Source organism: Liolophura sinensis, chromosome 11, assembly GCF_032854445.1.
Source record: "Liolophura sinensis isolate JHLJ2023 chromosome 11, CUHK_Ljap_v2, whole genome shotgun sequence".
NCBI lineage: Eukaryota > Metazoa > Mollusca > Polyplacophora > Chitonida > Chitonidae > Liolophura > Liolophura sinensis.
The window spans coordinates 17,055,443-17,167,083 of record NC_088305.1 but is presented as its reverse complement, the minus strand read 5'-3'; the positions used below and the strand labels follow the sequence as shown (position 1 = coordinate 17,167,083).

At 39.8% G+C, this 111,641-nt stretch overlaps 6 protein-coding genes across 6 annotated transcripts; 3 read left to right on the top strand and 3 right to left on the bottom strand.

Moving 5' to 3' along the window:
- Window positions 1-10,937: 10,937 nt before the first annotated feature.
- On the top strand, window positions 10,938-21,051 carry LOC135477631 (uncharacterized). Its single transcript, XM_064757798.1, has 5 exons — window positions 10,938-11,068; window positions 13,058-13,475; window positions 15,818-16,580; window positions 19,128-19,786; window positions 20,120-21,051. The coding sequence occupies exons 1-5, from the start codon at window positions 11,034-11,036 to the stop codon at window positions 20,576-20,578; spliced, it is 2,334 nt and encodes a 777-aa protein (XP_064613868.1). The 5' UTR covers window positions 10,938-11,033; the 3' UTR covers window positions 20,579-21,051.
- A 3,335-nt stretch (window positions 21,052-24,386) lies between these two features.
- Window positions 24,387-51,080, bottom strand: LOC135477632 (sodium-dependent multivitamin transporter-like). The gene is made up of 15 exons (XM_064757799.1): window positions 50,344-51,080; window positions 39,747-39,812; window positions 37,120-37,171; window positions 36,477-36,544; window positions 35,567-35,721; window positions 34,576-34,716; window positions 33,590-33,719; window positions 32,673-32,761; window positions 31,974-32,089; window positions 30,839-30,906; window positions 30,351-30,437; window positions 28,794-28,993; window positions 28,057-28,157; window positions 26,555-26,673; window positions 24,387-26,250 (listed from the first exon to the last, which is right to left on the bottom strand). Exons 1-15 carry the CDS (start codon window positions 50,686-50,688, stop codon window positions 26,020-26,022), a joined length of 1,968 nt encoding a protein of 655 aa, XP_064613869.1. The 5' UTR covers window positions 50,689-51,080; the 3' UTR covers window positions 24,387-26,019.
- A 5,376-nt stretch (window positions 51,081-56,456) lies between these two features.
- On the bottom strand, window positions 56,457-64,096 carry LOC135478129 (tRNA N6-adenosine threonylcarbamoyltransferase, mitochondrial-like). The gene is made up of 10 exons (XM_064758401.1): window positions 63,731-64,096; window positions 62,865-62,964; window positions 62,510-62,604; window positions 61,684-61,746; window positions 60,543-60,672; window positions 60,011-60,218; window positions 59,310-59,455; window positions 58,020-58,150; window positions 56,788-56,859; window positions 56,457-56,532 (listed from the first exon to the last, which is right to left on the bottom strand). Exons 1-10 carry the CDS (start codon window positions 63,961-63,963, stop codon window positions 56,457-56,459), a joined length of 1,254 nt encoding a protein of 417 aa, XP_064614471.1. The 5' UTR covers window positions 63,964-64,096.
- Window positions 64,097-64,374: 278 nt separating this feature from the next.
- LOC135477550 (glycine--tRNA ligase-like) lies at window positions 64,375-81,899 on the top strand. Its single transcript, XM_064757695.1, is given in 19 exon segments — window positions 64,375-64,600; window positions 65,203-65,304; window positions 66,068-66,170; window positions 67,748-67,889; window positions 68,460-68,548; window positions 69,187-69,263; window positions 70,640-70,785; window positions 71,603-71,752; window positions 72,368-72,530; window positions 73,095-73,185; window positions 73,188-73,219; window positions 73,221-73,259; window positions 74,029-74,168; window positions 74,542-74,685; window positions 75,668-75,753; window positions 77,473-77,582; window positions 78,311-78,404; window positions 79,049-79,236; window positions 80,154-81,899. Coding segments are annotated over 19 exon segments (2,079 nt in total). The 5' UTR covers window positions 64,375-64,540; the 3' UTR covers window positions 80,277-81,899.
- A 3,254-nt stretch (window positions 81,900-85,153) lies between these two features.
- On the top strand, window positions 85,154-93,952 carry LOC135477471 (aquaporin-11-like). The gene is made up of 3 exons (XM_064757587.1): window positions 85,154-85,210; window positions 86,646-87,368; window positions 89,451-93,952. Exons 2-3 carry the CDS (start codon window positions 86,726-86,728, stop codon window positions 89,822-89,824), a joined length of 1,017 nt encoding a protein of 338 aa, XP_064613657.1. The 5' UTR covers window positions 85,154-85,210; window positions 86,646-86,725; the 3' UTR covers window positions 89,825-93,952.
- Window positions 93,953-96,542: 2,590 nt separating this feature from the next.
- Window positions 96,543-103,399, bottom strand: LOC135477904 (calmodulin-like). Its single transcript, XM_064758119.1, has 4 exons — window positions 103,262-103,399; window positions 100,818-100,998; window positions 98,700-98,794; window positions 96,543-96,940 (listed from the first exon to the last, which is right to left on the bottom strand). The coding sequence occupies exons 2-4, from the start codon at window positions 100,968-100,970 to the stop codon at window positions 96,739-96,741; spliced, it is 450 nt and encodes a 149-aa protein (XP_064614189.1). The 5' UTR covers window positions 100,971-100,998; window positions 103,262-103,399; the 3' UTR covers window positions 96,543-96,738.
- Window positions 103,400-111,641: the final 8,242 nt, after the last annotated feature.

Here is a 111,641-nt window from a genome sequence, read left to right as displayed (position 1 = left end):
TTTGCGGTTTTGTCTATAACGATGTCAACAAAACTTGTAAGGGATTCGAGCTTTGATGGGATAAAACTACCAACTGTGATTTGTTTATTGGAAGATAATACGGATGTATCAATTGAAGTTTTGGATGTATGCCTACTACTGCTGCATTCAACTGTTTACCAAGCTCGCCGGTTTCCGCCACTCTTAAAACATACCGCCGTGGTATCTATAACTCATTGGTGTTTTACATCGTACTCAAGAAAATATATCATTCAGACAACGACGGCCAGCATTTGGCGGACGCAGGCTGGCGGCATGTTGGCGGCAGACCCTCTTGGCTTTTTAAACGTGCACAGTTTTTGAGTATGACAATAAACAAAATGAAATAAATAAACAAATAAGCACATTCATTCATTGAACTCACCAGATATGGATGATAAAGCTGTTTGGTGGGACACTCCCTCAAGTCTGACGTCTCGGGAAGGATCGCCTCCTGTTCATCTCCACGCAAATCTAGTAGCACCGAAAATGGAGGGGGCAAGACAGGGTTGTCTTCATGATCGGGCGCAAAGAAAAAGCCATTCCTGAACATGTCCAGCACTCCGGTATAGTTAGTCATTATTATCGGCATATGGACATTGACTGATTTCCAGCCCCGGTGGTTTGCACTTGTGACTCTTGCTTCCAAGAGGAGGGTTTGAAGTTATATAACATCTCTCGTCTTGCAGAACTAAGTTGACCAGATCTGTCGAATATGTAATGTTCGTGAGATCCATGACAAAAGAACAGCGAACCTCTGCTTACCACAATTCCACAGCGCTCTCTTCCCCGTGGCATCGTACGCAATCAGCATTCACGTAACTTCTGTCTGTGATAAAACTGTAAACTGGAAAACTGTGCGGGAAATTCGAAATATCCAGAGAATCGTTACGTGTTCCACACCTTTGTTTGATGACTGCATTCTGATATGTCCATGGACATTTGTCTATCACAGAATACCATTCAACCAAAGCAAGCTTCTTTCTAGAGATTTTAGGACTACCCGTTCTGCAAGACATGTAGCCGTGTTTACTATCTGCTAAATTTGCGACTTCTACCATTTTGTCTACACAACAGTCCCTGTGGCGATCACAGTCCTTGTACGAACATTCGATGCACGTGAACGGTGGGCATGTATGTGAGTGATTCAAGGCGCGTTCATCACCACAATACCCCTCTACAGGACACAAAAGCGAATCCCAAAAGAGTAACATTTGGGAAAATGTCAAGTTGTCTGGATTTGATACATTGACTGATGATGGAATTCTGGGATTTCAGTGAACGACCATTTCCCTATACGCTGTCTCTCGTTGTACTTTCTGTTCGTGTTTCTCAAAGATGATTCCAAATCAGTTGCTTGGGTGACTTGCGAAGGGTAGCGTTTATAGAGGTCATGCGGCCCTAGAATGATGACAGTAAGTAGGGTCAAACATAAATACACAAGCATCTTGTTCAGTGTGCGAGTAGACATCGTTGTTTTGTTCCAGTTTGGCTATAACCTACGTTTGCTTCTCTGTTAAGGACGAAAATTACGTTGCTGAGTATATGATGTTGCCGCTATTTTTCTGTCGGGTTTCGATATCTCCCAGAACGTTGTCTCTAAGACCACCATTTCAAAAACAACATTTTCTTTCGACGTGTTAAATAACCTAAATTATATTGTTCACGCCCACTCAAGATGGAAAACAGTCGCTCTGCGGTACAAAAAAAATGTCTTTGAGACTGTAGCTGACGTAGCCGATACAAACTGTGATGTTTTGACTTCTGTGAGTACCTCCCCGAATGTAATGTTTACGTCGAACTCTCAGCATGGTATGACACAATTCCACCATTCCAGAAGTAGCGTCCAGTGCTGTGATCGACCTTCAGAATGAAGGTGAGAGTATCGTTGTTGAATTTTGTGTTTTGTCACGTTTCAATGGCATAGTCAACGATAATGGCATTAACAAATCCATGATTCATGAGAATACCATTCACCTATTCACCTTCATGATTATTTCTGTGTAGTTTTGAGGTGAACAGCGAGACGGATTAGATGCAGAGATAAAGATAAACGATGTCCCGAATACCATAATTTGATGGAACGTTTAATGGAAGGCGTAAATTAACAGTAAAAAAAATGGAATTTGTAGTCCTCAAACATCCGAACGTTACGTTAGTTAGTCCCATCATGGATTTAACAGGCTATAACACTACCCGATGGACTGAATGTTATATTAGTGTATGCAAATTTCATAATTAAAGCACAAAATAACAAATTCGAGTCTGCTAAAGTCTGCCCAACATTTGGATTTAGCCCATATCATCAACCGTTTTATCATCTTTTGACCCAAAGACGGCAGTTATTAACAAGTTTGTACGCGCGAAGAATTGTTTAGACAGGTACAAAAAAACTTACTTGTAGCATCAGGCAGATTACCATGAAAAAAATAATACTGCAACCCCTGCTATCAAAGCACAAGGAATGAAAAGTACAGAATAAAATTGTCAATGAGTAAGTTATTGAAATAAACCTCACAAGGTCGATGCGAAATAAATGTATTAACTTCATTCAAATTAATTCGTCTTGCGGAAGACCTGAAATAATTACTTTATTCTAGAATGTTTTGGGGGCAATTTATATGTAGGCCTACATCTACTTGTATACCAGCTAGTCTACAAAGGAAAGAATCTCTGTAAATGTTGGCCTATGTAGACATGTATGCACATCTTGGACTATGTCTGTCCTTCACCCCCTTTCACTCGATCAAATTTACGCTTTCCGGGTGTATTACTGTTGACCTAAAATAGGGAAGAGTTGAATATTTGATAAAAAAAAAAGTGTTTTGCAGTACCGCGTACTTGGAAAGTCGGACGTAACGTGCTCCCTCTCTTTCAAAGTCAGGAGTACTGTACTCCCTCTGACAAAAAATGATCTGTAGCACTGATTATAGATACGCTAATTCTCATCCTACCTCGTTCTGCTCTGCATGGTCTTGATATAATTCATTTCTAAATAATACTTTCCTCCCTTACATATATTAGTGGTCACATGTCGTTTCTGCAGTACTCAAGAATATTTCACTTATACAACGGTGGTCAGCATTATGGTGGAGGGAAACCGGGTCCGGGAAATACACGGCCATCCGCAGGTTGCTGTCAGATGTTCAGAGGTACAACCAGAGAGTAAACCAATGAGCTGGACTTGAACTCAGAGTGATGGCGCAAGTGCTGTCAGTGCTCCTGTGTCATTATTCTGTGCTTGCACGCTATAACCACCAAGTGACCTAGGCCCTGAATAAATAATGATCGTAAATAGTCAGGTTGGTTACATTTGTCGTTCACCTTATAGAACAGAGGTAAGGTTGATACAGTCTCAAATGAAATAAATATGGAATGGGCGAGTCTCTTTTGTAATGATAACCTGGACATGTAATTTAAGACAAGGCCACTGCCGCAATATAGTGTCATTGAGCATAGAGCAGGGGAGAAGGGACTCGGTCAGAATGAATTAAAGCTTTTATGGCTTAATCCCGAGGCTGATCGATGAAAGCGATGAAACAAGTAATTGCTGCTCACCTTACTATCTAACATCGTCACCTTGGCAATTTGTGAACAATTATGCTATGTCAAGTAGCACACAAAATCAAAAGCAAGCTGCGAACCGTTGAGAAATATCGCTTGGGTTTCACGCGTAATTCGCATAGTTATAACACCTACTGATAAATAAACTTAGGACAATATCCTCTTTGTTAGAAAAACATGTAGCTCGTCAGAGGAGTATTGTTAGAATGGTATTCAAAGATGTACCTCTGTATACCGTCAACAAGGTCAGGTTGTCGCTTATAAATTTATTTATTTATATAATTATTGTATTATACCATACTCAGTTATGCTTTTAATCTAAATGTTCTTTAAAGTGCTTAAAATGTAACAACTTGCACATCCTCTAGCACCATGGGATAAGCCGAATAAGATGAAAAATGCAGCGATGATAAATGGCATTAGATCATGAAGTTCCTCGATGATGAATGGATAAGGCGTTAATGGTCTTCAGTTACTCATAGTCTACGTCTTCATCACATCCAATAAACGTTTACGCGAAGACGATGCACAGGAAACAAAGGGAGTGCTAAATAGCAGGATTGAGAACACAATGTTCGCCACAAGAAAATTAGCCATACATTCGAACATGGGCTTTTATCCGGCTATTAAAAATCCTATAATCATTTTTGGAAATAAACGTGTATTACTACGTGTACACGAGAAATGTATGCACATAGTCTTGGCTAACTTGCTGTCTCCTTTTGGCCAATGGTACTGCTCGAAAGTCGAGTCTTCCGGATGACGGTTTTAGGTCAGCTCTTTCCTGTTTTATGTAGAAGCTGACGTGGATCTATGCGTCGAAACAGACATTCGTATACCGGGTATTTTCTAGATGAATAAGAGAAATTATTATTCAAATCGTGTACCATGCTAGTATGGAAGCCATTTATTCAAGTAAATTTATGCATTATACGCCTTTAACTAATGCATATACACTTTGCTTCTCACAACGGTCATGTCAGGAGAGGGTCGCACACGACTTACACGTATAGTGACGTCAGTGGAAGGGAACGGCTCCCCCGCAGACCCAATCCATTACATACATGTAGTTCCGGCCCATTGAAGATATTCAAATCACAGGGTGGCTACACTCAAAAAAGTGACCTCTTAGTTTTAACGGAAAGTATGTTGTCTGAGTGATGCTATAATGCATTCCGCTATTATAACAATATTCTGTCATATTCAACATAATACCCTGTAAGTCTGATAGTCTTTATTTATTTAATTATTTGTTTAATGTTTTACGCCGTACTCAAGAATATTTCACTTATGCGACAACAGCCAGCATTATGGTGGGAGGAAACCAGGGAAAACCCACGACCATCTGCAGATTGCTGACAGACCTCCCCACGTACGCCCGGAGACGAATCCAGCATGAGCTGGGCTCACAGCGAATGCATTGATGGGAAATAGAATCTTTATATTGAATTGTAGAACGTGTGTGTTATATTTAACAGAACAATCTGTTGTAATAGCATACATTCTAGCATCAGACAACAGACATTCTGTTAAAGTTAACACATTAACTTTTGCGTGTAATGTTATGACTATCCAAGACTTGAAATGCAATCGTCTGACTTTTTACAGGCGTTTGCCTGAGATTGTTAACATAATCTGTCTCTAATCTTCTACATTTTTCGTAGAAACAAGCATACATGTATTTGTTTCCTTTAACAATCGCGTGTTCGAATCCAGCTCTCGTTGTTTCGAATGTGGCTCATAGTCACAGTCGAAAGGCAGTGGGTTGCTCCGCAAAAGTTATTGAGTACAGCGTTAAACAACAGTCATTATAAATAAGTTAAATTTTCAAAAGTGGTATTTTCTATCCCACTTAAACCTTGCTTTGCCTTCATGCCACTGCCCGTTCCCTGATTAACACGTACTGACAAGTGTTTTGACACCAAGCGTCTCAGTGTACTAGGGAGGTTTTGCAATATTACAGGCAGCGTTTTATTCTTATGAACACCCAGGTGAATAAAAGTGTAAACATTTTGGGGGCATTTATTCCTATACAGACTGACGACCCAAATGGTGTTTGTATGAATCAGAATTCTTGGCCAGTATAAAAACAAAAAAGTCAGAGAACTTGGCACAGTGTATCCATCTTGTCTTTGTTCACTGTTTTAACTAAATTCTATGAAGGATACTTGGCCGAAGTTGCAAGAAATATATTCATTCGAAAATAAATATATTTAATTAATACCTGATTTAAAAGTTTCAATGGCTTCTTTGTGTGCTATTCCTCTCTGCAGATTCAATCCATGTTTTATATCAAGATTTCATTGGCATTGTGAAACCAATACTGGCTAAAAACGCAATTACAGTTGTTGTTGTTCAATATTATACTTAGGGTTAATTCCCCTATGACTCTAGGAAATGCATATTTCTGAAATGTCAAAGGAAATATGAACAAGTGTCAGCGTCTGCGTCCACGTAAGAGATTGTCTAAATCTTAAATTTCACTGGAGCACATTTAGCTCAGATCGTTAAAACGCTGTCTCGCTGTGACTAGCAGGCCTTTGAGCACCGAGGCCACGTGCCCAAATTCATCTCTGGCTACTGCAGCATAAGCTACGGCTGGATCGTTGAGCCAGCAGTTATGCACGTGCTTTAGTCTGGGCACTGCGCCGTCCTCCAACCGTAAATCTGAGAACCTATATACATGTAAAGAATTCCTGAGCACCAATCATATTAGCAAGAACATATATCAGTATGTATGTTTATGTGATGTACATATAATCTTTAGTACTATGTTTATAGTCGATAGATAGCCTGTGTCGTATATACGATAGTTTCGGGGTTCAGTCTTGCTACTTCCTCGCTTGCCACTCAGAATAAGATGATTAGACCAAGTGCTGCACGATTGGCCCGGTCTCAGTATAATGTGCCTCGGAGGGGCAACGTGCCATTATTGTGCCTGCGGCATGACCTTCCAGTGAGGCAGCAGTATAATATGTCGGCCTTGGGTCCAACCCGCTATACTGTTGTGAAATGACGAAAATAATCCTAAAAAAACAGTCAAGCAGGAGCCAAGGTCATGTCGGTTAACCTGACCTGGTTTCAAGTTTCCTACAAATGTCATAACACTAACATGTCCAATGAAAAATATTCTGGCTTCTGTCAGAGGTCAATAAGCCAATTTTTCAATAGAGAACGTATCCGGTCAATGATTCCGAAATCACTCCCCAAAATGTTACGTTATATATGATAAAAAAATCAACCGTAAATAATATATAAATATAAAACAGAGATATCCCGAGAAAGTTCATGACATAGAAGAGTGGTAGTTCAAGAACATCAAAAGCCACATGAACCTTGAAATGGATCATAGTTTTCCTCCAGTTTCTGGTGTCGTGTAATGTAATCCACAGAGAAGATGATCAATTACGTGAATGTATATGTATCAGGATATTTCCATTGTCAACATTCAAGTCTGTGAACAAGGTAACTACTGAAAATATCATGTCTCCACTTTCAACCTCCGCAGTCTCACCTTTTGCTACATACGGTGACATCAGAATTTTTGTACTATTAACCATACAACGCCTGCTGTCATGGAAGGTGCCATGGTACTACCAAATTGTAAGAACCTCAACCGATAACGCGTGCTACATGGGCCTCTCCTGTGATAGCACTGGTGACGTAATCGAAACCTGTAACGAGACGGCCATGTGGAGGGAGTCCGACAACTACGTTGTTCATGACCAGCGTTGTTCATGACCTACGGTTACAAAAGCCCCGTTGAACTCCTTTCTGTGTGGCTTGCAACGGGTTTGATATTCTCACGATGCACAGAACTCTATATACGCAAAAAAACCGAATAAATGTAAGGCGACTTTATGACATTGCCTTTCTGTTTTTTTTTCACTGGTTTTCAACTTGCGCGAAAAAAGTACTGGATCAGCGAATCCTGGCCACAGAGCGAAGAGGATAAAGTACCATACATCACTCATGCAAGGAGCAACAGCATTTCTTGTCTGTAGGCTTTAAAACAAAACACATGTTCCCTACTGTAGCCGTTCCAAAGCGATGTGCTCTTTCCTGATATATAAACAGTGTATTTACTGGTGGTTGGGTTGTGGTTATCTGACGTTCTCAGTGAGATCTCTACACTGCTGTGGTCCATTGCTCAAATCCAAGCTCCGGTGGTTCAGCGGCTGGTAGGTTGCGTATGCGGCTTTGTTTCCTGTTTCAAGTTGATTCCCCCCTCCACTCATAAGCCAGCTTACCCACGCGTCAGATTAGGTTAAATTTTGTTTAAGTGTAGAGTAAAACAACCATCAGATAAATATTATACATGGAATTTAAGCTGTAATCTGTGATCTCGGTGTATGGATGCCTCATAGATCTCAAAGCTTGCATACCAATATACTGCTTTACAGATAGAAATGGAGAACTTGATTAAAGGAATATCCAGAGAGCGGCATCTGATAGCTCTGTAGGGCTGTGATTATGTACCTCATACTATGTCAGCCCGGTCTTGTTCCATAAGCTTACCGTGAACACCTCAGTACTTCCCTTCCCGGCTTTAATATACTACTGGTGGGCATCAACTAATTTATTCTGTCCGTAGTCATTGTCGTCTCCACTATCAATTCCAGGTAGGTGTTCCCATGAGTCCTTACTAATAAATCCACACAAGCATGAAACTAGCGGAAAAATGGATAAATTATAACTGTAGCCACCATGTTTGAATGCACACTCTTCACAACCAATACAAGGGAGATAACTACTTTAATTACTAGCAATTGGCATATTTTGTACATCTTGTTCAATTTATTTTTTAATTCTTTATTCATCAGTGTTGATTACGGGTTCAATCTATGTCATTACTGGTGAGACGGATCCTAAACAATCAGCCAGTATGCGTGTCTAACTCGTCTAATAGTGGCAGTGATAACTGTATGCGATTCGTTTCACTGCCAGGAGCATGCATTCAAACATGGCGGCTGGAGTTAAAATTTATCCAGTTTCCTCTTTAGCTTCACATGGGAACACCTACCTGGAACTGATAGCGGAGACGACAATGACAACGGACAGACAAATTAGCTGATGCCCAGCTGTAGCATATTAAAGCCAGCCAGGAAAGTACAGAGGTGTTTAAAAGTAAGCTTATGGAACGAAACAGGGATGTGATAGGCCTACGTACGTAATCACAGCCCTACAGAGCTATTGGCATCTGAATGTGTGCAAACGGCATTTGGAGGTCATTCCATCTGCATGTACCGTTGAATCGTTCCCATATGACAGAATTTATTTATTTATTTGATTGGTGTTTTACGCCATACTCAAGAATATTTCACGTATACGGTAGCCAGCATTATGGTGGGAGGAAACCGAGCACAGCCTGGAGGAAACACACGACCATCCACAGGTCTTGCTTGATGATGAATATTAATGAAGACACACTCCCACTTCAACCTATGAAAATTTGTAGTCTTCCGCGAAGGCTTTTTTCTCGTACGGAGCGTTCATTGGCTAACACTGATTACATCACTGACCACTTGTGTACGAATGTGATAGGTATTCCAACAGACCGAAAACCGGTAGGTTATGACGGTCTGGTATACAGAGACTACAAAATAAAGTGCATGTTTCATGATTACCAGTAGGTACTCTGTGGTCACGCTCATCGATCTCCAGGGACTTTTCTCCCACATTCCCTTTCACCATAACATGGCGATCATAAAACAATGAAGGTGCACCTTTTGTGAAATAAACCTCTATGTACTAAATTCATTGTGATTAAAACTGAGAAAAATATGAACGTTTTTTTTTGGTAGGAGCTCAAACTAACTGCTCAGTGAAGCGTGAGCATGTATGTTCATTACATTCAGGGACATCCCCTGACCACCGCCGATGCTCCACAGCAATAAGGAATAAGAACCACAATCAACGCAATGAATCCTGAGATACACTTCCCGAGTCCCGGGGCAAAACTTTAGGTCATTCACCGTAATTTCTGGACTGACCACTGAGCCATTAGAAAGATTGTACTTTGTAGCCAGCTTTATGTCCAAAGAAGAAAGACACCCTTTTTCGTACTTTTTATATCTTAAGGCACATCCTAAACTGCATGTTGAGAAATAAAAACTAGGCCCTAACCGTTTCATGGCAATATTGGTACGACCAACATGGATATCATGCCCATAGGCCGGCCCTTACCTGGCAGATTGAAACGAAATAAAGAAACTCAGACATGCAGGCCAAATTTCAGTAGCTATAGGGAAACATACTGCGGGCAACGGAAGTCAAAATTACAGAGTAATGTAAGAGTGTACCGGAAGCACGTGCGACAATAATGAACACTAGTTAGGGGTAGCTAGATTAAGTTGGGCGCACAACAGGAAGAAACGCAAGATTTCTTCTTTTGTAGCCCCGGATTAATCAAATCGAAATTTATACAAATTAACTGAAAAAACTGACATATAATGTTGAGGACATTTATCATACTCTGGTAGGCCTACAAATAAAATAATAACTGAGCCAAAAAAAAGTGTGTTTTATGAGAACTTTTATCTTTACTATTTATGATGTCTATGTTTACCTGGTTGTGATAAACATTCTCTCCACCGTGAATTATGATACCGGTACTGGCATTAGGATCAGCCATGGATGGCACGGTACTGAAATGGATGGCCCCTAACCAAAGGTCAGAGCGCGAGCCATTTAAAAAAGCTGATGCAGTTGCTGTGTTAGTGTGTTGCGGCATTTGAGACAAACATTATGAATCAAATACGTCCCTACGGTTTTAAGTTTGCAGATTCTTACGTTCCTTATCTTTTCGCCTGTCAGTTTAATGTAAACACAACGTCAATCTGACATTTCCTAAATCGCCTGGGTCCCAGATTCCTTGGTGATGCTCACCGCTTACTGACAAGGGCAGGTAACTGCCTGAGATTTGTAAATGGTGTGTACCCTGAGGCTGGTTTGGGTCCATCCTCGGCTGAACAAAATTTTACCAAACCTAACGCCAGAGCAATCTCCGGACTAGATGCATGTTGCTGCAGCGAAGAAGACTATATTTATTATTTACCCCTGGTTAACACGTAGCCCAGACGCTTGATTGGTGTTAAAACAAGGGTCTAGTACTTGACCACCTACTGGATCCACTTGTTAAGGCGTCGACTTCGCGATCGGCTGATCCTTGGCATTCATAAAAAAATATATAAATATATAATGGGCGTTAAAACACCAAAAGCCGCATAGCACACTTTGTAATATAAACACTTATTACATATAATAAATTGTAATAAAATGCGATTTGAGAGCATTTTGGTTTGATGTTAGCGACAACCAGTCCAAGCGTGGAACAGTCCCAGCGTGGCGGTGCACTGATGGACACTACTCTTCGTGAGGAAAGAGAAAAAACAACAACTGGATAGTAATCCGGGGAACTTTCTTATTGTTTCGGATCTTTTGTTCCCGAAATGTCGGAAGAAGTAAACATCAACATGTTCAACGCGTAAGTAGAAATAAATATCTGGAATTTAAAGGTTGATTTATGCAGATACTGGTCATGAATGACACCGAGATGTCAGTTGTCAGTAGTGTGAAACAACAACAACGTCAAGGCAACAGTCCTTGGTCCCTTGATTTACAATTATAAAACAGAAAAACACATTTTTGTGTACAGTTCTGGTACGTTCACACTGACTGATATGGCTATCAACCTGAAAACAGTATAAAATGAGTAAAAGCCAAGAACTAGAGAGCCCGAAATACGTCTGTACATTGTACGGTACATGCGGAAAAGTTTGTGAGCATATTGTCGAAGATATATGATTTACTTTTGCCACTAGCGTCCACTACAAAGAAAACCGACTGCTATCATAACCATTAGAAAGCTTTACCAAGTGTATAAGCCGAGTTGGCATTTAAGGAATTTCTCGAGTTCACAAAAGTTCAGACAAGACAGGGTGGGGCCCTCGCGAAGTAACGCGGCTAAAAGGCATGAAAATGGCAGATGCTTACAGTGCCATTGGGGTGACAGACCCGGTAATGCGAGATGTGTATGCAGTCAAGTTTTTCTGCGTTAGTTTGCGACAGCCCTAACTCTGTCTTGTCCATATCTGCGTAACCTTGCAGGACTCAGCTTATTTCAAAATGAAATAGCTTTCGAAGTGGAAAGAATGTGTGTTTCCAAAGCGTATGATCATTTCAAAACATCAGTAGAGACCATATAGCTTTCACAGCATGTGGAATGACACACTGAAATTTAGCTCCAAAATCACATTTTGTTGGCAAATGAAGGTTATGAAATATTACTCTAGTTTTTGAATGTTACATTCTTCTAGTATGATATAATATGACGTACCCTTGAAATAGTCTCTGAAATTTTGTTTAGCCAAGAATCATCATCAGAGTGTTCTCCATTTAAAAACCTGATGCATTTATCTCCCCTTGTCAAATGTCGAGGCTGTCAGAACAACTGTTTGCGTTGAGCATCACCAAGGAATTTCTGACCCATGCAGCCTAGAAAAAACAGATTGATGTGCTTACAAGAAGTTGACAGACGAAAAGAAAAGGAACATAAGTGTCTGCAAACTTAAGGCCAAGGAGACGTATTTGAAAGATAATTTTTGTCTCAAACACACACTTCTATGGCAGCTGCATCAGGTTTTTAAGTGGAACGTGCTATGATATTGGGTTGAGGCCATAGTTGGCTGAACAAAATTTTGCCAAATATAAAATCAGAGCAATCTTGGACTACCTTGAAACAGACCTCTGTACACTTTTTATGATCAACAGAGCTCTCAGAATTTGGCAAAGCGAGTACCTTATTGAAGAAATTTTATGTCGAATACAGTAATGCTGAGTATGGCAGAACCCTGTTGTCATGTCACCTGGTTAGTGACAATTTGTGTATCACTGTAGTTGTAAGTAATGAACACAAGTCCAAGAGTAACATTAGCTACTATATTATGTAATTGTACTCTGGTGGTTACGTTGTACACAGAGGTCTAGTAGCGGCAGGCCTGGCTGTAGTGAATAACCAGTGAAAGCACCTGGAAGGTTTGTAGCATGTGGTACATGTAAATGTAACCTAGTATGTAAATTGGTAACACGTCTAATGCTAGCCTGAGTACATGAGTTCACAAACTCCTGTGATAAAAACTGGTATGTTCTAATGGAATCTGGACTGAAAATCATGTCTTTTGTTTCAAACTATATTACTTTATAGCATAGCAAAAGTATATTTATAAAAATTCACATAAAATGGGGCTTGGAAAAGTAAGATGTGTATTACTGTTTTTTTGTTTTTTTTCGAGGGTAGATTGAACAGAATTGCAGAGTGGATATATGGTTGTTCTAAGTTCCTGTTACATGGTAAATATGCCATGGTTTTCAGTTCTTAATGTATTATGTAAGTTGTTACCCTGTCAGTCATGGTACATGTATAAACCTCACATGCAAGTTAGTAAGTAAATAAAAAATTTTCTTTTTCACACAGGGAGGTGGGCCCTTTACTGGACTCAGTGGCATATACTCCTGTCACCATGACATCTGAACAGGTGCGATGGCAGGACTGTACACAGACATGCCTGTCAGACTCAGAGGAGGCAACTGTGAGCTTACAATCTGTAAACCAACCAGTGCAGCTTCAGATTGTCAACATGACCAGTGGGGAAACCCTGACATCAGACAACCAGACGTATCCTGTGCTGCCATCCAGTGAGGCTGTGATTACAACCCCTGGGGCAGGGTACACGCCTCACCCTGACCTGCTCAGACTGTCCCAAGGTGGCTCAACCCAGTCTCATGACCCCTCACAGCCAGACTGTCCAGCTGACCTCCCATCTGTTTCGTCTTCAGAAGACACTGTCGCCTTTCTTACAGATGTTATTTCCATGCCTTCCCCTCCTTTCAAGGTATATGTACATTGTAGTTAAAAGATAAATCTTATCCATTGTCTTAAATTTGTTAATTTATTGTGCATGTATTCAGTCTGTATTGTGGAATATTGTATTTACATGTATTAGTCTTACTTAAAAACTGGACAGTTTTGTCTATAGATTACGAAATTACGGAAGTCTGAAATGTTGGCATACCTGGATGTGTAAATAATATCAGTGAAATATCAGTGCTCATCTCTCCAGCTGTGCACAGATTATGTTTTCAAGTGCAATGTTAAAATGAAAAGTGAAATGACAGTGTACTCAGGTTTGCCAATAATGTACATACATGTGCAGTATAAGTAAAATGTCAGACCTGACATTTGGTGTAAATAAATGCCAAAGCTACACAGATGTTGCATCCCTGGATTTATTGGCTGGGAAATGTCGGATCAAACCCGGGATGGGCCATACCAACGACATTATAAACGGTACTTGTTTCTGCCTTGCTTGGTGTTCAGCACTGAGGTGTTAGAGCAAGGAACAAGGACTGTTTGGCCCGGTGTGAGTATAATGTGACAAGGTAAGGTGTCATGTCTGGTGTCCTCGGCATGATACTTCAGTGACAGCAGCACTTTGGTGACATGGACTCATTTTTCCACAAGAAGACACAGTATATGTACACACACATGTATATGACTCCTCATCATCATCAAACTAAAAAATGGTTAAGTATTATGTAAAATCCCAAAGCAAAGCATTCATACATAGATACATATTACATGAAAGTGATTCCTTTTTTAACTGGAAAAAACTTGTTAAGAAAATATTAGTGTTTGCTTCGAAATACTTAAATAGTTAAGTGTATATCTATAACCATAGTGTTGTTGATCTGTGGAATTGATCTTCCTTGTTTTTTATTTTTATACATGTTTGTGTACATGTACATGCACATGTGGATGCTGAGTAGCTCTGGGACAGATACATGTATATGTACATATATAGCTCACCTGTACATGTACATGTAGATTCTGGGACCGATCTGGGACAGTATTTCTGGCCCAGATACATGTATATAACATGTGGTATGCTCCATGCCAGCTAGAAGTTTGTAAGATGTGGCCATAGTTTATAGCTCACCTGTGCATGCACTTGTAGATTCTGGGACCAATCTGGGACAGTAGTTCTGGCCCAGATACATGTACATACATATGGTATGCTCCATGCCAGCTAGAAGTTTGTAAGATGTGGCCATAGTTTATAGCTCACCTGTACATGTACTTGTAGATTCTGGGACCAATCTGGGACAGTAGTTCTGGCCCAGATATATGTATATGCATATGGTATGCTCCATGCCAGCTAGAAGTTTGTAAGATGTGGCCATAGTTTATAGCCCACCTCTACATGTACATGTAGATTCTGGGACAGATCTGGGACAGTAGTTCTGGGACAGATACATGTATATATATGTAGTATGCTCCATACCAGCTAGAAGTTCATTAGATTTGGCCATAGTTTATAGCTCACCTGTACATGTACATAGCTTAAGAGGCACCACAAGACTTGGCATCCAGTATCAGTTATTTAAAGCAGTGTTAAGGTAAATGTTATGTGTAGTATCTTAAATATTACCGCACGTATTGAGCTAATGTTCTGCCTACATGTATAAAAGCACAATATTAATGCAAACAAGTTGGGTACATGTATGTATTCTTAAATTACATATTCATGACATAGCTTCTTGTGTATTGGAATCAGTGTTAAGGTAAATATTATGGCGGGATCTCAAAATGTACCGCTAAGGGTGGTGTTTCAAACAGTACTGCATGTATTGAGCTCCGATTTTGCTTACATGTAGAGCACAACAACAAGATGAAGATGTTCCATGCATACTTACATGTACCTGTATATTATGACCATAACTTGTTAAAGTCACCACCTCCATATCTTCAGGTCGGGTCATACCAAAGACTTTAAACATTGTACTTGCTGCTGTCTTGCTTGGTGCTCAGCACTCAGAAGTTACAGCAGGGAAATATTTACTGGTTGGCCTGGTGTCAGTATAATGTAACTGAGTGGGGTGTCATGTCTGGTGTCTTCAGCATGATACTTCAGTGACAGTAGCACTTTGACACGTTGTGCCACAAGAAGGCACAATATATATTCACATACCTACATATTCACATAGTCTCCTTGTCGTCCTATGATGTTGAACCCCAAGCATACATGCTTACATATATACCTCCACATATTGACGTTTAAGTGAATGCTGAAGTTATGCATAGTTTATGCCTCTCCTACAGTCAAGCTCATTGGCAGTTTTTTTTCTCTCTATGAACTACAGTGTAAAACTTGTCGTCTTCATGCCCTCTGTTCAGGTGTTCCGGAATGTGACAGCAGTGTTGTCTGAAAACTTGTTAGCGGCCATTCCTGGGTGTCAGTCAGTGGTACTGGGGAGTCTGCAGTCAGATTTTGGTGTGCAGCTGTTGTCTGGTCAAACTGATACAGGCATACAGGAGATCCACATCACAGGGGATCTCAAGGCCCTGGGTAAGGTACAGCGCCACCTGGAAGACATGTGTGGCATCACTAATAGCAAGGCAGACTGTGATATTCCTGAGCTAGAAGTTTCAGAACCTGAAACTACCTCTGTTAAAGGACCTGATGTGAAAAGTTTACCAAGAACTGAAGACAAAAGTGTATTCTGTGATATCCTCGTGCCCTTGATCTCCCAGCGTGGCAGAGTTATCAAACCTCATTCAAAGTACTCGAACTATCTGCAGACAATGTCCTTGTTACATGAGGGTGACCTTGAAGAAGAGCCCGTGGATCGACGAAAGCGGAAGGCAGCCGGCTCAAGGACTGCGTCATCACTGGAAGGGTCCACTGTGAAAAAACCAAGAGATTCAACAATTTCCTCCAGAAACTTGAGAAGTTTGAAAGAATCAAAATCTGGTGATTTGAACTCTGGTGACAATGTTGCCACCCCTCCCCTCTGCGATCTGGATGCCGGGGGTGAGGACGCCAGAGATGACGATTATTTGAGTGGTCTTTGTGAGGGTACAGAAGCCAACCCCATGCCTGACCCCCTCAGGACAGAAGCCGCCACAGAGACCGCTAGCCCTGGTCAGTCAACAGAAGGTAAGTCAGGGCCATATCTTGCCATCTTACATGTACAGGTATTTCGAGGTCTTGAACTAGTTTGAAAGGATCAAAATCTGTTGATCTCAACTTTGGTGACAATGTTACCACCCCTCCCCTCTGCGATCTGGATGCCAGGGGTGAGGAAGCCAGAGATGATGATAACTTGAGTGGTCTTATGGAGGGTACAGAAGCCAACCCCATGCCTGACCCTTCCAGTTTTCACACCAACTACTGTCACTCACAAACGACATCATCTTGAGTTACTTTTTATAAGATTTCTTTATCGATGGTCACAATGTCGCTTTTGAAGTTTAGGATCAGAACCTGCAAATTTTTGATAGATATGGTATTGTAATTATTTTCATTGTTTACTTCATCCAGTGGAGATCATACTTCCCTAACGCTAATTTGTCTGTTTGACTGACTCTCAGCAACTTTACTGAAAGAATTTTATGAAGGGTTAAGGATAAAGTCATTTTGGAGATAATCTGGTGCCAGGAATGTTTTAAGCAATTCTTTACTGTTTTCAGAAAGGACAGAAATGCCTACTATTGTCCCTTTGACTGTAATGATTGAGAGAAATTGTACAAATTGCTGAAATATTTTCGCAGTGCCGTCTAGTCGTTTGCACCCATGTTGGATGAAGTTACTTTCAAGTTGAATGGCACATGATGGAAGAGCAAAGTTAACTTGTGTTTAGGCATGTTCTTGTAGGCAGAGTGTAAAGTTTCCTGTTACATAGTGGAAGAACAAAGTTAACATGTTTAGGCATGTTCTTGTAGGCAGAGTGTAAAGTTTCCTCAGTTACATGGTGGAAGGGCAGAGTTAACCTGTGTTTAGGCATGTTCATGTAGGCAGAGTGTAAAGTTTGCTGTTACATGGTGGAAGAGCAAAGTTAACATGTGTTTAGGCATGTTCATGTAGGCAGAGTGTAAAGTTTGCTGTTACATGGTGGAAGGACAAAGTTAACTTGTGTTTAGGCATGTTCATGTAGGCAGAGTGTAAAGTTTCCTCAGTTACATGGTGGAAGTGCAAAGTTAACTTGTGTTTAGGCATGTTCATGTAGGCAGAGTGTAAAGTTTCCTTTTACATGGTGGAAGGACAAAGTTAACTTGTGTTCAGGCATGTTCATGTAGGCAGAGTGTAAAGTTTGCTGTTACATGGTGGAAGGGCAAAGTTAACTTGTATTTAGCCATGTTTCTTGTTGGCAGAGTGCAGTTTCCTGTTACATGGTGGAAGGACAAAGTTAACTTGTGTTTAGGCATGTTCATGTAGGCAGAGTGTAAAGTTTGCTGTTACATGGTGGAAGGGCAAAGTTAACTTGTATTTAGCCATGTTTCTTGTTGGCAGAGTGCAAAGTTTGGTGTTACATGGTGGAAGGACAGAGTTAACTTGTGTTTAGGCATGTTCATGTAGGCAGAGTGTAAAGTTTGCTGTTACATGGTGGAAGGGCAAAGTTAACTTGTATTTAGCCATGTTTCTTGTTGGCAGAGTGCAGTTTCCTGTTACATGGTGGAAGGACAAAGTTAACTTGTGTTTAGGCATGTTCATGTAGGCAGAATGTAAAGTTTGCTGTTACATGGTGGAAGGGCAAAGTTAACTTGTATTTAGCCATGTTTCTTGTTGGCAGAGTGCAAAGTTTGCTGTTACATGGTGGAAGGACAGAGTTAACTTGTGTTTAGGCATGTTCATGTAGGCAGAGTGTAAAGTTTGCTGTTACATGGTGGAAGGGCAGAGTTAACCTGTGTTTAGGCATGTTCATGTAGGCAGAGTGTAAAGTTTCCTGTTACATGGTGGAAGGGCAGAGTTAACTTGTGTTTAGGTATTTTCATGTAGACGGAGTGTAACTTTTCCTCAGTTACATGGTGGAAGGGCAGAGTTAACCTGTGTTTAGGCATGTTCATGTAGGCAGAGTGTAAAGTTTGCTGTTACATGATGGAAGAGCAAAGTTAACATGTGTTTAGGCATGTTCATGTAGGCAGAGTCTAAAGTTGCATCGGTTACATGTGGTTGGTCAGAAGTGTATTCAGGGTCAAGTGACATGAGTTACGAGTGAAAATATCTTTAACCATTAAATGTTGATATTCCTTTGAACATCAGTGTCTCCTGGGGCGGGTCTCATGACGCTCACATAGCTATTAAAGTATGCCCATAACTACCATGGCAGCGTATGATGTAGAGATATAAAGTGGACTTAGCTAAGAGCAACTTAACATCAAGTAAGCTTCATGAAATTGGCCCCTGGTTTAAAACTTGTTCTTGCCACGATATGGCTGAAATATGTATTGCTGACATGGTGCTATAATGCCGTCATTCATTCCTTTGAAAGTTTAGCCCCATTGTATCACAGGTTGCTTGCTGTATGCCCTGCGTAAATTATTATTGATAGACACTATACAAGTATCGGTACACTGTTCTCCAGTCTGCTTGAAATATTTTGTGCCACTCTGACATGTACACTGTAAATGATCTTTAGGTGATGTTTGCTTGAAAGAACACGTCTTCTTCAGTAAATAATGTCCTTATTTGTGTTTGGTTTTCCAGAGAGGAGAGTTAAACTTAAGAAAGACTATGAAAAACTGGCCCCATTCAAATTCTTCTGTAAAAAGTGTTCTTTTAAAACTAAACGTCAGAGCCACTTCTTGAATCACAAAAGATTGCATGACAAGCATGTGGAGCTGCTTCGCTGCGGGAAATGTAGCTTCACCAGTCTCAGACTGAGCCATTTGCGAAGACATGAGGCCAGCCATAGTGCCCAGACGTTCAGTTGTGGCAAGTGTAGGTATCATACAGACCAGGTCAAGCTGTTACAGCGGCACTACAAGAAGAAACACGAACTGACAGAAGACAAACCCAAAAGTCCAGAAGTCCTATCCTGTCACAGCTGCAAGTACACCACCACCAGGCGTTTCCACTACGAGCGCCACCTGCGAACCCACCCCGACGAGACTGACCTGGAATCATTGGCTGCTCCCAAGACATTCGAGTGTGAGCTGTGTTCATATGTGACCCACAGGAAGGAGTGTCTGTATCGTCACAGGAGCAACGTGCACTCGGAGAAGAGACCCTACCTCTGTGACCTGTGCGGCAAGTCATTCAAGAGACCTGATGCCCTGGCACAACACAAGGTCACCCACATTGACAAGGGCATGAGAGTTTACCCGTACAAATGTCAGCATTGCCCCAAGTCCTTCAGGTCACGGGTAGGTACTTGTACTATGAATACTTATAGAATACTTATATAGATATAGGGTCTAGCGCTCTCTTATTCTAAATCTTTAGGTATACATTAGGGTTTACATGTTGATTAATATTTTAGCAGAAAACTTTAAGTATTGGCCTTAGAATAATTATTTTAAAGATTTTATGTGTTTGTGAGTCATTAGGTGAAATCCAGTACTCTATTTTCATTGACAAATTGACATGACAAATTACACCATGTGAATGAGGATTTAGGAATTTCCTTGTCATTGGAGGACTTCTGAGTCACTGACCAACAGCCTACTTTACATTTGATAGTTTTCGTTTTGTTTCAGGGACACCTTAATGACCACCTGGACTCGCACTCAAACCAGCGTGCACACCTGTGTCACATCTGCGGTACCTCCTTCAAGACACGCTCGGTACAGAGGAAGCACATACAGTCCATCCACAAAAATCCCAAGTCCTTCCAGTGCAACAGCTGCGAGAGGAAATTCAACACAAAATTCTCACTCAACCGTCACTGTCGTACTTGCATGCAGGAGGTGACAGACTTAACCGCTGACACAATGTCACCCATCTGTGACACTCAAGATGTGCTTGTGTCAGAAGTGACTGCTGCAGCCAAGCAAATCCAAGTCCAGCAAGTACATGATGTGATAGTGCCCTCTGTTGGCGAGATGTACAACCAAACAGGGGAGACAAGTCAACACATATTAAATATACACACAACAGATGGACGCCCAACATTACTCTATTTGAGTGGCTTTCAAGCCTTTCAAGACCCTGCCTGATCTTTTCTTGGTGTTGCATATAATTCCATTATAAATAAATTTTAAAGTTATTGTGCTGGAATTTTCTATTTTACATCTATTTATTTCATAATATAAACTTGTTTGTCATTCTTCCAGTATTTCGGATTGAGTGTTTTTTTTTTAATCAAAAAATACACCAAGTGGGTTTGTGTCTTTCATTTAATGCAGGAAGATGTTGCGGAAAAGTGTTCTTTTTCCATTGCCTGGACAGACATCTGTAGATTTCACCGTTTGTACTGCTAGTGGAGCCTTTGAAGACAATAAACTGTCATTGACACTCGTATGACCCTTTCTGCATCCTAATGCACATTGGGGACCACTTCTCTCCTACCAGTACAACGTGTATATGTATATCTCATGTGGGAAAGTTTGTCAGTGACTTGCCAGAAGTTGGATGGTTTATTGTAGGCACTCCAATTTCCCCCACCTGTAAAACTCACCGCCATCATATGAAGTGCTGAAGTATGGTGTTAAACATCAACTGCACTGTTGAACTGCATGCAGTTATTTGGCTTCCAAGCGTCCTTCACACACAGGTTTTTAGCACCTGTTTCAGAGCAAATCTGTTTGATACTTTCTCTACAACAGACCATTCAAAGCTATTGGTTTGATGCTCTTCAGAAAGGACCCAGGTTTGTCTGATACATGACATACCTTAATACTTCAACCTTTTAAACCTCCACTGCGACCAATAATTTGCAACATTCTGAGAGAACTAAGGTATGTAGAAAAATAATCTACAGTGATATGACGACGAAGGAATCCTTAGAGTACACGTAAAGTGCCTCCTTGTTGCAGGACGGATTTCCACCGCTCTTTTATCTAGTGCTGCTTCACTGAGATAACTTACCGAAAGCAAGTAAGCCATTATCAGACATGATTTTTTTCCGCTTTTTCTTTGTTCAGTTTCGATTAATTTACCTGTTTTCCGTTTTTTTTTTTCTGTGTAGTAACATTTTGTAAAGTTCCGATTTATTTCCTCAAAATAAAGTCGAAGATTCTGTCAATTTGCCGATGCATGGCTACCGAAATCTGGCATTGCCGGAGGTTATAATGTTATCTGAATGGAGTCTATTGTCCAGTCAGATCGTGTGTTTCATTAAGCCGAACTGTTTCAACCAATCGGGAACAAGATACCATTATTCGAAGGCAGAAGCAGAGCCAGCCCGGTCAAAAATGGCGGCAACGTCTCGGAGTATCGTGGATCGATCAGATAAAGATTTTGATGCGCGTACAGTGGACAAGGGGTTGAAAAACATCTGGAGGTGGGATTGGCTTGAACGAAAGGTCGAAGGGGAATACGTGGGAAAAATTCATGAGGAAGATAACATCCGCCGGTTTGGCTTTCTGCGAGTTTTGCCACAAAGAGGTGCATTATGGGGGTCGCGGATGGAAGGCGCTAGCACAGCACATCGGCCAGAAAATTCACAGAGATAACCTGAAATTACGGTCGTCTAACTACAGTCTATCATTGATGCCAAATCTGGGAGACTCAACATTGAAACCTACCAAGCCATACAAAACATAAAATATGGTTTGAAAGCTTCTGGTAAATCTGCTGTGGAGTATTTCAAGAAGAGGGACCATCTCCATGATAAGGTTTATCAACACTCTTGTGAGGAATGTCAAGCGATCATTCAGCCAGTATAAGGCCATTCTTGAAGAGAAGAAATCAGTTGCCACAGAAAAACAGAACAGCTGGACATTAGGGGCACAGAGCACTTTGACGAAAAGGAAAGCCAAGGAGTTGTGTCAAAAGGCAGCCAAGAAAGCCAGAGTGGAACACCATGGTGCCATTGAATGAAAAACTGGACAGTTGTATTCTGTGCCATAACATGCCAATCTAAACATTTGACTGAAAATGCTGAAAATGACCTGTACACTACTAACAATGTCTGAACCAGAAAAAATCTGTTACATGTATTAAATTTTGGCTTTGGTACAAAATGCATTCTTCTCTCTGTCCAGAAGATTAGAGTTCTGTGGGGACAAAGCAGATGGGAAAATCTGTAAGTCAGAAAACAGTGTTGGTTTTCTTTCATATTTTACAGGATTCTAGTTTGATTTTAATAGCCAAAAACGTCCCAGAGTCCATTTTCAGCCACGCAGATTTTTCTAGCTTCCGGGGCCTAGGCGGCCCCTGGACCCCGGCCTTTTTGGGCTATGATAGTAAATTTCAGCTATTTTCTTGGTTCACCACAATCATGTCTGCATTATACTGATACGGGTCAAACAGTCATTGCACTATCCCCTTCATGCTGAATGCCAAGCAAGGAAGTTACACCTTCCTCTTTTAAGGCCGTGGGTGTGACTCGACCCAGGATTGACCCTGGATCTACCGCTCCACAGTGGTATCAAGTTTGTATTTTAAGTGACCACAAACAAGTTATTTCTGGTGTCATTTTCCTAATAATTATATGCATAAATTCCACTAATAAAAGTTCTTTAAAGGTTTTAAAGGTCGAAAATTTACTGTAATCCATGTTTGACAATGAACAATGCCCCTACGAGGAAATGTCATGTGCCTCGGTAAAGGTGTACAAATTTTCATTGGTCGAAGTGCAGGTGTGTCATCACTACTATTCGCATCACCATAAATTGTCCATGTTCTTAAAACCGATCTATGCCAATAAATTTTGATTAAATTTGGCCTGTATTCGCTTCGGTTATTTGTAAGTTTCTGTCCCAGCTTACTTTTTCATCATTGCCAGTTTTGTTGTACATCTGAGCTATAAACACCTCCAACTCGAACAGTTTTTTATGTAACTCAAATCACCCTCATCATTGCCAGATTTGCCCTAAGACCGTCTCTGTTGCAATTACATACAGTCTCATGTGTTGAACTGTAAGATGAACTCCGCATAAAGTGATATGCCACGTACTTGTACCTAGCCTGACTCCACAGAGTTATCGTGGGCTAAGGTGATCCCAGTTATTTTGTCAAAACAAGTCTTTGTGTTATGTTTGTGGCAATCTGCTTTCTAGACAGCGGTAGCATTTTGGAACATAATAATGGCGGCCGGAATGTCTGTTCTCTTTGAAAAAGAAACCTCAAAGAAATGTCACTGTAGCCGCCATCACCTTAAACATGACGTTTTTAACCCGAGGTAATGGTGATGCGCGCGGTTACCAACAGCTTGAAAAGGAGGCTTCAATCGCGGGCTTGGACAGGACATTTGTAAATTGCTCCGCTCTTTTTGTTAGGTGACAAGGGGGGGTGGGGGGGGGGGGGGGGGGGGGGGGAAATGATCGGAAGACAATAAAAATGGCATTGTGGAATATTGCCTAAAGAAGAACAGTTGAGATAATAACATTACTTGATCCGATTCACGTATTGTGTATATGGCGTTCGATTTTATTTATTTCATTAGAGTTTCCTTCAATTTTAATCATGGCAAAGATATTTTTTGGTTTTCTTGGGAATTATGACTCATATGTAGCAGGCCAGGCATAGTGGAAACCTATTTGCAGTGCTGCCTCAGTGGAACACCAGTTTGGAAACACCCACTCAGTGATATTATTCATTTATTAATTTGATACTCACCCTCAGTGATTTTTTCCAACACCGGGGCGGGCCGGTACATGGCCAATTTCCCTACTGCTGTTAGCTGAGGGCTCACGAGTTCTTACCAAAATATCGATGTTGAAGTTTTAGATATAACTCTTCTCGGGATTGAACCCCGGATGTACCGCCTACGAGGCAGACACTCTATCACGGGAAATACGATGCTCCTGTGTCAGTTGTCAAAAGAAATTGGGGAGAAAAATACGAAATCAAAATACTGAATTTTTGTCAAGTTTCTTTATTTTCTTAAAACTCTTAGAATTACACAATTTAATTCCAGTAAAGACGATGAGTATATGAGACTTGTCTTTGGATGAACAAAGACTGCGTATTTCCTGATACAGATGGAGTACTGTTTACTTCAGTCTAGGCAATGTACACTCGGCATCATACCGTGTTGAGATGAGTTCTACTGCCGTGAGCAGAGCGTTAAACATAAATGAGATTGACTAAAAAAGTATTCTCTTCTTTTTTCATTATTCTTGAGTACGGCGTCAAACACCAATCAAAAAAAAAAAAAAAATCTTTTTTCATTATGTACGTTTTATGACTGTAAACGATGTTTGCTTACCAATAGAGCTCGTCATCCCTGTACAGCTAAATAGCGTATAACCTTGTACTTGCACGTTATGGAACGGTATTACTCCCTCTATACTCCTACTTTAATAACAATACCAGTGATTTCAGTAACGATACAAGTGATCGTGAATGACTGTAGCAGGTTTTGTTATACACATATGCCTATCTAGTCTTCCATGGATTAAAATATTCGCTTCCCTTTGTAAAGAGGTGGGAAGCTCATTGTCTTAATTTTATTTATTTATTTGATAGGTGTTTTACGCCGAACTCAAGAGTACTTCACTTATAGATGGCGGTCGGCATTAACGTGGGAAGAAACCGGGACAGAGCCGAGGGAAACCCACGACCGTCCGCAGGTTTCTGCAGGACCTTTCCACGTACGGCTGGAGATGAAGCCAGCATGAGCTTGGCTTGAACTCACAGCGACCGCATGGGTGAGAGGCTTTTGAGTTGTCCAGATTTAAAGTGATATTCATCACATCAAGATAACAGTTATGGACAGATGAGCCGTATTCATTTCTTAACAGATAAGTGATAAATTTCGCTAAGTAAGTTGTTACATACAACTGGTCATTTCCGATCAGGCACGCCCCCCCTCCTCCCTCCCCCATGATACGAAGTAATTACATGCACTCAAACGGAAACCACAGTTGTGCTCTACAAAGAAAAGCATGATAAAGTCAAATTATTCATATATAATTTCGTATAGTTTTTTCCGCTTTGTAAAGCGTGTTCAGATCTTGCGCTTTTGCGTATATTTTAGTTTATTAGGCTATCGATTCATACCTACATGTACACGGTCTGTATCATACACGCCACAGCGCATGCGCCTCTCTCTACATTCGCTTTACATCACTGCAATCATGAGTAAAACTTGAACAGAAATCTTTAACAATGGAGAGGTCACTGGGGTCAAAGTGATGAGGTAGAAAGTGGAGTCAGAGAAACTGTTAATCCCTGATACATGTACACATGTATTCTTTGTATGTAAAGAATGGATAACATGATTTTAACGGAGTCCTGGAACACTGATGAGTGATGATCCGCGAGAGGACATCAGTGGTGAGGCTAAGCTTACATGTAAAAAAAAAAACATTGTGTGCTAGTAATAACATAAGCGAGCGTAGAGTGCGGCACTTGGGCTGTAAGAAGGATGTCTCTCTATTACAATCTCCATGGACCAAAATATAGATGATGTTCCTCTTTGGATGTTTACCGGGTGGTGAAATCAGCACTAGTGAGAAAGGCGGAGTTTGAGTGTGTTTTCTCCATTTTTTCATTCTCGAGATATGAGACTGGCGTCAGATCTTACTGACTGATGACCCATCGTGGCGGCACTCTCCGACGGCCGGACGAGAGCGATGGGCGGGCCCAAGTCAGCTTCGGCAGAATCCGCTATGACGTCATTGTAGTCCGGCGGCACAGGACTTTCGTCGTCGTTATTTTTGCTGTCGTTAAACGTCGCCATTTTTTCTGCAGCCTCATCGCTGTTTTCTTCAGCGAATTTCTGCCAATGTAGAAAAAAATTGGGAACACGTCATTTGATTTGTTTAGGGTATGGGCGCATTGCATGAAGTCTGTCGTCAGAAAAAAAGAAAAAGATGTCAAATATAAATGAAAGTATTTTTCGGTCAGTTATAGGTGTGTTTTGTCCGTCACATGAAGTTTTTCTCCTTAGAATAATTCTTGAAAACAGTTTCCATTAATTTGTTTATATAGACTATGATATACCTATCAAAACAGTGTACAAGTGCACCAATCCCCTGTTCATTTTAATCACATGAATCAGAAGTTTGTTTTCCTGCTCTTACATCTGTGTGGTCTATTCCCCACCGGAGTCTCCTTCTCCAGTTGTCAGGAAGAAACGGACAGCAGACGTCAAAAATGGGCACAATAGTTCTAGGATCAACCTCCTCTGGTTTTGTGGCACCTTTCAAGAGAGAGAAAATTGGGTGTGAGTGCACATGGTCATCAAATTTTCAAAAATCGACTTGCGAATCGAGTCATAGTAAATAAATGTGTTCAAATCTGAACGGATTTTTTTTAATTGGTGTTTTGCACCATACTGAAGAATATTTCACTTATACAACGCCGACCAGCATTATGGTGGGAGGAAATGGGAAAACGTCCGAGGGAAATCTACGTTTACAACCATCGACAAGTTGCGGACGGACCTTCCCACTTACGACCGGAGAGGAAGCCAGCATAAAACGCATAGGCTTCAACTCACAGCGACTGCAATGTTGACAGGGCCGTGGGTCATTGCTCTACGGTATAGACTGCTAACCACCAGGCCGTGGATACCCCCGATTTGAATGGAATAATGCAAGCTGAGGTTCAAAGGTCAAAACTTAATCCGCCCTATGATTCGCACCTATGGTGTATATATGCGTTATGAAAGACTTAATGGAAGTGTAAGGATATCCCGACATATATGTCTGTTCTATTGGGATATAGGTAAGACATATATCCCGTGACTAAGTAGCTTATGGTGCGAATTCAGGTTTCGATCAACAGTGACATTATCCACGAATTTTTAGGCACATGGACGGATACAATGGTTTCCTGTGGGTTTCCTGTTGGCTGCGAAAACCTAAATCTACCAATTATATATCTTTCTTTGACTATTGCTTAACGCCACACACACAATTTTTTCACTTGTAAGCTGGCGTTGTTTTGCCGGTGGAGGAAAGCGGAGTGTCCGACGTAAACCGCCAACAATTGGCAAGTTACTGATGAACTTTTCCACATGTGACGTATATGGATAGATGTGTACAAACTACATTGTTGGAAGACAAGCGGTTTTCAACGAACGTTCATACAAACTTCGCACGTCGTCGAACGTTTCTTGTCACCAAAGCCTGGGAAACTGTAAGAGCGGTGGAATCAGACAATTCTTGTCTAAGGTTGGGTTTAAACCGTACCTCGTGTGTAGGTTTTGAAAGACGAGCGGGGGCCCCCGTGGTCGAAGTGGTTAGCACGCCAGCGTGGTGCAATGACCCAGGAGCCTCTCACCAATGCGATCGCTGGCAGTTGAAGTCCAGCTCATGCTGGCGTTCTCCCCAGCCGCACGTGGGAAGGTTACCCACCAACCTTTGAATGGTTGTGGGTTTCCGCGAGTTTTGCCCGGTTTCCTCCCACCATAATGCTGGCCGCCGTCGTATAAGTGAAATATTTTTGAGTACGGTGTAAAAACACCAATTGCCTCCAAGACCAGCGCCTCCAAGAACTGACTATACCACGTTGTTATATGTTTTCAAATCCATGAAAACAACAGTAAGTCTGTATGATCAGGATTGGCGTTTACACCCACCTGTGGCAAAGCTGACAATGAGGCCAACAACGAGCACCGTGAAGAAGGAAATACCGCTGTACCAAATGTAGGACACGGTGTACAGCTTGTCCACACCCGTTCTGGGGAGAAAACAAGACACACAAGAGTTAATCTGGATCTCAAGCAGAGAAGAGAACGCTAAGGATACATCCATACACAATATGTAAAGCCTACGTGTGTTTTCAGTACAAGAAATGCATATTCCTAAGGCATTTTCCATGGTGTGATTGACTTTATGCATTGCTGTTTGCTCACGAACATGAGAAAGTGACAAGCATTTCTTTTTGCTATACATTGTGCAACGTCCAGTTCAACTAATGCGATGGTTTCATGTACAACAAAGTAACCCACATATGTAAAGAATAATAGGGTCGCTATGAATTGACTGACACCGGTAACAGAATTCGGGGCAGCACGGAATAAATTTCTCCAAGAAGCGCGATGGGGAGACCATATGGACGAATGATATGAGTTCGTCTTTGACAGAAGTAGAATGCATCCCAAAAACAAGCAACCTTAATAAGCTTCTAAAACAAAGTAACTAGAAGGAAGTTCACTTTCAGTTCGTGATATATACATATAGCTGTGTGGCTCCCAGAAAATCAAAAACATGTAGCCTTGGTTAGCTGTCTTTAATTCTTCTGGAAAGAACGTCTTCGGGGTTACTTAGCTTATTTATTATGTTAAACTGCTTAGTCGATCAGTTAGATTCTTACATTTCAGTGAGTTGGACATTGTGTACGGGCATCGACACAGTGGTTGTTGTGACGTTCGTAAGCGTCGTATAGTTACTCGTGTAATTTGTGCAGCCGTGAATAAACACAGGCGGCGTATAAAATGGCGGCTTCACGATGTTTGCTCCAATCCCTATCCAGAATATTAGCGCGAGGCTGGAAAACAGGCCGGCGAAGGCACCCTGGAAGAGAAAACATCGTGTGGCACTGTTAACAAAACTGAATGGCATGTTCCAGACATAACGTACGAAAGTCTTCGCATACACACTAATGGTTCTAAAGCGAGATGAGTAAATCATACTGTTGTTTGAAGAAAAGAAAACCGGATAGAATTTCTGTATTATGCTCGTGAATGGCAATATTAAAACTATCCTATATGATAACACATCTAACATTTTCACAAAATGCAGACAATTGATTTACACTTAATGTCAAGGCATACACTCAAAGCAATATAGGGGGCCTCCGTGGTTGGTTAGCGCGCTAGCACAGCGTAATGACCCTGGAGTCTCTCACCAATGCGGTCGCTGTGAGTTCAAGTCCAGACAATGCTGGCTTCCTCTCCGGCCGTATGTGGGAAGGTCTGCCAGCAACCTGCGGATGGTCGTGGGTTTCCCCCGGGCTCAGCCCGGTTTCCTCCCACCATAATGCTGACCGCCGTCGTATAAGTGAAATATTCTTGAGTACGGCATAAAACACCAATCAAATAAATAAATAAATAAACAAAGAATTATACCCGTAATTTTAACAGAAAGACTGTGTGTGTGAAAGAAGCTATAAAATATATTCTGCTATTATTTTATACTAGTGTGTCAAATTTAGCACAATATCCCATTAGTACAATACAATCTAAATGTTGAACTAATAGAGTATGTGACCACATATGAAACGTATGTGCTAAGGGGAGTGTAATGTGCTACTCTTTATGTTGGAATAAAACCGTAACTGAGGTAAATTGACAAGAGACCGTATTGCACCATACACGTGTGTAATAATTACACTGTTGCCACTGTTCTGATTTTACTCTCTATGCTATAAGTGTTTTATTATATTTTTATCAGAACAGTCTACTGCAAAAACGGAATACATTCTGGCAGCACTCCAGCCAGCAGACGTAATGTTAAATTTATCACATTCTTTTTATCACATTTTTTTTTTTGAGAGTAGAAAGCATGTGGGTTTATAATATTTATCATTCAGTCATATAGATAACTGTGGCGTAATTTGCTTCCGACGCAATGCCTAGTGCTGTTTTTGTATGTACCCGAGGTCGCGTGGTTGGTCAGTAAGAGATGCAAAACGTTCAGTTAAATTCTGCTTTCCCTGAGTTCATTTATTGACAACTTATGTGCACTCAACAAACTCGTTAACTCAATAAACTCGTGGTCGAAACAATAACTAATTAAAAAAGGGTTGTTTTTCGCCAGAAACTGAAAAGTCAGCTTCATAAAAAGTGGCGAAACTGAAAATGAAAAATTTTAAATACACGAAAATCAAATGGCAAAATCGAAAAAAATGGCATACACAAATCTTCCTTACCTTTGAGTTTGCCCATGGAAAAAGCATTCCCAGGGTGAACAGCCCAAGCATTGGACCACTTAACATGCCGTACAGTGCGAGTGCAGCCTGATGACAAGACAAAAATAATCCAAATATATGAGTTTTAAATTAGGCAAAATATTTGTGTACTCTGGTAAAATAAAGGAACAGGTCTGCATGTCAAGTGATATAGAGATGATGGCGTATATACTGTGGGTGTCATATCGCAGTAACATTGCGTCACGCTTTCATCTACATTTTGATCTATATACTCTGAAGTGTCGCCTGTAGTACACTGCAATTGTTGAAGTTATACATGCCGGGTCAGAAAAATCCAAATAAATAAAAGTGTTAGGAATACCTCTAAAAAGGTTATCTGGACGTTAACAGGAACAGCTGGAACTCAGGCTTATTGCTAGGTCGTGATTATCATTGCTTGTTACAGTTTTATTCATCCCGTATCCATGTCAAGGAAAGAGTGCAAATACCTGAAGAATGCCTCCTAGCTGAGCAGCGACGAACGTCAGGGCAATGCAGATACATCCGAAAATGAGGGCTGGAATGGAAGCAGCAGAGTTGCCAGTACTGAGCATCGTTCATACATTATACACGTCTCATTCATGAGAATTCTACGCATAGCTTGGCAAAAGAGTCAATCGAGGGCGGTTTCGCACAGCAGCTTTTGCAATTAAGACCAACAATAAAGTTGGTTAACACGATTGCTCGTAATATTGTTGTGTTTTGTCTGGTGTCGTTCATGAACCCAGACACGTGTACGTAAGAGAGTTCAGGGTAATCCCCTAGTTGAGTCAAAATTTGAGTTACACACTGGAAGTGATTATGGCCTGTTTTACTTTACTTATATCTCGCTGCGAAGTAGTTTTTCCTCAAATACTGTCACCAGAGCATGTAATTTTGTCTAATTTAACTGACTGGTTTATTTAAGATCGCCAATTCAAGGCAACCAGACAGAGCCAGATGGAGCTGCAGTCGGGCACGTGACCTCATTGGACAAGATGTCTGTGGTATCCTGCCATACTCCTTACAGAGCATGCGCCGCCGTCTACGTTTGCTTTACATCACTGTAACCATTAGCAAATTTGGCACCGAAGTCGTCAAGAGCGCCAAGGTCATTGGGGTCACGGTGATGAGGCAGGAAGTGATGTCAGAAAACACACTCTGTCTCAACCTTTGTTACTAATAATACTTTATACAATTCGTTCTCTTTATCTAAAGTATTCAACACATGATTCTAAGCAACACCTAAATCAATTCTATTGATGAATGCTGATTAAATAGTTCTACACGAGAACGCCCGTCGAGGGCCTAAGACTAAACCCATGTACGTGCGCGCGATGTACAGGATGCATAGGTCAAGCTTGTATATTTGTGGCAATGATGGAAAGCGAAGGTGGAGAGTGACATAAGTTATCCAGCCAGTACAACGCCCTCTATGACTGACACAGATACATCCGTACACAAGAGGTTAAGATATAAAGACAATAAAAGAATGAAGAAATTCTTTCCACATTATTGTACTGGGAGTAAAGTTTTGATGTAATTTATATGTTGTGCACTTCGGAGATCTGAGAGTATGACTTTTTAGTGAGACGCTTTACCCACCCAACACTTTGGACCATAACGTAGCCCTGTCCTCTGTCATCCCCTTACAGCAGAACTTTCTCATGAAGTCTTGAAGTGTGACGGCCACCAGTGAGTTCAGCCCAGAAGATATGGTACTGTGCAAGAAAAGTGAAGGAAGTGGAAAATGTATTTGGTTGGCATTCTACACTGTACTCAACAATTTTACATTTATGTCCACAGCCATGGTCAATTTTATGTTCACAACTACGGTCTTTTATGTTCACTTGTACGGTCCTTTATGTTCACCAGTACGGTCCTTTATGTTCACTATTACGGTCCTTTATCTTCACTACTACGGTCCTTTACCTTCACTTTTACGGTCCTTTATGTTCAGTATTACGGTCTTCTGGTGCTCACAGCTACGGTTCTTTATGTTCACTACAAATCCTTTATGTTCACTACTACGGTCCTCTATGTTCACTACTACGGTCCTTTATGTTCACTACAACGGTCATTTGTGTTCAATACTACGGCCCTTTACGTTCACCTATTACAGTCCTTTATGTTCACTACTACGGTCCTTTATGTTCTCTGCTATGGTCCCTTGGTGTTCACAGCTACAGTCCTCGTTTTTCACTACTGCAGTCCATTATGTTCACTACTGCGGTCCATTATGTTCACTACTGCGGTCCTTTAATTATATTCACAACTACGGTCATTTATGTTTACAACACGTACCTCAGAGCTCCACTGAATAACCCGGCCACAAAGAGTCCTGGGATGCCGGGCATCCAATGTAAGATGTCCATCACGAACAAAGGTAGAATCTGCATCAAAGCAAAAACAGTGGTTTGGCTGTTGACGTGTTTGATGCATTAACCACTGACGTCATGTGCAGTAGTTTACTTAATTCAAATGCTTCATAGGTACACTGAGAATGTTCTAGAACCTTCTCTAACTGGACCATGTCCAGTAAAACTAAAGAGTGCAGAACATAAAACAGAGCTTTTCCTTATGACGTAACATGTGAAATCCTTTGATTATCAGATCTTCTTCGTGACGCGTTTTTCAACAAAGGAGGAAGGAACGATTCGTCAGATGTATTCGTTAAAGGTTAAGTGTTATTCATTCCCTATGATCCGCCCTATATACTTGTTCAGTGCAATTAGTTGAATGAATATACTTTGAACATCTGGCTTATTTTAGTCTTTGCATATGCTGATGCTTTGGGAATATTCTTTGGTAGACTGGTGACAACGCGTATTATTTCTCACACAAGGTATCATTATGGATCTACCATTTATTATTTTTCATCGCTGTGTGACGCCATACTCAGGAGTTTTTCACTTATACGATAGTGATCAGTGCTATGGTTGAAGGAAACCGGAGTTCCCAAAGTAAACCAGTGATCTTTGGCACGTTACTAACAAACGGCTGTGACGAACAGATGTGGAAAACATTCTGGTAGATGATAATTAGCCTTCAGCGAATGTTAAATCGTGCAAATGGTCACACTTCGACTGTCATCATGGAGTTCCACTGATCCTGTTGGCTGGACTCGCCAGCCGCTTTAGAGCCCACGTCAAAATTGACAAATATTTGGAAAGCCTACAAAGCGCGCAAAACAATGTTTAGGCCATTATAATAATTCTTACCTGATCATCCGAAAAGATGTCGCCATTGAGTTTGGGGTCACATGCTACATAGCGAGCGAAGACGACAATTCCTAAGAGACAACATGTACTGACTAGAAGGATCAGGGCGGGCAGGTTCAACCAGAACGCCCTGGAAAACAAAAGGGGAGGTAATGCACTGCAGCCGTGACAGTCTGATTACACGCATACCTGTTACATCATTAGACAAGACACAGCAAAATGACATCACAGCTTTACCGCACGGTATGATTGCTTGTATACTTAAACGAGGCAGAAATGGCGTTTAGATAAAACAACCAGTATAAATCATTAATTATTGCAATCGCTGACAACCAAACCCAGCCGTGAACATGATTCAGAAGAGCAAACTAATCCTGTTCAGCTAGTTTTGTATATTCTGTATACATGTAACGTATAAATGTATAATGTATAAAATCATGGGGCGTCACTCTTTTGTCGCAACACCGTATGTGGATCTCAAAACGCGATAAGTGGTAAAACATGTAGTGTAAGTGCCTGTCTGGTACAGTACTGAACGTGCCCCTTAACATCTTGGCTTCAGCTGAACGAATCAAAATTTAAAAACAAGAACTGGTAGTATTACAAAATGCAATACTTGGAAAAACCCCTTTGTAAAGACACTAAATACTGATATAACTACTGAAAGGATGAATAGATTATAGGAATTTTTAGGCAATGTATTTAAGGAGTAGAAACACACAGTTTTAACAAAAATAGCGTTATTCAGGATTTTTGGTAGTCATGGTAGTCCAACGTCTTATTTTTCTCGTTTTCTTCACTCACATCTTGCATCTATGTAATACAGTTTTAAACAAATTATTTAACAAGAAAAATAAGTTACAAAAAACATTGCAAACGTTTAAAATGTCGTCATTATTCAACTACCATTGTAAAATGCACATTTTTCTTTACATCCTATGTAAAACATATTTTATATGATTTGACAGTAACGTAAGTATATTTACAGCTGTGCTTTCTTCAGTGTCGGACAGGTAAGAGCTCTTTGAACCTGAGCTTGATTAACTCCGTACACAGCCACCCAGGTGAAGGTACCACCAAAGGTCAGGCTCCAGAAAGTATGGCGGACGGCGGGATTAGGGTCAAAGCTGAAATACAATATTGAGAACAAAATGCATAATTAATGTTTCGATCAGTGTACTAAAATGATTCTAATGGACACTTTGTTACAATGCCACTGGTCTACCGCAATCATCATCAAGGAAAAATTCTATGTAGATTTAATTTACAAATACTATGCGACGTCACTTCCGGTTAAGTGAATGATGTCACTTCCGGTTAAGTGAATGACGCCCTAGTCGTCAATACACTGTATGCACATTGCATAATGTGTACATGTAAACTGACAAGCTCCCGAGCCGTTCTGTTGCGCTAGGACGCTAATCACTCCATCACAGAGCCCCTGCAGGGCGTTATATATTTTACTGAATCTGTTGTACATTAATTATTTATTGGTCGGTCAGAGGCTGGCTTCACAAAACACGCGCACGTGGACATAGTGCGAACTGGAAAGGACAGTATTGTAGCCATAAGAGTGTTGGCAAACACGTGACCATGGTATACAGTTACGCCTACGTAACGCAAAACACAGGTTGTGTGAAACGGGTTCGGTTGATCGGGAAGTCAGTTTAAATACGCCCTTACTTTCTATCGCGTTATACAAGTCTTCACCGTTATTTAATTCCACGCCATCTGTTCTGCATAGGACTATAAATTCGTACCTAAGATACCGATGAGTCTGAGAACGTATACACAGACCTTATCCATTTGCTGATAATGGGCGCCAGAAGATGAGACGTGCTATTGCTGGGTTAATGACAGTCCACACGAATGCGATAATGGGATTTGTCTTTATGGTAACGCTATGGCTTTGAAGAGGTACTCTATGCCGTCTTTCTCCCTTCTGTTATCTGCACTGTACATGTATTATCGACTCACTTCCAAATCTCTATCCTTTCGTTCTGGGTGGCTATTTCCCAGGCACGACTGATTCCTCCCACCTCGATGAAACCTTGGATTAGCACGGCCAGTATACTCATGAACATCATGATAACCTGGAAGGAATCCGTCCACAGCACAGCCTTCATGCCGCCCTGAACGGAAAAGCAATAGTTAAACTCCCGTGACAAGACACACTTAAGTAAGATCTTCCAAGTATGGAAAGTTCCATATCGGTTTACTAATCAGATAACATAAGCTTCAGTACCTCAAGATACGTCCATGTCATGATGGAGTGAAAAGCAGACAACGCTATCAGGTTTGTCTGCCGTGTTTGGATATTGTCATATGGGTTTGCCTTTGTTAGTTACATAACAAGAGCTTCGGTACTTCAAGACAACAGGAAGTGCCATCAGGCTTGCATAGGATCGTCATGTTTCAAGCACATCTTCATACTAAGGAACATTAACTACTAATAAGCCATCATCACAAAAATGGGCATAGCGTTTTTCAATTTGGGCCTCTCGTCTGGTGGTTGAGACAAAAAGTTACCAAAAATTCTATAACAAATAGCGGTAACCTAAGGCCATATGGCGGACAGACAGACGGACAACACCATGCCTTTATTCGACTCGTAGAGAGGGCATATAAAACCATCGATAACAAAGTACTATTGTCACTGTAGTATAATGGTAATACAATAATGCAGAACTGTTGTTCAAATAAACCCCTTAAAATTGTTATCTTATATGCCGTCAGATTGTTTTGCATGAGTTTGCCTCAGGATTAAAAGGAAATGTAAATATTCATAGAAAAAAACCCAGGAGACATTCACAAAATATTCTCTCCGTAATAACAAAAAAAGTTCTCTCAATTTCTTTCAGGTCAAAAGATGGTGTGAGACACTCACCAGTGTGGTATAGAAAGTACAGACGATCCCGACGGAGAAGACGGACCCCCACACGGAAAACCCCGTGACTGAGGAGAGAGAAGAAAGGTGCTTTTAGCAACACTGTATGATTATGTTTCATAAACACACCGTTCCAGTATTCGATATATGTATAAGATTGTCAAGAAATATCGGATTAATTAGCGGATGCAAAGATCGATGATGATGAAACAATATATATATATATATATATATATATATATATATATATATATATATATATATATATATATATATATATATATATATTGAAAAGTTTTGAATCAAGCGCTCCCGGCTCCCAAATGCATCTTATACATTACCGCAAAACGTACCGCCTATCTCTTGAATGTAATCTACCAGTTTCATAGACTTAACTGACAGTTCCTTACTCATGAGCTTCAACCACAAGACAACAGCTGCACTTACATCGACAGGCCTTGCTCTCACTGAAAGCCCATTTAAAAGCTTATACAAATCCCACGTTATCACGAACTGTAACGTTGTCAAGTGTAATCTATATATACATATTTAATGTAATAATAGTTTAAGATACATGATCGTTCCTTATACAAGAATATCAATTACATGAAAATAGCTAAACAAATGTCTATTGCGAACTTACCAGCTTCCAAGGCAAGGGATGGAGCGTAAAGAACTATAGACATATATATTAACTGTGGAGAAAAAAAAAACAGTGAAGAATATTTAACGTGAACTTATGGAAAATGTTAGAATCACAAACGCAAATAAATCTCATCATTCAATCAGTCAGTTGATATATAGGTCATGTTGTTACTCTCAAAAAAAAATAATCTCTTACTTTTAACAAAGTCTGCTGTCTGTGTGATGCTAGAATGTATTCTGTTGTTATAAATTAATACTGTGTTACATTAAACATATAATCGTGTTAGTGTAATAAATCTCTGTGTTGAGTAAATGGAATGTATGCGCTATATTTAACGGAATAACCTACCACAATAACGGAATATATTCTATCACCACTTAAACAAAATACTTTGTCTGTTTATAAATTTAACAGATTACTTTTTTTTAGAATATCAGAATTGCATTTGCACATGTGCATCTTTTACTGCTTGTGCCCTTGGGCCAAGGCCCCAAAAATTTCAGATATTGGTACCACCCAGAGGGGCCAAACCTGCTCGCTATTTTTAAGTTGGTACATGTCTTTAGTTCATGTTTTCATATGATAGCCCTCGCAGATGAGTAACTTTATATGGATTAAGTCCCCTTTAATAAACTTTCTTATTGTTTAATGTGCTAACGCATATATTACCATCAGTCATACAATAATCAACTCAGGAACAGAGTGTTTACCTTATGGAATATTTCCTTAACTAATTCAAGCTATTCTTCTCAAACATAATGGAAGATTTGTTGATGAAATGACATTTTAGGGAGAAGGGTAAGCTACTGGGGCGAGAAGGACAGCATCAGCAAATTTTCTTTTCATAACGTAAAGGTTATGTTTTGTAACATTTAAGGGCATTCTATCGTGGTTGTTAACAATTAACTGTTGTCTAAATATCCAAACTGTAAATTCCAAATGGCACACAACAGGGGCCATGACCCCAAACCCCAAATGAAACTGTAAGAATTTTGATTCTTTCAGAGGAACTTCCACACGGTCATTTATCTGTCAGCGGGTGCCATGGATGTTTATCTAACACCTTGCTCCTTATCTTGATGTTTTCACTGCATGCCGCTATTAACTATGGAACCCTGGGAGATGGTAGTCATCGGTTTGTTTTAATGTCAATCTATTTGGATAGAGGAGAAGGTTTCTCTTCTCGTACAAAAAACAAAGTAAAGTGATTTATCCAAGTCACTCTGAAACATGATTGTTTGTGGACGTTTTTACCATGACGTTAAATCTGTCAAGCGCAGCACTTTTTGATTTAGAAGGCAAATATTCCTTTTAAGACGGGCTCTTCACTGAACGTTTTCATTAACTCCTATACAGTCTTTTTCTGTTCCTCCCCTGCACTACTTCTGGAGGAATGAATGAATGGTTATGGTTAACGCCGTTATTTCTGGAGGATGACTCCTATTTGTGTACAATCTAGACGCTTCTAATGCACGATTGAAGCATATAGGTCCATCTTGTGTGGGGCAAAGATTCTTTGGTCCAGTTTTTGCATTGCTGTTTTAAGTATGCTGCCATCTGCACCAAGCTGTGTGATCAAAGGTTTGCTCTGACAATGTAGTTTTCTGACATGTAGATAACATGTAAGGATAGGACACGAACGTTTATTTACCTGTGCAAATCTACCTTAATTCTCCGTAATAATAGGCGTAAATAAAAGAAGTACACAGCTGGGCATATAAACTGTTGATAAACTGTTATCAACCCAGGTGAAAACCTTGCAAAGCTTACATGTAAATGTACAGGTCATTTGAATATTCAGCGAATAAGGTACATGAAATATTGACAAAATGTGGAATTTTAAATTTTCTTTCCTTCATAAACAGTCCAACTAACCGTTTAAATTGGTCTGATTATATTATAAACTGATACATTGAGTGCACGATATATTGACATTTCTCTTGCTTCTTGTGACTTGCGAAAACCCTTGTAAGGTGATTTTTTCATTTTATCAAAACGTTTGATAAAGCTCCCACTACAGAAAGTCTATCATGCCTTAATCTACTTCTAATCCTTTTTCTGATCAGCATGTTAGTACCACTTATATTTGGCCACCTCAGGAGGTACTAATATCAGGTCTGTCCCATGGACTATTAAGGGAGACTAATATGATGATATAAGACTATAACGTGAATGTTTACAAACAAGCTCATGTCTACGACGTGGTGGTCTTCTGCGCAGGAGTCGTCAACTGGGGTTTTGTGAAGTCATAGTAGCGTCAAATGGAGTAATATGACGTCACACCAGGAATTTCTGCGGAAGTGACCGAACCTTTTGTTTTTTGCACTGAATTGTACTATATGGCCTTTGAATTGCCCAAGAAGTTTAACATATCTTATGTCAAAATATTTCATATATGATAACTGTTCATACATACTATGTATTCATGTCACATACTCGCAATTTTAGCCTGAAATGTGTGTGTGCACCGGAATGGCTCTTTTATTTAATCATAAAGTTATAATCATCGTTTCAATGTATAACTATGATTCTAAATGACGCAACGGTTGTGGTCTGGTGAACAACGTTACAAGGTGTTTTCTATAAAGATCTATATACACGTAATATGACTAAGAAATACCCACCATTTGTATCATGAACACTATTACACCAGCAACTCGTAAGCCCTTGTTGAAGCGGATCTCCAGGTACTGAAAAAACACAGTCAACAAAATTAAAGCAAGAAAGAAAAAATGGTGGAGGTACAATCACACGATGTTGTAAAAAATGCATCCCGCGATTAACGGCAAGAACTCCAAACATGATGAAGGTATAAAAGACTACGGTACGGAGAGTCAGAACCAAAAAAAAGAAGATGATGAAAATTGACAGTTGGCACACGTAACTGGTGGAATCCGGACTTTACAGCACTTGAAATTTTATTTTAACAGTTGGCGTAAATGCTGAAACAGTAGCAACTCCTACACCCCTTTGCACATTGGCTTAAACAGATTAGGTATGACAAAATGCAGCTATGTTAATTACAGTCCGTTCTCTCCTAGAGCTGCTCATCACAGGTAGTATGTGTACTCCAGGAGATCCAAACCTCTGTAGAGAAAATGAAGCAGTCCAGCGCTATTCTCTACTGAGTCTCCGAACCTCTGTACATAAAGTGGGACAAGCTCGTCTTCATTCTATGGAGTCTCCGAACCTCTGGACACAAAAGGAACAAGCTCGTCTTCATTCTCTACTGAGTCTCCGAACCTCTGTACATAAAGGGAACAAGCTCGTCTTCATTCTCTACAGAGGCCCCGAACCTCTGTACATATAAGGAACAAGCTCGTCTACATTCTTTACACAGGCCCCGAACCCCTGTTCATAAAAGAAACTAGCTCGTCTTAATTCTAGACAGTCCCCGAGCCCCACTGCCCATAAGAATAGCCCAGGATACCCTAAAGCAACATTACATACTACTGGGTGCCTTGGTAAGATTGAGGTATATGTTATCCTTGATAGTACTAATATTTCCTAATTCTAGAAAAAAGACGTCCGAATAATTTACACATTCTGACGAGCGGTCTGGACACCGGAACCAATAAATGACAGAGCTTTTGTTTTAACCAATAAAGTGTTGGGCCAGGTAACTTCACCTCTCCGGCTTACAAAAATAAACAGCTGTGAGGCCGTGTAAGCTGCCAGCTGTGGACACATATAGTTGGCTTTGGTCTCGTCTATAACATGCATAAAAACGTGCAGAGTGAAAAGCAGTCGTTTTCACATGTAACTATAAACGAAAGAATCTTTATCTGTGTGTCTGTCAAACCGTTCACCCACTTACTGAATATCTTGCATGTTGAGTATCTGGGGAAGTGTAGTGTCAAGTACCCAAATTATGGGTCACTGCTGACAGGAAATAGACTACATTTTAAGACCCCCTACTGCATTGTCCAGTACTAGTCCACTGGTAATGTCCAGCACTAGTCCACTGGTAATGTCCAGTACTAGTCCATTGGTAATGTCCAGTACTAGTCCATTGGTAATGTCCAGTACTAGTCCACTGGTAATGTCCAGTACTAGTCCACTGGTAATGTCCAGTACTAGTCCACTGGTAACGTCCAGTACTAGTCCATAGATAAACATTCTGTCAAAGAGTCGCCAGTGTCACGTACTGTGACCGAAACCATAATAAGAACCCAATTTAAGGCCAAAAAATAGGATAAACGCATTCTGGTAGTTTTTATGTTCATCAAACAATAACTTAAACAATCCACACATATTTAACTTTCTGATAATTTTTTTTATTGTTCTTTCTACTGATGTTTACCTTATTTTATGTTTTCCCCCTTTCAACCGTGTTTACAGCGCCAGGTAAACTCGAATCTCTTGTAAAAATCCGTCATTTCAAAAGCAGAGCGACGTAGATCATTAAATATTGCCGGTAACACTACTGAATTACACTACACACAGCTGTTTGTTCGCCATCACTTCATTCCTTACCACACATATATACGCTACATGATAGACGTCTTGAAGTAGTGAAAGTGAGCCAGCCAGATTCTCTCTCACATGCTGTAAGATGCTTCTAAAAGTAGAAGATTTCTGGGGCATTTTTTTTTTCTGTTTGTGTTTAATTAGATTGAGGAAAAGCTGAAGTTTTGCCGCCAATCAATTTATACATTTAATATATAAACGTTGATCAGGGTTGAGTAGTTGAGTTTTTGATTAGTGTTTTACGCTGAACTCAAGAACATTTCACTTGTATGACGGCGGCCAGCATTAAATGCAAGCATGTTGATGTGTATGTATGCGTGTATGTAGGCATGCGTGTATGTATGTATGTACGCTTTTTGTTGTACGTCGTCCTTAACAGTTTTTCGGTCAAATAACGACAAGGAGACATTAGCTGCAGATGTGTAAAATAGTGTGTTTTCATGTAGCAGGACGAGTCTATGCTGAAGACACCAGACCTGACACTCCACCAAGTCACATATACTGACGCCCAGCCAAGCAGTTCTATTTTCCTAGCTCAAACCTATCAGTGCCTAACGTCAAGCGAGGCAGGAATAAATATCATTTTACGGTCGTTGGGTTTGCTTCCAGGTCTGCTGGCTTCGAGGCGGACACTCTAAATACTAGGCCAACGAAACGGGTAGCAACAATATGAAATACTTATCAAGCTCGCTCTTCTCGTGAAAAGACCTTTGATGCAAATAGATGTAACCATAAAATATAACAGCCTACTATGTATGTAAGAATAGATGCAACCATAAAATATAACTGTCTGTTATGTGTGTAAGAAGAGATGTAACGGTAAAATATAACTGTCTACTATGTGTGTAAGAAGAGATGTAACCATAAAACATAACTGTCCACTATGTTTGTAAAAATAGATGCAGCCATAAAATATAACAGCCTACTATGCGTATAAGAAAAGGTATCACCATAACCTATAATTACCTACCATGTATGCAAGAATAGAAGTAAACGCACAATATAACTGTCTGATCTAACGCTAAAACACAATTGCCCAGTATGTATGTTTGAGTACACGTAACGGTAAAGTATGACTACCTACTATGTATGTAACAGTGTATGTAACAGTAAAATTTAAGGAAGATCCTCAATAGGAATTAGACCTTGGTCATGCCTTACGGGCAAGCTTGAACGGGTGAACGAATCGACAGAAAGACAGGTAAGTTATTCATTTCAGTAATCTTTTTTTGGGGGGGGGGAGGGGGAGGAGGGATTTTGACTGGAATGAGAATCACTTTTGTAGATTGGTTGTATTGTGGGTGTCCTTTTCATTCTAATTAAGTAAATAATGCTAATTCTTGAGTATGGCGTTAAGACACAATCGGCCACTAAACCAATCAATTTATAAATCAAACCAGGCCACGAAATACATTACTTTGAGATTCGCATCAAAATACTCGTCACCGCAAGCATCGGTTGATGGCTTGAAAAGCTTCTGTTATCTCTATGTGTCTTTTCGACTCAGCTTTGTATTTACATAACGTTTCCAGTGTGGGTATATGAAAAGGCTTACATGTGCTTTAGAGTTCAATGTGTAACGATAACTCAGGCAAAGTAAAGCCATGCCCCATCCGCTGACGTAATTAACACAACCTCTTGGCCCTGTTAACAGACAACTTCTGGAAATAGGTAATAACAAACAGAAATGGGTTTTGCGTTCAGAAAAAATTGCTAGGCCTCATACTGAGGACTGGGACACTGACAGTTATGCGATTACGCCATTGCTAAGAGTACATCCAAGCGGGTTGCTATCAGTGACATGGTATTTAACGCCATCTCCACAGCTCCTGCAAAAAGCTTTCTCGGGATGCAGTTAAATTCTGCGGCTTGTTTTATACGCCTACTGCTGTGGCCAGGGCTGCTTTTATGAAGCAACTTAAGTCACACATCCAAAGTGCTAAAAAAACCGAACACAGAACAGGAAAGAACTCAGATTATGGTTGGTACACTGTTCTGCAGTAAAGAATCAGCGTACAAATTCTTGGCTTCCTGGAGCAAAATATTTGTCTTTGAATTTTTTACTTCAGTCTGAAACGTTTTGATAAATACTTGACCTGGATCGGAGACAAGTTTTGGAGTGGTGACGCAATCGTGCTCTTTAAACATTTCAGGAACATAACTCCCTAGTGCAAGAAGAGAATGAGTTGGAGTTTCTCAATTAGTCAAAATTCTCGGAGTTTTTGTATTTTCCACGGACAGAAATTTGGATAAAACTTTTACAGGCAACAACATGAACGTCAGCGTATAACGTGTAATATGTGAAGCATGGCAATATTAGGTTCATGGGGCCACTTTATACCAAGAGCACTAAAAGTTGAGTTTTAAATCTTAATACCAGTCCTGGCCTAATACAAAACTGGTTTGACTTTAGTTACCAGACATTCGAACAACATGTCGGTGAACAGTAATGTATAAGTATACTTAAATTAAATGGCACTTCAGGAGTAACATTTGTTCATAAGTGAAAGAACATGAAGAGTATGAAGTTTAATTGATCGAAACCAAAATGTGTACAAAGTTGCAGACATGGACGGAGAACACCAGATCCTGCCAGACTCTGTCTGTGATATGGTCATGGAATAAAATACGACTCTATACCTGGCTATTGCCAGGGACCACCAGACTCTACCGTGCAGAATCCTTGTGTGACAATGCCAAGAGGCATGACATTGTCATGAGACACAAAACTCCACCAGGCTCCATCTGTGACATTGTCAGGGAAGACCATACTCTATACTAAACTAAATTTTTGACATTGCCAGGGAACACAAGACTCTGCCAGATTTCGTAAGTGACATTACCAGGGAAAACCTATCAGTGACATTGCCAGAGAACGCAAAAACTCTACCAGGCTCCTTCAGTGACATTGTCAGAGACAACCAGACTACAAGACTCCATCAGTGAAATTTTCAGGGACGACCACACTCTACCAGACTCCATCTGTGACACTGCCAAAGAACACCAGATTCAACCAGGCTTCATCGGGGACATTGTCATTAAACACAAAACTCTGCCAGATTCCATATATGACATTGTCAGGGAACACAAAATTCCATCCATATGACACCAGACTCTACCTCATTGCACTTGTGACATTGTCATGGAACACAAAACTCTACTAGATTCCATCAGTGACACTGTCAGGGAACACCAGATTACCAGACTCCCTCAGTGACACTGTCAGGGAGCAGTAGGCTACCAGACTTCCTCAGTGACACTGTCAGGGAACACCAGATTACCAGACTCCCTCAGTGACACTGTCAGGGAGCAGTAGGCTACCAGACTCCCTCAGTGACACTGTCAGGAACACCAGATTACCAGACTCCATCGGTGACATTGCCAGGGAACGTGATACGAAAACACGTTTCCTATAACAAACATCCCTAGAGAAGTTGATAAACAAGAATTCGGTGCCAAGTGGGTTTCAGGCGTGAAGCGACGTCCAACAAAAAGTTGATACCGTCTTACATCCAGGTCCTTTTGTTAATAGATACTTAAACCGTTTGATTTCTTTATTTATTTCATTAGTGTTTTACGCCGTACTCATTTCACTTATACGGCTACGGTCAGCATTATCGTGGAAGGAAACCGGGCAGATGCCGGGAGAAACCCACGATCGTCCCCAGTTTGCTGGAAAACCTTTCCACGTAAGGCCAGAGAGGAAGCCAGCATCAGTTGGACTTGCAACCGCACTGGGGGAAGCCTCAGGGTCATTGCGCTGTGCTGACGTGCTAACATCCTTGGCCACGCAGCCCCAGTAAACCCTTTGATTTTAATTCATTAATATGCAGTTTAAGATATGTCCGAACATATAACGGCACAAAACGATTCACAGTTTTCTTCTTGGTAGACTTTTTCTTAAATCTACAGCTTTCTTTATGCCTCGGTAATCAGTTCGAAAGTTAAGCAGCCTGCAGTCGCGACGTCAGCGATGATAACCTTCAAGACAACTCAGGGACATAAGTCAGCAGGGTCGAAGTGGATGGGGGTGGTGGTGGGGGTTGGGTTGGGCAAATTCGTAGCGTTGGCAATTTAGAGGGCTTATTAAAAGATATTAAACATGCTTAAAAATATGTTTCTGCATCTTTCTTTATTTTCCCTTAAAACTACAATCTTTGTTTTAATGATCGTGTTCATGCATCCGTTAAGTCAGAATATCCAGTCACTGATTGGCTGATTTAAACAAGCTGTTATGGTGGCATAACCAAGGAAAATACATGTAAAATACATAAAAATTTACCTCCTGAGCTTAGAAGCTCCTTTCAAGAAAGTGTGAACAATCTTTAAGATTGTAATCAAAACAACACAAGTCTATAGCCCTAACACGAATTGTTTTAGGAATTTAGGCACAGTGGTCACAATTAATAAAAACTTCGCAAGTTAGAACACGGTAATATGTAATTTCGCCTATAAAGTGCATTTCCATAGGCAAATCAATGTCATAAAATATTATTTTTGGTGCCAAAAAATTACTGTTTTCAGTAACATTTGATACTGCCTTCCAAACAAAACTCAAAACGCCTTTAAATCAAACAGAACCGCAATAGGTGTACACACACAAGCAATATCTGCAGTTGGTCGAGTGCTACACTCCGTAGAGCGGTATTCCCTTAATGCAAGATGCCCACTGTTAAATTCCAATCTTTCAACTACGCTATCTCAAAACATTTATGGTGCATGTCAACACTAATTCACACGACACGAAAAAGCCCGGTATTTTGATAAGATGCTTTAAACTGGAAAGCGGGAAGAACTAATACCTGAAAAGTCAAATCTACAACGTTTTTAGAGTTAGATTAACTGTTGCTTATATTACTTTAATTTACAATATTAAAAAAATAGAAGTTGATAGCCGGCAGTATCTTCAGTGATTAATTTGTGTTTACCACATATGGTTTCGATTTCATGTAATGACTAACTTATCTCAAAGTAAATATTTATCCATGAAACACCCATGAATCTTTTTCCTGTCATATAACTGAATATACCGAAATCGAATCAGATTACAACCAGATAAATAAATAATGTTATTTTTCTTAATCACAACAGGTTCGTCAAATGATCCATTTAAAATAATACTGTTCTTCATTCTTGTCTATTTTTGTGGCTAAGTTAATTAAACCTTTTTGGACAAAAACATGTTTTATCTGCAAAAAAACATAAGCAAAAAATATTTATATAATTTAATCTTGCGTTCAACAATATAATTTGTCACTTTATATTCACTTATGTCTGGTTTCAACCTTTGGGATGGTCGTAAGTTTCCCCCGGGCTCTGCCCGGTCTCCTCCTACTATAATACTGGCGCCTATCGTATAAGAGAAAATTTCTCAGCACGGCGTAAGACACCGATCAAATAAATAAATAAATAAATAAATAAAACAAATATATTCATCTACATAGGTTGTGTTCCAGGTGAAGCTTACATAAAGATATGTTACTTATTATGTACGTGTAATGATCACAGTTTATGGCACATTTAGTTTTGAGCAAAAAGGTCATGATGAACAAACAGCCGATTAGCAATGGTCTAACCATAACCGTAGAGTTGTTTAATTCTTATGGGGCACGGCAAAACACGAGCTAAAAGTGTGCGCAATCCCTCCCCACCCTCCGTATGTCCAGTAAACATGTCAGGTCGGGTTAGGAGCCTCAGCCCCAGGAATAAACCGATGCCCAGGAGGAACACTTGTGCCCATTAATAACTTCTTCATCTTGACCTCGTTATGAACCCAGGAAACAGCCTTGGCAGATATACTGAACTTCCCGATGAGAGTATAAACTTGCTACGGAATGTCAAAACGAACGTGGGGGGGGGGGGGAGGGGGGGGGGGGCCCGGGTCGGCACCTTATCATTACTATAAATTAGCAATACAACTCCACTATTTGAAAATGTTTATGACTTTATGACGTCACCCGACCCAATGAGTTCTCCATGAAGAGAACAAGCTTATGGAGTTTAATATTAGGAATTAGAAAACGTTTCTAACTGCATTCTCCTTGCAATAATGTGGTGCCTAGCATGTTCATGTGTAGAGCTTATGTTGTTCATGCGTGTTACTGACGATAGGCAATATTCGTATGAGTTTGAGTGATTTTATAGATGGCAGAATACAGGCGACAGGCACACATTATTACTGTTCATGTAAAATCTTAAATAGTAACAAATTACACGTGCCTTGCACCATGGATTTACCAAGATATATATTTTATTTTGAAATCAACACACTGATTGATCCGTAATGGAAAGTCATGAATGGATCAAACTTAAGATCAATATGGTATGTACATGTAGTTCATGAAAAGAACCGAAAAGGATGATTGACTTTGTGTCAGTTTCAAAGTCCGGACTTAGATTAGGAATTTGATTAGGATTAAGAATCCTGTAGATTAGGAAAGATACACTAAGAATGAGAAATAACGCAAAAAAGAACAACTTTCAAGTAAGCTTAGTTGTGTCCACAGCATGTAATTCATGCAAGTAGACGCATAGTATGCTAATATGTATTACAAAAACGTGCATGAATAAATGCAAATGGAGAAGCAGCAAAAATCTCGCAGTTCGTGATGGTCACTTTTGCATACACACGTGTCTAGTTCCGATGAGGTGCAACTCTTGTTAACGGAATTTGCTTACAGCATTTAATAATCAATATCTTTACCAGCGTGGTGAGTTTAACACAGATATATTTGTTAAACACCCTATACTGTGTGCGAGAACTCGTGATACTAAAAGATGTAGGTGATACAAGTTAGAGCATTATTAAGTAGACGTAAAAGGTGGTAACAATGCTGTCTAAAGATCATTTAAAACTACACAGAACTCGAATATGACATATGTAAACACTGGCCGAGATTAAAAGTTTCACTAAAAAGACCAGTTCAGAGACACTTTCATTTTAATTGCATGCTTCACTTTAAACTGTGGCAGGAAATATATGGCTACTTAAATGTTTATTGCGTTGTTTTACATGAGGAAATGTAGGTCTAAGTGAACGAGGCTCGCAGGTGGTATTTGTCCGATCGCCAACAAACTTGTCACGAGCTTGGATGATGTGAAAATACGACAACAGTACCGACCAACACGTGTGGACAGTGTTCTTAGCACATGTGTCCTGATTTAACTATATACCGGTCGTAAAAGATTTATATGTCTTGGCTACAGAAATATAAGACATATATAAGTGCAAATTTAAACATGCACAAGCTGAGCTAAATATCTCAAGGAGTAAAAAATCAACTAAACCAGAAGAAAACACAACGCAAAGTTAATTAAACACATTGTTTACTGCAAAATGAACCTGGATGATAACCCGCAAGAAGGTAACTTACAAGATGCTACATGTCATTTAATTTCCCCTCTGGAGAAGGTTGGCACTGTAGCCTAAGGCCTGTTCAAAAACAATACACTGCGCGTTTGAACATGATTCAGGTACAAACGTCCTACACATGACATACACATAGTGCATGTGTCATCACCCAAAGATATAGTCTTGCCTAGAGCGTAACACAAGGCAACATTCTTCACGTGTTTCATCCGCTCCTCTGGTTACATTATATTGTATCCTTACTCAATTGGCTCCCTTTCGGTATCTTAAAAAAGGATCAAATCCTATCGCTATTTAGGTAATTAAGTTGCAGAATTTTTCGCACACCTCCTTGTTTGATTTACAAATCAGGCAACTAAATCCATTCTGATACATCCGCATATGTACCTATTTTCACATGCTCTGTCGGATCTTTCGCACCCCACTATTTGTAAAAAATAGTTCGGATAGTTAAGAAGTATATAATGCGCAAAACAATTTCAACTTCATCAAATTTTAGGCGTGATAGATACAGACTTCTATAAAAGGTATGGAGTATACAAAAGACTTGCGTGTGTGCATTTTCGCATTTGCGGTATATTTAATTTAGCAGGAGGTAGAATCACGTGTAGGAACTATACCCATGCAGTGCTACGTGCATATGACCACGGTAATCATGCATACATACACCATGAGGAAACATTATGACCTGGGCTGGTGAAACATTGGTACGTGAACAAAATAATACCATCAGTTAAATGTGCAAGAACATGACACCGACTTACGAGTGTAAGAACATGACGACGGTTTACGCGTAAGGACGCGATACCGGCGTATACGTGTAAGAACGTGACACTGAGCCACGTGTACGAAGATGATACCTGGTCACATGTACAAACGTGAGATCAGGTTACGGGTTCGAACATGATACCCAGTTACATGTACGTGGACGAACATAACAGCTTACTGAGTTATATGCGCAAAAACGATATCCGGTCACGACAGGAACATGAGTTACGTGTGCGAAAATGATACTCACTTACGTGTAAGAACATGATTTCGGGTAATGTGCAAGAGCATAAGACATATGTTACGTGTATGAACATGATACAGGGTTACATGCATAAGAACATGATATTCGTTTATGTGTGCCAGCATAACATCGGATTATGTGTACGAACATGGTTACCTGTACAAGAACATCACATTGATCTAAGTTTGACAACAAGATACATTATGTGCAAGAACATGCACGATACCAGCTTACGTGTACGAACATGATAGCGGCTTGCGCACGTACTAACATGATATCGGGTTTCGTGTAAGAGCTTGATACCAGCTTTCGCATACATGTAGATATTTAGATTTGAAGTATATTGTACTGGGCATTTCTCCGGACTTACCTCATAAGCACTGGTCACCTTTAGGTTATAAAATATGGGGATGTAGATGTAGGCTGCTGCTGGCATCGTTATCACATACGACAAGGCTATCCACCAGTACTGAGTACCGTACTTGTAGATCTCCGATGGCGTCCCCAGGATGGTGATGGCGGACATAAAGCTAGCGAACAGCGACAGGGAAACCGGAACGTAATGCATAGCTCTGTTAGCCATCAAGAACTCCTTGGTAGTTTTCTGCTTGCCTCCCGTACAACCATAGTAAACCCCAATCGCCGCAGAAATCAACAGCATCAACGCGAATATCACATAATCCACGGGATGAAAGTTGTGTATTTCCCGAGCCATGTTGCAGGTGTCTGAGAGCTGCTGGTGTCTTGTAGTTTATACGACTCCACCGACGACAGTGACTTCTTAACGGAACTTTGTAAACACCAGTCGCGGGCAGGGTTAAACGCTCACTATAAGGCTTGGGGTCGCGCGTTGCTTAACTCGTGTGGTTAAAAGCAACACTGGCAGTGTTGTTACAAGGACTAAATAACATGCATACCGACTCCTCCTTCTATAGTACTCTCACGACAAAAACACGTAGCCAGCCTATTTCTTCGGCATCCCAAGCTGCTCTGTCTATTGTTGACGCACTGGATCCGCGGAAGGAACTTTGGCCTAAAGTACACAGCAGACACGCGCCTCGCTGAATTTGAAACTCAAGGCGTTTGAACTATGCTGTGGCTTTTCCCCCTACCAAGACATAGTTTAACGAGTTGATATCTGACACGGTCCCTTTTCTTTTTTGTTTTTTTATTTCGGCGGCCAACTTTGAAACACAAGAAGCGCGGACGTCTCCGAAGGCATTAGGAGCTGAGCTTCGTCTGTACATCTGCTGGGGATTCCAGCAAGGGCTGTGCTTGTCCCAGTTTATCTGCCGCTGCGTTCAAGGTTCATGGCCTCTGTATAACGTATCTGGAATCTTAGTACTCAGTGTAATCCCTGGACAAATATTATAACAGTATTTAACGTGTACTCTGATTTGTGATGATTATCGGATGGATTTATTGTTGGTCATTTGAACCAATTTAGTTTTACATGTAGTTTGGACGGGTGTCCAGTGTGGATTGGTAGTTTAGAGATGCTTACATGCACGGTATCACATGTTAACATTTTCAAACTTGCCGTTCTTTAGTTCTTAGGGGCCTCCGTTGCCGAGGTGGTCAGCGTGTCTGCGCGGCGCAATGACCCAGGAGCCTCTCGCCTATGCAGTCGCTGAGAGTTCAAGTCCAGCTCATGCTGGCTACCTCCCAGCCGTACGTGCGAAGATCTGTCAGTTACATTCGGGTGGCCATGGGTTTCCCTCGGGCTTCGCCCAATGTCCTCCCACCACTGATGCTGACCGCCACTGACCCAGGAACCTCTCACCAATGCGGTCGATGTGAGTTCAAGTTCAGCTCATGCTGGCTTCCTCTCCGGCCGTACTTGCCAAGGTCTGTCAATAACCTGCGGGTGGCCGTGGGCTTCCCTCGGGCTCTGCCCAGTGTCCTTCCATCACTAATGTTGACAGGCATGGTATTAGTGAAATATGATTGAGTACGGCGTAAAATACCAATCAAATACATAAATCCTGAATTGATATATTTGTGTGCAGATATGAATTACACAATTCAGTTTAATTCATCAGAGCAGTAAACAGTCACAAACACATCTCGTCATTAGTGTCGTTATTTTCCTATGCAGTTTAGCAGAACACGAATATTTTTGACAAGTTTAACTCATTTATGGGTGCTTATGTTCGCCTCGTGGATTCGCCCCTGCCCTATACGATAGAGCAGGTCTGAATTCAGACTGCTTTAAAGGATACATGAAAAGGAACTCTAAAGCAAAGACTATGTTTCTGTACCATAAGAAGGAAATTATGCCCTAGAATTTTTGTTAAAATGATCATTTTGGGGTTACTTTTATACCCGTTAAGTACTTCCTCTATATTATGTATATTTTTCGTCAACGGTCGGATTTTTTTTCTTCAGAAATTGCGTCATCGTTGATGTTTCTCGGGATTCGGTGAACACTCTCGAAATGACCCGAGCCCGATAAGCCGTGTCGCTACAAGTGTGGGCAAGGTGACATTTACACAGATAGTACATGGCTTCTTCTGGGCAACTTAGTGGGCCCCTCCGCGCCCCTACAACCGCCCCAAGAACATGATGTAAATGGCGAAGGCCCGTGGTTTGCTGCGGGCACTATTCTGTTGTCCACACTATTGAGTTCTACCTCCATGGCTTCACTGTGACGACTCGACCGCCTCTGTACTCTACGGGAAAAATCCTTCAACACACCATTTACATAACCAGACAAATACATAATTAGTGCTGTGTTGATATGGCATATACTGAGAGGCATAAAGATATGTAAATTATACACCAAAGTAAAGAATCCTGCGTCACAGTCTTACTATTAGGCCGATATGTATCTCGTCACCAGTGATTAAGAAAATGCTCCGTTTTTCTTTTCCTTATACTTCAGCTAAATATTATCATTTTTGGAATTTTATTACATTCGTGTTAGCTCGTCATTATTACAAGACAGATAAGAAACCTAGCAGTCTGACGCACTACTGCGGTGAAAGACTCAATTGTAACCCCTTCATGCACTCTTAAAACTTAAGTGCTGCATTAACAACTTAATGGTTAGAAGAGTGACCGCGCTTTGAAAATGTACATGCTTGGCAACACTTAAGTGTTATGCACAGCAACAATTACAAGTGTGCCGTGCCGGCAACACTTCTAAAGTGTGATCACTCCTTCATCTATGAACAGGCACACTAAAACGAAGATTATGGTTTAAAGGGAAATGAAAAAAGTTATACCATGAGAAAAAGGTAATTTTTGAGGCACATTATATATTTCTTAATAACCCCTCTGTTTTTCTAGGAACTGACGTCATCCATAAATATACTGTGAAGCTTAGCGGCCCCCAGTTCGGGCTCTACTACCAATAAAGTTCTTTTGACAACTATCACCATTGACGTCACCACTACAGGCTACTTAAATAGCACTTTACAAAATGAAGCAAAATCGCTTCACATAGCCTTAAAGCGAATAGACAACACATATTATAACCTCAGTTATTTCGTAGAAGATGTGGAGACAGACTTAAACGGCCATAAACAGTCATTTCATTTCGACACGTTTAATTTAAACCTAAAATTCTTACTAGACCACTTGATGTTAGAGACACCGGGAACACAATGTCGCGTCTCCCGTACATGCTCATATGGCTAAAAGACAGAACTGTATCCATGTCACCGCAGCGGAATGAGGTGCGGTCCCGTATTACAGAAATAAGTGCTGTCTGGTTTATTGCTGAAACTGATAACATATTGGCGCTTTCGATGGGGTTACCTAACATTCACGATTTGTCTCACAGTGAGCAGCGATATCTCGGTTATGCAAGATCATAAAAAATAAAATAAAAAAGTTATGCGTTTTAAAGTTTATGTAGGATACTCTACCGTGGTATTTTATCAATGCATTTACAGGTTTGGTCCAGTGTCTTTTCTTCTATGGTCCTAATTCAGGACTGTTAATTTTCAGAAAGTTCTACATCTGACGCTATGCAATTTGAGGACGTGTCGCTTAGACTGATACACGACAACGAACTGATTTCAAATACATTCGAATAATATTACTTAAGTTCACAAATGCTTGGATAATGTCGTCTTTGTATTATCAAGTGTGCGATGTCCGACATTATCTAGATAACGAAGTGTTTGTATATATATATATATATATATATATATATATATATAACTCATTGTATATGTACAAATATTATGTCACAGATTATCCGGTCGACGATAATAAAGACGCATCGTCATTAGTCGCCCTGCGGATAAACACTGTCAGGTTCTGATTAATCTATTGCTCGCTACTTTATACATGTACGACCTTCTTCCCAGCAACAATTTATCCATGTATTATGCCATGTAACTAAACCACTGCCTGTTTTGACATGTACGTAACATGTTCCTTAGTTACTGGTAACACATATCCTGTATAAAGACCTGTGTGGACATTCATTTTCATATTCCTTGAAGATAACATGAAGTTTGAAACTGCAGTTGGAATATAACAGAACGTAGAAAGTTAAGTATATATATATATATATATATATATATATATATATATATATATATATATATATATATATATATATATATATAGTGAGGAAGCAAAAAGTATCATTTTTAAAATTTTTGGTAGGACCAAATCTAGGTTTAACCCAAGTCTCACGACTTCAAGACCTAACCACTAGGCTATCGAAGTAGTCATTCCTAATTCGTGTGGCGCCAGATATAAACATTATCCCTGTTTTTCTACATGTTTTCTACACGTGAGAGTACTGTCCCCCAGAAATAATGGAAGGATAGAATCTTCACAATTCATAGATTTGAGCATCTGGGTTCCACGCATAAACCTGGGGGCGATAAATAACATGGAACTAAATAAACAAAAATGAAGATTTTTGGCGATTTCTGAAGAAAAATTTCTTACCCAAAACCTACATATTTCATTATTCATGCTAAGATCTTACTCAACGCCTTTCTCACCGGCGTAAATTCGCTTTGCCTTCACCTCCTGTACTCTAGTCACTTGACTAAGTGTATGTTGATGATAGGCTCAGAGCAGTTATGACATCACGTCAAAACTATGAATACCTGTCAGAGAACGGCGTTGAACCCGCGTCAGAAAGCGGCAAAGTTGATTTTATATTTTTGATTGGGGTTTTACGCTGTACTCAACATTTCACTTATACGACGGCTGTCAGCATTATGGTAGGAGTAAACCAGGCTCAGTTTGGTGGTGGTGGCATGGGGGTGGGGGGCACGTCCATCCGGTTGTTGCAAACCTGTCCACACACAGCTGGAGAAGAAGCTGCCTTGAGCTGGACTTAAATTCATATCGATCGCATTAGTGAGAGCCTCCTGCGGCCCTGAAAGTAGCCACTAAGGCAAAGGTGGCAAAAGTCGTTATAAACTGCAGTCTGATCTCCGCTCGTAATATCAGCGCTAATATCTGACTGTCTGAGGCTTGGGTTAATCAGGTTAAAGTTAACCCTTCATCGATCAACAGGGGTAGATCCAGATATACATGTATTGTCTCAATCTTAACTTCAGGATAAAATCTATCCAAAACGGATATTCGCGATCAAATTCATGTTGAGATTGTGTGAAAAGTTGTAACGCAGTTTGGCAATATATCATTAGATACTTACACGTGATTTCTTTGACTAGTATTTTGAAAACACGTTTGCCATCATTCTGACTGGACATGTGAGCCATTATTCATAAAAGTCAGCTATGATTTGATTTCGATCTCCGGCCCTGATTAGGTGACTTATCTTCGGAAGCATTCATCACATTATTTCTTTATTTATTTGATTGGTATTTTACGCCATACTAAAAAATTTGCCTTATAGCAGGCAGCCAGTATTAAGGTGGGCGGAAAGCTGGCAGAGGCTAGGAGAAACCCGCATGTTGCTGGCACACCTCCCTAGGTACCATCAGGGAGAAAGACATGCATATTTAAGTAAGTCAAAACTGCAACATTAACAGACTAAATTCAAGTCTAAAATGACCGGCCCGGGTAGCACAGTTGGTAGAGAGTCCGTTTTGGGAGCCGTAGATCTAGGGTCAGTCCTAGGTCGAGTCACACCTAAGACATTAAAAGAGGAAGTTGCAACTTCCTCGCTTGGTGTTCTGCATGAAGGGGATAGAGCAACGGTTGACCCGTATCAGTATATTGGCTCGGGCGCGGCTGCTTACTTACCTTCGGTAAGGCGTCTCAGCGAAGCAGCACTAAATAAAAGAGCGGTGGAAATCCGTCCTGCAACAAGGCACATTACATGCACTCTAAGGATTCCTTCGTCACCATATGACTGAAAAATTGTTAAGTATGACGTTAAATCCCAAGCACTCAGTCACTCAAGTATAAAATGGTATGCATGTCCTCTGCAACAACACTGAAGAGCAATTATTAAAGTGCATGTTCACCAGGTTATATTAAATAGTTTGAAAATGAGTATTTTTTATAATTAAGACGAATAAGAAGTGATATAAGTTTTCATAATAGTTTAATTCGTCGGAGTTTGATGGTTGCTTTATGAACTTCCTCTCGTAAATCCACTCCAAGTGGGCACCTGTCAAAGAAAGACAGAAAAATATGACATGAAATTATTTTACCTCAAGACTACAAGTAGTATAAAACAGTGTAAATGAACTGTTGGCTCCTGGTAGTAGGGTTGTAGACCAGTGGTAAACTACAGGCGGACTGCTGTTCCTTCTCAACAGAACAGTTATTTCTAAAGAAAATCTACTCAAACAAGGTATATCATAAGGTAAGCTGTTAAGAAAAGTATGAAAAATGAAATAAATCCTTGTGTGATTTGACATACTTCGCCTGTATATCCAGGGAGTCAACGTCATGCCTCAAATCAATGCCTCGCTGTAACTTTTCCATTCCATTCCTGAAACAAAAAAATAACAACAAACTGAATATGAAAACAGTAGCTGACAGTCCTGAATCGAAATTGATTTCATGTCTTTTCCATATCACTTTCCATTTCTCCACAACATTTAATTATCACAACAATTTAATTTTTAATAATTCATTAGTCTAATTATATTTGTGTTTTAGCAGCACTCTTTCATCAGTGATACCTGTTACTAACCAGTTACTAACCATTCATCTTTGACTCAGGAAGTACGTTAATCACTGTCACCAATCAATATTAAAAATACTGTACAAATGTCATATTGAAATAATTTATTTTGCAATGCTTAACTTAATTTGAACAACGATTGTAATCTTACAAAGTTTACACGTTATGGTGTCTAAGCATGATGATGTAGTTTTACCCATTCACTAAGTACCAGTGTATACCTTACAGATTTCAAATGTTCAGACTTTTTCCCGATTTTTAAGGCAATGTACAAAACCTGGCATTAATATGGCCTGGAATCTGCCCAATGCCGTCTTGCATTTTCAAAAATCTTTTTACCAACGGTAAAATCATGGTTAGTTATTTATGGGAATGCTATTAATGGTCACACTAAATAATTTTTTGCTTATACAGAAAACGGATAATTTTATGGTTGGAGGGGATTAGAGTGGCCAGGGGGAATCCAGGACAAGTTACTGACAAATTGTCCCACGTTTGATGTATAGACTTACATGTCATTCATTTATTTGTGACAGACAGGTGGTATTCAAACAAACGATGAAAAACAGTTCTCAAAAAAATCATCATCCTGCAGGCCTCCAATTACAATGTGAACTGGGCAGTATAGGAAATTCCTGTCTGTGTCTTGGATTTAACTCAATCCATATCTGCTAGGGGCTTTACTATATTCCTCGTTAGCCACGTATTGCTACCCAAAAAATTTCACTTATGCAGGGGTTTATTAGAAGGCAAATACCAATCACCCACAACCTGCTCATTCAGAAGAAAACTGAGGAAGCAGCCATCTACTTTGATCACAGCTCCTGTCTTACTTCATTTAATTGTCTGTCAGGGAGCTGTATGCTTTTCCAGGGTAGCCTTCTGCTCCAAATGATAATGAACGTCCGGTGAACTTACAGCTGTATGTTTGAAAAGTAGAAATACTAACTGCTAGCTCTACTTACCAGGCTATCATGACACCATTGTCTGTACAGAGGTGAGCCGGTGGACAGACGAGGCTACAGTCATGGGCAGCACACACCTTCTCCAGGCCTGAACGTATAAACTGGTTACTGGCCACCCCTCCTGATACAACCTGAAACATAGTAATAAGGCTAGTACATATAATAAGTTCTGCATAAATTGCGCCTCGCTGCAGAAGCAGATGGTGCTCAGTTGTATCTAGCCAGGTTTTAAGCTTGGAGCAAGTAAAAACAGAACAGAAGTGTATCACATAATCCTCACGTCTGCTTAGGCAAAACATTTATTTATTTATTTGATTTTTTAATGCCGTACTCAAGAACATTTCACTTTATTTACGATAGTCATCAGTTTCATGGGTAGAGAAAAAGGTGTGCCTCACTTAAACCACAGACATCTGGCAAGCTAATGACGAACTTTCCCACTGATATATACACCATACTGGTGAAAGACAAGTGTTCTTCAAAGTAGGTTACAATGTGTAAATGGTTATAATTGCCAAGGTCCCACAGTAAGAACCAGCCCCCATGGATCAGTTGGTAAAGTGTCTGCCTCCAGAAACAATCCTGGGTCGGGTCACATCTAGAACCTTAAAAAGTGGAAATTGTAGCTCCCTCGATTGGCGTCCGACATTAAGGGGAAGTGCAACAAGTGGTTGACCCATATCAGTATAATGGCTTGGGTGGGGCGGCTTCCTTACATATACCATTGGTAAGTCATCTCAGTGAAGCAGCACTCGATAAAAGAGCTGTGGATATCCGTCCTGCAACAAGGAGGCACATTACATGCAGTCTAAGGTCTCCTCTGTCATCATATGACTGAAAAAACAACTTCATATCCTATGCTTCTAGAGCAGCACAAAACATCTTCCCTATATAACTGAACAGGTCTATACTCATTAGAGAGGGGACCAGCTCTGATTGCTCTGTTGGCAGAGCGTCCTCTTCGGGGGCGGAAGATTCAGGGATAATCTTGGGCCGGGTCACACCTAAGACCTTAAAAAAAGGAAATTGTAGCTCCATAGCATGGCACTGAGCATCACAGAGATAGTGTAACGACTGGTTGACCCATATCAGTATAATGACTTGGGTGGGGCAGCTTACTTGTCTTTTGGTAAGTCATCTCAGTGAAGCAGCACTAGATTAAAAAGCTGAGGAAATCCATCTTGAAACACGGAGGCATATTACATGTACGTGTTAAGCATGACGTTAAAACCTAAGCACTCACTCCCTCACTCATAAGAGAGGGCTATAACAAAAGCTCATACATCATACCAGAGTTCTGGGACTGTCCAAGAGGCCTTTGAGATCACAGAAGAGGAATCCCCGTTGGAGCCTCTGAGCCAGATGTCGGAGGACTGAGAACTGAAATGAGGCGCAGACATCTGGGGCACTGGGGATAATATGGTCTGGGGCAGTGTCTGGGAGTTAAGAAGAGAGCACAAATGCATATAAATACACATGCAGAGTCACTCTTATTTATCAGTAAACTAATTTAGTTTTCATCTGCTTATATAAATATGCCGCAAATCTTCAACCTTTTCAAACAGTAACGCACTTTTTTTTGGTGAAATTTATGCAAACCATTATTCTAGAAATGACACTAAAAATGATTTGTTTGTGTCACTAAAGATGCAAATTTCAAAAAACTGTTCAAATTACTTCTCTACACCCCAAAATTCTCTCAGAATGTTTCAAAATATTGGTCGCAGATATGGTTGAAAAGATTTAGAGTATTCAAAACAATTACTGTGTATAGAGTAGTCTCCCTTTTCATGTTGGGTAGGATTTATCGTACCATTTTACACGACCGTTTTAATTTTTTATATCAAGGTTTAATGACAAATTCTAGGACTGTTGAAAATGTGTGAAATTCCAATATTTCAAAGGCCTGGACAATTTTTGACAAAACTTAATTTTGGAGCACTTACATCTTGAAACATACAATCTTAAAACGACAGAGAACACACACCCACCATACTTAGCCTCTTCTTTCTCTATGAGTTTGTGGGCATGGTACTTCAGGCCAGCAAAGGAGAAGTCACAGTGTCTGTGATGTGACATGACCGCTGCGGGGAACTCAAACGCTCGTGGGTCTCCGCCCTGGGCCGTCCTCTCCACTGCTTCACCTCCGCTCATGCTGGCAAACTGAGCGATGTTCTTCAGCTTAAGGCGACGAGCTGTCTGAAGCAATAACATGTTAGGTGTGAATTTTGATTTATTGGGTTGGTCAGAAAAAAGATTTAATCCTTTTATAAATGCAATTACATGTGTTCAAAATGTTTCAAATTAAGGACTTTAATACTTCACAAATATCGTTTCATGAATATTAGACACTTTACATCAAAATTTCAGCACCACCTAGGGAAAATAGTGTTTTGTCGGTGTTTTACCCAACCCATCAATGTTACTGCCATCATATAAGCAGAAAATCTGTGAGTGTGGCATTTAACAGCAATCAAAAGTTAATAAAATAAAACCTGTGAAAACCTGTTACTCCTTACTTACCTTGTCAAAGGCATCCCCTGGGGAGTCATCTATGCCCCTCCCCAGCAGCAGAAAGTCATCTACATCCTGCGCCACGGCCAGCAGACAGTGTCCTCCGCTAAGCAGCAGGACCAGAAATGGGAATCGCACCCTGAAACAACACCGACATAATAAAAGCTGAACCTTCCTCATAAAGAGTGAAATACATGCAGATGGTTGCAGTTTTGTCGCATGTTCTGATTTCTGTGTGGTGCAGCGATTGTGGTGGTTTTAGCAGATTGACATCTTGATGCCTTACTTGGCACGGAAAGCCTCGGTTTTCTGAATTTCTATACATCTAACCTCGCTACTACATATAATTGTATCTCCGGTCGGTGAAAGATGGCTTTTATACCTAAAGGCCACAAAATGCAAAATGAAATGTACATTCATCAAATCTCTTTCTTCATGACACAGTTTCTCAGTTAAGAAAATCTCTTTCTTTAGAACAATTAAATCATAGCTGATAATATACCTGTATTCAAAAAAGCACAAAGAATAGATTTTTTTTTTTTTTTTTTTTTTTTTTTTTGATTGGTGTTTTACGCCGTACTCAAGAATATTTCACTTATACGACGGCGGCCAGCATTATGGTGGGTGGAAACCGGGCAGAGCCCGGGGGGAAACCCACGACCATCCGCAGGTTGCTGGCAGACCTTCCCACGTACGGCCGGAGAGGAAGGCAGCATGAGCTAGTCTTGAACTCACAGCGACCGCATTGGTGAGAGGCTTCTGGGTCATTACGCTGCGCTAGCGCTCTAACCGACTGAGCCACGGAGGCCCCGCACAAAGAATAGAAGAAAAAACAGCCTAACACTGTATTTGACATAAAAATTCACCATAAAAACAGAAATACAGGTCAGATAATATTACTTTTCCCAGCTGAATCTTGCGTTTTTACCAGTAGGATATGATCCTAAGTGTACCTTACAAACAAACCTCAACACACCTTTCTAACTGGAACACTCAGCATGGTGCCGAATCAGTACATGTAATTTAGTCATAGACAAAAACTGAAGGTCATTTACAGTACATATAGTAATTCATATACAGCCACATGAAATGTAATCTGACAGTGATCAGTGTGCTCTCAAGGCCTTTCAAGACAGAGACGCTAACTCACCCATGAGTCATGCGGGCAGTCAAGGCGTGAGCCTCCATGTGGTGGATAGGAATTAAAGGTTTGCTGAAAATAAATTACAGATATCATAAGATACCATAAAAAAAAAAACAAACATAATACTTTGACAAAAAAATTATGTGCACTGAACATACGACAACACAGAAAAGGTAAACTAACTCCTTTATTCCTTTTTTATTTATTTAATCGGTGTTTAATTTATTTGTTGTACAACGGAGGTCAGTTTTATTGGTTTTAGAAACCCGACAAATCTCTTGACATAAAGCTACAGGTGAAAAAGCGAGAACTGGATTCCAGCACGTCCTTGTCGGCCAACGGGCCTGATTGTCTCCCACTGATGTGGAAAGAGGGAGTGTGCTATTTAACAGAAGAGCCAGTTCAGTCTGATTCTGCCCTGACTGTTACTGCTTTGATCTTAGAAATGTGTGCTACTGTAACTTCTGAAGACTTTCCATTGTGACATTTAACTCATAAAACTATGAAGTTTTGCAAAGAGAATCACCAAAACTCCAGTTTGGTTTTGTCTTGATTTATCTATTGTTTTACATGACCGTTGTGTAAAGCCATACTGAAAAAACCCAGGCTGAGCTGGCTGGAAACCCATGACAATCTGTAGATTGCCAGCAGAACTTCCCACGTACATCCGGAGAGAAAACCAGCATGAGATGGATTTGAACTGACAGCGACTGCATTGTTGAGAGTTCTCTTGAGTCATTGTGCTGCACTAGCAGGCTAAACACTCGGCCCCTGAATCCCTGCCTCTCTTGGACAAAAAGCCTCAATATAAAGACATGTATATATGGAGTACCTTGATCTAAGTGCCAGTTGTTTGGCATAGGTGAGTCCAACCAGCAAGGACAGCGGCAAACCCGGCTTCACTGTTACGGCTATGGCTGTCATATCCTGAAACAGAAGCAGTCATGCATGAGGGCAACATAAGATCATTGGTGAGAGATATTTTCGCTCTCACCAATACGTCACTGCGAGTTCAAGTCCATCTCATGCTGGCTTCCTCTGCAGCTGTATGTGTAGCAACCTGCAGATGGCCGTGGGTTTGCCTCGGGCTCTGCCACGTTTGCTCCCACCAGAATGCTGGCCACTGTCGTATATATGAAATATGCCATAAAACACCAACCAAATAAACACTTTCATCTTGCATGTACCTCCAATTTGACATGAGCATTTGTCAAGCTTTTTTCCACCACATTTTCTATGTTTTCCTGGTGCAGATCTCTGGCAAACGGAGGGATGATTCCGCCAAGCCTGTCAAAAGATAAAAAAGGAGCACAAATTAATCATTAAATGTTTGATATCTCTTATTATCACCATGGTTTAACACTGACTGAGTTATCGAGTGGGTTAGTAAGCCAGCATGGCGCAATGACCCAGGAAGCTACCACTAATGCAGTCATTGTGAGTTCAAGACCAGCTCATGCTGACTTCCTTTCCATCCATTCACCAGAAGGTCTGGCAGTAACCTGAGGATGGTCGTAGGCTTCCTCTGGGTTCTGCACAGTTTCTGCCCACCATAATGCTGGCCTTCGTAATAAAAGTGAAATATTCTTGAGTATGTTGTGAAACACCAATCAAATAAATAAATATCCCTCAGTATCATGGGGGAAATTCACAACCGTCTGCAGACTTCTTACATAGGACTGGAGATGAAGTCAGCATGAGCTGGACTTGAACTCATACCAACAGCATTGGTAGGCTCCTGGATGACTGAGTGGTGCTGGCACACTAACCACGGAAGCTATAGGGACTCCTGTGGGATTTTACCCGAGGGATACTAGGCCATTATCACTTGATTAAAATAATTATCAAGAGCCCTACATGTACATGTACTGACCAGTGTACTGGGACTACTTTAATATAATATTTTTATAAAATATCACAGGGGATGATTTTATCTGATGCAGGCCTACTGTATATATATGTGCCGCACTATAGGCCTACATACCGGTACATTATCAAATTGATAGAGGTCATCAGTGCTGACACAAGTGACAGTGAGATAGCGTTTGCTTACTGAACATGGAACCTTGTCTGCGAATTCAATGCATCTCCAACAATGTTCCCATGATCGTCCACAACAGCAGCGCCTGTATCATCGCAGCTTGTTTCGATACCTAATACAAGCTTACGGTTGCTCTCACTGAGTAAACGCACGTGAGTAATCTCCCTTCGTCCAAAAACTTTGACAAGTCTGCAACAGTTTGCACATAAAATCTTCAGCACTTTTTGTTGGACTAGCCCACGCATTGTTATGAGAAAGAAATTCACTTAGGCAGGTGTGTACGAATAAGATTAAGGGTGGTGATCGCCAGGGACTTTATACACAGGGCTTATCCCGCATTTCGATAGCATGTCAACAGCGTGTGTAAGGGCGCAGACATATTGTTTCCGTCCCAGAGTTCTCCGCGCTGAGATATAGGTGGATTGTTCGGAAACTAAACTAATATTAACAGAAAAAGAGTCTTTTGAATAAATGATAATATTTTTCATTTGGCTGACATAAAAAATAAACGACTAAGTGATAAAGACGCCATAATCTTGCAAGTCGTTCTGATTTACACACAGAAAATCCCAACGTTCGGATTCAAGATTCTGATGCGTCCTTTCGGTTCACAGTTGTTGTCGCCGGCAGCGTGGCAGTTGACTGAAGCTGATGAAACCGTTGTTGGCGCTCGCTAGGCGTGTGGTGCTTGTCTGTCGTCTTGCTCAATCATTACAGGTCCGATCAATCGCCGCATCGTCTGGCTGCTTTTTAAAGAAAAGACCAGATCACTGGGGGACCAAAAAACACGGGAATAAGAAGTTTCAGTACAATATCATCGAAATGTCTGATCCAAAGATCGAGGAAGTTTTGGCCCCACTGCGACTGGCTGTAAAAGAACAGGTGGAGAGTCTTTCTGATTTAATCCATGTATTTAAGAAGGATTATTTTTTTGTTTTTCTATTCAGATAGACAGAGGTTAAATAGATTATCATGTGGGTAGAACAAATGAACGGTAGGCTTCGCTTACATGTACTGTGCTATTATGAATAATTAACATGTGATGCAGGCGAATTGCTACCAATACTAAGCTTAGTTCAATTAAATTAAACGTTGAGGTCAATTTTCAACAATTTCTGATATTTACTTCTCTCAGTGTTTAATCGTTGTATTCCAAAATGTGGTAGGTACATTCTGCAAGGGACTTTGTGGAAGAAAGTTGGCCATTAAATTCACTCCAAAACTGCAGAGCATGCAGATGTCTGGTTTGGACTGAGAAGAAATGGGTCCTTTCAATCACTCGTAAAAGCTAAAAATTCTTTAGTCAAATATATATATATGTATATATATATATATATATATATATATATATATATATATATATATCTTCTCATATGTAATGGTGTTCTATTAATTTTTATGTAATAAATTATTTTGAGCATTTTTGTTTTTCTGTTGTAAGTTGTTTATGCCTACAAGCATATATATGTCTGTTTGTAATACAGGGAGACCTGGTGAGGAAGTTAAAAGAAGACAAAGCTTCCGAGATTGATGTGAAAAGAGCTGTGGCAGAACTGAAGGTCCGCAAGAAAAACCTGGATGACAAGGTCTGTCTGGCTAAACTTTTATCCCACAACAACGCTTTGACAGCCTAATGGTTAGAGTGTCCACCTCCAAGTTCTGTGACCTGGAATCAGTCCCAGGTTGGATCAAAAAGCTACCAAAATCGTTAAAACTGGTATTTGTTACTGCCTCACTTGGCACTCAGCACCGAGTAGTTGGAGCAAGGAAACAGCCTGCTTGGTCCGGTGTCAGTATAAGGTGACTGGCTTGGGTGTCATGTGTAGTATCTTTGCCATGACACTAGACTGGTAGCAACGTTTTTGAGCAACAATGACACCCTCTCCCCCAAGAAGACATTGAATATGCACTCAAATCTAATGACTCCTTACTGTTGTATACCTGAAAAATTTTTTTAGTGCAACATAAAACACAAGCATACATATAAACACGTAAGGGATTTATTCAATATTTGTCAGTAAATTATTACATGACAGTAGTATTTATATTTTATGATTCCCAACATATATTATGCAGTAGTTTAGCTTAATCATCACGTATACAGACGTATACATTTCATCTCTGGTTAATTTTATACCATCAATCTATCAGTCTATTATCCATCTTCTTTTTTGGTGAACAGTGAATTGATTTGCATTAACATTTTACAGTTTACATTCACAGTTTATATTTACATTTTACAGTTTACATTTACATTTAACATTTAACATTTACAGTTTATATTTACATTTACAGTTTACGTTTACATTTTACATTCATAAAATGTATGATCATTGCTGTCTTCTTCAGGAAATTGAACTCTCCCCAAAGGGAGAACAAATTGACAGGTCCAAATTGGAGGATTTACTGAAACAGAGGTTCTTCTATGATCAAGCTTTTGCTATCCACGGAGGTAATCATAGTCTTCAGTCTATGAAATCTAACTCCTTATCATAATGTAATGTCTGTATTTGTGTTGGTGTATTTGTGTAGGTGTGAATGGCCTGTATGACTTTGACCCAATGGGCTGTGCCGTCAAGTATGACCCCGACAGTAATGTAATGTCTGTATTTGTGTAGGTGTGAATGAGGGCCTGTATGACTTTGACCCAATGGGCTGTGCCGTCAAGTCTGACCCTGACAGTAATGTAATGTCTGTATTTGTGTAGATGTGAATGAGGGCTTGTATGACTTTGACCCAATGGGCTGTGCCGTCAAGTATGACCCCGACAGTAATATAATGTCTGTATTTGTATAGGTGTATTTGTCTAGGTGTGAATGGGGGCCTGTATGACTTTGGTCCCATGGGCTGTGCCGTCAAGTCTGACCCCGACAGTAATCTAATGTCTGTATTTGTGTAGGTGTGAATGGCCTGTATGACTTTGGTCCGATGGGCTGTGCCATCAAGTCTAACCCTCTTCAGTAATGTAATGTCTGTATTTGTGTAGGTGTAAATGGCCTGTATGACTTTGGTCCCATTGGGCTGTGCCATCAAGTCTAACCTCTACAGTAATGTAATGTCTGTATTTGTGTAGGTGTAAATGGCCTGTATGACTTTGGTCCCATGGGCTGTGCCGTCAAGTCTAACCCTCTACAGTAATGTAATGTCTGTATTTGTGTAGGTGTAAATGGCCTGTATGACTTTGGTCCCATTGGGCTGTGCCGTCAAGTCTAACCCTCTACAGTAATGTAATGTCTGTATTTGTGTAGGTGTAAATGGCCTGTATGACTTTGGTCCCATTGGGCTGTGCCATCAAGTCTAACCTCTACAGTAATGTAATGTCTGTATTTGTGTAGGTGTAAATGGCCTGTATGACTTTGGTCCCATGGGCTGTGCCGTCAAGTCTAACCCTCTACAGTAATGTAATGTCTGTATTTGTGTAGGTGTAAATGGCCTGTATGACTTTGGTCAAATTGGCTGTGCCATCAAGTCTAACCCTCTACAGTAATGTAATGTCTGTATTTGTGTAGGTGTAAATGGCCTGTATGACTTTGGTCCCATTGGGCTGTGCCATCAAGTCTAACCCTCTACAGTAATGTAATGTCTGTATTTGTGTAGGTGTAAATGGCCTGTATGACTTTGGTCCCATTGGGCTGTGCCATCAAGTCTAACCTCTACAGTAATGTAATGTCTGTATTTGTGTAGGTGTAAATGGCCTGTATGACTTTGGTCAAATTGGCTGTGCCGTCAAGTCTAACCCTCCACAGTAATGTAATGTCTGTATTTGTGTAGGTGTAAATGGCCTGTATGACTTTGGTCCATGGGCTGTGCCATCAAGTCTAACCCTCTACAGTAATGTAATGTCTGTATTTGTGTAGGTGTAAATGGCCTGTATGACTTTGGTCCATGGACTGTGCCATCAAGTCTAACCCTCTACAGTAATGTAATGTCTGTACTTGTGTAGGTGTAAATGGCCTGTATGACTTTGGTCCATGCTCTGTGCCATCAAGTCTAACCCTCTACAGTAATGTAATGTCTGTATTTGTGTAGGTGTAAATGGCCTGTATGACTTTGGTCCCATGGGCTGTGCCATTAAGTCAAACCTACTACAGGCCTGGAGAAGTTTCTTTATTCTCGAGGAGCAGATGTTGGAGGTAGATACAGCCATGCTCACACCAGAGATAGTGCTCAAGTAAGTAGACCTCTGCGTCATTCTATCCTGAGTGTAGGATTCACCATATTATCCTCATGGGGACAGTGTCATTGCTGACCCCATGTAATTATTGTAAGCTAAAGAAAAAAGAAAAAACTACCTGTAAAGTGTATGATATGTCATATGGTATTTTTCAAGCACGATAAATGAAGGGTAAAAAAGTATCAGGCCTTTGGGACTTAATGGGTAAATACATGTGCATGGAGTTCGGTTCCATGCCCACACTCAGAAAATATATCCATAGCTCAATATGCGCATACTGTAGGTGTTTGTTACCACACCGCTTGGAATAGATCAGCAGTGTGATTAGCACCCCTAAATTCATTCGTCACCAAGATTTTTTCGTCAGCAGTGTGATAGCAGGGCTGAGAATCGAAGATTTGTGTATTTGTGTTTTGAACGCCTATAGTATGTGTTAAATGGCCATAACCTGATGTGATGTCATTAATGAGTAATCAATACGTGGTCAGAAAAGACCGTTGTAGGCTTAAATGTTTCAAATGTGTTTGGTTGAAAACGTTATGGAGAATGTCAATATTTTTTCTACAGGACATCTGGCCACGTCGATCGATTTTCTGACTTCATGGTGAAAGACCTGAAGAATGGCGAGTGTTTCCGTGCCGACCATCTTATTGAGGGTGAGTTTGAATACTGTTTTAATAGACACAAATATTCATGTAGGCTCAGTTTGATGTTACAGAGCTGGCAAGTATCAGAGAATGATTATAAAAATCTCTCATAAGTCTGAAAATTTCAGATTTTGGGGGTTTTGTTTTCGAATTGTTTGATTTCAGCGAATTCTGTGAGATAAAAAGCTGAAAATATCATCGACCTGAAGCTTACAAATGATACACAAACTGAGCATCTTAGTTAAGCGTTAAACCCTATGCACTCACTCACTCATAGTTAAGCCTGTGTAAATGTAGCCAGCAAAGAGGTATCAGAGGAGGGGCTGTCAGTCTGGGGTGAAAATGTTTGAAAACCTAATAGTTATAGAGGTACTGAGAACCAACATGCATGTAGTCATTGAGATTTCTGTCAGTTTCTGCTGATCCGATCTTCTCTGTATGGTAGTTTGATTAAAGGGAGATAATAAGTGCTATAAATGTTGTTAAAATTGTTATTGTTATACGTAAGACTTTTTGTTTTAAACAAATTGAGGAAGCAAAGAGCCAGTAAAAATATAATACAAGTAGTAATAAATTGTACAATACATTTACTTATGTCTGGCGTAAATTCCTTTGGGTCACTTGTCTGCACGAATTTTCTGTTCCAGCTCACCTTGAAAAATTACTGAATGATAAGAAAACAAGCGCTGATGTGAAGGACGAGATTCAGAGATTACTTCCTCTGGTGGGTAACCAAGTATATGGCTTTAGTAAAAGATCATGGCATTATAAAGTATCTGTCACAGTGGCTTCAGTAGAATATCACGGCACTATAAAGTGTCTGTCTTAATGGCTTCAGTAGAATATCATGGCATTATAAAGTGTCTATCATAATGGCTTCAGTAAAATATCATGGCATTATAAAGTGTCTATCATAATGGCTTCAGTAAAATATCATGGCATTATGAAGTGTCTATCATAATGGCTTCAGTAAAATATCATGGCATTATGAAGTGTCTATCATAATGGCTTCAGTAAAATATCATGGCATTATAAAGTGTCTATCATAATGGCTTCAGTAAAATATCATGGCATTATGAAGTGTCTATCATAATGGCTTCAGTAAAATATCATGGCATTATGAAGTGTCTATCATAATGGCTTCAGTAAAATATCATGGCATTATAAAGTGTCTATCATAATGGCTTCAGTAAAATATCATGGCATTATGAAGTGTCTATCATAATGGCTTCAGTAAAATATCATGGCATTATGAAGTGTCTATCATAATGGCTTCAGTAAAATATCATGGCATTATAAAGTGTCTATCATAATGGCTTCAGTAAAATATCATGGCATTATAAAGTGTCTATCATAATGTCTTCAGTAAAGTATCATGGCATTATAAATTGTCTATCATAATGGCTTCAGTAGAATATCATGGCATTATAAAGTGTCTGTCACAGTGGCTTCAGCAGAATATCACAGCATTTTAAGTGTCTCTCATAATGGCTTCAGTAAAATATCAAGGAATTATAAAGTGTCTGTCACAATGGCTTCATTAGAATATCACGGCACTATAGAGTGTCTGTCTTAATGGCTTCAGTAGAATATCATGGCGTTATAAAGTGTCTATCATAATGTCTTCAGTAAAATATCACAGCATTATAAAATGTCTGTCGCAGTGGCTTCAGTAGAATATCACAGCATTTTAAGTGTCTGTCATAATGGCTTCAGTAAAATATCATGGCATTATAAAGTGTTGTATCACAATGGCTTCAGTAAAATATCACAGCATTATAAATTGTCTATCATAATGGCTTCATTAGAATATCACAGCATTATAAAGTGTCTGTCATAATGGCTTCATTAGAATATCACAGCATTATAAAGTGTCTGTCATAAAGTGTATATCATAAAGTTCTATCAGAAAAACACATTGTAGCATCACTGGGCCAAAGGTCTGACTCATGATTCAGAATGTCTGTATACCATAGTGCTTTTAAAGTCATGTTTAGTGTCAAGATTTGTAATTTATTGGAAACATTGGTCAGTTTGCTACCATTTTTTTTTAAACTGCAGTTTTTGCTTGTCTCACAAAAACATTCTAAATTTTCACAGATTGATGGAATGGACAAGAAAGCTATGACAGAGACATTACGGAAGTACGACATGAAATCTCCTGTAACCAATAACAACCTGTCGGACCCTATGGAGTTTAACCTCATGTTTAGTACATCTATCGGCCCCACTGGCCAACTTAAAGGGTAAGTGAGTATGGCTAGGGAGAATCATAATTAAAGGCATAAGGATTGTTTTCTAAAGTTCAAAATAAAAATGATGACTTCAGATTGCGCCATTACATCACAAGGATTACTTTGTATCATACAAATATTCATAATTTCAAATGTATATAAATGATTGTTTTACAATGATATAATTGAGATTTAGTTTGCGTTACACCTTTAAATTATATTGAATGACCTCAGTTTTTGTTTAGGTCATCATTTTAACGACCTTGAAATATTAAACATTTTGCCTCCTAAATAATGTAGAAAGACTTGTTCGTGGTTGTACCCCGGGCTCTGCCCCGTTTCCTCCCTCCATAATGCTGGCTGCCATCGTATAAGTGAAATATTCTTGAGTACAGCGTAAAACACCAATCAAATAAATAAATAGTCTTTTCTATTGTCAAAGGAACCGAGTGTCAGCAGATAAGGCCCAAACTAGGATTTATGCCATTTTAAGTGTTAGTGTTTTTTTTTTTGTTCTCTCTGGCTGTACGTGGGAAGGTCCGCTACCAAAAAGCCGATGGTCGTGAGTTCCCCACTGGTTCTACCCGGTCTTCTTCCACCACAATACTGGCTGCCACCGTATAAGTGAAATATTTTTGAATGCCGCGTAAAACACCAAGCAAATAAATAAAACAAATGTAATTTTTTTGTGGAGGTTGGATGGTTTGGTACAGTCTGTTCTAGTACACATATGTGATATGGAACTACTGTGAAAGTGTAGCTTTGATCTATTATGTACTTCATGCATTTTTGCCAAAGACCAATATTGATCTTTCATCATGAATTGCAGGTTCCTGAGGCCTGAGACTGCGCAGGGTATTTTTGTGAACTTCAAGAGGTTGTTGGAGTTTAACCAGGGCAAGCTGCCATTCGCTGGTGCACAGATTGGTAATGCCTTCAGGAACGAGATCTCTCCACGCTCAGGGCTTATCCGTGTCAGGTAAGACGTGACTCTTCACAACAACCACCAGATGGGTTCCCTCAGGTCCTTGAAATCTGTACATGTAACTGTTAATGTAGGAACCCGTGAAATCTTGGTATATGTAACTCTTAATGTAGGAACCCGTGAAATCTTAGTACATGTAACTGTTATTGTAGGAGCTTGAGAAATCTTGGTACATGTAACTGTTAATGTGGGAATGTGGGAAATCTTGGTACATGTAACTGTTGATGTAGGAACCCGAGAAATCTTGGTACATGTAACAGTTAATGTATGAACCCGAGAAATCTGTACATGTAGCTGTTAATGTAGGAACCCGAGAAATCTGTACAGTACAGTGTTTCTATTCTTACACTCACAACTCGAAGAGCCTTGCTGGCAAGAATTGTTAAATGAGTTAAGGCTCTGGCTCACTGTGACTATCAGGCTCTCTACACTCCAGTTTCTCCCACCCATAAACCTGACCTCTGCCATATGGGTGAAAAATGCTGAAGGACATCTTTACACACAAATCAGATAAATATCCACATCATCTTTTCTTCAACTTGGGCATTTGGTATAAGTTTAGAGCTGCTCTGAGATTCGTACCACGTTACATGTCTTTCTGTTTCTTAGGGAGTTCACCATGGCGGAGATAGAACATTTCTGCGACCCTAACAACAAAGACCACCCTAAGTTTGCAACGGTACATGACGTGGAGTTACTGCTGTACTCAGCATGTAACCAGATGGATGGGAAGTCTGCAGAGATGTGGAAGCTGGGAGACGCTGTGAAAAATGTATGTGGATAGTTTTGGTCTGGCAAGACAACTTTACTCTGGGTTAAACAAGTTGATGATACAAGTTCAAGTATGTCAGAAAATAGTGAATAATGTTGTGAGCCAGATCATTGAAGTCAGCTATAGTTCAAACTGTCATGACAGTGACAGCTATCTTCTTGGCAACACAATGTGAAAAAAAAAAAAGAGATATCAGCCTTTGAGAGTCGCAGAATTATTAAATGGAGCTTACATAGAATATACACATTTGACCAAAACTTCTCCAAAGATGTTTGTTTAATTTCATTAAAGCCTGGATTTTTAGATTGAAAACATGTATAATGTTTATCCTCGACATGCCAAATCAGTTTAGAAAATTGATGTTAAACTTGAAACTTGCTGTAAGCCATTTTCTGAGGTCCTACCTAACCACAGCTTATTCCTAAAATGGACTTTGAATCAAGGGAGGTAATTTGGTGCAGCCTTGTTGTCTGGTACATGGAGCTGTGTCTTATCAGTTTAGCTGTACCCTGTATTGGCTGTTTAAATGTGGTAAATCTCACTGCACATTTTTCATTGTTTCAGGGTCTCATAGCCAATGAAACGCTAGGATATTTCATTGGCAGGATATATTTATTCTTGATCAAAGTTGGCATTGATCCAAATAAACTGCGATTCGACAACACATGTCCAACGAGATGGCTCATTATTGCGTGTGATTGTTGGGATGCAGAATGCAAGACCACTTACGTAAGTGTCCTGTTACCATGGTTTCAGGAATTCCAACATATGGAAAAGTGCCTCATGATGGGAATTCTTTAGATACATTCTGAAAGCCTGTAAAAACCCAGAGTGGAACATTTTTTGTCAAAAAATGTAATATTTGTGAGATTTGTCTGTTTATTAAATGGTGATAGATGTTTGAAGCAGGAATTGAGGGGTAATGAGTAAGCTCTGGTTCCTTTGTTGGTCACTGTCATATGTGGGGAAAGTGAAAACAAAAACTGGCAATCATTTAGAAAGCCATGAACAAGGATATAAGAATTGATGAGTCCCGACATGCCTGGCACCCACTGGAAAAAATAAAAAACCTTGTAAAACTTCAAAAGTCCACAATACAAGTAATGTTCTGTATATATAAAGTGGCATCCATGTAAGTAGTTTAATTTCATGTGAATCAGACCGGACTTATATTTCTTAAAAAGGCTTTTTACATGTACATGTATGTTGATGTAGGCAATCCCGTTAGTTTGGTCGGCTTCAGTCTTGTCTGTAAAACTGCTCACTAAGAGTTATGTCTATAAAGTAAAGAAGTTGCTCGTCAGTTACAGTATTACCCTCGATATCAAAGTTGATATCAGCTATTGTAAGTTCAGAATACAGTATTTGTTAATGTTGATTATGATATCAACCCAAAATGAACACAGCGCTTATAATGCGACATTGTACCAGAGTTTGTGCTTGTCAGAATGTGTAATTTCGAACTGTTTTACTGAGGTTTGACCATCTGTGTTTGTAGGGTTGGGTCGAATGTGTGGGGTGCGCAGATAGATCCTGCTATGATTTGTCACAGCACTCAAAGGCCACAGGAGTCCGACTAGTGGCAGAGAAGAAGCTTGCAGCTCCAATATCCTTTATGCTTGTTACTAAACTGCATGTGTATGAAAAATTATCACAAATTTCCACTGGTTACGTGTAGTCTCCATCTGGCAAACAACATTTTTCCAAAACTAATGCTATATTTTCAAAATTATGCCACTGTATACACTTTTCTGTACATGTATATCTATGTATTTATTTATGTATTTATTTGATTGGTGTTTTACGCCATACTCAAGAATATTTCATTTAAACAACGCCAGCCAGCATTATGGTGGGAGGAAACTGGACACAGCTAGTGGGAAACCCACGACCATCCGCAAGTTGCTGACAGACCTGTCATATTGAAGATTGACCATTTGTCTGTGTACTTTATGTATGCTAGATGACTGTTTGTACATGGTTATTAATGACCCTTAACCTTTGACACAAGGACACTGGACATTGTGGAATGTCAGCCTCAGAAGGGGGTGCTGGGTAAGACGTTCAAACAAGCAGCCAAAGGAATAACAGAGTACTTGACCACTTTAGCGTCAGAGGATGTTGACAAACTGGAAAAGGCACTGAAGGATTCTGGGTAAACCATGTTTGCATTTACATGCACTTGCTCTTGTGATAAGCTCTTATTGTGATACACAAGAGCTTTTTCTTACTTGTATAATGCTGAAAAAGTTAATTTATAAGAGCTGGGTTTGAGAAAATGACTTCTGGGATGCTGATATTTATGTACAGACATTCATGTGTTGTACTCTGGCAGCTTACAAGAGATGGGCTATACTTTCTGTTTCTTTAGAGGAACTAAAACATCTGTAGATTGTTCATTTTATAAACAGATTGATTTAGGAATACTGTACTGAACCATATAACAGGGTTCCACCCACCACTCGCCTTTATCACCAACTGGTGAATATTTTGTTTGATTGGCGATATTTTCTAGAGTCTGGTGAAATAAGTTCGTGAATATTTTATTCAGAACAAAAGTTCACATGTTCTTAATACCAAAGATGTCACATTCAACAGAAGATCAAATTTTATTTTTATATACCACATTATTCTGACTCCCAAGAAAACATTTCTATAAATGTTAAAAATGCTTGAAGACTCTTGTAAGGGTAAAAATCCGTACATTTATCATAATGCTCTTGATTCTAAAGCCTCTGTTAGCTTGAGATATTATACATGTACTGTTTTTCTACAGACCTTTTGCTTCCAACCATACCGTGGAACCTCCTCTTCAAATCTTCGCCATCGTTTAAATGTGATTTTCAGCAACACATGACATGTTTGAAATATGTGTAACATTTATGAACATTTTAAAGTCAACTATCTGTATTTTATAACGTGGGAGATGTGGTGTCATATAGTTAAACCAGATTTTGCGAAAACGTTTTTCACTACATAACTTCAGATATGGCTATAAAATATTGAACAGTGGGCCCTGTCTACAACTAGGGCCCAAGAAAAGCAATAGCCACTGTCGTGTCCTATTTACACACTGGGTGGGAAATTTACCACTTTCAGTTATATCATGGAACTTTTTTTGTTTTTTGTCCTAACAGCGAATCTTCTGTAAACATTGATGGATCAGACTATGTCCTGAAACCAGACATGCTCAGTGTTAAACGTTACCAGAAAACAGTTCATGGTGAGTAAAAAATGGCAGATAATGGATCAAAAGAAAATACTACCTTTAAATAAAGTATGCATCAGCTTGAACTACCATTTCATGCAGATTGGAACCATGGGTATCATGACATTTTTATTTACATTTTTTTTTTTGTACAGTGAGTAAAATGCAAGAAAATATGAGGCTCTTGGCCATTTTAGGCGATATTGAACAGGCCAGAAGTATAGTGACATACATTTTTTCTAAGGGTATGCCAATTTTATTTTCTGTTTTACAGCAAAGCTGACATCAAAAAAATCAAAAATGGAATTAAAATAAAACTGAAACACCTTTTTATTTTTGCAATCTGTTTTTTTTTTTGTTGTTGGCTTTTCCTGTCTCTCAAGGCTGTCTGATGATGAAATTATGTCGTCAACAAGAAAAAATTGACAGAACATGTCAGAACAGAACAGATGATTTGCAAGTTTTATTTTTATACCCTTTGCCGACATTGAAAGAAGATTTATTCTGCCCATAAATCAACAGTTAAACTTGGTGTGATCTAAACATGATCAAACTGTTATACTTCCATGTTGAATTGAATGTACAGGTAGAAATATAACAACCAGAGCTTGTTAAGCCGCTAAAATAAATCAGATACGTCGGGGTACTTCAGCCTTTTTTATATGTTCAGAGAAGCCGTCCTTAGAGCCTCAGTCTTTGTTTGCGTTTTATTCAATGTGAAAAAAACAATGTAGGAAAAAAAATAATAAAAAGCATATTTGAAATCAACATGAAATGATCATAATGATGTATTCTTTTTGGGTTTTTTTTTGAGATATATACTAGTGAAGATTAGTGTTAAATGTTATCAGAAAACAGTTCTTGGAGATTTTTGGTAAAAAGTTAATGGGCACAAATCCTGTCAAATTTTTGCTTTGATTTTAGAATAGCCCAAATAATTAACTTTCACATAACACTGGCTTCATCTCTGCCAATGTGTTGTAGATCAAAGTTGGTAGGAGAGTTCATAAAATTTACAATGCAGTTTGTTTTACAACTTCAGAATCATTTTATCAGTGTACATGTGAAAAGTCGCAAACTTCAGAATCATTTTATCAGTGTACATGTGTAAAGTCGCAAACTTCACAATCATTTTATCAGTATACATGTGAAAAGTCGCAAACTTCAGAATCATTTTATCAGTGTACATGTGAAAAGTCGCAAACTTCACAATCATTTTATCAGTATACATGTGAAAAGTCGCAAACTTCACAATCATTTTATCAGTGTACATGTGAAAAGTCGCAAACTTCACAATCATTTTATCAGTATACATGTGAAAAGTCGCAAACTTCACAATCATTTTATCAGTATACATGTGAAAAGTCGCAAACTTCACAATCATTTTATCAGTATACATGTGAAAAGTCGCAAACTTCAGAATCATTTTATCAGTGTACATGTGAAAAGTCGCAAACTTCAGAATCATTTTATCAGTGTACATGTGAAAAGTCGCAAACTTCACAATCATTTTATCAGTATACATGTGAAAAGTCGCAAACTTCACAATCATTTTATCAGTATACATGTGAAAAGTTGCATGCATTTATTTCCTGAAAGCCAGTAATTTTCTCTGTTGTTGGCAAAAAATAGAGAATTCCATTTGATTGATGAATATAGATTTTGTGCCAAATATCTCCGGCCCCCTTTTAAGAGTCATTCCTTATTTAGGTTTGCGTTCTGGTTTGCATACAGTTGAAGAATACACTCCGTCAGTTGTTGAGCCGTCTTTTGGGATTGGCAGAATCATGTACGCCTTGTTTGAACACAACTTCCGGGTCAGAGAAGGGGACGAACAGAGAACAGTGAGTGTAAAAGAAGTTGAATTAACAGTAATGGCTTACAAATGTCACTGGTCAATAGGTCTCCAGTGTGGGATCTACTGCTACTCCTTCATTATGTTTGGTCCTTCAGCTAATTAATTGAAGGTGTGATGGAACTGATGTGCAATTTATATTCATCTAAATGTATAGTATCTATTTAGTAGGGCTATATTTTTAGATGATTGTTTATAAATGCAGGCATGACCGCTGGTAACTATATTCTATATTAATAGGGAAATAACTGCCTTCCCTGACCAGTGCTTGTTGAATTCCACACGCAGTAGGCCAGTGTAAATTTCAAATATTGATGATATGTTTGTAGACTATAACGCTTCGCAGGAGATTTTTTCCCAAAGTATCCATTTGTTTATCAAATCAGAGAGTCTGTATTTAACAGGAATAGCTCAAATTATTGCATTTCAGTAGATGTCAGTAGACTCCTTCCTCTGCTAATTATAGTGTTGAAATGATTCTAAAGCTTGAAAAAGTTATAATGCAAGGCGCTTTGTGAATTTTAGAAAAATTGTTACAGATTTTAAACAGTCAGATATGCACAGACCTGGGTTATATTTTGTGAATATCTATATATAAGTATTTCAGCTATTCTTAAATAATAGCAGAAATTTGATTTGATTTACGCTGTTTTTTTGTTTTTTTTTTCTTTTTTTTTTTGCCATTTTAGTTTAAGCAGTCTCTTTTGATATTTTCAGTACCTTTCCTTGCCGCCAGTGATAGCCCCGTACAAATGTTCTGTGCTACCGCTCAGTGGTAACAAGGAGTTCCAACCATTCATCGCACAACTGTGTAAGTTGAGCAAACTCACAAAGATTAATCACAAAATGCGAACACCTGTCTGGGTATAAACATTGATGGTAACATCTGTGAGGCATTACATGTAATTTCTGAACAGTTTTCAATGCTCTCAACATAAAACAGCATGTAAATGTCAAACTGAAATTATTATGGGAATAAAAGTGTATCTGGAGTTCTAAGTTATGATATATATTGATATGTATTTTCTTTTCATTCAAAATGGTTGAAGAATAAAGGAATTTATTCTGATTTGTAGATAGTGGACTAAAGTTTCTTCAGGGAAAAATTTGATAATTTATATCTCATTGATTTACACACATGTACCAGTACAAGCCTTGCTGGATCACGGCACTGGCACGCTGTGATTATCAAACCTTTGACCATGCGATGAGGTCACATCTCTTGCTGTAGGCTTTTAAGTCAGGAGGTTAGCCAGGTACCTGGGGAAGGTCAGTGGGTTACTCGAGCAACAGTCATGATCACTGGTGTATAGGTGAACAACTCAAGAGCAAGGCATTAATCACGAATCAAATACATATTCATGCATACGTCATTGGTCTCTAAAACACCAATCAGACAAATATCTATGAAATTCTATTTTTACAAAGTGTATGTATCTTTTATCTTTTCTTCAGCTTTGGCGTTAACACAGAACGACATTTCTCACAAAGTGGACGACAGTTCTGGGTCCATTGGGCGTCGGTACGCACGCACTGACCAGATCTCTATCCCATTTGGGATCACTATAGACTTTGACACCCTGAAGGAGCCCCACACCGCCACCCTTAGGGAGAGGGACAGCCTCAAGCAGATCAGGGCAAAGGTAAACACGTCTTCACGTGTGTCGAACTGTTTTAATATTCCCCTGACGGTACTGAACCGTTTCAGTGGCTCCGTTCGCATACGTACTTATATACTCTGTGCGTAGTGCAGGAAACTATAGGGTTACCCTATATCTGTCAGTCTGTCAATCAGTCAATTCATCAATCAGTGACGAATCAATTCCCAGACTTTTTGAAAAGGGGTCATTATTTTAATTTAACCTCAGTTCTCGACTTCACTGTGACGATTTAAAGATTATTATAGTCTGCTATTATTCAAACTGGTACTCGTATGTTAGCTGTCAAGTGGGTTATAATGGAAACTCACTGGCCCATTGACTGTTGTTGTTGTGTTCCTGAAACCAGCCACCACAGGTTAGGTGGCATCTTTGTGAGAAGTTGTATCAGGTACCGTCTGTGGTATATTCAGGATCTGTTTGGTTTTCTCTGCCAGTAAACCAGACAGTCATTGGACAAGGTAAACGTTCTTATTTAAACATAACTTAAAACATCAATTAAGTGAATAGTGTAGCGCCCATTTGTGAGATCATCATTGTCTCATTTGCATGCACAGCTTTTGAAATTCACAACACTGCACTTCCTTGGGCTCTTGGGAATACACCTGGCAGGTGGCAAATCAATCAGCTAAAGTGTCGTGGAGAAAATCGAAGGACAGACATTCACAGATCCCTTCCACAATGGTTAGAACTAAGTTAGATCAGTGACCCAAGCCTTATGTAACACTAAGTACAAGTGGTAACAAATGCAACTCAGCATGTTCGAATGCACTAGCATTCAGGCGAGATAACTTTTAAACCATGGGTCGAAATTAACATTGGTCCCTGGTATCTAATTGCTTTAGAAGTTTTGTTTAGAATACTCTTTCTACAAACTTGTCTTGTTATTTGTCTCTTTCCAGATTGAGGAGTTACCAACAATCGTCCGTGACCTGGCGACTGGACGGAGAACGTGGGAGAGCGTCCTACAGGCCTATCCAATCTTTGAGCAGCAGGAGGCTACAAAGTCAGCTGGGGACAGTTAATGATAACCACAGAACGTCATTAAAGTAACACAAGTTCATGATGTCATGGAGGAGATGAAGAAGAAAATGTGCTGGAGATTTTGCCGTAATGAAGGCAGCTGTACATCGGTTTGTCCATTTTTTAACTGTGGACAAAATTTCTCTGCTGTTCAGCCATAATTCTGTGACAGATTCGTATAGAATGCTGTGGCATTTAAACAGAATTCTGTCAAACTTATGTAGAATTCTCTGAGATTCTGTGCTTTTCAGCTATGCTGTTTTGACAGATTCGTATAGAATGCTGTGGCATTTAAACAGAATTCTGTCAAACTTATGTAGAATTCTCTGAGATTCTGTGCTTTTCAGCTATGCTGTTTTGACAGATTCTTATAGAATGCTGTGGCATTTAAACAGAATTCTGTCAAACTTATGTAGAATTCTCTGAGATTCTGTGCTTTTCAGCTGTGCTGTTTTGACAGATTCTTGTAGAATGCTGTGACATAGAATGCTATGAAATTCTTACAGCATTCTGTGACAATCATACAGCATTCTGTGGGATGTGTACAGCATTCTGTGGGATGTGGACAGCATTCTGCGGGATGTGTACAGCATTCTGCGGGATGTGTACAGCATTCTGCGGGATGTGTACAGCATTCTGCGGGATGTGGACAGCATTCTGCGGGATGTGTACAGCTTTCTGCGGGATGTGTACAGCATTCTGCGGGATGTGTACTGCATTCTGCGGGATGTGCACAGCATTCTGCGGGATGTGTACAGCATTCTGTGGGATGTGGACAGCATTCTGTGGGATGTGTGATTGTCGGACAGAGTGTACCTCTTGTATAAGCTTTTGCACTCTCTGTGAATAATGGCTTTGTTCAGTATTTGGCATATTTTGCCGTGTTGAATGTTCTACTTACATGTATCAACATTATGAAATTTGAAAAGCTTTAATGGTTTAGGTTGTTAAATTTTATCTTCGAGTTCAGATACCTGTAATCAGTAAATGACCATTGCCTAATGGCCAGGGTTCCTGTGACAGTGGTTTCAGTATAGGGCTTTTGTCCCAGGAGTTATCACTGTCAAGATCTGTATATTGTTTTAAACACTAGGTTGCTGTAACGTGTCAGAGTGACTTAATTTCATTGGAAAATCTCCTTTATATAATTGAGAAATGGGTCAGTGACCAACGAAGGCATCAACCTTGTCTTTACAACACCCCATTTCTGAAATTCAGCACTGTGTTTATAGCACTAAATAAATTGTGATTAATATTTATTAGTGAAAGCCTGAGAACAGATGCTTGATATTTTCAAAAGCACCTCTATGCAGAAAATGGTAGGACCCACATACTGTCCATATTATATAATATTGAACCAACCCCAACTGTCAATGTTATATAATATTGGACCAACCCCTGCTGTCCATGTTATATAATATTGGACCAACCCCTGCTGTCCATGTTATATAATATTGGACCAACGCATACTGTCCATATTATATAATATTGGACCAACACACACTGTCCATGTTATATAATATTGAACCAATCCCTACTGTCCATGCTATGTAATATTGGACCAACACATACTGCCCATGTTATATATTTCATCAAGTTGGGGTCAAGGTATATTAGTTCAATATTATATACACCTGTAGAAGTGTGTGTGTGTGTGTGTGTGTGTGTGTGTATATGCAGTCTATATATATATATATATATATATATATATATACAGATAGAGAGAGAGAGATACACATTTATATATATACAGAAATGTGTGTGTATATATATATATATATATATATATATATATATATATATATATATATACACACACACACACACGTTACACAGGCAACAGGAGTCTTACCAATTGCTTCAAAAAGTTGTTTACAAAACAGAAATGTATTTCTTGCCATTCTGGAAGCCGACCCACCTATCATGAACAAGTACAAATACAGTTATAATCTTTAAAATAAAAATATAAATTATGCTAATAGACAAATAGTGAGAAGTGCAATACTTCTCTAATATCTGTACATGTACTAATATCTGGTGTTAAAATAGTGTTACAACTGTAGGCTTACATTATTTATTTGAAGTTGGGACGCAGATTTTTAAATGAATTAGTTTCATTTTTTGTCACATGATGTAACAAAGAAAATCGTGAAAACTTTGTGATTGGCCATCTGAACTTTCTGTCTCATGTTGTACATAAAGCCATACTTGTAACTTCTCGGAAATGGTAGAGCATTACTGTCATCAATAATATAAATAAAAAAAAAATAAAATAAAAAAATATGTGGCAATGTGTTGTGTACAGTTGTTTTCTGATGTCGTACATCATCATTTATTCTTTCTTAAGTACTTTTGTGATTGAGAGGAAGGAGATGTTGGACAAAGTGTTGATAGCATGGGTGTCAAGAAAGCAAAGTTTTGATAGCATGAGTGTCAGGAAAGTGTTGATAGCATGGGTTTCAAGAAAGTTTTGAAGGATGGGTGTGAGGAAAGCAAAGTTTTGATAACATGAGTGTCAGGAAAGTGTTGATAGCATGAGTGTCAGAAAAGTGTTAATCACATGGATGTCAAGAAAATGTTGATCACATGGGTGTGAGGAAAGCAAAGTTTTGAAAGCATGAGTGTCAGGAAAGTGTTAATAGCATGCGTGTGAGGAAAGCAAAGTGTTGATAACGTGTGTGAGGAAAGCAAAGTGTTGATAGCATGATTGTCAGGAAAGTAAAGTGTTGATCACATGGGTGTGAGGAAAGCAAAGTGTTGATAGCATTAGTGTCCGGAAAGCAAAGTGTTGATAACATGGGTGTGAGGAAAGCAAAGTTTTGATCGCATGAGTGTCAGGAAAGCAAAGTGTTGATAGCATGGGCATGAGGAAAGCAAAGTTTTGATAGCATGAGTGTCAGGGAAGCAAAGTGTTGATAGCATTGGTGTCCAGAGAAAGTGTTGATAGCATGACTGTGAGGAAAGCAAAGTGTTAATTGCATGGGTGTGAGGAAAGCGAAGTGTTGATAGCATGGGTGTAGTCGTAAATAAGTTCATTCAGCAAAAAAAAAAAAAAAAATTCACGACGCTCTATAGACAAATACAGAAATTGTAAATTATACGACTTACAGATTCTGAAAAGCTGATTGTGTTTTATCCTAGTTCAAATGCTTACACATTCAATATGGAGCCGTAAAATTTAAAAAAATAAATAAAAGAAAATAGTGGAGACATTTGAATGGGGCTGAATTTGTTTCGTTGTTTATATTCACTTTTTCAAAGTTCATTTGAAAATCTGTTCGGAAGTAACCCCTCAGGACTAACAGACTAACATGTATCTTCTTGAGTGTATGTATTTCGGTGGTTAGCGGATAGAGCTAGGCCTTACTTATTCGTAGGCTACAGGTTAGCATTTATAAAAACCGGCATTATTTCTGTATCCGTGATTGAGGCTGACATATATTTATAAATGTAGGTCCACATCGACATACCGGTACGTATATGGCGTAACGGTACACACATCCTAGCTGTCGCACGTGCAGAAGTACATGTATGCCGATTACGTACACGTGCAATAGCACGACTTGCTTTACGTAAGCCTGTCTAATAGGCTCTCGATCCTGCATATTGTTATTATACGCAAGAAAACCGGAATACATGTATTTAAGAAAGACGTCCGCTTTGTTATACATAGGCCTATGACGTGTCAATATCTATCTATAGACCGTACCCTTCGTTCTCGCATGGCCTGTATTTATCTCCGACAGGTTTTACGGAATATACTAGGTAGGTTTATTTGTCTTTCTGATTCATGGGAATTCTTAACTCATTAATTATGTACCATGGATTGTATTTAAGCTGTGTGTAATGTACACTTGTGGATATGCCTGATCAGTCCGTACGCTCATATTTATCCGTAAGAAAGGAGCACCATATAAGATGACGACTTCACGCAGATTTTATAAGGTTTATGAAAGGTTTACACTCGACCATGTTATTAAAGTGGTTCGAGCTTCATCATATGCTGTCACACATGCACTTAATGACTCCCGTTGTCATAAGACTGACAAATCGCTAAGTATATGTTAAACCCCAGGCATCCATTCATTCATCATGTGTTTTTTTTTTTTTGTTGTTTTTTTTTTTATCCATATACCTAAGGAAATTCAAGTAACAATAAACAAACAAATAAATAAATACCGGTGAATAAATAAATAAAAATAAAAGCACTTAAAAGCACAACCTCAGGAATTAAGGTCTGATAAGCTGAAAGACATGTTCCCGGTAAGCCTGATCATTTCTCACGATCATAATGTAGCCTATATATGCCGCGAAAATAAAGTCCCCTAAGAAATTTCCGTAAGGTATGTCAAAGTAGCCTACGTTTAGATAACCCATAAAAAGTGGAGAATTTTTTTAAAATACTACCTACAGAGGATATGTTAGGGTCTGCTCACGCTGATTAGGGAGATCAGTCGCCCATTTATTATTAGGGATCTGGCCTACATTTAGGCAACATTTCCGATAAGAGATATATCTGGTCATATTACTGAATTAAGATCGCGGTAATAAATGTATAACAAATGATGCGATAGAATTTTTTAAAAAATGGATTCAATTCTTTTTTCTTTTATTTGCATATAGACGCAAATATATTCATCCAGCTTTCTGGCAGCTCTTTCCATCCATAAACACTGTCCCCCAGCTCTTCCCCCACTCCCCCACTCCCTCATCCGTTGAGAAACAATCACACTGATACGATCGCTAATCTATCTCGGCTACCGGTACATGTACTCTGTGGCATATATATGTTTGTTTAGTCTCCTAGGAATGTGGGAGGTCGTACCTCGACAGAGTTGTCTCCCTTGGTATATATGTTTTCTTGCCCACAGAGTGGTGACAGACGATCAGAGTGAAGACGCCACCGTCAGCAGTCCATAATATGCGTAAAAACATCGTGAGTATGCTATTAAAACCTGAAAGCTACTTTTTTTAGTGAGAGTTTAATTGAATGTGTACTACCTTTGCTTCAGCTACCATATGTTGTATTTAACGGATCTGTTTTTGATCTTTGATTCGGCCCGAAATGTAGTTGTTGACGTGACATGTTGTTGCCTTGAGTTGTTGTTGTTGTGTCGTTGAACTTTAAAGTTGAATGCCCTTGGGTTTTTATTTTTTTCGTTTTTCTGTATTATTATACGAAAGAGTGAGTTGTACTGATTCTTGTCCGAAATGTTGTGACAAGCCTAACGGCATGCTGCAGTTCTAGAACTGGGACACTAGCCCAAATTATGGGACCCAAAATAGCCCACTTAAGAAGGTGTATTTGGACCCGCTGATACTGCATGGAGTTTAGTCAGATAATCCTACCTATTTAATGGAATCTGTTTCTGATTTTAACTGTCATTTTCTGAAACGCCATCAAGTGTGAAAAAATAGAGAGTTAAATATATCATCATTGAATATGATACAGTTCTTTATTATAGCAGAAAGCAAGTTTGCAGTCAACTTGGAAGTTAAGAAATACGCCTTGTTTTGATTGTTAAAAATGCCATGTATGAAGACCATGTAGTCCCTCAAGTTATGTCAAGAATCAAATGTTGTTAGTGTACTTCACAACTTACTACACAGGAATGGTTAAATCACAACTTCTCAATGGCTGATATCATGTGTTTCTTCATTCTGTTGGCTAAAAATATTTGTCACTGCCATGAAATAGCCTACATACTGAATGCTTTAATAGGTGAGGTCACAGTTCTCGTAGTTTCACAGTTGAAAAACTAATCTCATGTTACATGACAATGTATGTCCTGAAACAAGCGATGTAATTCAGAGCAGGCCACTTTGGTTGCTAGTGCCTGGGACTCAATATAAAAATTTCATCTCTAGATCTGTTTTGTTTTTTTGTGGATGTTTTTATACCACATGGTTTTTGCATATTTCTAACAAAAGTGGGTGTATGTGCAGCCTCAATTTGTTTTATTAACTTCATAGTATTTACCTTTTTTTTTGCATTGACCAAACAGAAAGGAAAAACATGAACCTCCTTTTAATTGATTAAAGTAGTCTTAGTGTCGTAGACGAATGCTGTCATGTAGACACATGTATTACCAAATATTACTCCTCTGTCTGACCCCTTTTTCCACCAGTCTGTATCATAGTGGTGGCGGGGGGGGGGGGGGGGGCTTGTTCACTAATCCTCCTTCTGTCAGCTGACATTTTGAGCTGAGTTTATGCTTCTACAACTCAATTATCACTTTATACAGATTGAAAATGTTAACAAAGACTAAGCCACCCCATCTCCTTGTGTCAACACTCAACCACAAAGTATCAGTGATAGAAATCTGACATGAGAGGTGAGTACATATAATCTGCTTTTTTTTCTGTTGCAGAAGAGCAGCCAAGAAGTTATCTGATGAGGTAAATCTGACAGAAGCTGAAAACACTTTCTTGTGATCAACAGAAAGTCACCATGATGGATTGGCGTGAACTCTGGATGGTGACTTTTGAGCAGACACCTCCCACCTATCACCTGCACCCTATACTTGGCTCTCTCCTCTACTACACGGCTACTTTCCTCATCGCCAGTTCGTTAAGGCGATTAAACAAGGCTGCGAGTCCACGCCGTCTGCAGGAATTCATCGCTGATTTTATTTCGACATTTCAAACGTGTGCCGTCAGCTTTGAGAACGGGAACTCACTGCGTCTGTATGGCTGGTTGGGCCTGTATCTTGTGATATTCACTTTGATGATGTGCTACGCCAGGATATTTACAGACTCCTGTGCAAACCCTGTGGGGAACGCAAAGAAATATTTTCAGCATCGGCAGTCTCTGATGAAAACCCTTCTTAAGCTTGTCTTACAAGCATTTTCTGGGTACTGTGCCTTTCAGTATGTGAAACACTTCTGGTCCCTTGACTTTCATGAATATCACTCCATACGGCTGCAGCAAAAGCAGTGCTATACTTACCTGTCTGTTTCGGTGTTACTAGGCTTTCTTATTGAAGGTGGGGCAACAATGACAGATGTTGTATTACAATCCCATCGTTTTGTACCTTGGAAAGGTCTGAACAACGTCCTGACATGCAGTTTGTTGACAGGACTAATTGTGTCAGGTATGGTATAAAGAACTGTTTGCTCTTTTTACAGTGTACACATACATGTATGCTACAACAGTTATCTATTTTATGTTACCTTTTGTGCATTTAGCACACTTTTCTGTATATATGGGACTTGATTTCATAACATCAAAAGCAGATTTGTTTCTCACTGTTGGGGCTGATTGATGATAAATGGTCGACAACCTTACTGTTGGGGCTGATTGATGATAAGTGGTTGACAACCTTACTGTTGGGGCTGATTGATTTTGATTTTTTTTTTTTTTTTTTTTTGATTGGTGTTTTACGCCGTACTCAAGAATATTTCACTTATACGACGGCGGCCAGCATTATGGTGGGTGGAAACCGGGCAGAGCCGAGAGGAAACCCACAACCATCCGCAGGTTGCTGGCAGACCTTCTCACGTACGGCCGCCAGCATGAGCTGGACTTGAACTCACAGCGACCGCATTGGTGAGAGACTCGTGGGTCATTACGCTGCGCTAGCGCTTTAACCGACTGAGCCACGGAGGCCCCTGGGGCTGATTGATGATAAGTGGTCGACAGCCTTACTGTTGGGGCTGATTGAATACTTTCAAATGGTTGACAACCTTCCTGTTGGGGCTGATTGATGATAAATGGTTGACAACCTTCCTGTTGGGGCTGATTGATGAGAAATGGTCGACAACCTTCCTGTTGGGGCTTATTGATGAGAAATGGTCGACAACCTTCCTGTTGGGGCTTATTGATGATAAGTGGTTGACAACCTTACTGTTGGGGCTGATTAATGATATGATCAGCCACCTTACTGTTGGGGCTGATTGATGATAAATGGTTGACAACCTTACTGTTGGAGCTGATTGATGATAAGTGGTCGACAACCTTACTGTTGGGGCTGATTGATGATAAGTGGTTGACAACCTTACTGTTGGGGCTGATTAATGATAAGTGGTAGACAACCTTACTGTTGGAGCTGATTGATGATAAATGGTCGACAGCCTTACTGTTGGAGCTGATTGATGATAAGTGGTCGACAGCCTTACTGTTGGGGCTGATTGATGATAAGTGGTCGACAACCTTACTGTTGGGGCTGATTGATGGTAAGTGGTCGACAACCTTACTGTTGGGGCTGATTGATAAGTGGTTGACAACCTTACTGTTGGGGCTGATTGATGATAGATGGTCGACAATCTTACTGTTGGGGCTGATTGATGATAAATGGTTGACAACCTTACTGTTGGGCCTGATTGATGATAAGTGGTTGAAAACCTTACTGTTGGAGCTGATTGATGATAAATGGTTGACAACCTTACTGTTGGGGCCGATTGATGATAAATGGTCGTCAACCTTACTGTTGGGGCTGATTGATTATAAATGGTTGACAACCTTACTGTTGGGGCCAATTGATGATAAATGGTTGACAACCTTACTATTGGGGCTGATTTATGATATGGTCGACAACCTTACTGTTGGAGCTGATTGTACATTCTAACATTTATAGAAGAGTAAACGTTTGCTTTTCACCAGTATCATGATGGTGTGTATTTGAGTAGATGTACGTCACACATAAGAAAGTTTAGACGTAAAGCTTGCCAAAGACTGATGGTTTAGTCTGGGCACTGCGGTTTTCTTGACCGAGTGAAAAATTCTTGAGCATGCTGTTAAACAACAATCAAATAGAAGAATAATTCTGATCAAAAATACTTTCAATAATACAGCTTTAAAGAGGTTATACTGGAGAATTTTGGCAAAAAAATAGATCAGTGCAAATCAAATCAAATTTTGGTATTAATATAGAGTAGCCCAAATAATCATCTTTCACAAAATATCAACTTTGTTTGTGTTACATGTTGTTCAAGATCAGTAATAAAGTTCCTAAAATTTATATTTTTCAAATTTTAGGATCATATTAACACTAATGTACATAGTGCAGGGACGAGTCTGATATTTACTGACATGCAATCATGTGAGCTATTCTCGATATTATACAGGAAATTTGATTTGATTAGTTAATATGGATATTTCACCCCAAACCTCTGAATATATAAATGTATGCTAATTATTATTCAATCATCCTAGTTAATCTGTGTATGTCCCACAGGCCTGAGTCTGACGGGGATGTTCTTCCACCCAGCCATGGCGTCCTCCCAGAACTTTGGCTGTAAGGGTACTACCCGCTGGGAACACATCGTGGTCTACTGGCTGGGGCCATTTGTTGGCTGTTTCCTGGGCGTTAAACTTAACAGCCTCATCAAGAAAGCCACAGAAATCCCTGGCTCTACACGTAAGTCCAAAATAGTGGGCCACAAGCAGGAAAAAAGAGAGAGCAGCCGTAAAATGAACGGCACAGGTACATGCAATAGTTCTATAGACAGTCACCGCAAGTCTAAAGGCCAGACAGCGGTGAGGAAAAGAGTGGCAAACAGTAACAGTGTTACACAGATGAGAAGTACCAGCATTAAGCGAAACGAGTGAAGTCCTGACATGGTACTAAAATCAACCACAGTCCTTTCCATTTTTGGTGATTTGTAATTTGACAAAGGTGACAAAGAAAACCTATCTCATTTGTCATTCTTATTGGCAGTGTTATCCATGAATTGCTGATCTCCTATACTGATTAAGATGATAACCTTAAGACTTTAGTATACTTGGTGCCAACTTGGTTCCGCAGAGTAACCATGGTAACTTTCATTGTCAGTGAATTATTAAAGCAGGTAACAAACTGTATATTTGTTTGTTTACACACAGTGTACATGTACTACTAATTTGTGTTCAATCTGATATATGAAGACTAAATTTTGTATTAAAGAGTAAGTTAATGATGAATTCTACTATTTTTTATCCGTATTAACACATATATGTACATATATATATATGTATTGGTTTTCTTCATTACCGTGTGTTTATATACACGTGTATATACAGGCTTGTATGATTCATGGCTGCACACATTTACACAGAGTCACGTGCATATGATGTGATGTGGTTAAATCTCAGGAATATCTGTTAATTACACGTATATTTTGGTCTGGTTTGTCAGTCTTGTCTTCCATATAACAGACACTAAGTGAGGGTGTATATTGAGTTGTTGTCGTTGGATGTTACTATACTATAACCTTGTTACACATATGAGTTTACTCATGCTGATTTTTAGCCAGGATATCAGTGACTTGTTATAATACAGTCAGAGAAAATCATTATTTACGTATTTGCCAGGTTTTTCTTTTCTGCCAAAACAGCAGCTGTACATAAAAAAAATCTGATCAGTTTGTAAAGATTTTTTTTATCTTGGCCAAAGAAAAAGATATCAAAATATACAAAAAAACAAAAAAAAAATAACAATTGCAATGAAAGCTGTGTAGTACAGCCTTGTTTTGGAGGTTGGTCCGGTTACGCCTAATAAACATATTTTTGTTGATGGCCCAATTTTAATCTCATTATTTACAACAAATTTAATTCATATACTTTATGTATGGCATGCTCAATATATATTAATTTACAGATGTTATATAACTTGTGCTGAGATTTTTATCATGCTGATTTGAATGGGATTTCGCATTATTCATGTTACGCGGTCAGTGATTATTTCCCAAAGGATTGTTCTCATGTTCACGTATCGCCGTCCAAATGGTTACATGCATATCTTTGACTACTGTATCATGTGTAAGCGAAGGATACCATGAAGAGGAGGTGTTTTAATAATGTTTGGTGAGGAATTTTTACAGGACAAAACTGGTCTTAATTTAGCCTACTCATCACATATAAATATGTAGCATATCTGCCCTCCGCAAAAAATGGGGTTTAAATTATTACTGTGAACAGCCTTCTTCATGTATTAATACAAATCTGTGGTGGAATCAAAATTTTTTTGGGGGCAATCCTAGTTTTTCAGCATTCTTTCCAGTGTTAAGGTTTACTCATATATCAAAGAACTACTGGGTGGAGGGATAAATTCACGTGTACAAGACTGCATCTTGGAAAGCTTCAGGGCTCTTATTATGGACTAATGTTATACACAGGACAGCATTTTTTCATTGAATTTTATGTACTGCAATTCTTAAGCCTTTTAACGTGTTTGCAGGTGTTTGTCCAAGCATATTCTGAAGGCATAGTTCTGTTTGGACTGATAAATTTATACTTTTTGCGAAAAGCTGAAGCTAATACAACTAAATCAAGTTAAAGATGTGCAGAAATGGCATTGAAAGTTGTTCTCTCGTTTGCAAAATGGTTGAGGAATTAGGGATAGTACGTACTTTTGGGATTTTCACTGAAATAGGGCAAATTAATCTGTATTCATTTGTGTGCAAGGTTTTTGGGATTTTCACTGAAATAGGGCAAATTAATCTGTATTCATTTGTGTGCAAGGTTTTTCCGTCATGAATGCGATTTCGATTCACAGATATGAAATCCATCTTGTATCTACTTTTGTATATCATGCATAAGTTAAACTTATTTTAAAAGCTCTTGCCTTGAACAGAATATTGATGTATTGCACCCCTGAACACCTGTGTAAGTCAGCATCTATAGCTTTCACATTTGGATGATCCAGTTGGGACACTGTCTCTGACTGATAACATTTTAATTTATTTATTCATGAAGCAAAAAGCTTAAAATCTGATTGTGACCAAAACGTTGGCTAAATGATTTTGGAATGTGAACATGACGAACCCGAACGAAGCGTAAGGTTAACTGTTAAGATTTTTAATTATCATACCTATATATAGATATATAATTTAGTGAAATTGTGTACATTTGATGTGCGTATGGAGGTCGTTGGTCTCCTGTGGGCCCTCCCGTGCTCTAAGCTGGCTGCCGTTGTGTAAGTGAAATATCCTTTAGTAAGTGCGGCGTATAACAGCAATCGAATGAATGTAAATAAATATACATGTATGTAAATGTACATACACGATGCAGTAGGGTAGGATGTTAAGTTTAACTGTTAAAAATGGATCAAAGAAAAAAAAAAGCTGTTTATGAGCTAACTGCCTCCATTGTTTATCTTGAATCCATTTTCACCCACTGGGACATGTAACAAGGCTGTCGGGCGTGTATTCGTGTTAAGATTGGATAAGACGACATTTACGTTAAGAACTAAGAGACTGATGGTGGGCCTAAGGCAGCTACCTTTAATATTTGAGTGCCCTATTAGGTACTATAATGTGGGCTAAAATCGTCAAGAAATCTTGAGATTTCGCAGCTGTCAGCCTAAACACGTAGCTTACAGTCCTGTAATGTTAATTGACAATTACAGCATCTAAGTGGACAGTTTTCAAATTTTGCTCTTATCTTAATTTGGTCGTAAAGCGTATTATGTGATTGAAAAAAGGCCGCCATTTCACTTCTGTGATGCCAGTGTCAAAATATATTACATCTGCTGAGATAAGAATTTATTTTATATTTACCCTTTTCGTGATTTCTTTTCAATAATGGATGACCACGAAATTTGATGTGCTAATTTTTGTTATTTCTGCTCAAGACTTTGTGTTGAAATTATCTAAATTGACATCGTAATTTTTTTTACATCATTGAACATTGTTGGAATGTTTTTGTGCTAGCGCTGAAGTCTAGTGTATTATGTCAGCAATGGAGTCTCACATTTTGTCTTGGGCTGGTTTTACTTTCGTTATGTAATGCCTATCCATATTTTAAATAGGTAAATGAGCTGTTGAGCATACCTAATGCTCAGTAGCAGTGCGTTTGTTTTATCTAGAGAACACAAAAGCTAAGCTAAGTCTGATCCTTTTTGTTGTTGTTTTTTTTTTGTCCAAATGATTTGTGTTTACTTTTTGTACATATATGAGCTGTCAGCGTAGACAATGTATAATCTGGTTTTTGGTATATAGGTTGGCATATTGTATTTTTAAAGGTTCCATCTGTTCATGAGCGTTTTCTGTTTTGCTATTGCACATATCTATTCGTTGCAAAACATACTAGTATGTTTTTACATTTTCGTGCCCGAGGGGTTAAGAAGCTTACGCTTAAGGTAACCCCAGGCCTCCGCTGTTAGTGCCAATACACAGTTGACATTATTCGCATGATCATGTAGGTGGTCTTGCATGGACCTCGCCAGACATAACTTGCCTTCCATTAGGATGATCTTGAAGTCACGTGTAAGAAAGTGTCAAAAGCCAGGTGGTTTATGGCGTTCACTTCGATTTTCTCCACTCATGAAATTGACTTCAGACCCTAAAAGCGAAAATTCTTCAGCACGGCGTTAATCCCAGATCAGATGAATACATGGATCATTGGCGTTCGTTCTCGGACACAGATTTGTACCCTATGTGTTTCTTGTATCCAGGTTTGGGAAACACCAAAACTAGTCCATTGTGCTATTTAAATCTTTATGCATACACACAATAGTAATACATGTAATTATGCTGTGAAAATTTGTTTTCCAATGTGTAGTATTACGTTGTACATGTAGCGTTATAGTGATGTACACACAATTCCAAGGCAATGGTCATTGTATTCGCATTATACATGGCATCACTTGTTTGTGTCAAAAACAGAAGATATTTTCTGTCGGCTTTCACAAATCGCAGCGATTCTTTTGGTTCGTTTTGGGATCAAACATTTTACACCATAGCTATATCAGTTGTAAATGTTATAACGATGTGTTTTTTTTTTCTTCTTTGTTGGACATTTGTCAGTAGTGAACTTGGCCTATATGTTGATATAAATATTCTTGTATATGGTTCTGGTGCTGCACGTAATAATAATAATAAAAAGAGAGATGTGAACTGTGGATTGGTGTATTGTTCGGTTTTTTAATAGCTGTTCCAGCTAGTGTAATTATTCCACCCTTTGAGGCAGATCTATACGGTAAAAGATTTACAGCTGTATTTATTTATTTGATTGGTGTTTTACGCCGTAATCAAGAATATTTCACTTATACGACGGCGGTCAGCGTTTTGGTGGGAGGAAGCTGGGAGGAAACCCACGACCATCCGCAGGTTGCTGACAGACCCAGTAAAAAGAAGGAATTTGGCCATCCTGAAACACCCTGTTGATACAGGTGTTTGGTACTTACTTCCAAAGTGCCCGCATTTGGCCAGGTGAAACACAAATGTGAAAAAGGTGGGATTTGTGGACCTGTAAACTATGTAACATTTAGCCCATCGACAGAGAGGCAGAGAGAGATTTTCGAAAAGATATCAAATATATTGACATTGCACATGTCGACACAGTTTGTCGAAGGCATGTCTGCAAGGGCATGTGTGGTTGTATGTGCATTACCTATGCATATGGCACTTGATGACAGCTTGATTCCATCGATCGATAACAATATCATTGTTTTCTGTACTTTAAATTATACCTATATTGATTAAGTAAACAGTGTTGTATGAACTCGTAGATCGGTCAACGCGACAGACAAAAGTGCGTGAGGCCGTCTGTCACATATGAACAACGGGGGGAAAACGAGCAAAAACATGCAACTCGCAGAGGCACTGTAGTAGCCCAGTCGCTTGACATAATTATCGTGTTCATGTATCAAACAATATGCTAGACCTCTAAAAGATAATAATTTTAACGGCAAAGGGAGAAAGCTATGCAGAAATAAATAAATTAATAAAAAAAGGTATATTTTGTTTTTCTTCATTACCCCTTTATTTTGCGCTTTTTTTTGTCTGATTGGAAGTTTTCGGTAATGACTTCAACGCTTAACTTGCCGGGTTAGCGGTTCAGCTTGGCGCTTACTGTACGGACTCTGTTCCCCACAAGACTGTTTTGACAGCTATCACCGATGGCGTCATGTCTGCAGTCTGCTTAATTTCCGGACAGTCCGCTTGGGCCACTATGGTGTTGTGGCACATACGAAACTGGGTATTAAGAAGAAAAATTAAACCAAAAAACAAAGGTTTCATGTATACTTTGGAGGTCCTTTTCTCCGCCATTGCTGATCAAGTCATTGATTGTTAATATTCAAGTCATTAGTTATTATAAAAATATATCTTGATAAAAGTCTCTAATCTTTGCCTTTTTTGCTTATTCGTAATCAGCATGAAACAGAGTTTTAGATAATGCATTTTATATTTAAAGGTCATGTATTTAAGACGAAGACAAGGCAATTTTATGACAGTAATAAATCATCTACTGGCATATTCAGTGAAATAGTATAAATGGTCTTCAGCACGGGCAAAGAAAACAACCAAATCTGAACTAATAAGTTCTGTTGGAAGGCATTTAACCCTAGACAACGAGACCACGCAGGTTCCATTCCAGTCTTTGCTGCATGTAGGTTTTAACTTCCCAAATACCTGACCATATGTGACTGCCGTTTCCCTTCAGATTTAGCTGAGCGATTTCTTTCACACACAACTTCTTGAGCCTCGTCATAAACAACTGTAAGCGAAATATTTCTTTTCTGTTTCTACTTAAAATGAATATTTGAGGTTTGAGCGGTTTTGGGTAACTTAAAAAGGAGTAATAACTCAAAAGATGTGTAATATAAAATAATATTGATTTTATTAACCTGACGCCACGATATACACAATGTTAATAAACTGATACTGGCAGTATATAAGAATGGCAACTCTACTATATATAAATACTGGTAACAAGACTAAGTAAGTGACGGTATTATGCATGTGAGCAAGCCTGCTTTGTGCTTTGGGCAAAATTAGACACGGCAATCTAGGTTATAATACTGGAAAATAAAGTTCTTTTTTTATACACCATCTACTGAAATACAATTTCTGATATGAGATTTCGACGTTAAACACGATGAAGATGTTAACTTGTGTTTTGCTGATGTATCACAGTTTTGTTGTCTAACATGTGACACGTGGTGTATTTTATTATACAACAATACATACACAGATAGGAACAAAGGCCATATATGGGCAAGACTTGTTACATATACTAAATATTCTGGCGCAAAAGCGATCCCTGGACATGCTGGTCAATGTGACAACTACATTTTGATGTAGAAATGATTTTGCTGTGACCATTATTTTGCTGTGGCAAACCTTTTGCTGTGATAATTATCTTACTATGACAACCGTGTTGGTGTGATAAATATTTTGTTGTGAAAAATAGAAATGCTAATTAATATATGTAGGTACAATAACCCATTCTTCCAGAAAACGTCTCTCAGTTAAAAAGAAATCGGGGTTCTCTTAATTGCTAATTTAATACCGTTTCTTAATCTTTAATGCTCCCTGGCATTTTCTATGTGTCTGTCCTCGCATAGGGACAATCGCCGATTAGCTTACAGCAGAGATAGGATTTCTTGCGTTAAAGCCTTGAGCCTTGTCACTTCGAGTAGATGTTAAGTACCGGTACCTGAAATTTAGCCTTGACCTGCCAATATCTTACACAAGCTACCTGGCAACGATTTAATTTCCTTTCAATCGGGCGGAATTCTAGCCATCAACGTTACATTAAATTTATACTTGAAATACAGCGAGGAATTCCTCCACGTCAATCTGCCCATCGCCGGATTTGTCCGCCTGCTGTATCATACTCTTGGCATCGGCGTCCGATATCTTTATGTTACATTTGGACAGGGCTTGCTTCAGTTCGGCTGCAGATATCGTCCCGCTGCCGTCCTGGTCAAACTCCTTGAACGTCCTCCTCAGGTTAGCCTCGCTGTAACAGTGCACATGAAGCGATGACGTATGAAGCGATGACGTATGAAGCGATGACGTATGAAGCGATGGCGTACACTAAAAAATTAATCCCTTAAATTTAACAGGGAGTCTGTTGTCTGAGTGATGCTAGAATATATTTTGTTATTATAACACAATATTGTGTCATATTCAGCACAATATTCTGTTAGTTTAATAGAATGCTTATGTGGAATTAAAAGAATATATGTGTTGTATTTAACAGAGTAATCTGCTGCAATAACAAAATACATCCTAGCATCACTCAGATAACAGACTTTCTGTTAAATTTACGCGATTCATTTTTTGAGTGTATGGAGCGATATGAGTACACATTGAAGCTTGAGCGAATACTGAACAGTACAATTTATCAACTTTTGCTTATAAAAAAGGCTGAGCGTAGAAAGGTGTATAATAACAGTTTACTGTAACTGGCCCAAACTACATTATTAACCAAACGAAGGGTTTCGATTTGATGGTATCTCTGCACTTAATGCATAAGAGAGAAAGACTGTGATGGTTTAATGTAGGCCCACTGAAGATATCATACACTTGGGAGCGACAAGGAAAGAACTCCTGCATGCAGCGGTGTACTGACATAGGAAGGTAATTGAGTTTTGAACAATGTTAGAAAAACTTATATAACGATAAAAAAAGGAGGTGGTAACAGTCAAGAAGAGGTGGTAACAGTCAAGAAGAGGTGGTAACGGCCAAGAAGCGGTGGCCACGGTCAAGAAGAGGTGGTAACGGCCAAGAAGCGGTGGCCACGGTCAAGAAGAGGTGGTCACGGCCAAGAAGCGGTGTTAATGGTCAAGAAGAGGTGGTAACGGTCAAGAAGAGGTGGTCACGGTCAAGAAGAGGTGGTCACGGTCAAGAAGAGGTGGTCACGGCCAAGAAGCGGTGGCCACGGTCAAGAAGAGGTGGTAACGGTCAAGAAGCGGTGGTAACGGTCAAGAAAAGGTGGTGACGGTCAAGAAGAGGTGGTCACGGTCAAGAAGAGGTGGTAATGGTCAAGAAGAGGTGGTAACGGTCAAGAAGCGGTGGCCAAGGTCAAGAAGAGGTGGTCACGGTCAAGAAGAGGTGGTAAGGGTCAAGAAGCGGTGGCCACAGTCAAGAAGAGGTGGTCACGGTCAAGAAGCGGTGGTAATGGTCAAGAAGATGTGTAACGGTCAAGAAGATGTGTAACTGTCAAGAAGAGGTGGTCACGGTCAAGAAGCGGTGGTAATGGTCAAGAAGATGTGTAACGGTCAAGAAGATGTGTAACTGTCAAGAAGAGGTGGTAACGGTCAACGAATTAAATATCTTCAAATACATGCATGCGTGCTTTTTATTTGCAAAATAACGTAGATGGTTCTTTCCAAGACAATTTGGAAGAATTTATCATTCCAAAAAATGGGTTAGACTTTTTTCGCAATTTGTAGATACTCTGAAGAATTTATATGATTGTGTACTATATCACATGTAGCAGTTTGTCCACAAATCCTGAGCGCTATTCTAGGAATATTCATGTACAACACACTAAACAGTTTTGCTCCCAGATACTTTACGTGGAAAAAGGGTTTCTCACTACACCATATATCAAGACAGAGAACTTAAACACAGATCTCCGCAAGACCTAACTATCAATATTGTTATGAATGATTTGTTAACATTATTTGATTTGTGTTTTACGTTAACATCACTAGTGTCTGATGGCCTATCTGAGTTTTGTTGATACAGCATGATGTATTAGTCACACTTACTTGACTTCGGTTCTCGGTCTATTCTCGCAGACCGTTAGAAATTCCTGCAGATCCACAGACCGACTTTTATTCTTGTCCACTTCCAAAAACCAATCCTGTCCATAAAAACAGAATTAACGAATTATTTCCACACTACATGAATGTTTTATTTCTTTATTAGAGACTTCGCCTCCACACTGTCACAGACGAGAAATATTCTTCCTCAGTGTATAAAAATACCATTCCATTGGTACATTATAATACCAGTACATTGAACAAATATTAACCAACTCTGTAATCAAATATGTATAGTACTGTCTAACACAGTGATCTCCCTTTACCTTATTCAGTAAGGCTACAATTTATTTATTCGTCTATAACTTCAAGAAATACTCAAGAGTTTTTAACGTATATGACATCATTTTACGTGTGGAGCAATCTGGAGTGCTCGGGAGTAAATCACCGAAATTGGCATGTTACTAACAACTTTTCCACATGTTATCTCCACGGTAGTTGTCCTCAACGAACGTTACTCTACACAAAAATACCACACGAGCGACAAGCCCAAACTCCTCCCCCAACTCCCACCCAACCCCTCGACTCGAGAAGTAATGGTTACAGCTATCCCTGTATATGAGAACTTGATCCTCATAACTGGCCTGTCTGGACACCCAGCACAGGCGTTAACACCAAAGTACACACTTAACCTCTCGTATGCCCTTTTCTCCTCTCTCAGACTTTATTCATAACAGTAAAATCGTTGACCTGGTAAGAGTTATCGTCTATCGTAGGCTTCGTAGGGATAACCCTTGTATAAGCTGGAATACAGTATGACATATATAGTATCCCAGGCAGAAGTCAACGTCTTCGGAGATAACATATAATTCTTAGTCCCTGTTCATTAATATGCACCATTCAACTCGTACGTATTCAACCTTGAAAAGCTACATATCTTAGTCGTAATTTACACTCTACAGCACATGTGACATGCAAAATTGTACAGGCCTCTCCCGCATGTAAATATTTTAGTCTCCCTGAATCTATACTCTACACCATTTATGACATGCACCATTGCAAGCTAGAGACAGTTTTAAATCTATATATACATCACCGACTTTTAACTACACAGTTACACGCCGCTAAACCTTTGATAATCCTTACTATTTTTACAGAAAACAGCATGCAACATTGAAGTTTTAAGTAACTTTATTTGCATATGCTCTATTATGAACACCAGAACAAACAATATACCGTTACTCGATCTACATTTGCTCATGAGAGACGGTAAGTCATACAGTGTAACACGTGTATGTCGCGCTATCTTCAACCGCCATTTTGATATTAGACTACCCAGCAACAGACTTGCCCAGCATCGTGTTCAGTGTCATCGACCTACTACATCCCATTACTTCTATACTCATTCATTTATCTGGTGTTTAACAACGTATTTTTTCACTTACAGGACTTTTTGATGCACGAGTGGAGAAAACCATTGCCCTTCACCAGATAGCAGACAAACTTTCTGGACGATTCACCTAGTAACACTTGGATTCGAGCCTTCGATCTAACTCACTGGTCAGAGGCCCATCGGTTTCGAAATGGAACAAAGTACCATCACTTTGGAGATAAATTGGTGGAAACACAACTGACACATTTAATAACGGAACTCCTTTTCCGCCTTATGTAATTCCGTTCTTTTGCTCATTCCGTTCTTTTGCTAATTCCTGTCTTTGAGATGGCGTTTTGTGGGAAAGCTGGTTACGTAGTACTCATGTATTACAAGAAAACAGTGGTCAGTGCAGTTTGAACCCGAGTCGCCATTACGCAGAGATAAGGTAACCAGTAACATAAAATATAATTAAAGACGAACGGCAGAGGGTTAAAACAAAGACTACAGTATAGCGAGTAAAATCAGGGAAGGGACGACAGTGTAATAGCTGGCAATTGGTCATACATAACCGGTGAAATAAGGCCTCTTTTCAGTTTACCTCAGTAATAGGGTTTTATTCTAACTGTTCACGTAAGTGTTTTAACAGTAGCAACCAATTTTAAAATGTAATTGGAAATGTACTAGATGTCACCGGTGTAGCATTTTCCAAAATGCCGTGTTCTCGTCAGATTTGATAAACAATGACTTACGCAGATGGCGGAGTCTGGGAACTTCTGCGGCGACCAGCCTAGGGCCCGGATCAGCTGGACCATCTCCTGAATGGACAGGGTGCCGTCGCCATTCTTGTCAAACTTCCGAAAACAGGCCTCGCAGTTCTGGCGTTCTGCTGGTGTCAAAGGCATAGTGAAGGAAATCTATGGAATGCTTTTACTGAAATATAAGAATGAGAAATAATTAAATAACAGCACGGAATCCACTTCATAACCCAGTATGATAAGTATGTACACAATCGACTCTAAGTGGCAGACAGTGGAGATAGGATTTCCAAATCTAAATCCTGCAGCTTTAGACCCTCAAAAAAGTACAGTACCTAAAATTCACGCAATGCCTAAACTTACCTATCCCTCATACCAGTCTATTTATGACTACCACTTATCTATGTAAATCAATACTTTATCAGAATGCAAACTATCTAACCACTGCTTCTACATTTCCTACGAAGATTTTATTCCCTTTTTATCAATGCACCCAGATGAAGTATAAAGCTTGAGTTTAAAATCCGTCAGTGATCTTTTCCATAAGCCGTTGCCATAGTGCCTCAGTTTATACTTTGGCTGTGTTATGCATTATATGATAGTAGTTATGAACACTTTTGATTTTAACTGTTAGTCTCACCTATTATGGTATTGGTCACATATTTTGTCAGAATATTGTGCACTGGAGTTTATTACGGTCGTAAAGTTTACCTACACCTTCCAATTCTTCCACTGGTGTTTTAGGATGGACCGTCGCCCATTACGGTTGACGACAGAAATAAGAACTTGACGTTGCATGGCTTCATTCACTGCAGCCCTCCCTATATACTTGTATGGAGGGCAAATATTAGTGACAATCAGGAAACCACCAGAGCGCGGTGACCGGCTTGGTGTAAACTGCTGGGCAGCCAAGCATTAAACAACTCGGTGTCACGACTGACCAAATAAAACAACTCCATTGAATATATTCACGAAGGCGGACTTTTCCATGCTTCTCGGTATGCAGTGACGCGAACCATTTGTCTCTTAAGAGGATTTTGCAGAAATTCTATGTTTTATTTATTTCAGTGCGACGCTATCTGGAACATGTGCTCCCAGATAAATGTCATTTATGAGCACAGCTGACTGGTTAACGAAATTATGAGTAATGTGCGCCTTATAAAAATAGGTATGATGTACAAAATAATGCGATACAGTACACTACTTCATTCACATTCATATGGACATATATTCATCATTAGATGCGGAGTTACCTATTGTGAAGTCTGCCACGCGTGTTATTTCGCAATCTGAGTGATCTAATTATAGATAATGGCAGTCTCACACACACACACACACACATATATATATATGCCTCACCCAGTATATATATATATATATATATATATATATATATTGATTAATCTGTTGTTCGCTACTTAACAGCTTTATACATGTACGACCTTGTTCCCATCAACAATTTATCCATGTGTTATGCCATGTAACTAAACCAGTGCCTGTTTGAATCTGCAGTTGGTATATAACAGAATGTAGAAAGTTGAGAAGGCGTACTCTTATATATATATGTGAGACGGTATTTCAATAAAATATGTCACACCTCACTTTTCTTAAGGACATTCGTGCTGTACATACGTATGATCAACTTTAGAACAATATAACAAAGCGCACGTTGCCAAAAGCGGAGAAGTTTTTCTCCTTTCCAAAAAAATCCGCATATCCCTGTCGTCCAGCGTGTATGGCATAAGTCAGACCGGATGTCTCAGGTGGGTCATGAACACGGGTGAAGTCTTTATTTCCTTCTCCAGTGTATACTACTTCACGACTCTATGTGAGTCAGGCGAGCCTCTAACATTCCTACTTAACAGGTCACCAGTATTAAGAATTTCCTCTTCCCTCGACTCACTCAACTCCACATAAACGTTATGTGGAAGGCATTAACCTTTACATATATGCTAGTAATTATGTTAACGCCAGGCATATGTATCATTGCTATATTCAAACTTGAATTGTACTGGTCCCGTCCGCAGTTCAATGACCTCTGCCTACGGCAACAGAACTTCAACTCTAATCCTAATGGCTTCTACTTCAATAAGTAACCACTCACTCAATTCGGATAAGTGAAATCCTGTCAGTACCAAATGTGAATGACAGAAGCAAACGTAATCTTTGAATCTGTGAAATATTGCGCATAATGAAGTATATGTGCTTGTATGCTACTGGTATTTATATGCACCGCTGCTACTGGTATTTACAAAATATGAACCGGTATGTAATTCCTTAATGTATGTCGACCACGTTTTCTAGGTGCAACGGTTCAGGCGTTTTGTTGAGGAAACACTATACTGGGTAGGTGTAGGGAACCGGTGACAAGCGAAGGTGCACATTATTTCCAGGTGCCACCACTATAGGTACGCATATGTAATCAAGGGTATACTTACCGTGTAAATGACGTCGATTTACTGACCCGCTGCCGGAACTTGTGTCTCGCGTTGTCAACCCTCTCACTGGTGGGTATCCCCAATGCACCGCCGTAAAGAGCGTCCGCCACATCTAGGTCACACTGCCTTTTGTGGCCGTCTCTTCCCGGCTTTGTCACGGTGTTTGCACAGTGTACTTGTTTATCTCAGGTAGGAGAGCGTTACAATGTTCTTTCTTGAATACACCGGCATGGCCCGGGCGAATCTACTTTCGACACATAACAGGGGTTGGAGGTTGTTTTATTCTAATTCGTCTTCGATTTGCGGAACCATTTTAACTAAAGCTTTTAAGGGTGATAATTTACATAAAATACTTTTATATTCTCCCGACAAAACACGTTACTGATGATATTCATTTCTAAAAGTAGCGTACTAACTCATTTTACCTGCCTTCAAAATTCGCGGAGAGGTCACAAAAACAAATTTTGGGAAATAATGTTGTTTGAATAACAGCGCACGTGTATGTGATAGCCACAGTTTCAATAATCTTTTGTTACATAGTTTTTTTGCTTGGAGGGCTTGATTAAAAAGAGATAGATACCCTTTAAACAACCATGAATTAAATTACATTAATAATTTTTAGAAAATGTATCGTAAATTCCATTCTTTGTTTATTATACCCGTCTTAGGTCTGAATTTAAATACTAGAATCTAAACATGCAATATGCAACGTCAGGTAAACGGTGCAAATGATAGATAAAGAAATGAGCCCAAAATCGACCCTTTGTGGACGAAACCTGTGATTTCAGCTGAAGTTTAAACATACGTTTTATTGAAACGAAGCAGAATCAATTGTTCCTATAGGCATGTAGAAAGCAGAAATATCCTGAGGCTCAGAACTGTCGCACTGAGACATTTCTGGACGACATGTCAGCCGATATGTCGGTCAAAAATGTCACAACGTATTTTCACGAAGAATTATATGAATGTGAGCCCAAATGAGAAGTTGTTTTTTGCCAGCATTTTGGAAGAGAAATTTCCCGTCCATCCATCTGTTCCACTTTCTTTGTCAGTTTTGGTCAACTGCCATCGAACGACAGACTGGCTGAGCATCTGACTTTCTGTTGAAAAATTCGAATCACTGTTGGTCTATCTGAGTAAACTCCAGACCAACCGACCATCCAATCGGTAGGCTAACCCAACCGACTAACTTAATGATGGATGGAAATACTTACCGAACAAGCAGCAAACCAGCCCACCCACGGATCGAACCACCCGATCATTCCACCATCGACTATCCTTTCGTCGATCAGATCAGCTGGCAGACTTACCAACCTACAGACAGGCGGATGGGCCCGTCGAACTTCCCACTTATCACCCAGGCTAAACTTAATAGACTTTCAGTGAAGTAGATGATGGGTACCTCCAAAACAGTCGTGAAATTACACAACAAATAGGATTTTTACATGGAGGGTTGCAATCAAAACGCAACTCAGATATATATTTAAACAAAAACTTATGACCAAGCATGGTACGCAATTTGGGGGCTGATCATGTTCATGCATCCAGAACATTTATTACGTCTTTCCGACGTCAATGAAAACTAATAAACGCTTTGCTTCGCACCGTCCTATTTTCTTACTTAATTCACGCTCTAAGTTTCTTTGTTGTGTTGAAACTGGCCTTGGAGTTATTTATCCATAGCCTCCATTATGGTTGACGACTGGACTTGAACTCCTATTGTGGAGGGGCTCCTGGGTCATTGTGCTACGCTAGCACACTAACCTCTAGGTCACGGAGGCCCCGCTATAGCCTACATAACTTGCTGTACATTACAAACTTTCACTTCTTTATTTATAGATGGGCAGGGCGTTTCTCCGATGAGTTGAACGAAATCGCAGATTGCATAAATCTGTCCGCTAATGCCTCGGATTGCGCTTGGCTTGCCATCTTTATGCACAGCTACAAGAGGGCACGGAAAAAGGCGTTTGTAGATACAAATACCAAACAATTTCACGACAAGTAAAGCGGCGAATACCTTAAATATTTTTCTTGTGAGAAATGGAAATGATGTGCACCTGAATAAATATTTATAGTACTTATACCTTTCTGTCACTATTGTCTGTGTATGTTACATGCACGAAATGACACACTAAAAAATTAATGAGTTAAATTCAACACATCGTTCTGTTTTATGACTAATGTTAGAATAGATTGTGTTAGTGTAACATAATAATATATTATGGAAAACGCATTATCCCCGCCGAGCAAAGCAAACCACTGCAATATGCAGATTTCCAAATGTTACGACAACAGAGTGACGTCCCTTGTGACCCGACGTCGTCGCTTTTTGGAAGAGTACCGCCTAATCTGCCAGTTTTAACATGGGGAGGTGTTATCTATCTAGAATATAGATAACTAAATAGAAAGGCTTAGATGTTCTGATTTATGTTCATGGGAGGGTTTGGGTTCCCAGTATTACAAAATAATTATGTTCAGTTGGTAGTTAGATCTACACACAGACACGGTCATGTTTGTCAAGTGACCCTATGGTGATGTAAAACTCGTCATTCACGGGAACTTAAGACCTAACTGTGGAGTTGTGTCGTGAGCGCTTGTCTATGCCGATCATGAATCGATCACGTCATCTTGCACTGGGACGTCACTCTGTCCGACAATGACGTTACACGCAAACTGTATATTCCACTAAGTATGTGACTAACCTTCTGACCCAAACGAAGAAATTAAGAGATGTGTGTATGAAAAACATTTGTGTTTATTAGGATTTATGAGAAAAACAAACTTTGAAATATACAGCGCGCATTGTCAAATTCGTAATAAACATGTTTACCTGCAAAACAGTCTATAAGCAGTAAACGTTTCCAGTTTTATGAACAAAAAAACATTTATTCTTCACTTCTTGTATTATTGATAAGCTCACAAATCCCTCACCGTATAACATTCATTTATAATTTTGCTTAAATTAATCTGATTTTGTATTTTAAAAAGCTAAATACTAGCATAATAATTATAGTATGATAATACGATGTCTGTTATACGATGCAAATAATAGAAATGGCTCAATACTTGACGCAATCTGTAATTTCAGTTAAAATGGTTGGTACGGCATATATTTCTCACACATGCATTAACAGATTAGACATCTGAAAAACAGCTGTCTGACATTTACTAAACTACACGTACATACATAGAGCTGTGGAATGGGTTAAATGTGACAGCAGTCCGTGGTGATTATTTTTGTTGTAATTAAATACTTAATAATACAAAGCGCTGACTGGGGAGGAATGGTTAGCCTCGACTGCAGATGTAGCGATCGTAGCTAACTAGCAATGCTGTTTTATGGGACATAACTCTTAGGTGTTATACAGGAGGGGGATGCCAACATGTGCGTTGACACGGATTGGTTGATCGGGAGGATAAGACTGGATAGATCAGCTGGTATCAGTTTTGCTAATGTGATCCGTCAGCTACAAGCCGCAGAACTGATGAGGTACTGTGAAGCAGAGATTCTTGATGCAGTCGTGACAGCAATCCACCCATCACAGGGCCTTTGAAGCAATCTCGAGGGGAAAACAGATCTGGACTTGCCCGTGTTAAGGAAATTGCTCCGACGATACTTCAAAGAAGATTCAGCTACAGACCTTATAAACTGTTGTGTGAAGCCTCACATGACACCAAAGAAGACACCCGAGACTTCACCTTGAGAATTCTGGGCCTGGGACAAAAAGTTGTTTATGCGTCAAGAGAAGATGATTCCGGGTTAATGTATGACCCTCTGTTAGTGCGAAGAACGACATTGCGTTCTATCCATACTGGCCTGAGGGATGTGGCTGTCAGTCATGACGTGAAGGAGTTGTTGGAGGGAAACCCAACAGATGAAGAAATTGTTGATGCAGTTACAAAGTCCATGTCTGCGTATGAAGAGAGACAAACAAAAACTGGGACAGTAAAAATCATGAAGGCCGGCGTACACTCAGTACAGGCAGATGGAGAAATAACCGGTGATGTAGTAGACACTGTGATTGATCTTGTTCGTGACTTAAAAACAGAGGTTATGGCTATGAGAGAAGAACTAGCCAAGCGTCGGAAAATTGCAGAAAATCTGGTGCAGAGAAATGTAACCACTATTTTATTTGTGGATCAGAGGAACATTTCAAGGCTGGATGTAAAGCTAGGAAGGGTGTGGGAAAGGAAACCATTCGGGAAACCACAGCAGGTCACCACAGAGGGAAGAGTGATGACCAGTAATGGATCCCCACCAGGTTGTGTTCAGTGTGGCAAAATGCTGACAAAGGTGTTACAGTGTACCGGATGTAATTCCGTTGCATGCTGTTCAATACACTGTCAGACAGTACATTAGGCAAGTCATAAACCTGTGTGTTCAGCCATTCAACAACTGGAAAAACCACGAGATTGTTTACGGCCAGAACCAACAACCAGACTTCAGGTACAGATGATAAATTTAGTTAGCAACAGGTTTAAAATGGTGTGTACTTTAGAGGGAATAAAAACTGAAGATCTGTGTGACACTGGGGCACAGGTGTATCTCTTGCCAATTCACTGGGTTAAAGAGCGCTTACCTAAATCTGAAATAAAACCTATGACAAATATCCTTAGAGACAGTAATTTACCAGTATCAGCAGCTAATGGGATCAAAATCCCATTCAAATGTTGACTCCCAATAAACTTTCGTTTACTAGGAGACAATAGCAGTCAATAACTTAGTGTTCCATTTCTGGTGTCCGGTGTTAAGGGTATGAGTGAGCCTATTATAGGATACAATGTGATCAAATTCTATCTGGACAGACTTGACTTTGAGGTTAATTTGATTCATTCAGGTTTACCCACTGTAGATAAGAGGACATTGACTGTTGTGGTTAACTTAATTAATCAGAAAACAAACGCAAACTTGGGCTTTGTAACTACAGGCAGAAAAGTCTACAACGTGCCAGCCGGAGAAACTGTTATTTCACAAGAGCCAGAGTCGATGATCGTTCAGATGTAATGTTTGAGCCAAATGTGGAGCATTTGTGGCCTGAAGGTGTACAGGTTCATGGTTCATCGGTGACTGTTAACAGAGGGACCAGCGTGGCTGTTGATGTAATTGCAACAAATGGGTTAACACAAGAAGTTAGTGTTAATGATGGTTGCCATATTGCCATGTTGGTACATTGCATCAAATTCAAACTGTCATTTCCATAAATGTTGTAAAGTCTGTAGAAACTTCACGGTCAGGTGTTACACATAATCATGGAAAGGGACTGTGGCATCCGCCAATTGACTTAACAACCAGTTGTCTAACAGAAGAACAGAAATGTAAAGTCAGGCAAATGCTGTATGAAGAATCCTCCGTGTTTGCAAAGGATGAAAATGACACTGTCCTTGCCCCAGACCTGCAATTAGACATTAACTTAACAGATGATTAACCAGTTCAGCAGAACTCCCTATCCGTGCCAGTTCCTCTCGACCAGGAAGTCAAAGACTTTAATGACGCTGATCGAGAATGAGTGGGTAAGGAAAAGTAAATCACAGTTTTCGAGTCCAATGGTTTGCGTCCGAAAAAAGGACGGCTCTCTGCGTCTTTGTATATACTACCAGAAGCTAAATTGGAAGACTGCTCCGGCGAGGCTGCCAATCCCAAGAATTCAGGATGCCTTGAACACTTTAGGCGGGAAATGCTGGTTATCCGTAATGGATCAAGGGAAAGGCTACCATCAAGGGTTTGTGAAGGATGTGTGTCGGCACATGATAGCATTCATCCGTGGGGGCTGTACGAATGGAATAGGATTCCCTTCGGCCTTTCTGGTGGGCCAGGCGTCTTTCAATCCTTTATGAAGAAAATCCTTAGTGACATGCCGGACAAGATCCGTATTCTCTCCTTGTACTCGTATTCAGCGATACCGTCGACGACCACCTTCAGCACACTTGACAAGTGCTTAGCCGGCCCAGGGAGAGAGGGATAAAACTGAAACCAAAGAAGTGTGAGATGTTTCGAGAGGAGGTTCGATATCTTGGCCACTTTGTGTCAAGGGATGGCTATCGGATGGACCCGACTAAGAAGGGGCCTGTGCGAAAACTCAGACACTCCCACAGACGGTAGGGCAGCTGAGGCAGATGTTAGGCTTTCTCGGATATTACCGGGAATACTTGGCCAACTTTTCTAGACGAGCAAAAGTGCTGTATGATCCCTTGAAAAGGAAAGATTCCCCTCAGAAGCCAAAACTGTGTAAAAAGTCCAAATACGCCCAAGTAAATCCTAAACAAATTATCCAGTGGACTGCAGAACATCAAGAAACACTAGATGAGCTGGTTGATGATCTGCTGTCCGAACATGTCATGGCGTACCCAGATTTTGGTAAGAAGTTCATTCTTCATGTGGATGCAGCACAAAAGGGCTTAGGAGCTGTGTTGTACCTAACGAGGGACAATGGAAAGTTCGCTGTGGTTCCCTATGGGTCGAGGACGTTAACTCCTGCAAAAGAGAAGTATTACCTGAATTCGGGGAAATTAGAGTTCCTAGCCCTGAAATGGGCGATCTGCGAGAGATTTCGTGATTACCTATATTACTCTCCGGGATTGGAGGTTTTTAGTGACAACAACCCATTGACCTATATCTTAACAAGTGCCAAACTGGACAGTACACGGCACAGATGGGTTGCCGAATTGTCGGACTTTGAATTCACAATAAGGTATAAACCAGGTAAAACAAACTGTGATGCCGATGGGCTTTCAAGGATGCCTCTTGATATCAATGAAGCCAGGAAACAACACCCAGAGGTCATTGTTCAGGATGCCTTGCAAGCTATCATTAGTGGTGTAAATACTACAACCCGTCCGGACAATGTTCTAATTGCTTCGGTGTCTAGTGATGTAAACCTTGTGGCAGAGTTCAAGGTGACCGACTGTGCTACACCGTTGCAAAGAATACCCTTGCAAGAGACTGACAAAGCGAAGAGGGCCCATGAAGACATTGGTGTTGTGATACCGCACGTCAGAACTGGTATGCGCCCTTCATTCAGTCAAAGGAAAGCACCCTTACAACTGCTGAAAGAATTCAACAAGCTGAGCTTTGACGAAAATGGTGTGCTCGTGAGGAAGAACACGTTACCTGGAGGAACAGAACGTACTCAGATTGTGTTTCCAAAGAAGTGGCGAATACTTGTTATGAAAAAACTGCATGACAATATGGGACACATGGGCGCTATTGAACATTTTACTCGCTTTGCGCAAGTGTACCCCACAAGGAATAAGGCTGGAAAAACTGCGGCTGAACGGACTGTCAATGACTGTATTCCCCGGTTCGGATTTTCGGCACGTCTTCACCACGATCAAGGTGGGGAATTCCAAAACGCGTTGTTTTGTCACCTACAGAAACTTTGTGGCATGGTAAGCTCGAGAACAACCCCCTACCACCCACAAGGAAACGGGAAGGCAGAACGGTTTAATTGGACCATTTTAGGCATGTTGAAAACCTTGTCCTCCAAAGGGAAGCCTAACTGGAAAGAACACGTTAAAAAACTTGTACACGCCTACAACTGTACGAAGAATGATTCCACAGGTTATTCGCCGTTTTTCGCATTATTCGGACGATCTCCTCGTCTTCTTGTGGATATCTTGTTTGACATTCAGACACCGAAGAATGCCAAGACATACAAACAGTACATCCATGAGTGGGAAAAAAATATGAGACAAGCAGGACACAAGATCATCCAAGATCGGGCAGGCTAAGTGTTACAACGCCTGGCGAAGACCGGTACATCCGCACAATCCTCCTGCGTAACCGGTTTGTGAAGGCGACGTCAACGGCTGAAACGGCACTGGGACACCCCATCAGCAGACGCACAGTCTTACGACGACTCCTCGTGAGTGGTATCAAAACCTATCGCCCCTTCCGTGGAATGGCATTGACTCCTCTACACCGTCAAAACAGGCTGCGTTGGGCAAGAGTTGTACGTCGATGGTAGCGACGAGACTGGGAAAGGGTGCTATTCACTGATGAAAGCCGATATAACCTCTTCAGAAATGATGGTCGAATTAGTGTGTATCGACGCAGGGGAGAGCGATTGGCACAAAACTGCATTCAGAATGTCCACCCTTTTGGTGCTGGTTGGGTGCTTGTATGGGGCGGAATTTGTGGACAGGTGAGAACGAGATTGGTCTTCATCCAGGGAAATCTGACTGGCCAAAGATACCGAGATGTTTATATTGGAACCTGTTGTGGTGCCATTCGTGCATCAACAGCAAAGGGGTATCCTTTTGCAGCAGGACAATGCACGACCTCATACCGCCAGAGATGTACTAAATTATCTGGACACCTTTGATGTCAACGTAATGCCTTGGCCAGCACGATCGCCAGACATGAATGCCTTAGAGCATCTGT

Coding starts and splice junctions, on each gene's coding strand:
- LOC135477471 (XM_064757587.1), top strand. CDS start 86,726: ATGATGGATTGGCGTGAACTCTGGATGGTGACTTTTGAGCAGACACCT. Junction 87,369..89,450: donor GACAGGACTAATTGTGTCAG/GTATGGTATAAA, acceptor TATGTCCCACAG/GCCTGAGTCTGACGGGGATG.
- LOC135477631 (XM_064757798.1), top strand. CDS start 11,034: ATGTCGGAAGAAGTAAACATCAACATGTTCAACGC. Junction 11,069..13,057: donor AACATCAACATGTTCAACGC/GTAAGTAGAAAT, acceptor TTTTTCACACAG/GGAGGTGGGCCCTTTACTGG. Junction 13,476..15,817: donor TGCCTTCCCCTCCTTTCAAG/GTATATGTACAT, acceptor CCCTCTGTTCAG/GTGTTCCGGAATGTGACAGC.
- LOC135477904 (XM_064758119.1), bottom strand. CDS start 100,970: ATGCCTTTGACACCAGCAGAACGCCAGAACTGCGAGGCCTGTTTTCGG. Junction 98,795..100,817: donor TCCCAGACTCCGCCATCTGC/GTAAGTCATTGT, acceptor TTTTATGGACAG/GATTGGTTTTTGGAAGTGGA. Junction 96,941..98,699: donor AGACCGAGAACCGAAGTCAA/GTAAGTGTGACT, acceptor GCACTGTTACAG/CGAGGCTAACCTGAGGAGGA.
- LOC135477632 (XM_064757799.1), bottom strand. CDS start 50,688: ATGGCTCGGGAAATACACAACTTTCATCCCGTGGATTATGTGATATTC. Junction 32,762..33,589: donor ACATCTTTTCGGATGATCAG/GTAAGAATTATT, acceptor GCTTTGATGCAG/ATTCTACCTTTGTTCGTGAT. Junction 30,907..31,973: donor GTTATGGTCCAAAGTGTTGG/GTGGGTAAAGCG, acceptor CTTCCATTCCAG/CCCTCATTTTCGGATGTATC.
- LOC135478129 (XM_064758401.1), bottom strand. CDS start 63,963: ATGCGTGGGCTAGTCCAACAAAAAGTGCTGAAGATTTTATGTGCAAAC. Junction 61,747..62,509: donor CAACTGGCACTTAGATCAAG/GTACTCCATATA, acceptor ATTTATTTTCAG/CAAACCTTTAATTCCTATCC. Junction 60,219..60,542: donor CAGGGGATGCCTTTGACAAG/GTAAGTAAGGAG, acceptor TTATTGCTTCAG/ACAGCTCGTCGCCTTAAGCT.